Source organism: Lycium barbarum, chromosome 6 (genome assembly GCF_019175385.1).
Source record: "Lycium barbarum isolate Lr01 chromosome 6, ASM1917538v2, whole genome shotgun sequence".
Taxonomy (NCBI): Eukaryota; Viridiplantae; Streptophyta; class Magnoliopsida; order Solanales; family Solanaceae; genus Lycium; species Lycium barbarum.
In genome coordinates this window covers 133154414-133297256 of record NC_083342.1, presented here as the reverse complement: position 1 = coordinate 133297256, position 142843 = coordinate 133154414, and the positions used below count along the sequence as shown (strand labels likewise).

Genomic DNA, 142843 nt, shown 5'->3' with positions numbered 1-142843 from the left:
ATATATATATTCGTTTTCCAATTTTTGAAAAAAAAAAATTGTGGGCTCATATAGCCTGATGAATTCATTGCCACATGCGTATAAACCCATTAGAGGGAGCAAATGCAATTATTGTACAGCAACATACTTAAAATACAAAAGTGCTTAGAAAATCAAACAATTAAATCAATAATGATAGATTTATTGTCACATGCATATCAACCCATTAGTGGGAGCAAATGAAATTATTGTACAGCAACATACTTAAAATACTTTAAAAAAAAAAGTGTGGTCCCCATATTAAACACCAACCAATATTAAAAAATAAAAAAACCAATCAATATTTTTTTTTAAAAAAAAAGAAGTAAATAAAGTGGAACCCACCATCTCCAAACTCACGGGAAAAAAAAAAAAGGTGGACTCCATATTAACAAAATCAAGCAATATAAAAAAAAAGTGAATCCCATATTAAAAAAAACAAACAATGTCAAAAAAAAAAAGTGCAGACTTTGTATTCGTAGCAAACACTAATATAATAAAGCTTTAGATATGGAGCACAAACTACAATGTTATATTAATCGTGTTTTGAACATAATATCCCATATTGACAAAATCAAGCAATATAAAAAAAAGAAAAGTGAATCCCATATTAAAAAAACAAACAATGTAAAAAAAAAAAATGCAGACTTTATATTCATAGCAAACACTAATATAATAAAGTTTTAGATACGGAGCACGAACCATAATGTTATATTAATCGTGTTTTGAACATAGTGTTTGTGTGTGTGTGTGTGTATATATATATATATATATATATATATTATATGCATAAAAATAGTGCAAACTAATAATGGCCAAAAGGGTGGGCCCCATACTAAACAACACCAAGCAATATAAAAAAAAATAAATTATATAAAGCATGGGTTTAGACCCATGCTTCGTCGTCCGTTATCCCTTAAAAAAAAGGGGGAGGGGGGGGGATATACTAAATAACACCGAGCAATAAAAAAAAAAAAAATGGAACTCACCATCTCCAAACTCATGGGGAAAAAAAAAAGTGGACCCCAGATTATCAAAATCAAGCAATATAAAAAAAAAAAAAAGTGAACCCCATATTAAAAAAAATATAATGTTAAAAAAAAGTGCAGACTTTATATTCGTAGCAAACACTAATATAATAAAGTTTTAGATACGGAGCACAAACTATAATGTTATAGTAATCGTGTTTTGAACATAGTATATGTATATATATTATATGCATAAAAATAGTACAAACTAATAATGTCCAAAAAAAAAAAGTGCACCCCATAAAGGGTGGACCCCATACTAAACGACATCAAGCAATATAAAAAAAACGGATCCCACCATCTCCAAACTCACGGTAAAAAAAAGTGGATCCCATATTAACAAAATCAAGTAATATAAAAAAAAAAAAGTGAACCCCTTATTAAAAAAAAAAATGTAAAAAAAAAGTGCAGACTTTGTATTCGTAATAAACACTAATATAATAAAGTTTTAGATACGAAGTACAAACTATAATGTTATATTAATAGTGTTTTGAACATAGTATATATATATATATATGCATAAAAATAGTGCAAATTAATAATGTCCAAAAATAAAAAGTGCACCCCCTATTAAAAAATCAAACAATATTCATGTAATTTCCAATGTATCTCATTAAGTCAATAATGATGAATTCATTACCACGTGCGTGTCAATCTATGAAATTGCTTTTCTTCAAAAGGTTAAGTAGTCAAACCATACAATTTTTTTTTATATTAGCCTGAGATCTAATCTAGATATTAAACTGTTGTATTTGTTATTCCGCCGTATCATTTATTTGTTATGTTTACTAAAATAAATATATTGAAAATATTTATATTTTAAAATAAGATAGAATTTAATTACTTTTTTATTTTTATTCTTACTCTAATAAATGTGAAAAGAAATTAATGTCGTAAAAAAAATATATCAAACGCAGATCAAATAATGAATAAGGTAAATTAGTCAATTATAATTCTAATCGACGTTTTCTTAAAAAACCATGCATGCAAAAGACAACATGACAAGTAAAATGAGCTAAACCGAGAATATTTACTAAAAATTAAAAAATAGTATTTCTTCGTTTAAATAAAAAATCAATTTCTACTTTGTTTTGTTTTGTTTTAAACATGTAAAATTAATTTAATAATTTGAATTAGAATTGTCCAAATCAAAATTTGATAAAAAATAATAAGTATTTTACATCTTTAAATTAATCGAATTAAAATTAAAAGTATCAACTGATGCTTAAATATTGCTATTGTTTTATCTCAAAGAGAAGAAAATAGTTTCCTTTTAAACAAGTCTTCTCTTTTAAAAAATATTAATAAATTTGTCGATTTTGTGTTCATAGAAAACATTAATATAATAAAATTTTAGATACGGAGCACAAACTACAATGTTATATTAATCGTGTTTTGAACATAATATATATATATATATATATAATCACTATTCAAAAATAACTACATACACATAAATACACTATAATCTAACGTGTTGGGCCCGTGCGCAGCACGGGCATAGGCCGTCTAGTTATTAATAAGAAATAAGCATGACAAATTTTATCGGATGACTTAAGGGTCTGTTTGGAAAGCCACCTGGTAATTGGAATTGATGTAATTACTACCCTAGTAATTACACAATATTGTAATTATAATGACCTGTTTGTTTGTCATAATGTAATTACAGTGTCATTACAAGCGTGCTGTTTGGTTGCACAAGTGTAATTACACAGTTAGTTTAATTTAAAAATAAAATTTAATTATAAAAAAATTAAAATTAATATTGAAAAATATGTGCCTTTATAAATGATATTAAATTAGTTATTTAATAACACATTGTTTCTTGAAAATATGTTAATTAAGAATCATATATTTGTAACTTATATTGTAAAAAATAGTTGATATATAATTTCAAATTAATAATATTTTTTTTAAATGATTATAAAACTTAAAAGCATACTTTTTTTGTGAGAACATCATGGGATTTGATCTTTGAAAAAAAAAAGAATATTTATAAATATAATGCCACAATATTATTCAAATGTTTAAAAAGAATTCTATCAATTATAAGTGAAAAACAAACAACAAGCAATATGAAATAACAAGTCAATAGTACTAAAGCAAATAAATTAAAGTCGAAAATATAACCTAAATTCAAAGTCCAAAAGATTTTTTTTAACATAATACTCTTATGTCAAATTTTAACATTACATAAGTAAGTTCCAACGTAACATAAGTAAATACTCCTATAATTCAAAAGAAAGGGAAAATATAAGTCTATAACAACATTCACAACGAAATTCTACTTTAATAACGTCATTCATTATGTGCCAAGATTGTTAATGACTCATTCTTTCTAATATTAAGAGATGTAGTTTCAAAAATTAGAATAATAATACGGTTATGCTAAATGAGTAAAATAAAAAAAAATAAAAAATACGAGCAATTACATGGAACCACAAGAAGAAAAGGTTGGGAATAAGAAGAAAGGAAATGAAATATAAATAATATAAAAAAATATTTTAAAAAAATAAAAATAATTAAAAAGTAAAAATAAAAAATAAATTAATTGATAAAATAAAAAAAATAAATTAGAAAAGCAAAGAAATTAAAATAAAATAAAAAAGAAATTAAATAATATAAATTAAAAATAAACTAAAAAAGAAAAAAAATAAAATAAAATAAACTAAAAAGTAACTCTGTAATTACAGGATGTAATTACACCTAATTCTCAGCCCTTCCCCCCCTCCCCCACTTGAGAACTGGAGAGTGTAATTACACCCTGTCAATTACATTCAATTCTCACATAATTGTGTAATTACTTGGGTGGCTTTCCAAACGGGCCCTAAAGCAATCAGTGCTTCAACGCAAAAGAACATTAAATAGATTAGGATCCAAATTACAAAACACTAGGTAGAGTCTATAATAGTCTATAGCCCCATCTATATGAATGTGTCCAATCAGTTGCTCTCCCTAGTTCTACTAGAAATGCTTACAAGTTTAGGCTTTGAATATCAGGACTTGGGAGCATTGGAAATCTTCCTTCATAACATAGCAGACTGGTCATCTCTTCCTTTTTATTCTTTCCAAAAAAATGGTTAAACGGGTTGGCCCCAAAAGATGTGCTTCTACGTGCTGCAGGCCCAAGCCCTACTCATAGAATAATAAATTCAAATGATGAGACAAAATTGTCAGTCTTTCATATGAACATGTAATATATTCTACATATGAAGCACACTTAATAAATAGCGTGGTGGCCGATGTCTGTACCGTCGAACAAAATACATAAGTTGAGACCGAGTAATCCTTTTTAATTTTAGACATTTACGTGAGGTAAAAGATAATGGAGCACGTGGTTCTAGCATGAAGAAGATGATGTGTCGGACATGGTTCACGTGATATTTCATTCCTAAACCCAACTCATTTACCTCTGCAAATGCCCATTCCGATTATCTTGCAAAACTCGTGTACATTTCCCGGAATCTTAACAGGATTATACCATTTATGTAAGTTGTAAATAATGTCAAATAGTTGTGCGTTCTATTCTATAGCATCATTTTATTTGTTTGTCGGAATTGTAGTTGTCACAAATTTATTACGACGCTTTATTTTTTGTGAACTTTCGAGGCATTGGTACAAGGAAATATATAAATTCCAATCTGCTACACCTTGCAAATGTTTTTCTTTTCGGCCTTCACTTCTTCGCTACATCGCCTTTCCTAGAATGCTACATTTATTACATGCTTTGTGTTTTGTTGACGAGTTTTCGTTTCAATCGGAGATGAATATATGATTAGTCTTTAAAGGTTTAGCAATGAATTCATTGTACTTCTATAATTATGAGTTCAATTCTAATGTTTATTGGAAGTTTAGTAAATCTTCACATATATTTTTATTGTTTGTATTAAAAATTGAGTTCGAATGAATCTGGTAACAAAGGATTCCATCCTCCGGTTCTAGCTATTTAAACAGTTCGGTACTTTCGTGTTCGTTTTCTTTCCCGTATTTGGTTTACTTTATTACAGCTAGTGCGTGTGCCTAACAAGAAAGAAGAGAAAGGAACAAGAAAGCTATTCATGCCAAGTGCATGTTCATGGAATTGAAAACAAAATGACTTACGGAAAGTATTATCACATTCTATGCCACTACGATGTGATAGATACTAACAGTCATACTATAGTTTGGAAAAAAGAAGTGCAAGTCTCTCTATCACCAACTAAGGTGGATTGATGTATATTCCGGTGTTTAATTCTCCTTTTAACATTAATCAAAGAGATTTTTATAATATGATCAGGTCATCTTGTTCCGGTGTCTTAATTTTGATATTATAAATCTCACAGGTCAAGGAGATTTATCTATAAAAATTATTTTGTAAATATATAAAATTCTTTATACAGACGATATAAAAATTATTTATACCAACAATATATATATTTAAACTCGTGATAGAGTCATGTTAAGATTGATTGCCGTTGAATAATCCCTTTACCAACAATATATATATTTAAACTCGTGATGGAGTCATGTTAAGATTGATTGCCGTTGAATAATCCCATTACCTCCACATAAGTTACCATTATTTTCACCTTGTAAGGCCATAAGTTGGGACTGAGCTAGTGAGGTATAATTTATTGTCAATTTGTGCAAATTGCATAAACAAATATTAATTTGAAATCATGATTTTATATGGCATGTTTTGCACATACTGAATCCTTTTGGAAGTAGCGGATGACGTGCGTGTTTTGCACATATTGTTAACAAACTGAGGCAGTGCGTGTCTTGCTGCTCTCTTTAGTCTTTTCTGTCTTGCTGCTGCGGATACTGTTGCAGGATAAGATATTTTACGACAGACACGACTTGGCTCCATTCTCATCTTATTCCTAACCGTTCATTTCCAGTTTTGCTTATGTAGAAAATGCATTTCCAAATTTCCACCCACTATTAATTCTAACTTCCCAAAAAATTTGGTGACATTCCTCTGTTATTTACAATTAGAGTTCTCGACCGTTCATTTCCACCCTCTGTATTTGACTAAAGTTTTAAAAATACTTCTAGAGAAACCTACACTTTTTATCTTCTAGAAAATAACTTTTGCTTGTTACTGTACTTAAAAACAATTAGAGCTCGTTTGGATTGGCTTATTTTAAGTGTTTTTAAGCCAAAACAGTTTTTAAAATATTTTGTAGTGTTTGGATAAAGTAAAAAAGTATTTTTAATCACTTGTTTTATAAGCCAAAATAATCAAAATAAGCCAAAAGTTAAAAATTACAATTCCTAACTTATGACTTAGACTTAAAAGTTACATAAAATAAGCCCATCTAATCGGGCTCTTAATTCATTTATAAAAGCTCGATCCAACACCTTATCTCTATAGAAATAAACACTTCCAAAAAATAAATAAAGTAAGTAATGTTTATGTGTATAGTAATTATTTTATATTTTGACTTTTCTTAATAAAAATTCGGGCTCAATCACTCCTATAAATCGAAGGATCAACTAAATTTCTAATGAGATAATGATTATGACATTACGATTGTTGTTTTCCGAGTGAAAGATTGATTAGAATTCTTCAAGTATTGCTAATTGAAGAACTCTCCTTTGTATTACCGTGAAAGAATACTTGTCATTAATCTGATTACGTACAAACTATAAGTGGGGGCAAATCAGTTCTAAAGAAAAAGTTTTACGCGCCTCAAAAGTCAAAATCTTACCAAGTACTATCAATATTTTATTCGTTTCAATTTATGCGGTAGTATTTAATGATATATAAAATTTTAAACTTTTTTTCAAAATTTATTATCTAAACAAATTATAAATATTTATGTGAGTATAAATAAAAATATTAAAATTTTTAAAATTAATTTTAGATAAATAATTTTTTTTCTTTATTTTATTTAAAGAAAAATAAATATGACATCTTTTCTGAACGGACTAAAATCACATGTAAGGGTACATCTTCCAATTCATTCATGTTCTTCATTCAATGGACGGTGCTTCCAAAGAAATATTTTCCAACAAAATTTTAATGATTTGACCTCGACATAAATAAACGGCTGAAGCTTAACCATCTTGTATAGTAAGTACAAAAGAACCATCTTTACCACATATTTAAGCACACACGTCTCTGCTAGTTCGGCTTTTAACTCAATAATAATTTGCGGTGTTTCATTTCACCACACTTGAAGACGAGAAATATTTAAGGGTCTTGTCCTCGTCTTTACTCTCTGTATAATATTTACAGCCAATTCTTGAAATTAATGACGAATGGTGTTTGACCACTGTTGGGAAAAAAGAGGTGAGAGCGTTTTCCTCTTTGTCACTCTGTTACAACGATAACTTACACCCTCCGATCCAATTCATATGATACTTTTAGTTTTTCAAGTGTCAATTTGATTAAATTTTAAATTTAATTTGAATTAAATTAATTTAATATCTTGAGATTAAAATTTATATATATATATATGAACTACATGAAAAGTACTATGCAATTTTTCTCATATCATTTTGATTAAAAATACATTTTAAAATATTGTTTAAAATTCATGCCGTTTGAATATCAACAAACAAAAAGTATCACATAAATTGGGTCAAAAAGTATGCAAATCTATTTTGTCTTTTTTTTTTTTAAAAAAACAATTAACTTAAACTTTTTATCTTGCCTATAATGAGAAGTTTTTATAGCCGTACAAGTTACAAACAGAAGTTTCAAAAGTTTTACGACTACACAAATATTACGACATGTTTAAGATCACAAATTTTAAGAAAAAATTCATTTCTTTCTTAAATATCGCACGTACACACCTGCTCTTTAGAGGGGTAAATAGAGCATAATCCTTAAAAAGCTTCTTGAAACTTAATTTGACCTTCTCCATGTGCCTGAATCGTGATGCATACCACCATTTCGAAACTAAATTTCAGTTTTTTGTTAATCTATTGTATGGAAAATGCACTATGAAATCGACAAAGTTAAAAATAGATAAAATTGTATTATGATACTGCAATACGATGTCTGCAATTATTCTTCCAAATTAAATCATACAAAATATATTTATAATAAAGTTAACAGATAAATAAACATAACATAAGATTTAAAATAAAACAGTTTAAACTTTTGATAATCCAAAGAAGTGTTTGCAGATGTCCCAAAAGTAATAGCATTCAAAATCGAAGAAATAATTTTTCCGTTGTTGGAAAATGCATGTTATCAATGATGCCCCATACCACCAAACCTTTTCTTAGTCAAGCTGAAATAATTATTAGTGAATTGTCTTAGTATTACCTGATAAGATTCTCAAGTTGTATCATTAGTGCATGAATTTTCTTAATATTATATTACTTACGTGATATTTCATGTCAGCTCCTACAATGGGAGTACTTGACAGCGTATGCTAATCGCTATATAAAGGGACTTAAAGATGGTATTATTTACGAAATCATACAAAGGATTTGAAGTAATAAGATGGACAACAAAGGGCAAAGCTAACCTCCAAAGGTAGAAGTCCACGTGGGGGCCACTGCAAAATAGAAATTTGTAAGAAGTAAAACTGCATTAGGGACCCATGTGGAATTAGAAAGGATTCAATTGGTTTTTCAGTCTGTTGGTACAAGGATACAACTTTTGAAGGCTCAATATACAACAATCCTCAGCAGCAATTTTATTTAATTCATGAATTACCCTCATGAGTCGGCAATGACCAATATACCCTCATAGCTGACAGTCAGCCATGTTGACCCTGACCTGCCAGCTTATTCCCTCTTATGTAATAGTAGTAGGAGCCCGTTTGACTTATAAGTTGGTCAAATCAATTTATAAATCATTTTAATTTATTTAGATATTTTAAAAATAGAAAATAATTTAAATTAAATTAAAAAATATTTAAAATAAACTAAAATCAAGAAGTTATTTAATCTCAACTTATTTTTTAGCTTAAAAGTTATTTTGATTTGACCAACAACTTTATCCTTTTATCCCTTATATTTTCTATTAATTTCATTATTACCCTTAATTTAAAAAACTCTTTAAGCACTTTTATTCAAACACATAATTACTTATTTATAAAATAATTTTTAAAACTTAAAAGTATTTTAAGCACTTATGTTTAGAAGTTATTTTTTTTCAGCTAATCCAAACGGGCTCTAGAAGTAGAAGTAGATAGATATCGTATTTACAGCTGAAACTTAAAATTGATTAGCCATTCTTGAAGTTGATGAAGGTGTCTTTAATTTGATATTTTTCGTGTCACTAATAGTGAAGCTTGTACAGTACAGGCAAAGAGGTGAGTTGTATGTTCTGTAAGGAAAACTGTTTGTTGGGTTTTGTTGATGAATGATGATGCTGTCTTTCACACATATTTTGTGTTTTATTATGTAATTTTGTTTGTACACGTGACGTCTACATGACTCTGTCGTTTAGTGCTGCTGTGTCTTTTGTTGGAATTTGGTTTGCCTTTAAGTGCTGTATATATGACCCTCTTTGTATATAAAAAAAGAAGAAGATTAAATTGGTTTAGGAATTTGAAGGTGCACACACTCTCTCTCTCTCTCTCTCTCTGCTCTCTTGATCTCTGGTAATACACTCATCTTCTTTATTATTCACAATTATCATTTCTTGCTAATAGCTCTCTTTCAAAAGGTTATAAATGATTGAAGATTTGAAATTTCTGCTTAATGTGATGGAGTTTAGCTTTCTTGTCCCTCCAAATTATCCTTTGTTATCAGTTTGGCTCACTGTCAAGGTGGTTTAAGCCTTCTTAATTCTTTCACTGTTCCATTGCCTTTTTAACTTTTTACCAGTGATAAAATTTTGCTCTATAAAGGTCCCTACTTTATGCTCCCAAGCTTTTTCTCTTTGAAGTAATTCACTTTTTATAGCCCTCTTTTATTGTGTGTATGGAAAAGAAAGATTTTACTATTTAGATTCTTTTATGCATCTCTTATAGTTATGAGCTGCTCTGATTGGAAATTCATTGATTTCATCTCTCTTTCTCAGGAGTTCAATTAGTTGTTAGTACTTGTTTCTTATTTTTTCCTTTTTCTTAGTGTTACTTCAAATGTGTGGGACTCATAAAAATTCTGTCTTGTTGCTTTTTCTATTTCCAGGTTCTCTTCACTCTTATGAGTCCTAATAGTGGGGTTCCTAACAAACTAAATCTTTATGGATTTTGGTGAGCAATAAGCCTTACTTTTTGTGAAGGAATGGAGAATTCACACGAGAACGGGAATGGAGTAGTGGCTGAAAATGGCCACATCCTCATGAAGCACTCTCCTTATCAGCCAGGATTTAAGCTATCTTTACAATGGTTAGATCTGAGAGTGTTTTATGTTAGAATTAGCAAATGTGAGCTTCATGATTTAACCGCGGAGTACCTTACAATGAATCATGTTCCACTGAATCGTGATACCTTATTGGAAGTAAATGGTGCGCGGACTGGAATTTATTCTGATGGTGTGTCCACGGTACTTAGAAGAGATAGGTATGATAAGAAATCCGAGGAAGTTACTTTTGTTAGTACGGATAATATAAGTATGACAGGAAGTGTGAAATTCGAGGTTTTCGATAGGGATGTTGTTGTGTTGTATGGCTCATTAGAACTATGTGATAGCAATGGGTTTATTAATGAATCGGAAAATCATGGACAATCTTGGAGCATCAATTGTGAGACAGATGTGCTTGCTGGTTCTAGCTCTAGTAGCTTTCTCAAAGGAAACCAACACCTCGGGACGGATTTGGTTTCTCCTGTAATTGAAGTTTATGTGGCTGGTTGTTTCTCAGGGAAACCAATTATACTGACAAGGACCCTGGAACTCGGCCACCGGAAGAGGCAACTAAGGCAGGGAATGCTGGAATCTATACCGGAATATGAGGCAACCGAAAGCCAGTACCATGTTTCCTCTTCACATGCAATGCAGGTATACTGGGATAATTACATTTTTGGACCTCTCAAAAAGATAATAGCCGGAAAATATATATGTTTTGTATATTAAGTATAAATATACGTATAATATACATACTATATATAAGATCAGTGTATATGTTCTGTATATTTTGGCTAGCATCCGTAATTAATTTTGTCCCACATGCCAAAAATGAAAAAAGCCCTATACTGTTTACAGGTGATTTGATGTTTACACCTATACATTGGTTGGAGTTCTAGCTTTGCTTGAGATAATTTACCACTCAATGTTTAACCACTAGTCAATTAGCAATTTTAACCCTTCATGCCAAATAAGTTTTGTTTGTCTTTTGGTTGAACTTGCTTTTCCATATTTTATGTAGTAGCTTTTAGCTCCTCTATAATTGTATTTTCTTATCTTGTGCTGTCAGTACCCAGGACCAGCCAATAATCCTCGAGTACCATGAGCAAACTTATCCTGAACTCTTGGGAAACAAAGGATAGATTCTGCTCCAGAATTATATATAATATAATTTATATATACACACACTCCTACGGACATACATGAATACCTATATGCACACACATATACACATATATGTATCTTGCCTTTTCGTTTTGTGTGTTGATGTTTCTACTTACCAGGATACCACATGGGTGAAAGGAAATAAAAAACTATCGCTGCTCTCTTGCAGGTGCTAGCAGTTAAAATGGTATATGTTGGTGATTGAGATATTGCTTCTCTTATTACCGAATTAACCAGGAAATTGGCACCTACCATAACCAAATTTTTTCAGTTACCAGAACTCCTCACATGATCACGGGCTAAATTACTGATTGCAATTTATGAAAATAGAGAGAGTGGAATTTAAAGCAGTAAACACTAGATGACAACTGACTAAGGGGACCTTTAACTGGATGAAGGCAGAGCAGCAATCTGAATATATACTACGTATAAAGATTCCAATGCACTTCTTTTTTGTATAATTTAGGGATCAAATAAAGTCGGCTGTTAAACTTAAAAAAAAATAAAAAAAAATGTAATAATAGATAGAACTTGTTAGAATTTGCAATGCCTGAACAAACATTACTGAACTTTCACTATATGTGGAAGCCAGTTCTCCGTTTATCTGAATGGGATATGTAATCGTGTCTTTGCTATGACTTTTTGATCTGTTATGCACCATCACCTGTTTTTTCTTTATCAGCTATTATGATTATGTTTTCACAAGTGGGCAAATAATGCATGTGCAGGTTACAGAGCATGCAAAACCCAAGCAGGAGCGTGATGAATACAACAACCTTTACTCTAGGACGGAATATATAGAAGGTGAAGATGGGGAACTATCCTGGTTCAATGCTGGTGTAAGAGTTGGTGTTGGAATTGGCCTCAGTATGTGTGTTGGAATCGGTATAGGAGTCGGGCTTCTTGTTCGCACCTACCAAGGAACCACAAACTTCAGAAGGCGTCTATTATGAATCTTCAGACTGTTTGACTGCTATGACTCTAATGTCATCTATCCCAAGTAACCTGCTAACTCGATGATTTTGACTAACAACTTTCGCTCAAACTTAAGCTCTGATAGGATCCTCTTGAAAGCAGAAATGCCATGCCCTTTTTCCGTTTCTTCCTGAGCTGATCTTTTATAAATAACTCGCAGCAGTAACATCTGGACATCGAATAAAACTTGAATCTTGTGCACTTGAGCTACATTATAGGCATACACCTTGTTGCAAACTATGGATACTCGTTAAAACCGTCTTCTCTGAATCATATTTCTCATAGGTTTTCTTTCTTTTTTGTGTCAGTGATTCTTAGGTCTGCTGATGGCATTGTAACATGGTCAAATGTAATGGTGAACGTTTCGTCTGTTCAAAGGTTTTAAGCTAGTTCATGTTCATGCGAATTGGATAGCAGATTACTGTTTACAGATTGGAAATAGTTTTAACTTTGTGTTTCTGGTTTCTCATCCTGCCATAGACCTTATTTTTGCTTTCGAAGCCTGTCTTATGCACTTTTTATGGGTGTCTAAATTTGCAAGCTTTATTATATACTTAAGCCTATAGATTCAAATTATTCATATTGAATTTCAATTGGTACATTTACTTCTCCACTAGAGACCCTGAGATTACACTAGGTCTGTTGTTACTTCTCCACTTTTATTACACCAGGTTTATTGTTGCTTGTTTTTACTTCTCCACTTGAGCTAAAAAGGTAAAACCGTTCAAGCTTAACCAAAGTTTAACCGATCAACTATAATCATAAATATGACTAGAACCTTTTGAAATCGTCAAAATTTCTGCAACCTTCAATTGCATGAATAAGTTTTGAAAGCTCCTAACAATGACTACAATATTAGCTACACGGTTATACTATCCCTGTGAGTTACGAAGTTTCCGGTTGCGCTTACCATTGATTAGCACCTTTAGCAAGGGGGCTGTTGTGGGCAATTTATATCTCCCCGTGTGAGAAAAGAGAAGAAATGCTATTAATAGATATAGAAAGGGGCAGGTTTCATACGCCATAAGTCTATATACATGCGATCCATTCTCTTAAAAAACCGATTCTTACAATCAAGGATACTGCGCAGCACAAAGTAACCAACCTAAGAGTCATGCAATCCACATTACTACCGGTAAAAAGGTGAGGGAACACTTTTTATGTACAAATAGCAGTGTCTCTTGGAATGGAGATACTAGTATGCACATTAGACACCAAGAAGTCTCCATGGTTATCCACCGAACCATCACATATCTGGTAAGGGGAATTTATTTGCTCGTCGGAACCAGGTGGTAAACGCACTGATTAAGTGAGGACAGTCTTCAACGTTCCTAGTTGAAAAGCTGAGACACTTTTGCAATAACTCCTGTGCATCAGACAAGGGAAGTGTGGATATAATCCTCAAAAACGTGTCTTCCAGCTCCACATATACTATCTTGTGACTTGGCATCATGGGTGTTACATTGTCTTTGCACAAAATCAACACTGGAAGCCAGTCTTTCACGATCTTCATTCTAACCTGTTTAGGCATTAGAAAAATGAAGTAAAGCAGAAGCCATCATGGAAAAATTGCATCACCGTCTACGTCTATGATTTATTTTTTAGGCACAACATTCACTTGACCAGGTGATACAGAACAGACATAGCAGCAAAAATCAAAATGAAAGCTATTATTGCAGAATGCCCATGTTCTGGTTTTGAGTAAGTTTACCTTTAATAAAAATCAGTAATTTTAACAGTGTCAAATAAAACAAGGTACAAAATAAGGAGAAAATCTTGTCCATATCCAAACCATTTCTTTGAAACAATCCACATCATTTAAATGTTCAGCTGAAAAGGGCATAACTATATCCTCCTCTGATCTTCCCTTAGTACTTTTTAATTTGGGCTGAATGTTAACTAGAAACATAAATCATGTGCTACATCCATATATTAAAAAATTCAAGTTGTTCTGCAGGTGTAGCGTTATTAAAAATTCATGTGTATCGAGATTGACATTAGTACAGCAAGCATCCAACACCGGCACCTCCAACGTTCAAGAAGTAAAGCCAAGGAGCAGGTTGGCAAGAAGTAGCCAAGGAAATAAGAGTTAAGCATTACATAGGCTAATAATAGGTATCAGCCTTGGCTTCAGGGGCGGATTTACATATAAAAAAATGCGGCATGTGAACACATGATCTCCCCGTAAAACTAGATATTTTATGTACATATTTTATAAAATGGATATAATATTAACTTCTGGCACCCATGCTCGAAAAAGGCCGACTGGTGCACTTGGTTGAATGCTTAGTTATTTAGCTAGAGGATTAGGGATCAATTCCCACTTGCTACTTCTTTTTCCTTCTTTTTTAAGTGGTGCACATATGTTCTAGAAATTCTAGATTCACCTCTACTTGGCTTTAAGGTATGCCTTCAAGAACAACACTTGTTTCACTATGAGTCAATTTTTTTTTAACTTGTTTTTGCACTTGAAATTAGTGATCAGCCGAGGGTCTACCGGAAATAGCCTCTCTACCCCACAACAAAGGTAGAGGTAAGGTCTGCGTACATCTTGTCCTCCCCAGACCCCCCACTTGTGGGATTACACTAGGCATGTTATTGTTGTTGTATTAGTGATCAATAACGGGTAACTTTGTCTTTTAAGATTAGTAACTGATAAAGGGGTAACATTTTCTTTATAAGCTCATCTGCTTCATCTATTTAATAAGTAAAAGGCGGGACAAATTGAATATTCTAGTTTGCAGCAGATGACCTGGGAAATGCTCTTTACCTCTCCTGCCCCGTCTTATCCTCTCGCACCCACAATCCTTATTGAGGACTTAGTTATGAAGATTATACTACTTAGTTACTCCTATAAGAATTCAACATTGAGAAGAGGGAACACAACAGCTATCACAAAAATAATAGGAAAAGAAAAGAACCACTATGGTTTAGCAGCAATCCTTATACAATTAGTATTTGCTAACATGGATTCAGCCTATGAATAAACATTAAACCTGTAAAGCATTCATGATAACAGCTATATGATACCATAACTTGCAGTTGCTTTGACGAAGCATCACACCAAGTCCATGAATATCTAAAACTTACTGAAGTAGTTCACAATTGTCATATAACAACACGAGATGTCGCAGAACATCTAAAAGCCAATCACCATTTGGATAAAGACCCGAGAGACATGAAGTTGAATATAGCAAATGGATGGGAGAACTTCCAATTGATGTCCCACTATTACTTGCATTTAAAATTACAAGCCAAAATAGCTGAAAGCTAATGAAACAGTAGCACGAAATTCACTGCTATCCAATCTTAGAAGTATCCTTTGCTAATGCTACAATATGTTCAAGTGCAAGATGCTCCTAAGTCCTAAAGGTGTCCATGTGTTGCAATTAGTGAACAAGAATGTTGCCATAAGCATAACTTCTAAAGCCCTCATAGCACACAATTAACAGGTGCATTCCATAGGCTCTATTTTGCTGTCGTTATTTTCCTTTCTATCCCGCTTCAATTACACTTCCTTCGAGCTGAGGGTCTTTCAGAAACAAACTCTCTACCTACACTCTACCCTCCCCAAACCCACCTGTCGGAGGGTATGTTGTTGTTGTTGTTGTTATTCCCTAGGCTCTATGTTCAGCAATTACATATACTAGAAATAATCAACTGTAAAATTGAGAAAATGAAAAACGGACCTGTCTAGTAGCCAAGATAGTTCCCGTGGTGATTGCATTAGAAAGCTTGCAAGTGCATCGAAGCACAACTGCAGGGAGTCCCGGAACGATATTCCTCCACGCATCATCCCTTAGAGCCCTCAGCAAATCAGCAGTAAACGACGCCTGATTACTCCACTCTTGCACAGCAGTATCCGCAACTCTCAGTTCAATCATCCTCTCAACCAACCACAACAAATGCCTCCCGTTCGTCATCGCAGTATGCAAATTCAACCTCTGAATCGCCTCAGTCTCATTATGATCACCTCTAAAATCAGGACTCGAATAATCCTCCAACGATTCCTTCACAATCTTCAAGCTACTATAAAAAGCGCGATCCAACACTCTCTTCGCTGTCTGTTTAGACGAAAAATCCCTCATAAGCTTAGCTACAAATGCCTTAGCAAATGCCATGTTCGGATGGTTATGAAGTGCTGATAATATCAATCCATGAAGCATTTCTTCAGACGCATCGTTTCTATCAATCGAAACCCTAGCTAGAAGCTCTTCAGATTCCTCTTTACCTAACAACGGAACGATACTGAGTATTTTTCTTTCTTCATCTTCAGTCCATGGGACAGCCTCAATAAACCTCACACAAGCCTTAATACAATCCTCAAATATTAATTCCAAAGCCACAGGAAGTAAACACAAAGCTATCGAAACACTGTTTATAGTAATCGAGAAATCATTTGTATATAAGAGCTGAAGAACAGTTAAATGATGATCAATTGATCCAGTGTGTGAAGGAACACCGAGATTAAGCTTTCGGAACATTCTAGAAGAGTTTCCTGAATCAACGACGTCGTTTGATTCCTTTTGCCAACGATCAGATAAGAGAGCATCGAAATACTTACAACGACGAAGAACATTTGAGTGAAGATAGATCTGGACATCAGATTGAGATGAATCAACGGCTGAGATTGATTCGGAATCATCCGTATCGAATAACGGTAATTGATCGATGAATAGACGGAGCATGACGTCAGCCGTGGATGAATCGTTAAATCCACCGGTAGCAGTTATAACGGTGTGAGAAGATGTACGGCGAATGCTTGACGGCTTTTGAGTCCGTTCCGTAAGGGTATTATCGGGACGAGAAGAGTCGATTATTCCGATAGTTGAAGAAAGTCTACTATTGCTACCAACACGTTGTCGTTTTTTGCCGGAGGTAACTCCGCCGGCACTACCAGCGCCACCGCCGACCGTCATGTGATTCAATTTTGGATAAGGATGATTGGGATTTTTTTCTGATGGAAGTGTTGAGAACAGTATGCGCATGTGCAGTGAATTATTAAAAGGGGATATTTTAATTTAAAATCTTATCTTTGGCTAATTAAACTTGAATATATGGTTTGAGATGGCCGGATTTGATTTAGGAATATTTACTTGGCATAGCTAACTAACATATACTTATCATTAGTAAATATTTTCTCCATTCTAATTTATGTCAATTCATTTGACTGGGCACGATATTTAAGAAAGAGTGAAGACTTATAAAATTTGTGGTTCAAAATAAGCTTTGAATATTTGTGTGACTGTAAATTATTTCATAAAGTGAATTTATTTTCAAATTAGCAAAGAGGTCATCCATTTTGCACGAATTAAAAAGAAAATAGGTTCACATAAATTGAAACAAAGGGTCTTCTCCCTCACCTCTCTCTTGTCAGATCTAAAACTTTTTGGCACAGATGAATCGAGATCTGGCTCCGGTAGCTCGCTGGAGAGGATAGATCTAAAGCTTTTTAGCACCGAAGAATCCAGATCTAGCTTCGATATCTCATCGGAGAGGATATATCTGAAGCTATCTGGTACATATAAGTCGAGATTTAGTAGCAATGGCACAAATCAACATTCTTAATGCATTTTCGTTGGCCATGATTGTTGTTGTTTTCTTCGCAACAACCTCGGGTCAGGAATTGGCTCCGGCACCAATACCTGACTCCGGAGCTGCGTTCTCTCTGGCTCAATCTGGTGCTTTGATGGCTACTTCTCTACTTGTCTCTATTGTTTCTCTCTTGAGGCAATAAGTATTAATGTATTTGTTTATTTTGTTCCTCGATTTTGCGAGATCTATTATTATAAAGAGAGTTTGATTCGTTAGGGATTTAGGAACTTTGGTTGTTATTATTACCGGCAATAAATTTCGAATTTAAGTGTATTTTTATTTTTTTTCGTATAAATGACTTCTTCTCCTTCTTGTATCTCACATCTAAGTGTATTTGCGTGTATCGTCATTTTTTAGTGTAATATAAGTTATATATGTATTTGAGTTGATCGTATTTTTGGGCAAAACTGGATGTATTTTGACTGTATGTGTTGATTGTAGATCTATATACATATGTTTGTATACAATTTTTTCGGAGTAAACACAGTGTATCTGAAAATTTCTTCAAATACATTCAACCTTTGCGATGTTCGGCAGTGAGCTTTCTGATTGAAGCTCGAATACATTCAAATACAGTCAAAACAAAATGATTCATCAATATATAAATACACTGGAATACACAGCTCTGTCGTGTATTTAAATAAACTTGAATACAATCATTTTTAATACATATGTACTCAAAGAAATTAAAGTTGAATATATTCAAATACACGCGACATCAAATAAGGTTGGATACAACTGAACAGTGTGTTCAAATACACTTAAATACACGTGAATTGCCTAAATGTAGCTACGAATTGTAAATTTTAAAAAGGTAATCGAGTTGATGATCTGACGTGTTCGGGGTCCATCTTCTGATAAAGCCACTTTGTTTTTTGGATCACTGATTTTGAAATCTCTAATTGGGTGTAGCCCACGAGTGCACAAAATAGTCGATTTTGGAACCTCCATTTAAGCCAATTGCGTAAGTTGATAATTTTTTAAAAGTTTAGCTATTTCAGGAGGGGTAGAGCTAGGCCAAAGAAGCATTGGGAGAAATGATTAGATAGGACATGACGCAGGTTCAGCTTACCGAGGACATGACCTTAGATAGGAGGTTATGGTGGACATAGATTAGGGTAGAAGGTTAGTAGGTAGGTAGCGTTGTTCTACTTATTCTTCATACTAGTAGTTGTAGTATTACTCTTGTAGTTTATTGTTCTTTAATTTCTGCGACTATCTAATATTTTCTTATGCTTCAATTATTGTATGCATTTGTGGTAGTTCAAATACTTTTTTTCTCTCAATAGCTTTATCATGTTTTTTATATTATTTTGCCATAACTTTTTATATTGCTTTGAATTGCTTGTCGTTATGCCGAGGGTCTACCTGAAACTGTCTCTATACCTCTCAAGGTAGAGGTAAGGTCTGCGTACACTCTACCCTCCCCAGACTCCACTTTATGGGATTCAACTGTGTATGTTGTTGTTGTCGTTGTTTAGCTACTTCAAATAAAAGTTGCAAAATTTTATGGTCTAGAGTTACAAATTTTGTGTGAAATTGTTGCTTTAAGGAAACAATATATTTGACAATACCTCCATCCCAAAATATTACACGAAATATGAAAAATAAAATCTTTACAGTAGACTAGTAGTAGTATAGAAGTGTCACAAGTAGGGCTAGGCATAAATAACGAAAATCAAAAAATCGGACCGAACCGAACTGAACTTCAAAAAATCAAACCGAACCAAACTAGTTTGGTTCAGTGTTTGGTGTCCACCTTCAAAAAATCGAAACCGAAATAGCCGAACCGAAGTTTGATAAAATCGAACTGAAGAACCGAACGCCCACCGAAATTTAATACATTACCCAAAAAAATTAAAATAGTCCAGACCCATTAAGTTTAAGCCTAAAAAAACCCAATTGTAACAAACTCTCTTTTGCTTTTGTATCCCTAATTTTCCACTTCAGTTGAGAAAATCAAATATCCTTAACAAAGGAAAGTGACTGGGAGGTGTCTTTAGGTTTAATGTATGTCCTTTATGTGTTTTCTTAATTATTCTTACGGTATGTATATAACACGTAGTAATCCTATATCATGGTTATGATTTTTTATTCTTGTGTATCCTGTTTGTTTGATTTTGATTTCAATTTATCAGTTTTATATTTTATTGCTTTTGAGAATATGAATTAGTGTAAATGGAATCGCTTCTAATATCATATCAAAAAAACTGAATTGAAAAAACTGAAATCAAACCGAACCAAATTTCAAAAAATCGAAATCGAAAGAACCGAACCGAACTAGTTTAGTTCGGTGTTCGGTGTCCACCTTCAAAAAACCGAAACCGAAATAGCCGAACCGAAATTTGATAAAATCGAACCGAAGAATCAAACGCCCACCCCTAATCACAAGTTAAAATTTCATGCGATGATTTATGCGTTACTACTATTTTGCAAACTTCAAATGTGAAAGGATATTTTATCCTCCACGCTATGGCCCCTCCGACAACATTTGAATTTGGTGAGTAGGGACACACGGTCCCAAAGGCGCCTAGTCAATGAATGCAGATAAAAGATCTGAACATATGAATGCTCTCACGTAGTCTGCCTCTTTTCAAATTTCTCATCAATGAACTTCAGGGGACCGTCACACTTGTTTCGTTTGCTTGTTGCATTTGGCACCTCTTTGCTGTTATATTATAGATATGTCCTTGTGTAATATTTCGTTGATTGTATTGCAATAATTAATCTTAGTGTAGAATTCCATGTAAGCAGATCGTACAATGGTTGGTTGACCGAATCAAAAAAAAAAAAAAATCGCCACATAATTAATATATTATTTGGTTTAAGATATTAAGTGATATCAATATTAATTTATGTGATAATCTGTGTAAAAATATGTGCATTAAAAAATGCAAAGATGAAACCATTTCAGATAGATACTCTTTTAGAATAAATATTTCACATTTAATAATTTTTTCATTCATTAATCCTAATCATCATTAATAACTATATAAATAATCTATTATAGATTTTGTGTAACTATTATGTAACCAAATGATCTAGACCTTAGCTTACGGAGTCGAGGGAACACTTACACTTCTAGTGTAAGATATTTTACGAATTCAGATTTAGTCAACTCGATCTAATACAAATACCAAACACCCGGTGAGAAACTAGAAAAAATGAGGTGCATCGAACACGTGGACTAACCAACCAAAATAATTATCGATCATTTTAAGCAATATAGTATATTCAACCAAAACAGTGACACAATCTTTTTAACCTACTCCTCATGCATCCCAATTTATGACTGTAGCTTTTATAATTTATTTTTACTTTAGAAAATCAAAAAGCAATCCATGTTTTCTTCACTTGACATGTACATACAAAAAGATAATAAAAGAAAAACATTAGGTAACACTATTCTCTTAATAATTGAGCGAGGTTTCAAACTATATACTACTATATAATTGTGGAATATTTTAATATTCCCTAAATTATTTAGCCCACTTACTTAATATAATCTTGAATTGGAGGATATATGGGATATCTTTCAATAATGAAAGAATAGCCAGAGAACTCCAGGAAAAAAGAAACCAAAAAACAAATTGTATAGTAGTAATACTCTTTTAATTCTTTCATTGACTGCTAGTCTACGCGCATGGCTGAGTAATCCATATTTTGCTGTAAATTGGGTGATGCTATGTTTCATATAAGAGAATTTAGAACCCATGAAATAGAAAGTGTAGAATGGTATTAAATAGTTTAAGAGATTTTTTTTTTATAAAACATAGAACAAATCAATATTTACTAACTAACATGCTATTGTGAAAGGGGAATTATCAATTTTCTTAATTATTTAATTAACTCTCACATGGCACGCCAATTTTTTCCCCCCTTTGCACCACTAATAATGATCTTAACAAAGATTTTAATAGTACATGTGCATCAACAGTGTCCTTTTACCTACTTCACCAAACTTATTTCGCTTAAGATGTCGGTGAAAGGGAGAGGAGAATTAGTACTAATCAGAATTTAATTCTCGTTTAAGCTATTGGTTTAATGGTAATTGAAATTATAACACTAGAATTAGGTGCAGAGTTAACACTAGACATCCACGTTCAAGTAGTTAACGTTCAGTCAGAGACTCCTTCAATTGCAGGCTAAAATTTTGGAGATATGTATACATAGATTGTGTTCTACGTGAAGTAGTCTTTCGCCATTTTCATTCTACAAAATTGACTTTATTTAAACCATGAACAGTGCAAAATATACTCCTAAATATAAGTTGGAAAAATATAGATATAGGAATTGTCTGGTTGGGATCTATCTAGCCATTAGCAAGTTTCTTCGGATATCGTGGATTTGAATTTTGATTTGTAGCAAAATGAAGAATTTAGGATCTAATAGTCCTTCAATATCAATAACTGTTTGGAAAAAAAAAATTGGGGAAAATTATCAGAGTTTTTGTTTGTATAATACGTGCTCGGGAAGTCACATTTTTTTTCTTTTGAGGCTTTCGGAAGTGGTTTGTTAGTAGTATATAAAAGGAATTTGTCAATTTAATTAAAGAGGTCATAATATGTGAAGAAACAGGTAAATCTAAACTAATAGATTGTGTGTAAAAATTAATGGAAAAGGGCCAAAATTACCCCTGAACTTTGAGAAATAATTCATTCATACCCTTCGTTATACTTTAGGGCCAATTATACCCTTATCATTATACTATGGGGTCAATTATACCCTTATGTCTAGCAGCTGCCACGTGGCATCATCCCAGCCCTTCAAAATTATTTTCTCCTCAAATAATTTTTACCCACTAAAATAACCCAACCCGACCCGATTTTTTTTTCTAGCCAAACTGATACGGATCCAACCCATTACCCCTTGGCTGGAAAAAAAATCGGGTCGGGTTGGGTTATTTTAGTGGGTAAAAATTATTTGAGGGGAAAATAATTTTGACGGGCTGGGATGATGCCACGTGGCAGCTGTTAGACATAAGAGTATAATTGACCCCATAGGATAACGGTAGGGGTATAATTGGCCCTAAAGTATAACGAAGGGTATGAATGAATTATTTCCCAAAGTTTAGGGGTAATTTTGACCCTTTTCTGAAAAATTAATAAATGGGGAATTTCAATTACACGAATCTTCTTGCAGACAAAAGACTAATTGAACCGCGACTGAATTACTGGAAGTTGTAATCCTAACATTATGTTGGACGAACCACTTATATCACAATCTATACCTTAGAGTTTTTGTTGTTGTAGAGAGTGTCACATGATACTTCTATCTCTCGTATATTTTAATAGCACACTGTAAGTGTACTCTTATTAGTTAGAAGTAACAGTAAATGCTAAAATTATTGTTAAATCCTTATAGACTTTTAGAGCACCATTTACAGGTGAACTTGTAATCATTCTTTTAAGAATGGATTATTATTTATTTACTTTTGGTCTACAAGAAGCTATTTGCATGCTATTATGTATGAGTATTTCTCATAGGTTAAGCATGTGATAACAATATTTTGTAAATAGGCGTTAGAAAGACTCGAATAATATTTTCTGTCTCTTACAATTTCATATTGAATTCCATAATCAAATTATATTGTAAATATTACTAACATATTATTAGAGGATAACAACACACATATTTATTTACTTCAGTTTACATTAAGTTTCTCAAAATCTCTATATTTTGAGATCTCGATTTTTTTAATGGTTACTACATTAGCCAATTTGTTCGAAGAATAAAGTTAGAGAATGTAAAAGCTTATCGAAGAATAACCGAGGAAAATGATACAACTGAAGGAAAAAAAGATTGTTAGGCTGTCAAGTGTCAAGTGATCAGGTGAGAACTTTACATTTTTATTTTGCTTTCTAATTGGAAGCACATGAACTATTTAGGGTAATTTTTACTTTAACGGAATCATGATCTCATTATAGCAATAGCGTTTGTCGTGTCGGTCCGAAGAATGATCATTAGTTTTCAACCATTTTTTTTTTAAATCAAAAGAAGATACTTAATTTTTTTACAGTAGCTTGAGTAAATAAAAATGCCTGGCTAGGACAACGAGGATATCATCTACTTTTGGTTGTTGCCTTCAGACTTTGCTTACTCAACACTCAAAGGAAGCCCACCAGTATGGATATACATAACATGTAAGTTAATAAAGGTCTCCTTTGCATTTATAAAAAGCTTGTGCCTTGTAATATACCATAAAAAAAAAAAATAGCGTGTAAACAATCGTCATTTCAATTTGCTTGTCTTAGTTCTATTTGGACAGTTAAATGGTATTTGCTTTGATCATAATTTTTTCAAATACTTTCTAAATATTTTGAATTATTAACTATCGTGATTTATAATACTTTTTATGTAGTTTTTAAATATATAAATTTTATTTCAAAAATTATATATTCGAATTCATACTGAACATTAGTTAGTTTGACCTTTGTGTTCCGAATTAAGCCAAACAACTTGAAAAGGAGGAAGTATTAAATAAAACCATTCAAACAATTAGCTTCTTAGTTTAAGCCTACATAAAACTTAAATTCCTAAGTCAAACATATTGAGACCTCAAAAATGTAAAAAATCTATATCTACTGTCAAACTAAACCATAAAAGAATTTTATACCATTAGATCATCCGAAAGATAATTATACTTATATCACTATTTATAATAAGTGGCATTAGTAAGGTAATTCTAAAAACAAGGAAGACAACCTGTTACGATATAGTAAATTGTATTAAAATGACTCAAGTTACATATACTAACAACATAATTATTTTCACCATCTATAAAACTTGACTGATTATATTACCTTATGATATGAAGAGCTATATTGTTTGCTAAATCAATTTAATCTGAAGTATTCCAGTTCTTTTCAGTGTCATTACACAAAACATGAATTCTTACATTAACGTGTCAGTTTTTTATTTATTTTTTGATAATACGTGTAACAATTCTTTAGTTGAAGGGAATGAAATCCAAAAAAGTACAACATGATCAGCTCTCAAACTTTTGACATTATGAGAAAGATCAATTCCTAGGCCCCATTTATGTAATCAGTGAAATGGATAATAATAATATAGGCTGATCAAAAAATTCAAAAGTAATTATCATAAAGGACGACAACGTCATTTCATCTGCTCAAACGGTCTCTATTTCCCTTTCTCTTTAGTCCCCACTCTCTACACAAATGGCATTTCCTTAACAAACAAAAAACTTCACTGTATAACGTTGCTCAAACCCCTTCTACCTATAGCCAAAAACCTCTCATTTCTTCTCTTTCTCTCTCTATAATGCCAACCCCATATTAGTCACCTCATTAATCTCATCTTACTTCATTGTTGCCGGTAATAATGGCGTTTTCCGGCAATTTTTTTACTTCAAAAACACCCATTCTAGGTCTTCAACTCTATATCGTGATCGCCGCCACCATTATCATTATGGTTATCATACTTTTCCTCATCTTTATATTTCTCCGATTAAATCGAACCTCAAAACAACGTCGTACCATAAGTAAGAAGAGTAACACGTTGTTACCTTTAGTATCTGATGTGATTCGCGAAAACAAAACAACAACCAATCTCAATAAAGCGAAAAAAGAGGATGAGACAATTGCGATACTACCGAAAGCAACTGATCAAGAAGTAATGGAGATTGAGTCTGAGGGTGTAAAAGGAAGTTCAGGTAGTAATGAATCGAGTACTAGTCGAAGTGACACGTCATCATCGGTGATCTCTGGTTCTAATGAGTCGAATAATATTGGGTGGGGTCGTTGGTATAGTTTGAAAGAACTTGAGATTGCGACTAATGGATTTCGTGCTGAGAATGTGATCGGAGAAGGTGGATACGGTGTCGTATTTCGTGGAGTATTGCAAGATAGTTCAGTCGTAGCTGTCAAGAAGCTTCTAAATAACAAGTGGGTGTTATTTTAATTCTTCATGTTTTTGCATGATTTTATTTAAAAATAAGTGTCTAAAAATCCATTTTCTTATGTTTGAATTTGTTTTTTTATTTTCCAAGATTCAAACTACATGAAAAAAATTGCAATTTGAAATATTTTTTAGTTTTCAAATATATATTAAGTTAGTTTAACTTAATTTAGCTTCAAAATTTAATTATATTTCGAAAATCGAAAAGTAAATGGAGTATTTTTAAAATTTATGCTCTTTTTCCATTTTTATCTTCTCTTCCCTTTGAAGTGTTCTGGTTGTTTGTTTGAGTTCACAGCTGGTGTAGCGTCTACATCTAGTTTTTTTTTCCTTGGAAAGAGAATCCAATCTTCTTAGATCTGGATTTTTGTGATTATTTTTATCTTTTGTGGGTCAAAGTACAATATTTGTTACTCCAGAGGAAAAGAAAGTAAACGTTAGTACTTTTGTCCCTTTTTGTTCTTTTTTATCCTCTCTTTTACTTTTTCCTCATCCCTTTTTTGTTCTTTTTTTATCCTTTAAAACTATTTCTCTCTTTTATTTTTTCCTTTTTTTTCTTTTTCTTATTATCATTCTGATGTACTGTACCAGCCCGAATTATTTTCTTTGCTAAAATCTTGACATATGATTGCTTATTTTGCTAAGGAATAATTTTACTTCCATTTACGCCAACCTTTGTTAGCCGTAATGATGGTTGGCAACAGTGCAACTGGGTTATGATCAAAGTTATTGTGTTACAGAAGAAACTATAATGAAATTACTTCATTAGCTAAATACCGAATGAAAATTAGAACCAAATTGTACAGATGTTGCAGTTATTAGTTCTGTTTCTTTGCATATGTGGATGAGGTGTTCAAGGTTATTTTTAAATACCTATTTTATGAATTTTCCTCCCTAAAAGTTTCTACTTTGGACCATTAATTGTTAATTCTTTGTGACTTGATTGTCTATAGGGGTCAGGCAGAGAAGGAGTTCAAGGTGGAAGTTGAGGCCATTGGCAAAGTGAGACACAAAAACCTTGCGGGTCTTCTTGGTTATTGCTCAGAAGGTGCTCATAGGTAATTCATTACAGTTAATGTTCACAAACGTGCGTAATATACATGTCTCTTGTCTTCAAATGTAACTGCTAAATTGTTTACTGCCTATCCAGGATACTAATTTATGAGTACATTGACAATGGCAATTTGGAGCAATGGCTGCACGGTGATGTAGGGCCTGTGAGTCCTCTAACCTGGGAGATTAGGATGAAAATTGCGATTGGAACTGCTCGAGGGTAAGACTTCTACATTTTGTTTTAATTACATAATATATATCTTAATCCTTGTCATGAACTGAAATTGCTATTGACCTAAAGCATGTTCATTCCAATGCTGTTCGCTAGTGTAAACCCATGGTTATAGGAAGCTTTGTATCTCCTAACAATACCTTCATACATATCCTTTACAATATTTGTGTGTAAGATATGATATGTGTGACTAAATAGCAGTTTAAGTGCACATATTCACGCCTCGACAATTTGCTATTGGACAATCAACCCTGATCTTGAAATCTACGGGCTGCATATTTTTTTGTGTGCAAAAGAAGAAAGAGATACATATCTTTATTGCATTCACATGGCCTGCTTTATTTTTCCTATCTCATTCAATATCATTAAATTTTCATTTATTTTTTTTTGGTGACAGACTTGCCTATTTGCACGAAGGTTTGGAACCCAAAGTTGTGCATCGTGATGTTAAATCAAGTAATATTCTGTTGGATAGGAAGTGGAATCCAAAAGTATCAGATTTTGGACTTGCCAAGCTGCTTGGATCTGAGAAAAGCTATGTCACTACCCGTGTTATGGGGACTTTTGGGTGTGTCCTTTTTTTAATCTTTCCAAACTTTTATAAACTAATACTAAGTAGATGCTTTGCGCTAATTATTGATGATGATTATTGCCACAGATATGTTTCTCCTGACTATGCCAGTACTGGTATGCTTAATGAGGGGAGCGACGTGTATAGTTTTGGTGTTATGCTCATGGAGATAATTACAGGAAGAAGTCCTGTTGACTATTCAAGAGCCCCTGGAGAGGTAAGAACAAGTTTTCCCTTGTCATTTCTGCTCCCACCGCCAGAAAAGATATAAAAAAACAAATAACAAAAGAAGTTACAAGAAGATAAGAACAGAAAGGACCTCCTCATGTGGGATTGAATCAGCTAGGTTCTGAAAGATCTTTTGGCATTATCTTGACATCATTATAAAAAAATTGCAGATGAACTTGGTCGAATGGTTTAAAGGAATGGTAGCAAATCGGCGTGGTGAAGAATTGGTCGACCCATTGATTGAAGTCCATCCTCCTCCCAGATCCCTAAAGCGGGTTTTGTTGATCTGCCTTCGCTGCATAGATATGGATGCCAACAAGCGGCCAAAGATGGGACAAATAGTACATATGCTAGAGGCTGATGAATTTCCTTTCCGTTCAGTAAGCCACCTCACATAGCGGTCTTTGATAGACTGAAAAATGTTTGCTCTATTTATGGTTTTAATTATAAGTCTCTACTATATTAAAAATTGAACATTGATTTTGGTTGACATATAATGCTCATTCGCTTGCCACTGGCCCTCGAATTACTCGGTTATCAAAAAGAACATGATCATTCACTTGTATCAGTTAGTTGTTTCTATTAGCTCTTCTCAAAGCATAATATAGGTCATGTAACTGTTTGTGAACTGTAGCACATGATAAAAACTGCATTACAACTTATTCATCAAGACCTTCCAATTGCTGAAATTGGCTTTCTTCCCTTGTACTGCTTGCTATCACTGAAGTAGAGTAACCCTTAAAATCAGTTTGGTTAGGTGGTATCCCTTCTGTCCTTTTCCCAGTCGGTTAGAATTAGAGTGGTGGGTGCAACTACTCATCAGTATGTTCACTTTACTTAAGTTAGTATGGCCCAGTATCAACAACAACGATAGCAAATTCATTGCTGAATCTTGAAACATTACTAGAGCACCAGACAATAGTTTATGTATATGCACTTGGTGAATGATGTTTCATGTTTCTCTGGTATGGACCAGGTTTTCTCTTTACATCAAATACATCATAGAAATTTACAATACCGGTAATGGATTAGAGATATATTAGGACTCTGTCTCGCTATAGCTCTTTTTTTCCTCTCCTTCACTAAGAAGGAAAGTCAGGTTCAATTTCTTAGTATCTTGGTTTTGACTTGTTTTTGCTGGGGTGGTGAGGGTTGGAGGAAGAGAAAGAATTAGCTAGCTCCTTATTTAATTGATTTACGTTTACCATGTTTCTCTGGTGTAGTGAACTCTTTTTCCTTTGTAATTTGTTTTTTTAATTGATTTCTTTTTTGCAGGAACCTCGACCAGTCCAGGAAGCCGATCCTTTACCTCCACGTTCAGCCCGTACTAATAGAGTTCAAGTAGTTGCTAAGGACGGGGCGGGTGATGATGAACAGAAACCTAGAGGGAGATGATTACCCTTTATTTGGGATGAAGAATTATACAGGGTATTTTAGTATGTATATTCTTTTGAATCATTTCTGCTCAGTCCAAGTCTGTTGTTTCCTACAGTATTAATTTTGCATCTCGAGCTGTGCTTATTGCCAATGTAGGCTCTATTTTGGTCAATTTTGTATATAAACATAGTTACACTACAGAATGTTCTTATACTCGGAAAAAACATTTGCATTATCTTAGTATTTACAAACTATTTTACTTAAGAAGTGCAGGACAGCAGACTGTTTAAGAAAAGGTTGTCCAACTTAATTTAGCCTGTGTTTCATGTCTGTTCGGTACAACTAGATAATTTCTATCATTCTATGATTAACTTGATGGGTGCTTGTGTAGAGTAGCTACATCACTTTCTTGTTGTCGTAATGAATGTAGTCATGAATTGGGAAATTCAAGTAAAGGCTCCCTGGTGTTAAATTCCTCACTCACGAGAACGAAATGAGTAACCTTTGGGTCCATAATTTTATACACATTCAATTTTTGTGTGAGGCTTTACATTTGACCTTCATTGAAATTCTTTCTTCGAATCTCCCAAATGGGGGTGCTTTTGGTTTCATTATTTACAAGCTCACTCTGATGGGATAATTTTACGGATGGTCATTTAAATTTTACTTTGTTGCTTTAAAGTTATTAGATTAATTTTTACTCAATTTTGTCTACGTGTGTCGTAGTAGGTCAGTAAACACTACTCCATCTGAATAAAAAAGAGTGTCCATTTAGGCATTTGCACAACCCTTAAGAAAATACTAACTCCTAGATAAAAAGAGGTAATTTGATTAAACTGTTTCTAATTAAATAGGTATTGAGATTTGATCATATATCACTTAATATGGGCAAATCTGAAAAAATAAGGTTAATTCTTTCTTGATTTGATAAGTGACAATCCTTTTGACTCAAGAAAAAAAGGCTAAGTGAACACTCTTTTGAATTCGGAGGGAGTATTTTATAACCACAAAGTTATTCATGAAATTAACCCCACAAATGAAGGGACCTTTAAGTACTAAACCATGTCGTTTGGTTTGAAGAGAAGTTATGATGGAATAAGTTATGTTGAGATTAATTATACTGGGATTAGTTATGTTGAGATAAGTTATCCTAGTATTATTTCTTACTAGTAAATAAATTCGCGCATCGCGCGGTTATATAAAAACTCGTCTTACTTAGGTTATGTGTAACAAATGTGTATTTTATTTGCATTTTTTTTTAATGAAACTTTTACTTGGAAGAATACTAAAATTGATGTTGCAATAATCCTGAATTAATTCTTCTTTGAAAAGAATAAAGCCTCTAAAAATGAAGATAGTATCTACAAATTTTATCGTAATTTCAATGTTAACATTTTCTCTTTTTTGTTCTTTACTAAATGATTTTGGTGGGGAGAGAGTTTGTAAAACAAAAAAAAAAAAAAACTTGCATCAACATTAAAACTATGTATGTTCTTAGAAGGTGCAAGAATAAAAGTATAAGAAAGTGAAAATTATCCACATCTCAAACTCTCCAACCATTTTAAAAATCTCTAAATGATTGGATATTCGAATGTCTATAAAATTTAATGAGTTTATTGTACGTGTATCTGAAATAACAAATTAAAGTGAAAATAATTATTTATTTGTTTCTCCTAATTAAAGCTTACTAAAAAAATTCAAGAATAGTATATACTCCTCAATAAGTTATATGATTGTCCACAAATAACTCTAGAGTTATAACAATCAACAATGTTAAATATATTTTAAAAAATAAAAGGGCATGAAGAGAATATGTATATTTCTTTCTTTTTCTTCACGCAATAAATGTTTCGAAATATATGAAACCAATAACATACATAAAAATTATAAATACTATACTTATCAAAAGAAGAAAGAACTACAAATATATAATGGTAGTTTGGTATAAGACAAAAAATAACAAAGGTGATTCTAAGTTAACTGCAAATGTTATATATTCGTACTTTGTAAGCAAAAATCATTATTGAAGTATGTGATGAGATAGTTCTTTCATAATAAATTAAAGATTTCGAATGTGAACCTTAAAATTAATGAATAAATCCCTAAAAGAAGCTAAATGGAAAAATAAAACACCATAAAAAGTATTTAGAAAAAAGCTTCAAGCCAAAAAAAACACTTGAAATAAGCCATCTCAAACACCCTTTTATTAAGGTGACCATAGATTTTTTGGCAGTTTGCCCGATGCACTTTGCAATTGATGAGGAAGACAGAAAGGGCGGAATAGTGAATTTGTACCTTTGCAACTTACAATTTCACCTGCCTCAATAGGGTTTTAATCTCATTGAAGATCCTCCCTTCTTTCATTATTTCTTCCTAATATATATATATATATATATATATGCAATACTTCAAGGAAATAAAATTAAAAAGAAACTAATGAACCGCGTCCCCAAATATTATTTTCTTGTCTTTTTCGACAGTTCTCGAATCAATCCAGTATAATATATACCTAACAAAGGAGGATATGAAAATAAATGAACTATTTAAAGGATAAACTGATATGAATTTGAAAAGAACCAACCCATCGATATAAACAACTACGCATTACAATAGTATCAACATATACTAAACAATTATAGGAGAAAAGGAAAAAGAAAGATACGATAATCCATAGAATAATGTAAAGAACATGAAGAGGTAGAAAAAGATATTGAAATACATATTCGGGACCTAATCAAGCTGGCAAAAAAATACTTACAAAAAAAACTGTAGTCGGATTCAAATCACAATCAATGACGATAAACAAAAACAGAAAAGCAAAACCCCATTTTAGTTGATACCAAATTAACCTCTCATGGTTAGTAAAGCAAGTTAATTCAATGTATAATATGCTAGAACTCATTTGAGAATCAACTCCAAAATCGATATCATATATATTATTTTATTGAAAAATATACATATGAGCATTATGATGTAGAAAACGAACCTGGACATGATTATTGATGTGAATTGTGGTTGTTGCATCCTTTCACCCATTTATGCGAAGATAGAAATGAGAGAGGCCGATTTTACGAAGTTAAATTTTTTTGAAATTAGCTAAAGTATAAGCAATAATTTTGTTATTCTCCAGACCATTTGAACATATTACATGAATAAATTATTTAACCACCATTATTAGACATCAAAAGAAAAACAAAAACCTCCTAGAAAATATACAAAATCTCAAGATTGTGCACGTTAAAATTCAAACAACAATGAACTGAAAATTATCTCTGCAGAAAGAAAAGAGAGGGACATTCTTAGTGTTGCTGATTGTGCTCATATTCTTAGGTCATATTTCAACGTTTTATGAAGTTTTATTTTAGTGCATAATTGATCAGTAATTGCAAAATTAATAGTAGCAGTGACTATCACTAATTGCAAAAGTAATGGCAGTGACTTTTGGACTTTGTAAACTGAAAAAAAAGAAGAGTAATTAATAGAATGTAATTAATTAAGAAATTAATTTCCTATTTTTAATATATCATATAAATAGGAAAAATGTCAAAAAAATGAGAAAATAAATAAATATGAATGGTGGTCATAGAGAGGTGCCACATCACCTTGTCTATGCCTAGCTTTATAATATATATAGATTGGTTGTTTGGTTTGTTGTTTTAAAGGTGACATGCATTGCATAATTTTTAAAAAATTACATAAATACCCCCACCTTATGTAGTAGAAAGAGAGTTTGAGAGACTTCAGGGTTATTCTTGTCATTTTCATTGTTTTATCCCAGAATAAGTTATCCTGGGACTGTTATTCCACCCTCTGTCAGGGATAACTTATCCGAGTACTATTTTTAATCCTGGGATAAGTTATCCCACGATCAGTAACCAAACAAGAAATATAGTGATACTAAATTTTTATCCTAAGATTATTCTTCCCTATCCATCATACCAAACGTCCCTTAGACTGTTACATCTAATACTAAGGAAGATTGTCCCTGTGAGGACATCAATTCCGATTAGAAAATACCAAGGAAGATGTCTGTCATGAAGAATTGAAGATGTACTTTTTATTTTTATTTTTATTACAGAGAAGAAGACATGTTAGAGGCTAGAAGAATGAAATTAGGGCTCGTTTGGTATGATGGATAGAGAAAAATAGTCCTGGGATGAAAATTAGTACCGCCTTATCCCACGTTTGGTTGGAAAAAAAACTCGGGATAACTAATCCCGAGATTAGTTATCCTGGGATTAGAGTGTTTTTTTATCCCACCTTGAGGGTGGAATAACTAATCCCGGGATAACTTATCCGAGGATTAGTTATCCCGAGATAAACTGTTTCCAACCAAACGAGCTAAGGGTCTGTTTGGAAAGCCACCTGGTAATTGGAATTGGTGTAATTACTAGGGTAGTAATTAGACAGTATTGTAATTGCAATGACTTGTTTGTTTGTCATAATGTAATTACAATGTAATTACAAGCATGTTGTTTGGTTGCACAAAGTGTAATTACACAGTTTGTTTAATTTAAAAATAAAATTTAATTATCAAAAATTTAAAATTAATATTAAAAAATACGTGCCTTTATAAATGATATTAAATTAGTTATTTAATAATACATTATTTCTTGAAAATATATTAATTAATAATCATATATTTGTAACTAATATTGTAAAAAATATTTGATATATAATTTTTAAATTAATAATATTTTAATTTAAATAATTATGAAACTTAAAAGCAGACTTTTTTTGTGAGAACATCATGGATGAGATGTTTGACAGGAAAAAAATATTTATAAATATAATGCCATAACATTATTCAAATGTTTGACAAAAAAATTTATCAACTCTAAGTGAAAAATAAACAACATGCAATGTGAAATAACAAGTCAATAGTACTAAAGCAAATAAATTAAAATCGAAAATATAACCTAAATTCAAAATCCAAAAGAAAAAGTTTAACATAATACTCTTATCTCAAATTCTAACATTACATAAGTAAGTTCCAACGTGACTTAAGTAAATATAATTCAAAAGAAAGGAATAAAGTCTATAACCTCATTCGAAACGAACTTCTACTTTAATAACTATACTCATTATATGCCAAGTTTGCTAATGACTCATTCTTTCTAATATTAAGAGGCATAGTTTCAAAAATTAGAATAATAGCACGGCTATGCTAAATTAATAAAATAAAAAAACGAGTAGTTACATGAAACCACAAGAAGGAAAGGTTGGGATTGAGAAGAAAGGAAATGAAAGATAAATAATATAAAAAATATTTTTTTAAAAATAAAAATAATTAAAAAGTAGAAATAAAAAACAATTTAAAATAATAGAATAAAAAATAAATTAAAAAGGAAAAGAAATTAAAATAAAACAAAAAAGAAAGAAACTAAAAAGTAACCCAGGAATTACAGGGTGTAATTACACCTAATTCTCAGTCCCCCTTGAGAATTAGAGAGTGTAATTATACCCTCTCAATTACACTCAATTCCTACATAACTGTGTAATTACTTGATTAACCGAACAGACTAAACTGTGTAATTACTCTCATTTACACCCAATTTCAATTACCTGAGTGGCTTTCCAAAGAGGCCCTAAATAAATCTCAACTCATTATGACTTGGAAGTACCCAAAGCCCATCCCTAAGTATAGTAGTGTAAAATAATATACTCCCTTAGTCTAAACGTACATTTTAACAATCCATAATTTAATTAGAATTGCATAGAGGGATTAAAGAGGACATTTAAATCGATTGATGAGTTATGTCTGACTCCGTTATTACTAGGACAAGAACTTAAGGCGGAAATTTGTGGTAATTTTTTCCATGAGTTTGTGCCCTTGTATGTCGACCTTGTTTCAGCATTCCCCATGAACCTATTACTGTGTGTCAACTTTTATTATGTGTTTCGCAATTGATAGTAGTTGTATGAGGTACATCTTTTTGTCTAAATAAAAGTGAATTCAAATTTTACACTTTTAACTCTACAAATTTTTGAATCTCGCCATAATAAATAATTTCTGTCAACTTTTACCTGCAAAACGAGAACTTGGATTAAGTCAGTATTTTTCTAAATTTCATTGCTATAATATAATAAAAGTAAGTAGAGTTTAAAAGGCTTTCTTCCTTGTAATAACTCGAACATTGCTTTAGAAATTTGCTTACAGATGTATTACAACGCAGAAAAAGCCATAAGTTTCTACTTATCCGACACGTGTATGCCCTTTAATTCCATATTCGAACGTGCATTCTTCTCCTTTCAGCATTTCAGATTTTCAACCTTTAAGAAACATATAAATACAGATTTCTCACAGATATAAACACTTTCTTCAACATCAAACAATCACCAGATCTGTAGCATCAAACTTCACTTCTAGATCGAGAAACTTCTAGAAGCTTCGCAATGCCAATGGAAGAGAAGTTGATACAGCGATTGGAATCGGCTGTGACGCGGCTAGAGGCACTATCATCCCCCGGCTTCCGTTCCGGTGGTTCCGCCGTAACAGGCGATGACGTGGCGGTTTTAGATCCGTCGATTATTGCATTTGACGATCTACGGTCGCAATTCCTCGGAAAGGTTTTGAGTTCTGCAGAGAAGATCGGAGGACAAGTTCTAGATATTACTAAGATTGTCGAGGAAGCTTTCTCTGCTCAGAGAGAACTTTTGATTAAAATCAAGGAGACTAAGGTTGGGTCAATTATCTGATCAGCTCATTATACTGTATTATTCACCTCTTTAGTATGTGTTCAACATCCATCTGGCACCATTTGTAAACAAAAAAAAAAAGAGAGAGAGTATACACCACACACCATCACATACTAGTCGAGGTGTGTTTTGATAAATAGTTGGTGATAGTTCAGATAGAAAACACAACTCGTGATAGTTCAGCCAGGAAACTCGCAAAAGAAATGATAGTATAGGTGTGTTTTTGACCATTATATCTATCCTGAATGATAGCTTTTATAACTACACATGTCATGTCATGTTTATGTTTAAGATAATAAGGTTCAAAAGTCTTATAGTTACACAAATGTTATGTCATATTTAAGATAGACAAATTTCAAAAGTCTTGCTTTCTCTTAAGCTCCATGTCGAGTCAAGTATAGAATTCGGATGTAAGTTTTGTTTGACAATGTGCATACAATAGTGAAATTGCAAGGACTTATATTATGCAATATGTATGTTTTTTGGTTTTCATTGGAGTATCTGTTCCATATCGTTTGAGCTCAAGGAATAATCTCTTTCATTAGTCTAATTTGGAGTACAAGAACTGTTGCTTGAACCGTGTGTAGATAGAAGAATTTGAAATGAAACTGCTTGTTTGTTATCTTTTGCTAGCTGAAAAAGTGATGTGCTATCCCAGTCTTTTAATTGAACTCTGTATTTCGAGAAACAGGTGTAGGCTTTGTCAATTTGTATTGCATCATAGCAAGTCAGAAGTGTATTTCTTACGTTTTGCTTGAAATGTTTGAAGTTTATGTGTGTTAATTAGTGAAAATACAGGAAGGTACCGTCTAATAGTGCACAAAAGTATTTTCTTTGTCGAAGATGCTTTTATTTGTATACTGGTTCAATTTTTATCTCGATTGTGTAGAAACCAGACAACTCAGGTTTGGCTGAATTTCTCAAACCATTGAATGATGTGATCGTGAAAGCTACAAAAATGACGGAAGGACGCCGATCTGATTTCTTCAACCACCTGAAGTCTGCTGCTGATAGTCTATCGGCTCTAGCGTGGATTGCCTACACTGGAAAAGACTGCGGTTAGACATTTTTCTTATCTTTACACATTCTAAGTCAGAGGGCAACTGCTGAACTTCTCATTTTTATTTTCTAGGCATGAGCATGCCTATTGCATACGTGGAAGAAAGTTGGCAGATGGCTGAATTTTATAGTAACAAGGTAATTAGGCCTTTTCTAGCAGTTCAGATTCTCCTCCCAATTGCTCTCTCTCGGTTGAAGGAATCTTTAAGATATGTTTACAGAGCCTGGACAAAATTAGGTGAAAAAGGGACTGTAGTTTTGTTATCCCCTAATTCTCTGGCACGATATGGTGGTTTTTCAATTGCTTCCCTTTCTTCTCCTTTTAAGTGATAGAACCATTTTCATGCAAAGTAGTGAATGCATTTTTTTGTCGCACCACCTTTTTTCTTGTCCTTCCCCAGTATGTTGGAGGTTGCATCTTGGAACATGTGCTTGAAAGAAAAGAGTACAGTTATTGTTTCCCATCTGAATGAAGGGACACACATAGATGGAACTTCCACATTGTCTGGAGGAGAATAGAAGGAAGATATGGAGGTGCCCTCGTATTTCATAGACTTTTCTTGGTGGTGAAGAGGGCTGAGGACTTACTATTATTGATGCTATACTTGAATGAAAAGGATACAGTTAATAATTTCCCATCTGAATGATTGGACCTATGTAAATGCAACTTCCATATTTTCTGGAGGAGAATAATAGAAAGTTATCTGAAAAGATGCATATTGCATAAAAGTTTCATGGTGGTGACGAGGACAGATAGCTTACAATTATTGGCAATGGTTGCTCCCACATTTAGAACACAAAAAACTACCAAAAATACTAAAAGGAAAACTATAATATTCAAGCTGCACTTTATCAATTTTGCTATAGTAAACACTTTTTGGTTTTCTGAATTTGTGCACTGTTTGGTTTGTATCACCTCCTAGAAGTTTCGACGTCCTATCTTCCAACTTCTGTAAATTATTTGCAATGTATTTTAGATTCTTGTGGAGTTCAAAAGCAAGGACCCAAACCATGTTGAATGGGCAAAGGCTTTGAAAGAACTTTATCTCCCTGGATTGAGAGATTATGTTAAGAGTCACTATCCATTAGGTCCTGTATGGAGTGCTACAGGGAAAACTGCTGTATCTGCACCGTCGAAAGCTCCTTCACCAAGTGCTCCTGCTCCTCCGGCTCCTCCTCCGGCTTCTCTCTTCAGCTCTGAATCTCCTCAGGCTTCATCATCACGCCCCAAGCAAGGGATGTCTGCTGTCTTTGACGAAATTAATTCGGGAAAGCCAGTGACTTCTGGTAATTTTCCCTTCCCACCCTCATGTATATATAGATAGAAGTTTACCCTTATTTGAATGTTTCCTTCTAGGACTGAGAAAGGTAACAGATGACATGAAGACAAAGAACCGTGCCGACAGATCCGGCATTGTTAATGCTGGTGAAAAGGAAGCCCGTGTGAGCTCACCCTCTGTCTCTAAAACTGGACCTCCAAAATTGGAGCTTCAGATGGGCCGTAAGTGAGTAAAGAATAGGCTTCAATCTATCTCTATGTGCAGTTTGCTAGATCATTTCTAACTTTGCTGTCATGTTGTTGGCAGATGGGTGGTTGAGAATCAAGTGGGAGCAAAGAACTTAGTTATTGATGATTGTGATACAAAGCAATCAGTATATGTCTATGGGTGCAAAGGTTCAGTTCTGCAGATCAAAGGTAACTTAATTCTTCTCTATTAGTGAAGTAGCATAAACTGGACAATAACGAGGTGGGCTTATGTTGCACTTCTACTGATATACTGGTGTCACACAGGAAAAGTCAACAACATCACAATTGACAAATGCACTAAGATGGGAGTTGTATTCGCGGTCAGTGATGAACTTTAAGAAAAGTTTATTAAATATGCTGTATCCTCCACTAATTGGCTTACCTGATCATCTAAATTTGGTGAACAGGGTGTTGTCGCAGCTTGTGAGGTTGTCAATTGCAACGGTGTAGAGGTGCAATGTCAGGTATCAAAATTTATGGTTCAGAGGTTAAAACACAATGGTCTACAAAAGTGAAGTTTAATAAAATTTGAGTATTAACAATTATATGATTATGATTTCATGGAACTTATGTCAATCTCCTTTAATGTGGGCTACTAGGGCTCGGCTCCTACAATTTCAGTGGACAATACAAATGGCTGCCAGTTATACTTGAGCAAAGATTCTTTGAACGGTTCTATTACCACAGCTAAGTCAAGTGAAATCAATGTTTTGGTTCCTGGTGCAGGGCCTGATGATGATTGGGTAATGTTGTCTTCTCTCTCTCTCAGTTTCATTTTAATTGGTATTGTGGCTGAAGCTTTGCATTAAGTCAGATGTCGCCAATACTCCTTACATGTCTGCGTATGAAATTGAATTTGTATTTTGTAAGAAATGGTTACATGTGTAGGTATAGTGTTGGGGATTGTTATCTCTGCTAATTATGTTCTGTTTTGAGCATTGTTTCCTAGAGAAACTAGACCATCTACAATGGCATGGTAAAGCTAAGCTACAGGGTTAAAAGGGATCATGCATTCTTGTCGCATTTTCCTTTTCTTTATTTTGCTTGGTGCTTTATCCTAATGCATTTCACCTAAGCAAGCAAGACTAGCTTTTCGACCTGGGAAAATGATCATGGTTTTCGGTGCCTCTTTCTCTTCTTTAAATAGAGATTAGACTGTATCTTATGAATCAAAAGGGTGAACTTCAAGAATCAGATTCATGTTTTGGATGAAACTAGTTAAAACTTTAATGTATGCACATTGTTGCAGGGTGAGCATGCTTTGCCACAGCAGTATGCTCATGAATACAAGGATGGACATTTCGTGACTACTCCTGTCTCCCACTCTGGAGCTTAACTAGTGAAAATTTCTACATCCAGTTGTTTTCCTTTTTTATTTTTTTACAAAATCTTTTTGTTTACCAATTTGATATGTTGGAGTGTTCGAAGATGGTCGATTCTTTCTTTCTTGATTGCAAGGTATGTTCTGTACCTTGTGCCTTTTTCCTGGAGTTCCTCTTGGCAGTTTGTTCAAAGTAAGGGGCTTTGTGAAGTAAGGGGCTTTGTGACTTTTCTGTTGTCACATTTTTGTTATTTGTACCAAAGCTTGACCTTTTAGCTCATGTAATCTTACATTCAATGTTTAAAAATAGAGAAGTTATAATCAGTTGGAAAAACTGTGGTCCACAATGAAATTTTTCCGTTAAGCATATTCTAGTTGTGTTCTTACTCTTTCCGAAGCAGTGTTTGTAGTACTCCAATATAGCATGGCATTCGGTGGTAAATGAGCCTTATAGACTTAATAGTTACTTTCAGAATTATCGTTGATCATTTGTGAAGAGTTCAGAGAAATTGTAAAATTGAGATGAATTTTTAGATTTTTTTTAGCTTTAAGCTTCTCAAAAAAGTATTTAGCTGTCTTTATCTAACAACTGGCAGATTGTTTCCCACGTGGTCATATTATAAACTCGGAACTTTCAATAGAATCTTTTAGCATGGGCTTATTTGGGGATTGAAGTTCTGGGAGCAGCTGACTGGTGGGCTAAGTGGAGATCAACGATAAGTTACTCATCTATGTTCCGAGTGACCACTGTTTGTTTGTCTAGTCTGATAGAGTTTTTTTAATAGACTTAATTAATGAATTAGTTATACCATTATGACCAACTTTTGTCCAAGCATAGCACTAACTTTCTCTCATTAAGTTGTCGAAGCAATCACATATAAAGCTTAAATACGTGGCACGCCAACGTTTGCTTAGAATGACTTCGCAATTGAGTCTTACACGCTAACAATAGCACCATGTTCCGCTGTACCATTAATATGTCTCTTAGAATAGCAAACATTTGAAACCGTTCACGGTTTAAGTTTATACATGTGGAGTAAACTCATCAAATAAGAACCCCATGGTACTCTCATACGCTATCAACTTTATCAAACTGCTTTCATAACCAACGAATAAAACAGGACACACAAACCTTAAATGTTCCTTTCTCTGACAACACGCTTTATACCATTGCCTTATGTGTGGTGGCACGTAAAATTTGGGAGGCATTGGGTAAAGGAATAGCCTGGTCCCCTAGTCTTTTTGTTTTTTTCTCTGTAGCTTTTGGGATGTGGAGGTCCATCGAGTCCGAATAAAAGTCAAAATTTCTGCATTCCATCATATATTGCCATGATTATACACGTGTATTTCCTTTACATAGTACTCCCGTCATCTCAATTTATGTGATATAATTTGATTGGACACGAAATTTAAGAAATAAAGGAAAATTTTTGAATCATATGGTCTAAATAAGCCAAAGATATCTAATGGTTATAAATCATTTCGTTAAGCGTGAAAGGTAAAGTTTAAAGTTAAATTGTTACCAAATAAAAAAATGTATCATTCTTTTTGAGACATCCTAAAAAGAAAAGTGTATCACATAAATGGAGACAGAGCTAGTAGGTGATATGTTATTAGAAACTAATTAATGATTTGTAATCGTAACATTATGCCATTTGTTAGTTAGCATTCAGCACAAAGGGAAAGGAAACCAGTAATTGACATAAGGAGCTTAAATGCAAAGATTAAGGATATTTCTGCACCTTACGAGAGTCGTATGCGGTAACGATTCCCTCCGTTTGACATTCTTAATAGCTTCTTCAATTTAAAGATGTGTGAGAAAACTTTGTGCAATACAACCATTATATTAATGTAGAAGGATACTTCTGTGGAGCAAATACTCCTATGTTTTTCCAAAGTTAGAGAAGCATTTTTGGAAACTTGACAACAACCCCCCGACAAGAAAAGAGTGACAAAACACATGATTTATAGTATTTCGGGGTAAAGAATAGGTGCACTTCTGGGTTTGTACGTTTATTAGGCAAAATGGTAACGATTCAGCTAAACTTCTTTAAATGGCTAGTCGCGTGAAACAAAAGCCACGCTAATGGCCTGCTTTATGTCGTCTTTTTTTATTACACAAAACATACTACTATTACTAATGTTTACTCTGTTGCAGATATGTTTTTCGTATTTTAAAATCTAACACCTACCCGCAAAATACACTTATAATATGACTCACTTACAAGGAGCATAAAATTGATCTCGGCCTCTTTCAATATTTTCCCTTCTTTCTTGTATTTTTCCTCCTTTCCCTTCTACTTCTTTTCCCACCATCTTTGCTATTTTTATCCCAGCAAGCCTTCTTACCATTGGTTGTCGGCTTTTACTTGTCCAAGTAATGATCCATAGTAAAAAAATATCATGTTATCTAAAACTAACTTTTCATTAATTCCTATTGTGATAACTTCTTTCACAATAAACCATATAAATAAATCCGACTATGTAACTAAGACAATCAAATACAATTAATGACCACACTTCAATTTCAAGTAAGTTTTGAAGTTGAGTCGATTATATATAAACCTTATATTGTTCATAATGCTCCATTTAAGTTCATTTCAGTACAATATAATGTAAATCTTGGGTTCTGTAAACACTAGAAGTTATTTGTAGTTTTTGCTAGTAATGTTTAATTCTATAACGAGGCTAGGCGTCTCCAAAAGAATCTAAAGTAAATAAACTAATGTGACTAAAGATCAATCTCAACTAATTCATATCGCCTCTATAGTACTTTTTGTTGTATTTTACCCTATTTTTTGCTAGGTGAGCCGCTTAAATTATTTACATGTTAGGTTTTTGAGTTTAAAAAAAAAAAAAAGTTTTTTCGAGATAATTTTTTCATGTGATTTTATTTATCTTTTCGTCTAACATTTTAATTCACCGTAATTTCAAATATATGAACTTAAGATATGACAAATTATCTAGTAGCAATACTTTCACATCAAACAGTGTAGTAATATGAAAATTGACCAAAGGAGCAATAAGTCCACCTTACCAAAGACCAAGACCTTAAACGAAACCGCTGCGAAACTTTCTGTCCTGTGTGCAGAGTGCAGACGGCCACGTTCATCCCCTCAAACTTCTCATTTCTTACATCTATACCCCACTTTCTCTACACAGGCCCTACTCTACCACCCAACATTCACACACAAACAAATCATAAATCTCAGAATTAAACCGTTAAAATCCTACTACCATTAATATATGTCTCTTAGAATAGCCAACATTTGAAACCGTTCACGGTTTCAGTTTATACATGTGGAGTAAACTCATCAAATAAGAACCCCATGGTACTCTCATACACTATCAACTTTGTCAGACTGCTTTCATAACTAACGAACAAAACAGGAGACACAAACCTTAAATGTTCCTTTCTCTGACAACACGCTTTATGCCATTGCCTTATGTGTGGCAATGATATCTTGGACAGATTAAAAAAAAAAGTTTAAAGTTAAATTATTTCGTTAAACGTGAAAGATAAAGTTTAAAATTAAATTATTATTACGTAAATCAATTTTTTTTTAACAGGCTAAAAAGGAAAGTATATCCCATAAATTGGGATAAAACTGGTAGATGATATTGTTATTAGAAACTAATTAATGATTTGTAATTGGTAAAACATTATGCCATTTGTTAGTTAGCATTCACCACAAAGGGAAAGGAAACCAGTAATTGACATAAAGAGCTTAAATGCAAGATTAAGGATATTTCTGCACTCTGCACTCTGCGACGGAGTCGTATGCGGTAACGATTCCCTCCGTTTGACATTATTAATAACTTCTTCAATTTAAAGATGTGTGGGAAAACTTTGTGCAATACAACCGTCAATGTAGAAGGATACTTTTGTGTAGCAAATACCCCTATGTTTTTCCAAAGTTAGAGAGGCATTTTTGGAAACTTGACAACAACCCCCGACAGGAAAAGGGTGACAAAACACATGATTTATAGCATTTCGGGCTAAAGAGTCGGTGCACTTTCTGGGTTTGTACGTTTTATTAGGCAACATGGTAACGGTTCAGCTAAACTTCTTTAAATGGTTAGTTGCGTGAAATAAAAGCCACACGAAAGGCCTCCTTTATGCTTGTCATTTTTATTACACAAAACATCCTAATACTAATATTTACTCTTTTGCAGATATGTTTTTTTGTATTTTTAAATCAAACACCTACCTGCAAAATACTCTTATAATATGACTTCACTTACATGGAGCATATAACCGATCCCCCTTTTAATATATTTTTCTTCTTTCTCGTGTTTTTCCTCTTTTCCCTTCTAGTCTTCTACTTCTTTTTCCGCCATCTTTACTATTTTTATCCCAGCAAGGCGCAAGCCTTCTTACTATTGGTTGTCTGCTTTTACTTGTCCAAGTAATTAGACCCATAGTTAAAAAACTAGTAAACCCTCTTTATTAGAGATGATTCTCCGTCGGCCCTTTGAATTCTAATAACACATTTTCCTTTCGAAATATCCGAAGATATTTTTCTCTATAAATTTTACTGCATAATAATGAAAAATCCAATAAATATATCATGTTATCTGAAACTAACTTTTCATTAATACAAAAACAATGACCACGCTTTAACCTCAAATAACTTTTGAAGTTGAGTCGATTATGTATTAATCTTATTGCTCTATTTAAGTTCAATATTCTGTAAAATTTGGCTTCTCAAAACACTAGAAGTTATATATTTGTAGTTTTTTATTAATATATAAATCTATAATGAGACTAGACATCTCCTAACTAACATTGAGTTTAAAGTAAATATAGTAATGTGACTAACTCCTAACTAACTTTTTTTTTTGTACTGCATCCTATTTTTTGCTAGGTGATCCGCTTAAATTCTCTACATGTTAGATTTTTGAGTTTAAAAAAAGTTTTTTTGAGATATTTTTTTGATGTGATTTGAGATTTATCTCTTCGTCTAACATTTTAATTCACCATCATTTCAAATATATGAACGTAAGATAAGACAAATTATCTAGTAGCAATACTTTCATATCAAACAGCACTCAAACAGTGTAGTAATATGAAAATTGACCAAGGAGCTATATATAAGTCCACCTTACCAAAGACCAAGACCTTAAACGAAACCACACCGAAACTTTCTGTCCTCTGTGCACACGGCCACGTTCATTGCCTCAATCTTTTCACTCCTTACATTTATATTCCACTTTCTCTACACTGACCCCACTCTACCACCCAACACTCACACACACACACACACTTTTGTATAAATCTCAGAATTTAACCGTTAAAATCCTACTACTTCTTTTTCCTTTCCACAAAGAAGCTTCAATGGCTACTCAAAAACTTCTCAGTTTCTTCCTTGTTTTCCTTGTTTTGTTGCAATTTCTTTCTTCCGCAGGTAAATCTTTTACTTTCTTTTTCGATTGTTTTCATTGGTTAAGACGTGGGTCAACTTTTTCCTGAGAAGATATGCTAAAGCCTGGCTTCTTTTCAGCTCCTTAGCTTCCTTTTTTACTTTCTGTACGCATATCCAGAGTTTTTTTTTGCTTGAATTGTACGTATGATAAAAAATTAATCAGTATTGTCTAACCGCTTACGTTGTTATTACAGTTAGTGCACACTTGTTCACAATTTGTTCAAATAGGACAGCTCACAAGAGGCAAAAAATTAAAATAAAATTCATTGTCTTTATCTGAAAATGACTTGTGTGATGTAAACTAGTTCCAAAGCGATTTCGTGCTTTGCACTGAGTCGACTCAGCTAAATCAGAATTAATTCACTAAGTAGGCGTTAGGCTTCATTTGAAATTGGAGCTGAAGATTGAGTTGTGATTTATATTTTTGCAAAAAAAATATTTAGTTATTTGTCTCTCTACCTTTACAAGTACACTCTATCCTCTCTCTGAATCTATCTGATGAGATTATACTAGGTATGTTATTGTTGTACTTGTAAAAAAATGAAAGTGAATAAAGTGAAAATAGATTTTTAGATCATTTCTAAATAAGAAATACCTTTTCAAATAAAGTAGAAAATAATTCCTCATGGCCAAACGGGTACTAACTATAATCTTGTTTTACAATTCAGAGTCACAGGCTTTTATCGGTATTAACTACGGCCAAGTCGCCGACAACCTCCCACCTCCATCAGAGACAGTTAAGCTCATTCAATCAACAAGCATTGAGAAAGTGCGTTTATACGGAGCAGATCCGGCTATCATAAAAGCATTAGCGAACACCGGTATCGGAATTATGATCGGAGCTTCCAACGGCGATATACCGGCGTTAGCATCCGACCCGAATTTTGCGGGGCAATGGGTTAGTTCCAATGTGTTGGCGTATTATCCGGCGAGTAAGATTATTGTTATTAATGTCGGTAATGAAGTCGTCACCTCAGGAGATCAGAACCTTATTCCTCAACTCTTGCCTGCTATGCAAAATGTCCAAAACGCCCTTAATGCTGGTAGGTGGTTGTTCAATCATTGTCTTTGAGGATTTGGCTGATATCTCTTATGCGGAATTTACACGTCAAGTTATCTAATTACTACTACTATTAAAATCGACATAGACCTTTTAATATCTCAAATAAAATATATCAAAAAAGTTACATACTCCATCCGTTTCATTTACTCCTCCGTTCACTTTTATTTATTTATTATTATTTTAAAAATAAATTTTTACTTTTATTTATTCACTTTCACATATCAAAAGAAATATAATTTATTTTTTTCGATTTTGTCCTTAGCATTGATTACTTATTCTAAATCATTTTTCAAATCTAATACAATTATACACCAATTAATATGAATATCATAGTAAAATATGCATTTCATTTATTATTTTGAGTGTGCGAAGTCTATAATGGATAAATAAAAGTGAACGGAAGAATTAATATGGTAGCATTGTTTATTAGAAACAGAGCATGGCACTAAATTTAAAAAGAAAGACGGTTGGCATTTACAAAAATTATCCAACTTGTGGTCTTAACGTGCCGTGCATGACATTTCTATAGCTATAGGATCATGTAAAATGCGAAGTTTAAATATAAAAATTTCTCAACATAAAAAGGTGTTATAGTAAAAGGGAAAGAGAGTCTGTATAAAATTTTATTAAACATATGGAGTACTATATGTCATAATTTTTAAAATAGAACATATTTTAAAAATATCTAAATAAGTGTAGTTAAAGAAAAAATATTGATTTCTTAAAGGTGATAGTGTCATTATGTAATGAATGGAATGATTAACAGAAAAAATTACCGGCCCGATAATTGTACCAAGCAAATTAGTAATTGCAATAGAGGTGCTACTATAATATGGTTAATAACCAGTCCAAATTATGTAGCCGTGCTAATTTTTAAGCAAAATGGTGCTGCCAACTTTAACTACGTGAAACTGCAGCTTCCCTTGGTGGGAAAATCAAGGTATCAACGGTACACGCCATGTCCATTTTGTCCCAGTCCGACCCGCCTTCTTCCGGGTTGTTCAATCCAGTATTTGGGGACACACTGAAAGCTCTGCTGCAATTTCACAAGGAAAATGGTTCACCTCTGATGATCAATCCATACCCATTCTTTGCGTATCAGAGTGATCCAAGACCTGAAACTTTGGCATTCTGTCTCTTCCAACCAAATGCTGGCCGAGTTGATTCAGGGTCCGGTATCAAATACATGAACATGTTTGATGCACAGGTCAGTAATTCACTCTTAGTACTTTTCATGTAGTTTTTAAAAATGTATGGATTTTATTATTTTATTATAAAGAATTAAGAAGCTGTACATTTGTAGTTAACTAATTTTGTTTACTGCAACTTGCATCAACTGACACATTCTATCAAGTGCATGTGCAGAAAAGCTAGTGGTAGTATAAGAAAATAGTTCTACTCTTAATTTTGATATTCTCTCGCTGTGAATTGTGCCTCATATAATTATTCTGTAATCAAAGAAGGTAAGAACATTATACTTATTGGCTCCTTTTTTCTTCCTCTAGTAGTAATAAATACTCCCTCCTTTTCAATTTATAAGGGTTCATTTAACTGGGCACGACATTTAAAAAAGAGGAAGACTTTTGAAATTTATGTTTCAAAATAAGCCTTGAAAATTTGTATGGTTGTAAATCATTCATAAAGTAAATTTGTTTTCAAATTAGGAAAGAGGTCATTTATTTTGGTATCAATTAAAAAGAAAATAGGTTTAAACAAATTGAAATAGAGGAATAGTAATGTGATTGATAATTGTCAAAGGCATTAAGAATTAATAATTGACCATCCATAATTAGTACTCAGTGACCTCTATTTCTTGGCCTTGCCTTTTTGTTCAATTTTTTATGGGACCTGAAAAGCATCTACTGCTTTGCATCTTGACTCTGCGTGTAGATGACAGGCTGTTTCCATAAAAAATTAATTGGACCAGGTTCTAATTCTCAAGTGTTTTTGGTAGTACAATATTTAATGGGAAAGCTCGCCTCTTATTTCTGCAAGGACAGCAATTTTGTAAACAAAATCATTGTGATCATTGTGACTTCATTGAACCTGTTTGAACATATTTAAACTAAACAGTGAATTCAAACTAAAACTAGTTCTGCAAAGTTGGGTGTGCAAGGCCCCGCAAAATGTATACTTTCAAAAGAATATATACCATCAAAATTCTGTAAATGAAAGAACACATTAGAAAAAGCAGGGAACATGTTATGTTTTGAAAAATCATAGATTTTCACCCTCCAATTTTGCTGTAAAAATAAAACTTCCCCCTCAACTATGAACAATAGACATTCAACCCCCTTTATCCTATGCAATGTCTATTTTACCCTTGGGGGTGAAAATCATTTTCACCCAAATCATAAATGGTACCATATTGTTTTGATATTTTCCTGTTGTCCAAGTCAGAGGCAGATTAAGATTTAGGACGAATGAGTTTGGAGTGGACATTTTTTTGTACACATTTTAAAGCTTATTATTTTGTCATGCATCAATGGTGTGTATATATAATCCGAGATGAATATAGCTGGCAGGGAGTGCTTTATCCCTAAAATGGTCTTGTGCGAATATGGATTAGTCAGGCCCCAAGAGCGGGTGACGGATACCGCATGGGAAACCTAGCCGCTCTATTACCATACCGATAAATTCTTTTTTACTTGCTCAGAAATCAACTGCTCCAATACCATAGCTGCTTCTATTCCCAGTATCGTAAATTGTCCTTTAGTTGCACAGTTTAATGTGAGGAAATTCTTGTGCGTGTGCAGGTTGATGGTGTACGTTCGGCGCTGAATGCTTGGGGATTCAAGGAAATTCAAATTGTGGTTGCGGAGACAGGGTGGCCATACAAGGGAGATCCAAATGAAGTAGGCCCAAGTGTGGATAATGCAAAAGCTTATAATGGTAATTTAATAAGCCACTTGAGGTCTATGAACGGCACTCCATTGATGCCTGGCATATCAGTCGATACCTATATCTTTGCCCTTTATGATGAGGATTTGAAACCCGGTCCTGGCTCAGAACGCTCTTTTGGGCTTTTCAAGCCTGATCTTTCCACGACTTACGAAGTTGGCCTCTCAAAAAATGCGCAGGTGAGAACAATATTTTGCCATCCAACAAGTTTCAAATACATGTTTGAACCAACAACAGAAAACAAGTTCCTAGGACATAAATATCATAACTATTTTCTCTCAAATTATAGATTTTAGGTTTTCAAGAGCCAAATAGGGAATTTCAAAAAATCATAATCATTTGACCAAAGAAGTAATTCCTACAATCCCAAATATTAGTCGTCTTGGTGAATTATGTATATTTCAAATTGTAGAAGTTTTAGAAAGTCGAGCACTTATTACTTCTTTTGTTCTTCAAATTGACCCTTGCTAATGCAACTAGTGGAGTGTTAATTAAGTGATACGTTTAAGAGAGACAAATGATAGTTTCGACAATTACTTTATGATTAAGGTTATTCAAATATCTTTCTTAATAAGTGTGCAAAAAAACTTAAGAGACGAACAATATAGACAGAAGGTAGTAGAGAGTACCATTAGGAATGAAGACCAGTATTCAATTCATGCTGAAGATTCTTATTATTTTTGTTGTTTTTTGGTCTTTTGTTAGACTCCTACAACTCCAGTAACTCCAGTGACCCCTGCTCCAGCAACAACTCCCACGACACCGACAACTCCAGCAACTCCGGTTACACCAGCACCAAAACCAACAGTAGCTTCTTGGTGCATGCCAAAGCCGGGAACTCCCGATTCTGAATTACAGGCGAATCTCGACTATGCCTGTGGCATGTCTGGTATCAACTGTAACCCTATTCAAGCAGGCGGTCCCTGCTTTGAACCAAATACTGTAGCATCACATGCTGCTTATGCCATGAATCTTCTTTATCAAATTGCTGGCAGGAATCCGTGGAACTGCGATTTCTCTCAGACCGCTTCCCTCACCTCAACAAATCCTAGTAAGTTTCTTCTTGTCTTGTACCAACACTTCTCCATAACACCATTTGAGTACTAGATCAATTATGTTGCTTCTTCTTTGGTTACGGGGATTGTGAGAAACTTCATTTGTTTGTGGGTTTTTTTCGTATAAGTAATATTGGTGTAATTTATAGAGGAAATCTAGGTATGATTTTATACCACATCTTATATGGGATAACAATCCAATGAGTAGCTATACCTGAATAAAACAAATCGAACGACAAAAGTGTTCTTCTGTCATAGCCCTGTTCAGTTAATTCAAATTTAGACCGTTTAAAACCAAACACATATTTTGGATTATACATCGTTTATATTTTTTGTGCAATGAACTATATTTTTATATAAGTACTGCACAGTCATGGAGTTTTAGTTCCACTATTACAATCCACGTATTGTAATCCCAGCATAATTTTGTCTCCGACACCCCCAAGAATTCCACAATACCCTATCAAAATATTAAAAAAAAAATTGATTATTTCTCCAGTTTGCTTTGCAAGGCTGTAGCTGCCATATTTGCTACTTGATTAATTGGCCCGTCGTTTTGTCAATAACATCTCTTTTTGTTTCTTCTTTTTAGGTTACGGTGGCTGTACTTATCCTGGTGGCAACTTATGACGCAGAGAATCTACTCTAGTATCTAAATATATATTTGATTATGATGGAGTAGTTTATGGAACTATAAATGGTCGATAAATAATCCCCTCCTCCCTTTTTTTTTTTCCGCTAGCTAAAATGACCAGTAGTGTCTTTAAAGAAGAACTATATAAATTTGAAGTGTATAGTTCCTTAATACTAACACAACATACCCAATGCCACAATGTGGGGTCTGTGGAGGGTAGAGTGTACGTAGACCTTACCCCCGCCTTGAAAAATAGGGAGGTTGTTTCCGAAAGACCCTCGGCTCAAAAGAAAACAAGACAACAAGGTCAAATAAGGACAAGCATATCAAAGCAATATGAAAATGAGAAATAACAAAAATAAGAAAGTCATGATAGAATAGTTTGGAAAGAAATGAGCAGTAGCTATCATAGACAAATAAGATAGTCGAAGTACAAGGCCTAACAAATATAAGCAGATGTCAAAGGGCAGTAAACGAATGAGTAGAACTACGACTACTAGTATGAAGGAATAAGCGAGACTACCTACTAGTCTTTTATCCTAATCTGAGTCCTCCACAACCTTCTATCTAAGGTCATATCCTCGGTAAGCTGCAACGCCATGTCTTGGAGAAAGGCTACCAGAGGAAAAAATAGTAAAACTTCTCTTGAAATCAAGAGTTGCTCATTTAAATATCTATGACAGAATGCCGTTACTAGCTAACGAATTGATAGTGCAGATAGCCAATCTTCATTGTGAACAAAACCATACTACACCAAGTGATATAATGAATCACAAATTCAGCCATTTAACCTAGTAGTAAATTATTACTTAATTAGAGAACAAGGTAAAAGTTACTAGGATTTGCTTCATACTGTAAGACTGTAACTAATACTCCACCTTATCATTTCAAATGCCATCCACAATGAAATAATAAACCCTAAAACGACGTGTCAAAAGAAGAATGAATTATGTATAGACCAAACATAACCAATATCAGGTCTTCCAATCTTAACCATAAACACTAAAGCAAAAAACATACAGTGTTTTTATCCAACACAATTTATCATTTTTTTCTGAAAAAAAAAAATATCCTCATACTCTATCTTACTGCTTGTATTGTATGATTATCATATGTAACTCACTTTACACCCAATTCAAATCGGGAGAAATGGTTATTTGACCCTTTACAAACAAAATTTAATTTTATGACCCTTTCACAAGAGATGTTCATTTTTTACACATAAGAGATGTTAAACAAAAGATGAACTGAACCTTTCTACTGAAAACATATGTGACAAAAATGACAACAAAGAAAGCAGTACATATATATATATATACACACACACTAATTTGTACTAAAAGAAACTTATAGGAAATGCTTACCAGCTTGCAAATCGGGAGAGCCATGGGAGATGAGTTTTGGTGTTACGGATTTCTTAGTAGCAAATGGTGATTTTGAATGTGTTGGCTTTGTGATATTATTCTTCATTTGCTTATAGAAACCCTTCATATCTGCTTTTGACCCCATTCTGAATTTGTGATTTCAAATTTCAAATTTTGAATTCTTCCCGAACAAGGTGCTTTGGTTTGCCTTTTATATTGCAGCTTTGGGCTTTACTAAAGGCTTTTTCAGCTGGGTTTGGCCCGTATTGTTTTGGGCTTTTAGCCTACTAAACAGAAATCCCAATTTCGACGCTGTCATTTAATCTGTGTCTGCTTTTTAATTTGTCCTTGCACGTGTATCCACTTCGAATATACGGTGTTGAAGTTAATCTGAATAAAGTCTAACTTCAAACAGGATGTTTAAAGTTTTGTATGGTTGAAGTTCAAGCACATATGACTAAAATATAATCATTTTTAAACAGAACTTATATGCAACTTTAGACATTGTGTCTAGAGTTTGATTTTTTCTAAGCTTAACTTTGGAAACAGCATGTGCGAAAATGAATATATGTACAAAATCTTTTAAAGAGTGGATACAAATTACGTGGTGGTGTCAAAAAAGGCTGGCCCGTGAAATTTTTGCACAGAATTCTGTCAGTTTTGACTGGTTTATTTACTTTACTAGGGGTCATTTGGTTGATTGTTTGGTATAACAATTCTCAGTATTAAATTGATATAACACACTAGAATAGTTTATTGGTTGCATAAGGAAAATAGTTATTGATTTAATGTAGCATTAGATTGACAATATCAAATAATAACTGCATACAAATTTTACTACTACATTGGTAATTGCTATAAATGAAACGTCGACATATCCTAAATGGATAATTTAGTGGCTCCTGTATCGTGATCTTGAATTACCATGACATTGGATATTGCTCTTGCAATTGGTCATTCCTAGTACTTATGTTAACTATATTAAAAATGTATAATATTGATTGGTAACTTACAGAATATGGTAAATGACCTATATCAATAATAGGTAAAAGTAATACTGATATTGTACATATTGTCATACCCTATTTTAACCGAGATCAAATAGTTTACAACATCCGAGTAATTCCGGGGTTAATTAAAGTTGAGAGTCGCCACCTAATTATTTATGGTGAATTAGGGCACCTAAAGTTAATTAAAGTTGTTTATCTAAAGTCAACTCTATTTTAAAGTCTACGAAACCGAAAAATTCTAGGTAAGGGTTCAACTAACTTAGAGGGAAGGGATTAGGCATCCTCTAAATTCCATTAATAATGGTTAGCCGACCGGACTTATGTTAATTAATTAAGCTAAGTATAAAATATAAGTATTATCCTATAAAGTAGTTGATTTAAACTAAGAAGAGTAGGAATTAGTGTTTAAAAGTAAAAAGCAATGACTAAAAATGTGTCGTGGGATTTTAACTCTTTGTTGACTGGTCTAATAACCCTTCTAATTCCTCCCAATAATAGTCGGGCATTAAAATTCTTCAATATGACTTAATAGGTTTGACTTTCCTTAACTTCAAATTCCTTTTTTAGTCTCTTCTTCTGCGGCTTTAAAACTGGACAGTGTAGACATTTCTTCATCTCCTTTACTTATATTCCATTGAAACTTTAAATCTCCTGATATTTGTTCACTTCGTATAAGTGTCCGTAGCTGTTGTGGCCATTGTCATTGTTGATTCTACATTTTCAGATGTTTCTTTTATTAAGGAGTGGCAACATAGAACAAAGCAATCCTTATTCTTCTTCGCATTGTTAGTTTCTTCTAACACAACAAAACACATAATTAAAGATAAAGTCATTCTAATGCAAATAAAGTGAAAGCAAGCAGAAATGTGTAAGATGACCCATAGCCATGTCCGGCTTCAACAGAAGGATAAAATCTCTTATATTTTCCGCTATCCAAGCAGTACAAAGGCGAGGAAAAGTGAGGGTGTGCGGACTCCGCGTAATGGTGGTGTCGTCGAGTCCCAAAATGGAACTCTTCAGCTCCAGTGTTCATGCAAACAAAGAAAAGAAGGAGAAAATGAATTAGAGAAGAACCTCTGCTTCTTGATAAAAAAAAATTCTGTAGCATTCGTAGCAAAATGTAGCGTGGCTAAAAGTTAGCTACAAACTTTACATGGTCCGTGGCTAAGGACTTATGCTTATTGCCACAAAATATTTGTGTTGTAGTTGCAATGGTAGAAAATTTCTGCCACGAAAAATTTACTTATAGCAAGTGATATTAGTCTTTTGCCACGAAGAAAAAAATTTGTAGCTATCTTCATATTGTATCCACAAGTTGTTATATTGTAGCAAAAGCTTAAACATGTTTGCCACGCAAACTCAAATTTTATGACTATTTCTATAGCTTAGTCTCGTGGCAATAGTACTCATATTTAGTTACGAATTAAAAAATTCATAGCTGTGAATTAAAGTAGTTGCCACAAATATTTTCATATTGTAGCTAAGAATTTGTGCATTTAGCCATGAAAATAAATAGCATTATAGCTAAAAAGAGTCTTCATTTGCTACGAAAGGTGAAAATTTATAGTCATGTTCTTAATACGTGGAAATTATAGGAGTATATGTTTAGCTACGAATTCAAAAACTCCTAGCTATAATTCCATGTTTTTTTATCACGAGGGTTAAACTTGTAGCAAAAGAGCTTTTAATTTGCTATGGAAATAAAAATGTGTATTCATGTTCTAATTTGTGTGGCAATTATATGTGTGTTTAGCTACAAATTCAAAAATTGCATAGCTACAAAAATTGTTAGCGATATAATGTAGCTGAGAAATCATTTTCGACATGAGATATAGGCAATCATATAAGAATATTATCTTCAATTTTGGAAGAAAAAAGACTTAATAAATGTCCAACAACTTCAAAATAGTGAAACCTCACTTTATTCAAACATATCAATATATTTCTACAAGAGAAAAAATAATTATTCATTTCCCTGTTTATTTTGATGCTTCAGTCACTCCTCCACAAGCTGCAATAACAATAAAAACAAATTAGAAAATGATACAATAAAGTGTTCGTTTTAAAAAGTAATTGTATTTGTTAATATGAATATTTTTTTTAAGGAAATCACATATTTACTTGATTAGTAATATAAAAAGATATAACAGCTACTTACGATTAGAGTTGTGTCATTTGATTGTCGAACTTGAGCTGCAAGCATCATTTGAAATTTTTCTTCCCATCGCTTGCTCAACTCTGCTATCTTGTTATCCGTTTCTTTCTTCATTTCTTCAATTTTCTCGTTGCATTTTTACGCACCTTGTAGGTCCTCTGGTTTTTCTTTTCACAACATTCAAAACTAAAATTGAAGATTAAATAGATAACGTCAAGTAAGAATGATGATAGAATTAAAAAAGATCAATAAAAAATAAAAAAATACCTGTTGAATTTGCTGATTCGTGTTCTTCCATAACTTCTTCGTTCACCTCTTCTGATTCATTTTCGCTATAACTATTTTCTTCGAGAAAAGTATTCATAAAAATATCACAATTTTTCGGGGGCGTATAAATCTGGATAGACTTCTCCTTATGTGTCTTATAACTAACAAGCATTTTCCTAACATCTAAATCATCACGGCATTCTAATAACCCATCGTAATCGCTAATAACTCTATCACCTCCTAAGTAAAAGAACTTATCTCCCTCAAAAATATCGAATTTATAGTATTTCTTTAAATCATCCAATAAATCAAAGTAACTAATAAAATCAATGTCCATGTTTGTTTTCATCAAATCCCCACTTACATATTTTCTAGAAGGCGAGAACATAAAATAACCACTACAATGGTAGCTAATTTCAATCTCACTCAGTGTGTCCATGCTTTCTGCAAAATTTTGAATATTAATTAGCTATATATGATTAAGCAAATACACAAATCTCTCTAATTGAAAATAATAATAATAATAATAATAATAATAATAAATTCAATATTGCGTAAAAATTATATTACCCGGATAAATTAGTTCTTCTACACGTTGTGTGGGCAAATTTTCTTTAACCGGTGTCGTCTTAGAACTCTTATAAGCTTCCATATCGTGATTATCAATCAAACGATTAGTTTTTTTGCGAAAAGCATTCCTAGCCATGTCTGATCGCAAACAAGCATTTGTGAGGCACAACGTCAAGATATAAGTTTTATCAAGCCACAATTACTTATAAGGGAAAGCTTTTTTGAGATACGTAAAATTTATAAAAAAATAAAAAATATATACATACAATTCAGAACCAAAATTTGATACTTTTGTTTTTTTTTTAAAAACAAAATTGCAGTAAGCACCTTGATTAGAAAAATTCTTTTAAAAAAATGTGACTGAGATAGACTCTTTACTAAACTTCAATAAATTACAATAAAAAATCACACACAAAAAAAAAAAGTTATACACTACAAACCAATACAGCAGAAAAATAATGCTTTGACGAACAACCAAAACTTATAACAAAAATGGAGCCTCACCTAATTCAATAGCAAAAGGTACTATATTCAATATTTTTAGTGATTCTAACGCATTGATTAGAAAACTCTTTAAACAAATTGTGAATGAGACAAGAAATAAAGAAAATAATATAAAATTTACCTCTTAACTATGTCTTGAAAATATCAGTTGAAACTAGGGATATTAGAGATGAAAAGTGACGGCACTCTTTTTTCTTTCTTAAGTGATTAGTCTTTTAGGGTTTTAGACTCATTAATAGGAAAATAAAGCTATGATTTAGGGATAAAATATTTAGAGGGAAATAATTTGGAGGAAACTTTTTTTGTTTTTATTGTTGTTTTCAAATTTCAGCACAACTCTTTCTTTTTAATTTAGTAAATTAGAGGGAACTTATTGTGAATTCATCATGTTTCCCTCCTAATAGTCTAAACAATAAAAAAACGTTAGCTAAGAATTTTCATTATGCGAATACATTGCAATTTGATATAAAGTAATTAGATTCATCCAGTTTAGTTGATAACTTATTAATTATTGGACATTGTTTGAAGTTAATACTTATTTGATATAAATTGTGATATAGATTCACTTCTATATTAGCTATATTAAATTATTAATATTAAGACAACAAATTATAATTAAATTGTAATAATCATTAAGTAATTGAATTAGTAGTGCATCATAAAGGTATTGTCCCGATAGATCAAGTCCAAGTCAAATAACAATTCTCGAAGCACTAGATCTCGATGAAGCTAGAGTTGGAGTTAGATATTTAGACACAATTATCTATTTATTTAAATAATATTTAAACTTATAGTTACAAGTAAAATCTCGTATAATCAAGTCAAATCGAACTAAATGTGACCATATAATTTTTAAATTAGATCGATAAAGGTATTGTTTCAATAGTAGAGGTCCCAGTGAAATGACAATTCTTGAAAGCACTTGTACATTGAGGATGAAACATGAGCGAGCCTTAGTGAAGTTTTGTTTAAATCAAAAGTAAATTGTCACTCAATTTAGTTAGATATAATTTAACTATTTAATTTATTTAAATTATATTTAAAACTTACAATTAAGACCATGTTAAATTGAATGATCAACACCTAATTAAATCAAATCGATAAAATATTGTCTCGATCGAACATGTCCGGCTCAAATAATAATTCTCGAAACACTTGATTAAGATGAACCTAAGTGAGATTTGGTAATAATTTGTACTTTAAATTCGATATAATTACTTAATCAAAGGTAATTAGACATAATCACAACTTATTAAATTTGATTTGAAACTTACAAGTATGCCTGTAAAATTTGAAACGTATCGAATGATAAACATCTCTAATTACACTAAAATGTATTATATCGATAGAATAAGTTCAAGTCAAATAACAATTCTTGAAGTGCTAGATATGTATGAAACTTGAGTTGGGCTTAAATTATACTTAGATGTTACCTATTTATTTTAAATATATTTAAAACTTACAATTACAAGTAAGATCACGTAAAGTTAAACTGAATGGAACTATATGAACATCTAATAACATTAGATCGACAATCTAACTGTTTATTTAAATTATATTTAAAGATTACATGTAAAATTGGATTAATTAGAACGATCAACAACTAATTACACTAAATAGATAAAGGTACATTGTCCAGGTCGAACGAGTCCGAGTCAAATAAGAATTCTCGAAGCACTTGATGAAGATGAACTTGAGTAAGACTTAGGGTGTGTTTGGTATGACGGAAAATGTTTTCCTCAAAATAGGAGAAAATGTTTCCATAAAAATTTGAGAAAACATTTTTCGAATTAATAAAAATACACAAACGCATTCCCCAACCCCCAACCCCCTCCCCCCTACCCCAACACCCATAAACCTCAACTACCATCCCCTCCCCCCGACCCACCCCCACCATCCTTTTTAAAATAAAATTTTTAAAAGTTTTTTTACACCACCCACCCCCCGGCGTGCACCTCCTCCCTCTCACAGAATTTTCTATTTTATTTATTTTTAGAAAAAATAATTTTTTTCTTACCCCCAACAACCACCCCCCCACTCACCCCCCCCCCCCATCCTTTTTTTTTAAAGCAAAAAAAATAAAAAAAAATCACCACACCGCCTCCCCCCCCCCCCCCCCCCACCCACCCACAGAATTTTCTACTTTATTTATTTATTTATTTATTTTATACAAAATAAATTCTTTCTCACCCACAACCATTCCCCCCCCCCCACACCACCCCCCCCCCCCCAAATTTTTTGGCACCCCCCGGGCGTGACCCTCTCCCACAAAATTTTCTATTTTATAAAAAGGAGCTATTGCTACAACAAATTTCAATTCGCGTTAAAAAATACTAATTATTACCTATGAAATTTTATCACAACAATAATCTGTGGCTATATGATTTCGTCATGACAAGTAACTACATCTATTAAGCCAACTATTGCCACGACTTTTTAGTACTCGAAGTAAAAATATTTATTTAGCTGTAATATTTTATTTTAAGTACTTTAATATTTTATTTTAAGTAGCTTTTTATGGCTAAAAGGTTAATATTGCTACAATAAGTTTCAACACGTGGCAAAAATTAATAATTAGCTACGAAATTTTATTATCGCAAAAATTTTATAGCTATATCGTGTAACTATTGCCACAATCTTTTATAACTTGAAGCAAATATATTTATTTAGCTACAACATTTTGTTTCAAATAATTTATTGTGGCTAAAAGGTTACTATTACCACAGTAAGTTTCAACCCGTGGCAAAAACTCATAATTAGCTACAAAAAAAAAATTTAGCAAACCATTCGTGGCTATATCATTTAACTATTGCCACAATTTTTATAACTTGAAGCAAAAATATCTATTTAGCTACGATATTTTGTTTCAAATAACTTATTGTGGCTAAAAGGTTACTATTACTACAGTAACTTTTATCGCGTGCAAAAACTTATGATCAGCTATAAAAGTTTATCGTAGCAATAAATTTGTAGCTATTTAGGTATATATTGCCACGATTGTTAGCAATTATAGCAAAAATGAGAAATTAGCTTTGTCAATTTGATTTTCGTGGCTAAGAAATTTTACGAATTTGTAGATAGCTACAGAATTTAAATTTTTGTTGCTATTACTAGGCAATAGCTATGCTTTTTAAATTCATAGCTTAAATTTCGTAGCTATAGATACACTATGTTGTAGTGTAAAGAGTAAGTAGAATTTGGCACTTTTGAAGTAGCGTAAAAGACAGATTCTAAGGTCATGTATTATTAGAATAGAAGTGTCAAGGTCAATCATATACAATCCTATGTCATGGCTGCTAGTACAACCTGTTGTCAATACCCGATTTACATGACTAACTATAATGACGTTAAAATATGGAGTATACGTTCAAACCATTTTAACTTAACCTCTAGGCAGAATCTTTAGATTTGAAATAAAGGAAAGCTTAAATCATATTCTCTTATCATTGACCACAGAAACTCGGTATTCTACACCATTCCTAAAACATGAATTCGGATCACAAGACGAACAACATCATGGATTTAAAAAAAAAGATTTCCACAACACAACATGATTTTTTAACACAAAATAATGCATTCATCGATCAGCTGCATAAGAAATTGTATGAACACTTTAGATCAGGTTTCTAACTTCTGCGTCATATTTAGGACAGGGGTGATATACCAAGCGAGTTCAGTTAATTGTACTAATGAAAGAAAACCAAAAATAGACCCAAAGCAACATTTATTACTCTATCATATAAATCCTTACAGCTGATCAATAAACGTCGTTACAAAAGAAATCGAACTCAAGTGATCAAGTAAACCATATTTTGATCCTTTTACAAATGATAATACAAGTCTTTGAACAGGTATAGCCAACATGAATCCTATCAACTTAAACAAATTCGAAAGGAATGTAGAAAATACAGGTCTTTGAAACAAGTATTGCAGCAATGACATGGTAAACTAACCTAAGTCTCAAACTAGCCATTTTGACATTAATCCTATCAACTTAAACAAACAGCCATGACCTTATAGATCGACATAAATCTTAAACTAATCAGCCAACATCATATATCAATTCAAACAAGCAACTATGACCTTATCAACTAAAAGAGACTTCAATTAACCAAACATCAATAATAACGCCAAATACCAGAACAAACTGTAAACTAGCCTAACAATAATTGTAAGGCGAACTAGCAGAAAAAATAAAATAAGAAAAATAACAATAACGAGATAAATATTTACCGACCTTTTGTAGGTGCAGTGAACTGAGGTCTCGGATTTATGCTCGAACCCGAACCCGATTAAAGTAACTAAAGTTTCAAACTGAAAAATGACAATAGAGTGATATGTGGTTGTTCTTTTCGTTTTTAGAGTGAGGCTATCGCTGTTCTTTCCCAGATATAGTGACTGAAAAAAAAAAAAATTTAAGACGAAATGTTCAGGCGGCTCAAAAAGCTCCCTTTGTTGGATCAAAACGTGAGTATTTATAGAGTGATTTCTAGGGTTTTCGGTTCTGGATTGGGCGGGATTTTGAAATCAAATTTGTTTCCAAAAAATCGGAACGTTAAGGGGTATTCTGACCTTAATCAGAAACCACGAAGATGGGGACAAAAAATCATTTTTAAACTTGTACTCAGGAGAATCAAAAAGGTTGATAAAGAAAAGATTTCTCTTCATAAGTGGACAAAACCATTAAAATCGTTTTGGAAAGCAAACAGAAAACAACAAAAGAAAACAAAAACCAGACCCTTTCAACCGTTGAAAATCGAACCGGCCATTAATTCCTTTTCCACAAATGGCCATGCATAGCCTGGTTTTAGCGAAAACGATCTGTGATTTTGCCCAAGTCGTCGGTTGAGAGGGAGAGAGTAGAGAGCAGACAAATCTTGTATAGAAATGAAGATGAGGAGAAATGAAGATGAGGAGAAAGGAGAGGGGAAGGGGTTGTGCGTGGTTGAAGAGGAGAGAAGAAGGGACTGATCGTATGTGTTAGGTTTAGGGAGAAAAAAAAGTGAAACTTACATAAACAGATACCTTTTAATAGCTTCTAACAATTTATAGCTACTTTTTCTATATTTACAAATCGTCGCTAATTTTTGTTGTATTTAGTTGTATTTCGCGTTTTCGAAATATAGGGAAATACACGGAAATACAAAATCTGGGAGAGTTCACATTTTTGAAATACACTGAAATACAAAATCTGGCAGAGTAAAAATAGGTTGTATTTATGGAATAGATTCTCTTCTTTCATTTTAAATGGTAAGTCAAATTAAATCAACCATGTATGTCGCATAACTGTTGAAGTTCCATAACAACTCACGTTTCTCTCTCCAAATTACTCCATTCCAAACTTTTAGAAATACTTCCAAATACAAAAAAATATACACTGAAATATGGTTGATTGTTTAAGAAATATAAAATTGCAGTATGTGTATGTACAATGGAATACAATGAAATATATCAGAAACTGTTTCATAAATTAGAAATACATTGAAATACAACGAAATATATTGAAATATATTTCCCAAGATTTTTCATTTCACTATTTCTAACCACCATCAATCATAGCTGTTCAGCCAACATTATCCTTGGTAGAAACCAGACGAAATTCATCCATTGCCTTATTCACCAACCCATGATCAAGATAACATGATATCGTAACAGTAGAGGCAACAATATATCTTTGAGGCATTTCATCAAACACCTTCTTCACATCATTATATCTCTGAGTGCCATACTTACTTGAAAAGATTGTAACTTGAGCATATGCATATCTTAACGAGAAGGGAAAAAAAATATTAACAGGATTTGCAGGGCCTCAACTTCAATAGCTTCCTTAAACTTCCCAAAATCAATATAACCCGTCATTATCGCGGTCCAAGAAATAACATTCTTCTCAGGAATATCATCAAACACTTGGTGTGCATCCTCTAAAAACCCACACTTTGCATAAAAACAAACCAACCCAGTATTCACAAAAACATCATTATCAAATCCACATTTCACCACAATCACATGAGTCTTAACACCATTAATAAAATCCGATAATCTCGCACAAGATTTCAACAAAAATGGAAATGTAAAATTATACGGCAAAAAGTAGGGTTGATGTAAATGCGACTCAAATCTGGCATCACCGACGGCAAGAGCAGCCTTAGCTGCGGTGGCGCTAAGGAGATGTCGGAGCCGAGGCGGCAGTGGGGGGAAAGGGAAAGAGGAGAGAGAATTTTTTTAGGGTCTGGAGAAGATAATAAATGTGTAGTGAGGGAGAATAAATTGGTACATATATTTCAAAAGTTACTGGATTAGTTATGAAATGTAATTTTGGAAAAATAAAGCTACAAAAATTAAATAAAAAAATAAGGTAGTTATTATTCATAAATAAGTCTTAGAGGTAGCTATGACAGGTAAAAATCCCTAAAAAAAAAAAAGAAAATTGGGCCGGGTCGGGTAGAAATGGTGTGGGCTGGATCGGATGGAAGGCTGGGTAATTTTAGTTGGGCTGGTTAGTTTGGGTAGGAGGGGAAATGGGTAATGGGCTACGGATTGTTGTGGGCTAGTCACGAATTGGACCTGTTTTGGCTGAAAAAATATTGATCTTTTCTCCCTTATTTTAATTATTCTTTGGGCTTCTAATTTAATAACTAGTACCATATATACCATATGAAGACAATTAATAATTGATATGTAGAAAAAAATAAGGATTTAACAAAGTGTTGTCTTGTAATTAATTTAACGAATACAAATCCTAAAATGAGACGATGACGAACCATTTAAAATTTGTAATAAAGTAAAGAAAGTAACGATGTTAATAGTAATAAAAATAGTAGTGAAAACAAAGCATTTAGCTCGTTAATAAATTTAAAAAAAAAACAAGAAAATAAATTGGAACAAAGGAGGGACAAAATTGGGTGTCAACACATATCTCGAGTAAAAAAGGTAAAATCTAGGGCAAGTGATGAAACAAAGTTTCTTGTTATACAATTCATGGGGGTTGAACACTAATGTAGATGCAAGCAATGAAACGAAGTTTCTTGTGTGTAGAATGTACTCCAATATATCTGCATAAATTTTTAGAGCACATCGATCAGCTTAAGTTGACCTACAATTAGAAGTAACTTTTTATTTCAATTCAAATACGATAAATCTAATATCATAATTCAAGCCCATAACCCATATTATCAGCATTGAACTTAGGCCCCCAATAAGTTTATCTTTTGGGCTCTACGCCAGTATGTATGCTCATGATGGAGGGCGGGTAAAAAAGAAGGACGATTGACAGGCTTTTAATTAGGTTGACAACAGGAACGGCTCAACATAATTGGAGACCTAAAGTGAAACTTTAATTAGAGGTCTAAAACCTAAATAAACTTCATATACTTATATTTCATTCGAAATTTATTTTTATGTAGTTTTTAAAAATGTATAGATTTTATTATTTTATTATAAAGAATTAAGAAGCTGTACATTTGTAGTTAACTAATTTTGTTTACTGCAACTTGCATCAACTGACACATTCTATCAAGTGCATGTGCAGAAAAGCTAGTGATAGTATAAGAAAATAGTTCTGTAGTTCTACTCTTAATTTTGATATTCTCTCGCTGTGAATTGTGCCTCATATAATTATTCTGTAATCAAAGAAGGTAAGAACATTATACTTATTGGCTCCTTTTTTCTTCCTCTAGTAGTAATAAATAGTAATGTGATTGATAATTGTCAAGGCATTAATAATTAATAATTGACCATCCATAATTAGTACTCAGTGCCCTCTATTTCTTGGCCTTGCCTTTTTTGTTCAATTTGATGGGACCTGAAAAGCATCTACTGCTTTGCATCTTGACTCTGCGTGTTGATGACAGGCTGTTTCCATAAAAAATTAATTGGACAAGGTTCTGATTCTCAAGTGTTTTTGGTAGTACAATATTTAATGGGAAAGGTCGCCTCTTATTTCTGCAAGGACAGCAATTTTGTAAACAAAATCATTGTGACTTCATTGAACCTGTTTGAACATATTTAAACTAAACAGTGAATTCAAACTAAAACTAGTTCTGCAAAGTTGGGTGTGCAAGGCCCCGCAAAATGTATACTTTCAAAAGAATATATACCATCAAAATTCTGTAAATGAAAGAACACATTAGAAAAAGCAGGGAACATGTTATGTTTTGAAAAATCATAGATTTTCACCCTCCAATTTTGCTGTAAAAATAAAACTCCCCCCTCAACTATGAACAATAGACATTCAGCCCCCTTTATCCTATGCAATGTCTATTTTACCCTTGACATTTTCAATCCTCGTATATGTAATACCTTTTTATATTATATAAAATTTATTTTTTAACCTAGGTATTTATAATTTTTTATTTAAGTTCATATTATAAGTAGAATAATCCTTTTATGAATTTATCATATTATCTAATGTTACTTTATGCTTAATATTAAATGCATTAAGTATATATTATGTATGTACATGCATGTATATATACACACACACAAGTCACAACATACATATACATATTACTTGTTATGTTACATACACACGAGACACACACACGCACACATATATATGTATATTTAAATTTCACTTCTCTCTATTCTCTATTGTCAATATATAAACGAGTTTGGTTGTCATTAATGGAATATTTTTTAAATAATAATTTAAAATTTATTGATAATATAAATAGATAATCTTTTAGAAATTTGTTATAGAATATAACTCTACTTTTATTAATTATTTAGTATTACATGCATTGAAATATATTTACGAAGTTATTATTACCTGTTATTTTACGTGTATAAATACAGATATTAGAGTTTTGATAATTATTAATGAAAGAAGTTCTTATTCTTCTCATTTATTTCATTATAGAACGATATTAAGTTATACACTCAATTAGTATTTTTTACTTTTCTTTTTCCGCCTCGAACATAATATTTATTTTCTTATAGGAAATTTGTTAAATAGATTAAGGATATAAAAAATATCATGATTTTAAAGAAATAAAAGAAAAAAGTCAAGTTGATAATGTAAGGGTAAAATAGGAATTTTAAAAAAGTTAGTTAGGATAAAGGAGGGAGAATGACTATTATTCAAAGTTGAGGGCGGAGTTTGATTTTTAAAATAAAGTTGGGGGTGAAAATCATTTTCACCCAAATCATACAATATTGTTTTGATATTTTCATGTTGTCCAAGTCAGAGGCAGATTAAGATTTAGGGCGAATGAGTTTGGAGTGGACATTTTTTTGTACCCACTTTAAAGCTTATTATTTTGTCATGCATCGATTGTGTGTATATATAATCCGAGATGAATATAGCTGGCAAGGAGCGCTTTATCCCTAAAATGGTCTTGTGCGAATATGGATTAGTCAGGCCCCAAGAGCGGGTGACGGATACCACATGGGAAACCCAAAAAAAAGTAATTTGAGACTAATATAGAGTGGTCGAATCCACTGTTCCGATTTCTTAGCCGCTCTATTACCATACCGATAAAATCTTTGTTACTTGCTCAGAAATCAACTGCTCCAATACCATAGCTGCTTCTATTCCCATTATCGGTAAATTGTCCTTTAGTTGCTCAGTTTAATGTGAGGAAATTCTTGTGCGTGTGCAGGTTGATGGTGTACGTTCGGCGCTGAATGCTTGGGGGTTCAAGGAAGTTCAAATTGTGGTTGCGGAGACAGGGTGGCCATACAAGGGAGATCCAAATGAAGTAGGCCCAAGTGTGGATAATGCAAAAGATTATAACGGTAATTTAATACGCCACTTGAGGTCTATGAAGGGCACTCCATTGATGTCTGGCATATCAGTCGATACCTATATCTTTGCCCTCTATGATGAGGATTTGAAACCCGGTCCTGGCTCAGAACGCTCTTTTGGGCTTTTCAAGCCTGATCTTTCCACGACTTACGACGTTGGCCTCTCAAAAAATGCGCAGGTGAGAACAATATTTTGCCATCCAACAAGTTTCAAATACATGTTTGAACCAACAACAGAAAACAAGTTCCTAGGACATAAATATCATAACTATTTTCTCTCAAATTATAGATTTTAGGTTTTCAAGAGCCAAATAGGGAATTTCAAAAAATCATAATCATTTCGTATTATTCGACCAAAGAAGTAATTCCTACGATCCCATTTTTTTAGTCGTCTTGGCGAATTGTGTATATTTCAAATTGTAGAAGTTTTAGAAAGTCCAGCACTTATTACTTCTTTTGTTCTTCAAATTGACCCTTGCTAATGCAACTAGTGGAGTGTTAATTAAGTGATACGTTTAAGAGAGACAAATGATAGTTTCGACAATTACTTTATGATTAAGGTTATTCAAATATCTTTCTTAATAAGTGTGCAAAAAAAACTTAAGAGACGAACAATATAGACAGAAGGTAGTAGTACATGCATTAGAATAAGATGCATGGATATAGATAGTACCATTAGGAATGAAGACCAGTATTCAATTCATGCTGAAGATTCTTATTATTTTTGTTGTTTTTTGGTCTTTTGTTAGACTCCTACAGCTCCAGTAACTCCAGCGACCCCTGCTCCAGCAACAACTCCCACGACACCGACAACTCCAGTAACTCCGGTTACACCAGCACCAAAACCAACAGTAGCTTCTTGGTGCATGCCAAAGTCGGGAACTCCCGATTCTGAATTACAGGCGAATCTCGACTAGGCCTGTAGCATGTCTGGTATCGGCTGTAGCCCTATTCAAGCAGGCGGTCCCTGCTTTGAACCAAATACTGTAGCATCACACTCTGCTTATGCCATGAATCTTCTTTATCAAATTGCTGGCAGGAATCCGTGGAACTGCGATTTCTCTCAGACCGCTTCCCTCACCTCAACAAATCCTAGTAAGTTTCTTCTTGTCTTGTACCAACACTTCTCCATAACACCATTTGAGTACTCGATCAATTATGTTGCTTCTTCTTTGGTTACGGGGATTGTGAGAAACTTCATTTGTTTGTGGGTTTTTTTCGTATAAGTAATATTGGTGTAATTTATAGAGGAATCTAGGTATGATTTTATACCACATCCTATGTGGGATAAAAATCCAATGAGTAGCTATACCTGAATAAAACCAATCAAACGACAAAAGTGTTCTTCTGTCATAGCCCTGTTCAGTTAATTCAAATTTAGACCGTTTAAAACCAAACACGTATTTTGGATTATACATCGTTTATATTTTTTATGCAATGAACTATATTTTTATATAAGTACTGCACAGTCATGGAGTTTTAGTTCCACTATTACAATCCATGTATTGTAATCCCAGCATAATATTGTCTCCGACACCCCCAAGAATTCCACAATACCCTATCAAAATATTCAAAAAATTGAGTATTTCTCCAGTTTGCTTTGCAAGGCTGTAGCTGCCATATTTGCTACTTGATTAATTGGCCCGTCGTTTTGTCAATAACATCTCTTTTTGTTTCTTCTTTTTAGGTTACGATGGCTGTACGTATCCTGGTGGCAACTTATGACGCAGAGAATCTACTCTAGTATCTAAATATATATTTGATTATATATTTTAAAAATATTATACAAATGTTATATTGAAATAAATTCGTTAAGGTTTATTTTTCGCTTCTCGGTTTCAGTTTGTTCGCTAACTTGTGTATTACTCTTCAAAGTTATATTTTTTTAATCAAATTTAGAATAAACAAATAAAACTGTAATCATGATTCATGAAATTAATATTTTAGACTCAAGCAATAAAGTAAAAGATTAAAAGAAAATAATTAAATCAAAATGTTAATGATGTCTCATTCTAAAACAAAAGTCTCGTTCTTTTGAAGGAAAAAAGTAGCCAAAAAGGTATCAGAAACAATACTATTAGTAGCCAAATGTCGCGAACTGTTGCATTCATTCAACAAAATTGATTCAGGTAACGAATTTCATTTACCATGTTTAATACAAAGGAGTCGACAATATTATTATTTTTACCCGAATCGACAATAATTGACGGTCAGAAAAAGAGAACGTTTACCTTAGGAAAAGCAGTTATGTTGAAAGTCCTAGACAAGGTCGAGTCAACCATAAAACCGTCAAACCTATTAAAGCTTAAAAAAAATTGAATGCTCGTGGATGGAGCCCTTTTTTCACTTTAAAATATATATATTTGAGTTATTCGTAAATGAAATTATTGACATTCTACTTTGAGATCACTATCACGTGAATAAAATATGTGAGACGCTCTTTTTTTCCTAATAAATTTGAACTATTCAAAATGTATGAAATTATCTCGATATTATGCTTGAAGAGTGGAGATAACATTTAAGTCCACTTTACTGTGAGATAAAAAGAAATCACAACTAATATTAATTGTATGAGATATTTGGGATTTTTCTATTAGGTCAACGACTTAACATAAGAGGGTCATTCGCACAGCTGCCCTATTTTGGGGGTGGTCTTTAATTTTGCCCTTCAGCAATTTAAATGACAGAAAAAATTCCTGAGATTCTGGGTTCGAACCCAAGCAGAGTATAAAAAAAAAATGTAAGGCAAGATTTCATAGTAATTTATGTCTATTCAGGCAAAAGTTATGCCTTAAGGCATAGTTTCTATGTAAAAGTATGTCTTGTTCGGCATAGTTATGTAGAAATTAAGTCATACCATTATGTCGGAAAAGGAACTACATAGAAACTATGCCTTAAGACATAGTTCTGTAGGATACTATTGAACTATGCGTTATGGCATAACTTTTTCTTGAATAGACATAGTTTGTTATGAAATCATGCCTTGCGATTTTTTTCCCCTTTGTTGGGGTTCGAAGCCGAATCTTTAATCTCATAGACCAGGGAATAAAGGTATTCTTGCCTATAAAATTTCATTAAATGAGAAATAGGGACGAAAGTTAAACACACCGATTTGAGGGGTAAAAATTAGGGATTTTTACTGGTTGTAGCTTCTTTTAAGACCTAATTATTAATAATAACTACCCTTCTATTTAATTATAATTAGTAGTTAATTCACTTTTTTAAATTACAATCGATAGTTATATCAAAATACATACCCAAATACATATATCCTTCTCTATTCCCACTCACTATCCATTTCAGATTTTCCATCCTCTCAAAACTCTAAAAAACTCTCTATCCCTCCTCACTACAACCGCCGCCGCCACAGTCCAGGAGCTCCGGCGATGACTCTAGCAGATCCCAACCAAAACAACCGCCTCTCTCTCTCTCCCCTTCTCTCATCTGGACCGGCTTTGAACATTTGAAGGCGAAATAACGGCAGAGAGAATCAGATCTGCTTTCAGATCTGGTCGATTTCCGGCGTCGGCGCATTCAAATACAACTAATTCACTCGCAGACCAACCGATCTTCCACATATTATACATCATCATTAATCTTCTTTTCTTTATGTAGCTGGCTCAGATCTGTAAATTTGAGTGTTTTTTGTATTTTTGAGTGTATTTGTTAACAGTGTATTTGGCTGAATATATGAACAATGTATATCTCAGATATGGCCGGAAAATGGCTCAGATTTGAGAATTTGAGTGTTGTTTGTATTTTTTGAGTGTTTTTGTTAACAGTGTATTTGGCTGAATATATGAACAGTGTTTTCAAATACACGAAAATTTAAATGTATTTGACTTCATATGTAGTTTGAATGTACACAATGTATTTGACATTTTGTTGAAATCCATCCAAACACATTGAATATATGAACAGTGTTTTCAAATACACGAATTTTTGAAGTATTTGGCTTCATATGTAATTTGAATATACACAATGTATTTGAAATTTTGTTGACATGGTATCAAATACAACGAAAACCCATAAATGTAGCTACAAAATCAATATGTATTTGAAAACAAACAAATACACCCGTTAAAATACATATGTTCATTAAATAGTAGTTATGGTTAGTAATATTGAAAAGGTAACTACTAAACGTAAGGACCTACTAAAAGGTAGCTATTCATGCTAGTTTACCTAAAAATTAAAGACCAGTATAAGAAGCTTTCTTTTGGGGCAATTCGCAGTAATGCCTTTATTTTGGGGTGGGCTTTAATTTTTGGCCATCAAAATGAAAGTATTTAACTTTTTCCCTTCACCTAAAATCTCAGGGAAAATTATGCCTTAGCAAACTCTCCCTTAATGTAGAGTTTTGAGGGCAAAATTATGTTTTAAGACAGAATTTCACAGGCAAAATTATGTCTTAAGACAGAATTTCACAGGCAAAATTCTATCTTGCGAAATTAAATTCTACCTGATAATATTTTTTTAAATTTTTGATTGAGCGACGGTTTAAACCCGAAACCTTAAGGTCGTTTAGCAGGAGGGATAGAATGAGATTGGATTATTAATCTCATGGAATTGAAATTATCCCATGTTTGGTTGGTATCCTCCTTTATTATCCCACTCAATCCCATCTATATGGGATAAAAGATGAGATTAGTTATTCCATTTAATCCCACCCAATCTCATCTATACGAGATAACTTATCCCTGCTGCCAAACGACCTAAGAGTTTTAGGCGAAGGGTTTTACCCAACGTGGACCCGGCGGCTACCAGTCAAACTACAATCTGTAAAAACACTTCACCACGCCCTCACACCACCACCAACATCCGTGACTCGCCACCAACTCCTCTCCTTTTTCTCTTCACAAAAAAAAAAAAAAAAAACCCTAAATTCAACCAAACATTTGTTTCGAAACGTTAAATTATGTTTAAATTTCCTTAAATAATGTCAGTTCCAGAGCTGAAAGAGCGGCACATGGCCGCTACACAGACTGTAAATGATCTCCGTGAAAAACTTAAGCAAAAACGTCTCCAATTACTCGACACTGATGGTTATTTCTTGCTCCTTGTTTCTTAATTTAACGTTGTTTGAGTAATTATTTAGAGATCTGATTGATTTTTTTTTTTGGGCAGTTTCTGATTATGCAAAGTCTCAAGGTAAAACTCCGGTTACCTTTGGCCCAACAGATCTGGTTTGTTGTAGGATCCTTCAAGGACACACTGGAAAGGTACATACTTTCTACATTTTCTCAATTTTAGGTTAAAATGTCCCAATTTATATACATATACACTATTTTCATTTGGGACATATTAAATGTTTGATTAATTAATTATTAAAACTCAAATTCATTGAATTATACGAATTCTAATTTTTGATGTGATTTTTTGTATATGAAACTAACTTCTCAATTATTATTTCCAGTGTCTTATAAATGTACTACGATACATAAGCTAGGTTAACATCTTGAGTCGTCTACTTTCAAATATTGTCTACAGTTAACATCCGTTATACTTTGGGAACAAATATACCCCTGCCGTTACTATCCTTATCACATACCCAGCTATCAAATCGTACGTGGCCTGACATTTGAGTGAGGTGGACGCCACCTGGCATGCCAACCTAACCCTATTTTATCCCCTCCGTCAATAGCTTCTCTTTCCCTTACACACCTTCCTATAATAGATAACGTTATGGTATCACAACATGTTATTTTAGATATAACAGAAATGCAAAGACGCCGTATATAATGCGTTCTTATCTCGGAAATGCTTTGACAGGAAGGTAATTACCAGACAAAGCACACTGATAAGGACAAACTTTTCAACCTTCCATCTACTCAAAGTGAATTATGCGAATACGTACCAAATGAATGCAGATTTCTATAACATTGCACGGTATATTACCTAAATCTGCTGATAGATGATTTGTTTAGTAACTTTATAGCAGCAACATATTGGATTTGGTCCAATGTACCCATGTAACTGACTTAATGCATAGTGGAAACAAGATTAATTTATTAATCCATGATTTGAGCCCAAATAGAACTTAAAACCCTGATTACACCAAGTTTTCAAATGAATTCACATAATGCAGCAGCTATATACGTAAAGGGGCTTATCTATGCTGAAAATTAACTCCCAAACTAGATGGGTAGACCATATGAAAATCAACCTCTTTTTTTTTTTTTTTTTTGATAAAGTAATCAAATGTCATTAGCAAAGCATCAAGAAGATGCAAGGTTACAGGTGGGCAAAAAGAAGCTGCTTCAAACAAAACAGGAAGCAAACTTAGACTAAAAACCTGTAAAACAGCCAAAAGGTATCCTGCCTATTGTACTCAGCTAAAGACAGGGAGGGAACTAACCAAATCCAAAAAAGTATCCACACTGTTTACAGGGGTAAGAAAATGCCAACTAAATAAGCACTCTAAACATCTAGCCTTGAGAGTGCTAATAGGAGTTGAGATTCCATCAAAGCATCTGCTATTTCTCTTCTTCCAGAGACACCAAAAAATAACTGTATGGATCATTCTCCAGATTCTTTTGATGGTTTTTCCAACTCTCCGCAGTGACCAGCTTGCATAGGCAAATTTCATGGATAAGGGCATTACCCAGTGAAGCCCAGTTAAGGAGTAGAACAAATGCCAAAGGTCAGCTGCTGCAGGGCAGTGTAAAAATAGATGGTTTACTGTTTCATTGTCCTGCCCACACATGAAACATCTATTGATAAGAATTATTCCTTTCTTCTTGAGATTGTCTGTGTTAGGCAGGATTCTCTGAGAGCAGTCCAAGTGAAGCAGGAGACTTTGAGAGGCTGGCTAGTTCTCCAGACATGTTTCCAAGGCCATTCCTCAAGAATGCCATTTTGAGAGCTCCAGTAATTGTCACTTTCCTTCACAGTGTAAATCCCATCCTTTGCTTTGCCCCAAAGAATTATGTCTGTATCTTCATCCACCATATGCCTGCCCTCCAATGTTGCTAGAAGATTTGATTTCCCAATCTTGCAAGGTTCTTCTGAAAATTGGAAGCATCATACTCGTGAACTAACACAACTAAATAACACAATGTACCAGTACTCATGAATGAAGTGAGAATATTTTATTAATCAGACTTGCTCCGACGTTTTGCTTCTTTATGTGGGTATAACTTCCTTATACATAGTTAATGTATCTGAATGGTGTGTTGATGGAGAAGCAAAGCAAGTAAATAAGGAAATGTCATACTCGTTGTGAACTAAACTATATAACCGTTAATTACCAGTATCATTAATGGAGAATACTTTACATGATCATACTTTACTCCTGACTTTTATTTCTTTACGTGCGTATAATATTCTCTAAAAACTTTGTTGATGTATCTGAATGATGTATTGATGGAGAGGCCAATGCAAAGGAAACATCATATACATATTATGTCATATGACCTTAAAAAACATCATAATCCATGGCAACTTAGTTGTGTATGTTGGATATCATAATGTGATAGGGGTATTACTTGGCAATTGTTAAGTAGTATGACCAACTCTTAAAAAATATTTTGCAGGTATATTCACTGGACTGGACTCCTGAAAAAAATCGTATAGTCAGTGCATCCCAAGATGGTAGATTAATAGTGTGGAATGCTCTCACAAGCCAGAAAACCCATGCAATTAAGCTTCCATGCGCTTGGGTCATGACCTGCGCCTTCTCTCCTAGTGGACAGTCTGTTGCTTGCGGTGGCCTTGACAGTGCCTGCTCTATCTTCAACTTAAATTCACCGATTGATAAGGATGGGAACCATCCAGTAGCAAGAATGCTTAGTGGGCATAAGGGGTATGTGTCTTCATGTCAGTATGTCCCAGATGAGGATACTCACCTAATAACTAGTTCCGGTGATCAAACATGTGTTCTTTGGGATATTACTACTGGCCTAAGAACTTCTGTATTTGGAGGTGAATTTCAATCTGGACACACCGCAGATGTACTAAGGTAGGTTGGTGATCAATGGGCTATGCAATTATACCCTCTCTCAGTCCTTGAACTTTAAAGTATGTTAAACGTACTTTCTGCATATATATTGGGAAGCAATCTTATTCCTTTTCCATTTATACAGTGTCTCAATTAGTTCATCCTACAACAAACTGTTTGTGTCTGGGTCCTGTGACACAACTGCTCGACTGTGGGACACCCGAGTTGCTAGTCGAGCTCAACGAACATTTCATGGTCACGAGGGAGATGTTAATACTGTAAAGTTCTTCCCTGATGGTAATAGATTTGGAACTGGTTCAGATGATGGAACCTGCAGATTATTTGACATTAGGACTGGACACCAGCTGCAAGTATACTACCAGCCACACGGTGACGGTGATATTATCCCTCATGTGACTTCCATGGCATTTTCTATCTCAGGCCGTCTTCTCTTCGTTGGGTACTCTAATGGTGATTGTTACGTGTGGGACACCCTACTAGCAAAGGTACAAGAAAGTCACATCTTGCTTTTAACTCATTTCTCCAAAATATTGTTCTATAAATATTTCAAGACAATTCTTGTCCAAGTATACTCATAAACTCTTCTTTTTTAACCCTTTTAATAGGTAACATTCAAATTTATTACTACCATTTTACTTTTCAGATTGCATTTTCATTTCTTGTAGTTTGATTGTTTGTGCATGTTTTATGATGTCTTTGTTTTTTTTATCTGACATCAGCCTTATTTCTTGCCTTAACACTTTGAATCAATAGGTGGTCCTAAACTTGGGATCAGTTCAAAACTCTCATGAAGGGCGAATAAGTTGTTTGGGACTGTCAGCTGATGGAAGCGCCTTATGTACAGGAAGTTGGGATACAAACCTGAAGGTAAGCTCAAGTGGTTTTCTTTTTCTAATGAACAAGAAACTACATTATAGTTTTCAAGCATCAAACAAAATTCTAACGAAATGAGGAAATCTAATATATTAGAACCATTGAATTACAGAGTTATGTGCATGTGGGAAGAACTTATATTAATAATAAATGGAACTCCTCTCCATTTCCCCAAGTTCTGTTCTTACTTGGATGAGACATATGTCATATTTTAAAATTAGTGATTGAGATTTGATTAATTAAACAAAGTCTCCCGTCCAAGTAAGAACTTGGGGAAATGGATAAATAGAAAAGAGCCAAATGCATAAATAATTACCCTGTTCTCAGTGAGAACTATTTCAGTACCTTGAAATTTTGGGGCCTCGGGTTTGCCCTTTGGAGCAGCCTTCATGACGGTTAGCCTTGAATATCAAATAATTACCTGAAAGAAAAGATTTACAATCAAGTGATGCTCAACCGTTATCTCTTTTGTTTTCCCCGCAATAGATTCCTTTGACTGCATTACAGTTCAGTTTCCCATGTATTCTACTGTTCAAATTAAAAACAAGATCAAAATTATGTTTCTTTGGCAGATTTGGGCTTTTGGAGGGCACAGAAGTGTGATATGAGTGATGAAACACCTCATTCTGTTATTTATTAACCATCCCTCTTCATTCTCATTTTCTTTCATGGCTAGCCTTTGTTTCGCGTTTAGTTTGGCATCTTCATAACCTGTAAATCTCTTGTAATCCAGTTAATATTTCAGTCAGATATACGAAACGTGTTCCTACTTGTGATCATATGAATCTGACATGTATTACTGGACCAGCACCAGTTGTAGAGGATAACCTGTTTGTTTGTCAAAATTGTCCAAGCTGATGAGATACTGAAATGCTCAGTTGACAGAACAGCCAATGCATAAACTTTTGCTTTTGGGGTTTAGCCTCAATGTTTCCATTTTCTCCCTCCAGCTTCAATGTTTCCATTAAATTTCTTTTTCTCTTTTTTTTGTGAAAAATGCTCATTGTTATTGTCAGGCTTTCTATCAAAGTGTACGGAATTTGTAAAAATTATATAAAAATTACTGAAAATGTGTTTTGAGTTGTATAAAAATTAAAGAAAAAGTGTAAGTTTCTGAAGATGATGAATATTAATCTTATTAAGTCAACTCAATAAAGCTAAGGGAGACAAAATAATTAGCTCAAAATTGGCAAGTGAGAACTTATCTTGTAGTATATATTTTAGCCGATAAATAAGGGTGTGGCAAAACGCTTGGAATTATTTCCTGAGAAAATGTTGTGGTTTTGCCCATGTAAGTGTCATTTAGCTTGCAGATATTTTTCTATGTATGAATTGGTTAGCAGGGTCATTTATTCCCTTTGACTCCATGAAGCTTGGTGTTGCAATAAAGCAGAATTTTGAAACTTAGCATGAATTTTGGTTCAAAGTTATTGCTATTGGAGATACTATTGAACCCACTTAATCTTTCAAGTTGTTTGAGCTAAGATCATCTTAAGAAGACAGTCTAGCCGTTTCTTGATAAAAAGTACAACCATTGAAGATTCAAGAAAAGCTTAAACTGCAAGTTACACAACTAATTCTGATGACATAATCAAACTAATATTTTCACCAACATGTTGAATGTGGAACTTATGCATCTATCACTTGCATTGAGCAGATGAATACGTCTGCTCTTCTCGCCTTAGTCAAAGGAATTTAGTCTACATTCATTCGGTAAATTTGATTTTCAATCATGAAGCCCTATTTAAAGTAGGCCAATCGCAACTTTTAACTCATTTAACTTTCCTTGAAACAAAAATTTCTTTCTGAGATTGTCAAAACCGTAAATCCATCGAATACCCCAATAGTAGCAACTCAATTAAACGCATATTCCTGGAGCAGTGGAGTTTCATCTATGCATATAGAGATTAAAATTATAATTTACATGTAGAAATCACAAGAGAGGAAAAAATCCTTTTTCTTACTTTTTTAGTTTAAAAATGAATGTGCACTCTCTTTCCGGCAAGCAAAGAGATTTCAACAACGATAAAGCAATGACAAATATAAATGACAGCGCTTATCGAGTGAGTATGCAATCCTCTCACATGAATACATATCAGTTTAAAACGTTTTTTGTATGGCTTGCCATCAATGACGCAATAAATACTAAAGTAACGCCATATCCTTTTAGATTACATGAATAGCGATCTACCCAGTAATTCTAATAGATGTTTGGTGGTGGAAGCAGAAAAAGAGCAACAATCAGTTGGACTGTGGGAGGGAGTCCCTTATCATGCATCCGATTTAGCATAACAAAATTATTCATTTAATAAAAGTTCTTTTTTTTATTTTTTTAGGTGGGGGAAGATATTTTTCTAATTCAACTTTTAACTTGCGGACTTGAAGAGAATATTGAGGGGTTCGAATCGGACACCTTACCTAAGGAAGGTAGGAAGCTCACTAAGAAGAATGCGAGTAGAACACGCAAAATTCACTTCTCGAGGATTAGAGGGTTCTCCTATTTACAGTAGTAAAAAAAAAAAAAAAAAAAACATATTGACCAATATATTAAAAGGCATTATTTCACCATTTCTTAAAATAAGAAAAACTGTTAAGTACTACTCGTATTGTGGACAATTTGGGAAGGAAGAAGCATAATATTGTCATAACTAACGATGACATATAAATATGTGGAGCCACATGACAAATACACAACGTAGATAAATGTGGCTAAAGAGAACCAAGACAAGAGGAAAGAAGCTATGTTTCTTTGCTCTTCTATCCCAACAACAAAAATCTGCTTCTTTATCTCTGCCACAAATATCCCTTTTTCTTCATCTCCAAACCCAAATTTCCAACTTAGGTTTCATACTTCTCACCGTGAAAATCTACGTTATCTAAAATCCCTTGGCATTATCAAGCCTGGTACCAAAACCTATAAAATAACCTCATCCTCAGAATCTCTTTCCCAAATTTTATCCACTGTGAACTTTCTCAATTCTCAAGGCTTCTCCGAGGCTGATATATCAAGAATTGCTCTTGTTTGTGACCATGTATTTTCTCCTGAATTTAATGTTGAACCTGTATTTGATTTCTTCAAGTTTGATTTAGCTGCAACCCCAGACGAAACTCGAGGTTTAATTATCCGATGCCCTCAAATTCTTGAATCCAATGTCCCCTTCTGTTTGAGACCAACACTGCTTTATCTTAAAGAATTAGACATTGGAAATTTGAACTTGCCAACTACCTTAAATGCTCATCTATTGAATACCCGAGTGGATAAATTGCAAGAAAAAGTTAGATTTTTGCAGGGAATTGGGTTTTCTTATGAAGAATCAGCCAAGTTTTGTGCTAGATTTCCTGCTATATTTGGTTACAGTATTGAAGACAACTTGTGGCCAAAGTATGAGTATTTGGTTGAGGAGATGAAGAGGGATCTTGAGGAACTGAAACTGTTTCCTCAGTACTTTGCTTTCAGCCTTAGAAACAGGATTGTTCCTAGACATTTGCATCTCAAGGAAAGAAATGTTATAATTCCCTTGAAAAGAATGTTACTATGGAGTGATCAAAGATTTTATGCTAAATGGAAATGACTTTATTTATTTCTGCTTCACGATTTCTATGCAGCATCACATCTCTATTTTCTTTTTCCAGTGACGCATTTGTCTAGTGGTGAAAGATAAATTTCATGTGCATATATTTTGCCAGGTCCTGCCTAATAAAATGCATCATCTTTAAAGTGATCGGTACTCTCATTTAGTGATTTATTCACTTTGTGATCCTGACCCCTACCTTGCACTTCCATAATCACACAAAGAGTGAACTATCTTGATCGCAAAATTTAGAATGAATACAACAATCATGGTGCCAACTTTCTAAGGACCAAGTACATCAGGTAACACTTTAACAATATTAAGCAAAATATACGGGCTAGAACTATCAACTACTTCGAACACAAAAAAGGAACCAGTAAATCAATTTTATGTTTGAATTCCCCAGCCGACTGACTCGTTGAAGAGTGTCTCGCAGTTCTGAACTGATCAAATTTACTTTGTAAGAAAAAAGAAAAAAAAGAGAAAAATAACTTCACTTTCCATTAAGATACTGATCTTCAGCCATCTAACAAAACTAGCCACTTGCAACAATTTCATGAATTGCATCACTGACAGATATATCTTCGGACCTAACAGCCAGTTTCATTGCAACCTCCTTTGGCCCACCGAGTCCAAATGACAACCGAACTAGAACCTTTACATTGCCAATGTAAAGACCAGATAATAAACATGTGTGTGATCTTGAGTTGCTTGGGACTACCTCAGTGCCCTGGAAAAACATTATAGAACAGTTTGAGGTTCCACAGATAGAGAAATGCGCATAGTTGCTCAAAAAATGTTTGACCACAAATGAATGAGGTAATCTGTAAAGTATGCCCTTGCTTTAAATGAGTTCTAACAGTGTTTGAGTTGATTAAAACATGAATGAAAGACAAACCTCGCAAGGTTGCATGCCAAGAAGGGTGATGACTGCATTTACAGCTTCAGTCAGGCTTTCCATTGGTCCAAGACCATATTCATCTATCTTTTCACAATCATCTCCCAAACTCTCCCAGGCATTCCTAAAGTTGGACACTCCTACTTTTAGCATATAATCTGCTGAAACAACCTCAAGATCTTCTAGCTGGTATTCGTCTTCGACACCATCGTCTTCAGCATCACCAGTAGATGGATCAACCTAGTGAATCACCAACGAATAGCACAGCATATCATCACATTGCATTAGGAAAGATATTGTAGAAACACATTTGGCAAGTTAAAAAAGAGCTACATTTCAGAACAGAACTGTTGAATACTAATGGAAAGAAAAGAATCAGAAGTTTCTTTTCTTTTTTTTTTCTTTTTTTCCCCTCCTTTTGGAGGTTGGGCTAGGAAGGATTGTTAAGAAGTCATTCACTTTGTTTAGTTTTGTTGGTTCTGAAGTTTAATACTGTAGTTGAATAGTAACACAACTTTCTTTTGAAACTGGTGACTAAGTAACACAACTTTTTTCTGATGCAGCTATATTTTGTACAGGCTAAGCCAAAAGATGGTTGTCGCGATGCAGCTATATTTTGTACAGGCTAAGCTAAAAGATGGTTGTCGCGATGCAGCTATTATTAAGGAAAGGAGATGACTTAGCCAAGATGCTCCACAGAGTTCACATGGCTGGTATAGTTGTTAACGAGTGATCACAGCTCAAAAATCCATATCCGGACTAAAATACCAGATATAAGATTGATTATTCATAGACAATATAGAGAAGAGTTCTCAATACGTACAAGTTACATGACTACCAGAAAAGCTAAACAACCAGACAGAAAAAAGGAAAGAAAGCTAAACATGGTCATCTCTCAAGTCATAGACAGAGACTCCATCCAGATCTGTTCACAAAATAATTCAGGAGAAGTATACCTCTTTAACGATGAATCTTAACGTGTTTGAGAATTTCCCAACAGCAGGGACTCCTTCCGGTCTCTCAAAAGCCACAAATGTCTGCCCTGGGGTATCGTATGGAAGGGACTTGAGAGGTTTGGATGCTACTTCAGAAAACTCCTCGGCTTCAGAAGCATCTACTATAACACTGACCTGCAGCAGGCAAATAACACTTCAAAATGATGATCATCTCAAATTAAAATGCAAGAAGCTCCTCCAAAGAAAAGTTCAATACATTTTCCAGCAATTGCTCAGGAATAGTGTTGGTGCAGTTGTACTGGAACACGATATGACTGTCGAAAATGTGCTTGACAACATTAACTGCATATTCTGTTTCAGCTTCTGTAAGCTCCACTGGCGCAGATGACTGATAATACATGGGGGAAAAAATGATTAGCTCAAACAAGTACAAAAGAAATCACCATACAAGATATAAATAATTATGAATATGAATCAACAAACCTTGAAAAGCTTCCCATAACTGGAAAATTCTGGAATAGAGGACAGTAATCTTTCATATGCATCAACAGTGGAAGTGGGGGCCACAGGTGGAGCAGCCAAACCGGTTGGCTTTTTACCAGGTGCTTTCTTCTCTGCCAAGGGTTGAGATTTGACTTCCTTAGGTACAGAATGAATATCAAATGGCTCCTCCGATGGCTCCTGCCACCATTATAGCAAAAAAATGAGATAAGAAATGCAACGAGAACTAAAGATCACAATATAGAGAAGCCACATACATAGTTCTTCAAACTGGTTTCCAGATTGGTCAGAGGGACACCGAGTGAACCAAAAAGGAATTCCTTCACCTCTTCATCAGTTTCAACAACTGCACCATCACCACCAAGGGTATTCAAGTAAAGTGTTGCACGGTCACGAACCTGCCAAAAGATTGCAACACTTGTAAGCTAACTGAAAAAAGATTATGAGGGTGTTTAAATTGGTTTATTTTAAGTGCTTACTGGATAAATTGGCTTATTTTAAGTGCTTACTGGCTTTTAAGCTCTTTTCTATTTTTTGTGGTGTTTGGGAAAGATAAAAAGTGCTTATAAGCACTTAGTTTTAGGCCAAAAAAGTATAAAAATAAGCCAAAAGTTGGGTATTCCCAACTTATTGGTTCTGTAGCTTATAAGCTACTTTTAAAAAGCCAATCCAAACACCCTTATAACACAAGTAGAAACACAAATTGCAATTGTTGAAGCCTGTAGAAGAGCTAACTGCAAAAAAATTATAACACAAATAAAAACACATATCCAATCATTGAAGGCAATAGAGAACTATTTGATTCATTTACCAGACCCCAGAGCTACAAGATAGAAAATGAAGACGAAGCTGATGGAAGTTTTAACATTTCATTCATGACAAAACATTGTGTTTCTTATGAGCAAGGAGATGCAGATAATCAGATACGTATTTCATTTCAGATGATTTCTCACATATGTAGGTTGCTAAAAACAAGTCCATGCGATACAAATGAAATGCAAGTTGCTTGCTGCAAATGAATGGAAAACATAGTTAAACTGTAAAAAACAAGGAAAACTTCCTTTCTAGTTTACATATGAATGACGAAAAGATATGGGGGAGGGTTAGAAGACAGGCTGAAGGCTCAACCATTTTTGGTTGGTAAAGGGAATTCTTATGAGTAAATGCCAAAGTGGTCTGCAATCCCAACACCATGAATGAACATCGGGAATTATGGAATCTTTGGTTCGTTCTCTTCCTTCCTTTTATTGGATTGGAAACAATAATACGTTAGGAAAGCACGTGATTCCTCATATATATATATGGGCATAAATTAAGCAAATTAAAGAATGGTTCTCCTGATAAACACGAAATGGAAAAGGATAAAGTAATCATTAAAAAAGCAATAAAGCATAAAAATAACCAGAGGCATGAAATCTAAGGACTAACCTCATCATCACTGTCAAACAGACAACGCTTCAACAGCACAAATATACGAGGCTGCAGCATATTAAAGAACCAATTTTAAAGTCGAGATGCAGCATTCAGTAATGACACAAACTGAAACCAGAACAATTCTACCTTCAATGAATCAACCAAGGCACCAAACTTCGCTAAGGTGCTCACCGCACTCGCCCGAACTGTTGCATTTTCAAGTATCACCCGATTATATATGTATCGTATGTACTTACTGGGGTCAGAGGTCTTAGGTCCTTCATTTCCAAGAAAGTGTAGTATCTATGGATAGATCGAGGTGAGAAATAAATCAGTACAACACCTCATAAACCAAATGAAACAAAAGATGCAATGAAATAACATAGATAGAAAAGAAAACCATGATTAGCAAGAACAGAGGAAATTAACCTGAGTAGAAAGATATGTAAATTCACAGTCCTCAATGAATTCACACAGGTGGAGCAAGCCACCTTCTTTAGCATCTGGGATATCTCTAATCAGGATCACAATTGAATCAACAATGGCCTTCTTGTACTCAAATCCACCTTCTTCCCTCAAAATATTGCTCAAGAAATTCATCCTATTGTTATTAAAAAACATAAAATATCCATGTCAAGTGCTTGTAAAGAAGTAACAAAAAAATTGGCATGTACTGATATCCAGGTTTCTAACAGAAGTCCATGATTACTCACAAAGATCTGTACTTAAGGGGGAACTTCAAACACAATGATCTAATGGCTTCCACCACCACTATCTTAAACTCATCAGCAATGTCAGACATGAAGTTAGTGATCTGCTTCATTAGACGATCAACACTTGATTCATTCCCGGTCTTGAGTAGAGTTGTGATGGCCAGAGTTGCAATACTCCTGTTTTGATCAGAAATCAGGCTCTCCATATCAATGTTGCAATTCGTCACAGCCATAGGATGTGTCATTGCCACCTACACACGGTTCAAAAATTAATACTTGTGCTGCCTTCAGCAGAAAGCAGTTGGTACTATAATAGATTAAGCTCTTCTACTGTTTTTCTGAATAAATTAAGCTTTTTCAGTTACAAAGTTTAAGAAGGTTAATATTTTAACCAATCAGTACTATTTTTTAGTGGCATAAAAATCAACAAAGTTCTAATATTTGTTTACAAAAACAGAGATAGGAGTATCCGGATGTGGCAGCATTGGTTAATGTGCATCATTCAACTAAACAACTAAATAATTATTCATGAATCGCAGTTACCAAATTAACCAATCATAATAAACTAGTAGACAAATGAAATACTAAAATGAATCACCTTATTCAAAGTGCGGACAGCAGCAAACCTAAGAACTGGCTTAGAAGAGCTTAAAAAGAGCTGTAGAACAGTAATAGCAGGAGTTAATTCTCGAGTAGTCACACCATTAAGCTCTGTGATTGCCCTAGCTGCTTCAAAAATAACCATTTCCGCTTTGTGACGAAGGCAACTCTCTAAATAGTCATAGAATGGCCGATCTCCTGTTTGACTAATGCCAGATTCTCTTATAACCTGAACATATATTAATCCAATTCACCATAAAAAATCCAAAATTAGGATTTCTTTCCAGTAGGCAAAAGCCCAGTCAAATAATTACGTTAACACTAAAACTGGAGGGGAAGGGGGGGAAACAGGGCACCTGACTAGTATAGCGAATCAAAAGGCATTGAGCTAGAGGCGAGCGGACACTCCCTTTTGTCAAACTGGTAACTAGCTTGCTAACAGCCAAACGGTCATTTTGCCGAATCTGCAAATGCAGGAAAAAAATCATATCAGGTACATGAACCTTGCACATGTCAAGACAGGGAACATAACCTGTCATATGATCCATTACCACTTTATCTCCAAAACATTGTAAGAACCAACCAAAAAGAAACTAAATGAAAGAAAAATACTGCTGAGATTTTAAAAAATAGTAGAATATAAAAAAACACAACACTTAAGCGGTGGTAGGAAACCAGAGATCAAAAGCATGTTAAAACCTGACCATTGAACGAAAGGGAATCCACCAAACATTTTAAGATTTAGAAACATACGGATATATCAGGACTGGTACTGTTTCAATACTTCAAATTTTCTAATGACCACAAAATCTATCTGGGGCCAACCCTTAGGATTAATGCCTTCGAAACTCGGGGGATAATGGGTCCACTCCTCTACCATTTTCCACTTGGATACCAAGCCTCTACCCTTTTCCACTTAGATACCAAGCTTAGTTTGCATGGCACAAGGCTCGAATCTGTAACCTAAGTCAACATGTCCCTCAACCTTTGCCACTTGAACTAACCCTTGGGGTCTCCAATACTTTAATTATGAGGACTTACTCGATATGATTGTGTCAACAAGGAAAATTTTATGATATAGATAAAAGTCCAACGAAAAATTGGTTAACAATAAAGCACATATCATACCTGGTGCAGTAGGGCCAGTGCATGGAACTGAACAAGAGCTGCCCTTGATTGCACAGCTTCCTGGACCTCATTGCTCCATCTTTTCACAATTTCTGGATTTGTCTGTTTAAAAAAAAAAATATACATAGGCCAAGGAGAGTTAGGAAGATACAACCAAACGAGCAAAAAATGAAAAAGGGTTCTTTGAAACCTTACCTGAAGCAAATGGATTCCACTCACAAGGGCAGCACTTGCAACAACAGGATTTTTGTCAACAATGGCTTGTTTCAAGTATCTCTCTATTTGGGTGAGAAGTGTCCCATCCGTGATTCGACAAAGGACCCGAATAGCATTTGCCCGATACATATCAGTTCTGCTATTCATGTCCTTCATAAGAGAGCTCGTAACAATGATAACCTTTAGAAGGCAAAGAGCCCACATGTTATTTTCATTCATAGAAGAAGTGGAACCTTACACGAACAAAGAAGAAATCAGTCCATATCTAACCTCGTCTGCGGAAGGAGAAAGCTCTTTAATTATCAGATACACCATTCTCCTGAGACCAATATCCTTTGACTGAAAGAGTTTTGTGACAGAAAAGAAGACTCCTGTAGCCTCAACCTACAAATTAAAACAACTTAAGTGGAAGTTCTCATAGAAAAATAGAGGGAGAGAGAGAGAACGCCATCAAAGTGACGTAAGGAGATCTGCTGGAGCAACTGCTTTCGGGGATTTCCCATGAAGGAATCGTAATCTCGCTACTTCCCGTATCTGTCCTAAGCGGGGAGAAGGATTAAAAGCTCTCAATTATAGAAAAGACAGGAATATTTAATTTTTCTTCAGTTTGTAAATTAAAAATGGCAATAAAGAGAACTTCTGAAAGATCCATATTATGGACGTGCAGAGATATGTACACGGGTTAAAACAAGAATTTACATCACAACCAAATGGCTCCAGTTATATTAAAAGAGGGCAGTCCGGTGCACTAAGCTACCGTTATGCGCAGGGTCCAAGGAAGAGCCGGACCACAAGGGTTTTATATGCAGCCTTACCCTACATTTTGCAGGGGGTTCATTCCACGGGTTGAACCCGTGACCTCCTAGTCACATGGCAGCGCCTTTACCAATTACGCCTAGGCTCCCCTTCAAATGGCTCCATTTCTATTAAAAAAGAAACATTGTACAGCAGAGAAATGGTTAATTTGGGCACCAAGACAAAGTAAAGGAAGTGGAAACACGTCAAGGGAGGGAAACTATCTTTAATTTGTTGCATGCGCGGTTGTTGAATGTTATTTTTAGGACGGCGGAGATGCCTGAAGAGTGGAGATGGAGCACCATGATCCCGTTGTATAAAAACAAGGGGGATATTCAGAACTGCAACAACTATAGGGGTATCAAGCTGTTGAGCCATACGATGAAAGTTTGGGAGAGAGAGGTGGAAGCGAGGATGAGGAAGTTAGTTTCTATTTCGGAGAACCAGTTCGGATTCATGCCGGGGCGTTCGACTACAGAAGCCATTCACCTGGTGAGAAGGTTGGTGGAGCAGTATAGGGATAAGAAGACTGACTTGCACATGGTGTTTGTCGACCTTGAGAAGGCTTACGACAAAGTCCCAAGAGAGGTGCTGTGGAGATGTCTGGAAGCTAGAGGTGTTCCTGTAGCATACATTAGAGCGATTAAGGACATGTATGATGGAGTCAAAACCCGGGTGAGGACGGTTGGAGGTGACTCGGAACACTTTCCAGTCACGTTGGGCCTGCACTAGGGGTCCGCGCTTAGCCCGTTTCTGTTTGCTGTGGCAATGGACGTTCTGACAAGCCACATTCAAGGAGAGGTACTGTGGTGCATGTTGTTTGCAAATGACATTGTGCTTATTGACGAGTCGCGGAGCGGTGTTAACGCGAGACTGGAGGTTTGGCGACAGACTCTGGAGTCGAAGGGTTTCAAGTTGAGCAGGACTAAGACAGAGTACTTAGAGTGCAAGTTCGGTAATGGGAGTCAAGTAAAGGACGAGGACGTGCAGCTGGATACTCAGGTCATCCCAAAGAAAGAAAGTTTCAAGTACCTGGGGTTGATCATCCAAGGGACTGGCGAGATTGACGACGATGTCACACATCGTATTGGAGCGGGATGGATGAAATGGAAGCTCGCATCAGGGGTGTTGTGTGATAAGAAAGTGTCGCCTATTCTAAAGGGAAAGTTCTACAAAGTGGTGGTTAGACCGGTTATGTTGTATGGGACGGAATGCTGGCCAGTTAAGAAAGTGCATGTCCAGAAGATGAAGGTAGCTGAGATGCGGATGCTGAGATGAATGTGCGAGCATATCATGAGAGATAGGATTCGGAATTAAGTGATTCGGGATAAGGTGGGTGTGGCTCCTGTGGTGGATAAGATGCGAGAAGGGAGGTTGAGATGGTTCGGCCACGTGCAGAGGAGATGCGCTAATGCGCCAGTGAGGAGTTATGAGAGGATGGAAGTGGTGGGCCTGAAGAGAGGGAGGGGTAGGCCAAAGAAGGCCTGGGGAGTGGTGATTCGGCAGGACATGGTGTTACTCCAGCTTACCGAGGACATGACCGGTGATAGGAGGGGGTGGAGGTCGAGTATCAGGGTAGAGGGCTAGTGGGGGGCCGCGAGGTTTCCTTTCTCGCATTAGGAGTATTTTTATCCTGCTTCTATGTGTTGGTCTTGTCTATCTTTGTTATTTTATCATGACTTCATTGCTCTTGTTATTTCTCATTTTCACATGATTTTGATTTGCTTTCCGTATCTGACTCTTTTCCCTTGTTTTCCTTGTTTTCTTTTGAGCCGAGGGTCTTTCGGAAACAGCCTCCCTACCTTCCAAGGTGGGGGTAAGGTCTGCGTACACTTTACCCTCCCCAGACCTCACGTTGTGGGATCCAACTGGGTATGTTATTGTTGTTGTATTGGTTAGCTGTTTGACTAGGTCTCCAATCCAATTTGGCTAATAGACTTTAGTTTAAACATGTATGCAATTTCCCCGTTTGACTAGCCAAACATATAGATTCAAAAATTCTAACTGTTGGACAGTGTCTAGAGAAGCGCATTCCATAATGTGAACATAGATCACGACCACAACAGACTAGTGTTTGAATAGCAGCATTGAGATACTTCCGAGATCATTAATCATCAAAAATTATCATTAATGTGAAAAAATCTATCATACTAACACACTATATGTAATGCATTACTGAAAAATATCCTTCACTCCAAGAAAACATGCAATAGCAGGTGATATTATCCTCTTTCTTTTTTTATTTTTCGATAAGGTAAATCACATATGATATGACCTACAGATTACAGCAATAATCAGCTAATTCCAATTCTGTGTATGGCCACAAAAATCCAGATAAAAAAGTTGTTCTGTCATCTGTGAGATACAAAGTGAAGTAGCATTCATGAAAAATTATGCCCTTCATTGTGCAAAAACAATGGACTGTGCATGTCAAGGAGTTATATATTATCCATAACTTCCAAACCCCCATGCTGCAAAGGAAGATTCAGAACCTTTTACTTTTTCTCATAATATATAGATGCTTTACTCTGATAGCTAATTACACATCTCTCAATTTCTTCCATTTTCCTTTTACCTATTTAAATGGCGGTTTGGGACATTTAAAGGCCAGCTCGGTGTACGGAGCATTCCGCATTCATGCAGGATCTTTTTTTTTTTTTTTTGTGTGTGTGTGTGTGGGGGGGGGGGGGGGGGGTAAGGTAAGATATTCATGCAGGATCTGTTGTGATGGGAAGCCTACCCTAGCACAAGCATCAGTGTGATTCCATGGTTTGGACATTTAATCTGTAATATTTCGTTGTCCAGTTATGCTGGAAGAAAAAAAAAAGAATAGATGTTTTACTGCCAAAACTAATAGCTCTAGAGCTAACCTTTGCAAATGTCTCGCCCTGATTCAGAAGATACAAAAGCTTTGTGATGACCTGAAACACAGAAAAAGCACCCAAATATCGATGAACAAATTAGTCCAACCAATTTAACATGCCACCAAAACAGAATGGGTGTTAATTTACTTTCGCACAGCAAAAAAAAATTCTTAAAAAAAAAGGACCAAAACAACATACCTGTGAGCATCTCCTTGCATCCAATTGAGGATCATTGAAAACCCTAGCTTCCTGAAGAACAGCGCCCTTCTCAATCCCCATAAACGGGGAATAGTCCACTGTATTGTCATATAAATCCAACATGAATATGCCATTTCACCACTAATACGCATATTCAATCCTACGTTAACTTAAAAAGTTAAATACACTGAATTATGTATTGCCAAAGAAATCCAACATGAAAATGCCATTTCACCCACTAAAACGCGTATTCAATCCTACTTCAAATAGATCTGAGAATAAAATGATTATTCTACAGTGTACAAACTACACCGTAAAAGTCTGAGAAAATTAACTTCCCCGGCATCATTCCAGTACACACCTATCACACTATTTTTAAGAACTAAAAAAAATTAAATATGCCGAATAGAGATTTATTACTGAATTATGCAGCATTGATAAGAAGTTATCAGAAGGAAATCAAAAAAAAAAAAAAAAACTCATTATCGTCCAGATTCACTTGACTACATAAAAAACTAACGAAGAATCAACACTGCAATGCAGATCTATACGCAGCATCAATCGACAATCTCGGGCGAAAGCAATAATACAATCAATTAAATGCAAAACCACCGACAAATTAACATGAGAAATGAAACAAAAAGCTTGTGCTACAATCTACGTTAACAGAGTGAAAATGACATTTCACCGCTAAAATGCATATTCAATCCTACTTTACATAGATCTAAGCAGAAAATGATTATTCTCCAGTATAAAACTACACCGTAATAACCTGAGCAACCCCGACATCATTCCGGTACACACCTATTAGGAGTCTTACAAAATTAAATATTCCAAATAGCAATTTAAGACTGAATTACGAATTGCAGCATAGAAAAGTAGTAATCAGAAGGAAATAAAAAACAGCTAGTAACAAAAGCTGATTCACAAATATTCCACTGAAATCAGACTTATTATCGTCCAGATTCACTTAAACACATAAACAACTAACGAAGAATGATAAACCACAATGTAGATCTATACGCAGCATCAATCAAATGAAAAAAAAAACGACAAATTAACAAGAGGAATCAAACAAAAAGCTTGTGCTACAATCTACGTTAACACAATAAAAACACCAATTCAATTAAGAAAATAAATCGTACTTTCGTCATCGCGATCGTCGTCCTTCTTCACTAGAGGTTGAGCCATTTCTGAAAGTACAACACAGATCTGTAAGGATTCAGGTAAAATAAAGAGAAACCTAGTGGATCAGAATGTAATCGGAAAAAAGCTGAGATCCGATTTGTGAATAACAGAAAGAATTAGTTTGTAGAGTATTTATATGGGCGAAGCAGCGATGTTGAATTACAGATCTCTCGATCTCCCTTAACGTACAAGTTCAGTGAAGAGGGTTATAAGGGTGAAATATAACCCGATCCGGTTTAACCGATCACTATTTTATTTTACTGTTAAAGAAAACGGAGGTCAGTAACTAATGGGTTGTGTCCACGTTATATCGTGAAATAAATCTCTCCATTTCTAAAAATTACATTCCACCTATATACACTTTTTGTATTTTGACAAATCCTTATATTATTGTAATCTTACACAAGTAGAATATCATTATTTCTATTTTTCAAAATCGAAACATTTAATAGGTGTTTGGACATAAATTGATTAATATTTAAAAAACAATAGAGTTGAAGTTGAAGTTGAAAAATAGTATTTGAAAGTCGAATTATGTATGGACATGTATTTCACTTGGAAACAAAAATTAAAGTTTTGTGAGTAACTTTTTCAAATTTGAATACTTGTCTTCAAAAACTAATTTACAAATCATTATAAATATAGCTAAATATTATGTTGAAAAGTTTTTACTAGAAAAAAAAAAAACAATGGCCGAACGGGGCCATCGGACCCTTAGGGCCCGTTTGGACATGATTTGGAATCATTGATTTGAACATAAGTTTATTTGAAGTTGAAATTTTATTTGGACTTGTAATTTGAATTTCTTAAGTTGTATCTTTTCACATAAACATAAAACCTCACACTTTGTGAAAATTATCAACATTTTCTCAACTCTTATACAATCTTACCAAATGAGCAAATTATAGTTCATAAACAAGATACCAAAAAATCCTAAGGCGCCGCATTAATAAATCGCGCATCATAAACTTTCAAATACTTGTAATCTTACAAAGTTTCACTGGTCTAATAAATTTTGCAACTAGCTATTCTTTAATCTAATCCTCTGACATGTATGGACAATCTCTTCATGTCGAGCATAGGTTTTTTTACAAAATTTAAAATGACGGGTCTTGTCTGTATGCAAAGTCAATTTATCCATCACCAAGGAAAATAGGAACGAGCTAAGAGTCGATCGCTGGTGCAACCCCATCCTGACTAGGAACTGCTCCGAGTCTCCTCCCACTGTCCTCACCCATGGTCTTAACTCCATTGTACATGTTCTTAATAGGCTCCAAGTATTTCCATAGAACCTCACTTGAACTTTGTCGTAAGCTTTCTCTAGGTCAATGAATGTAAGTCTCTCTTCCTCTTGTTCCGCCAGTCTCCTCACAAGGTGGATGACTTCTGTAGTTGACCGCCCCAGCATTTAGAAATAGACACACCCCCTGTTCACCTCATCTTCACCACTCTCTCCTACACTTTCATAGTGTTGCTAAACAGCTTGATACCTTCATGGTTGTTATAATTTTAAGCATCGCCTTTGCTCTGGTACAATAGAATAATCATACTCCACCTTCACTATTCAAGCATCTTTGTTATCTTAAAAATGACATTCAACAATCCAATCAGCCACTCCAGACTTGCCGTGTCTATGCTTTTCTAAAACTCCACCCAAATCTCGTATGGCCCGGTCACTCTTCCTCTGCTCATCTTACGAATGCCACAATTAATCTCTTCAAACTTTATACACTTACAATACCCAAAATTTTGTCATCTCTCATAGTGTTCCAACTTTCACGAAGTAATAGGTAAAGCATTAGAATTACGAATAGTTCATTTTGGTCTTTTTTCTTCTAAGCTTTAACTCTTTATATTTGTAAATAATATCTTGTTGACATTTGAAATTGGGAATATCTTAAGGCATTCCACGAATGCACGTTCCTCGTTAGGAGTACCAATGTTGTTTTCTCGAGATACTTGAACTTCGACAAAATATCTAAGTAGCAAATATTCAATTGCACACCCTCTTTATATATGTGTGTGTATGCGTTTTTATGCGTGTATATGTGAGTGAATAAAAAAAAGCGGTGAATCCCAATTTTCAAACACGAAAGATTACAATGAAATTGGTGTGTGCGAACAAAAACATTTCATGTTGACTTCCTAGTTTGTATAATATTTTTTTTTTCTTTTAGTTTGGCCATAAATATGATTGAAATTTGACACATGAGTGCTTTAAACTTTAGATTAAAATTTAAAAAATGACATTTGAAAGTAATTTTTTATAGTATTTATCATTTGGTCCTTTTAATTATAACAAAACTAGTTATATATTCTAACTTCATCTGATTTTTAATAAAGATGCAAGCGTATTAGAAAATAGACTCGGCTAGTCGCCTTGGTGAAAAATGTAAAACAAAACTAAGATGTTAATATGGGTTAAAGCTTGCCTATAGAATATCAAATACAAATATTCAAAACATGAAAATTAAATTGCATAACATGATTCAAAATGTATTGTGCAAACTAATGCACATCAATTGTTTCCCAAATTTCAACAAAATTTGATGACGAACTCAAAAATAATTCAAACTTAAAATTGCAACCGCCTAAGCTTCGCGATAGAAGAATATTATTATTCACCAAAAGACTCAATCTTAAGTACGTGAAGCATCTTTGTGATCAAGTTCAATTGGTCAATCATTGTGTGTCGTGTCTACAATTTAATAATTATACATAAATAAATGCAATTTATAATTATATCAGGAGTCGAAGTAATCACCCCTACTTTTCAAAAGCAATGATTCTGATTAAGGGCTACACGTTCACTTCTTGTTCTGACGAAATTCACGAGATTCACCGTTCTCACTGCTTGAGTATTCTTGACTCGACATGCTGGATTTTCTGAATTTCTTTAAGTCATATGAACCTCCATCGTGCTCAGAGCTTCCACCAGAACTGAGAGTTGCACTATGACCCAGTTTTCCTCCTTCATTTAAATCGTCCAAAGTAACATCATCTTCTAAAGCACGTACAACCTGTGTGTGTAAAGTACTTCATTGATTAATATTATTTCATGATATCATAACATTACGTTTTTTCTCAAATGAGAACGTATACATAAAATCACAATAACAATAACAATAACAAAGGAACGTAAAACATAACATACTTTTAAGTTACTCACCAAAAAAGGTAAACTAAACCTTAAACTAAGGAGGATTTTGGTTTTGAAAAGGATAATAGTTTGGTCCTTCAACTATTGATAATTTATAATTGTGATGTATAACTAATCATCACATTCAACTAATTAAATATTTATTTCTAATTCATTTATATAAGATTGACCGTAAAATTAATAAAAAGGAAAAAGAAAAGGTCAAAAGGAAATTAACCTGACTCATTTTTGGACGCCTTTTTGCAGAATGTCTGATTGTTGCAGCAGCACATGCTACCATACATAACATCTGTTGGGCATCAAAGTTCCCCTCTAAACGTGGATCTATCAATTCATCATAATTCCCACCTTCTGTTGCACGCATGAGAATAGGCCTTGCCTGCATATATAAATCGTAGCAAACTTACCAACTAATATAGAAAAATAAGTAAAATAATAATAATAATAATAATAATAATAATAATATATTTTTCATAAAATATGTACTGATCATAGATAAATTATGTGGAATACATAACTTGTGTTAAACAAAAATAAGGTATATACCCATTCCACTAAGGTATCATCGTCACCATCCATGTCTATCGGACGACGTCCAGTTATAAGTTCCAAAAGCATAACTCCATACGAATAGACATCAGATTTCTCAGTTAGTTTTCCACTTGAAGCATACTCAGGTGCTAGGTACCTGTTATTCCATATAAATAATTACACTTCAATTATTTCATTTTAAGTGAACGCACCGAGATATTGTTCAATATTTAAGAAAGTAAAGTCCACACACTAGGAAAACACAAGCATTAGAATAGTAGAAGAGAAAATTGGAATAACTACAACAACAACAATTCCACAAAGTGGGCTTTAGGGAGGGGAGAGTATACCCAGACCTTACTCCTACCATGTGAGGTAGAAAGGATGTTTCTGGTAGACCCTCGGCACAAGGACAAACATTCAAAGCAATACGAAAAAAGAAATAATAAGAGCGAATAAACCATAGCAAAATACTCTAAAAACATGTTAGAGCAGTCTGAAAAAAAAAGAGTCCTAACTACCACAAATTAATACGATAATAGAAATATAAGAAACAACGGATAATAGTAGAAATCGAATGATAAGAAACTATAAGAGTAATACTACGGCTACTAATATGCAAGAATACGCGTGACAACGCTCAACTACTCACTAACTTTCTACCCTAATATGTGTTCTCCATAACCTCTTATCTAAGGTCATGTCCTCGATAAAAATAAAACAAAAGAAAGATGTTATTGTTAGAAATATTTTAGAAAAATACTCACCCAAAAGTTCCCATGATACGAGTGGATACATGAGTATGGTTGTCAGATGAAAGCTTAGCTAGACCAAAATCAGCCACCTAATAAAAATATTATTAGAATCATGATATAAGAATTTGTATGTATATCTAAGTAAAACTGAAATTCCCCATGTAATTGGTATGCTATGTTATTTTCTAAGATAGAAATACCTTTGCATCAAAATTTTCGTCCAATAGGATATTTGCAGCTTTAATGTCTCTATGGATAATTTTAGGGTGACCTGTAATTTATATATAAAATATGAATACTTAGATATGAAAATACATGTATATAAGTTAAATATTAAAAGTGAAAATTATGAAAAGTTCAACAATTACAATCTTCGTGAAGATAAGCAAAGCCTTTCGCAGCTCCTAATGCAATTTTGTGTCTTGTATTGAAATCCATTGGGGGACGACCAGATCCTAAATGAATGAAACAATGAAATATGAGATAAAATCCAAATACGAAATAAAAATAACAAGCTATTTAAACTTAATGCTTGGTAGGATGTAAAATAACTTTCTAAAAAATAAGTCATTTTCTAGTGTTTTGTTATTTGAAAAATACCTTCTTACAAAAATATTTCTGCCTAAAGAGAGAAGATGACTCCTCATACTTTTAGGTGAAAGTTATTTCTGTTACGATCATCTCAAACCTTAACTTCATCTCATTTCTTTAATCGATAATTAGATATTGTCATCAATCTTTAATGTTCAAGAATTAAATTAAAATATCATCCAGCTCGTTAATATTATTATCAATCTTAATAATAAATAATTTTTTTGAAAAGTAAAGTTTCTCTCCAACCTAGAAAAGATATCAGTTTTTGAAAAAAAGTCTCTCTCTATATTAAACATGCCAAGATTTTTCAATTTTAGTGTCTTGCAAATAAAACATACATACCGTGAAGGTGATATTCAAGAGTGCTGTTAGCAACAAATTCGTACACTAACATCCTTTGAGAGCCAGCAATGCAGTACCCAACTAAAGACACAAGATGTCGATGATGTACACGACTTATAATATCAACCTCTGCTTGAAACTCTCTTTCTCCTTGTCCACTATTAGATTTCAAACTTTTCACAGCAACCTCTTTACCATTAGGCAATACTCCTTTATGTACATATCCAAACCCACCTTGTCCCAAAAGATTTTCCTTAGCAAATCCTCCAGTTGCAACTACTAAGTCATCATAAGTGAAACTACTTTGGTTATAACCAAGAGCCATTGCTGGATGTGGAGGTGGCAAAGGAGGTTGATGTGGACCAGAGAAAGCCGCAGAGCTCATTTCACTACTACTCATCATTGGTGGTGGTGGTGGTGGTGCTATTGGCCAACTATGTTCTGAGCTTACTTGTCCACTGCCTGGAGGAGGCATCTTATGAAACTGATCAGTTGATTGGAGTTTGCTGTTATTCTGCCAATTGTTCCCATATTGCCCACTATTATAGTATTGTTGATTATCTGTAAAATACATAATGAATGTTAGAAATTTGATAAAGTAAAAATAAATAAATATATATAGAAAGAGAAATTAACAAAAGTCACGAGGCATAATATTATTGCACAAGCTTTTCCAAAAGAGTGATTGTCTCGCTAAGTTATGATGATAACATTGTGGCTGGACAAGCCTGCTAATTTCAATTGAAATTGTAACCTTTCTAATAGACATGTTGCTTTTCCCATCAGACATATAAACTACAGACGAGTACTTTTTAATTAAGAAAAAAATGTACAAGGACGTATAAAGTCCCGTTTCCAATTTCATTTCTAACATGGAACTCTAAGGATGATATATGTTAAATAAGATAAAAATGAGTTTCTTTTACAAGCACGCTCAAACGTGAAATATAATTTCAATATAAACAAGTTATAAAAAAAAGTAAAGCAATAGAATTTTATATTTTTAAAATTTCACAAATGTACTTAACATCATTAGTAAAGAAATAAATTGAAATTGTAAAATGAACAAAGATGAGCTATTGAGAAAGAAGCGTTTATTTTATATGATACAATCAAATAACAGGGGATGCAAAGTAGAGATGGGGAAAAAGAATGAAAGATCAAAAATCTAATTTTCATACTTTTTCGGTTTCTGTATTTATAAACCAAACTAGTATTCAACAATTTTACTTTCATTGATCTTTTTACTAATGTAGTGTTTTCCCTTAATGTAAAATACTAAGTCGAAATTAAACACACAACAACATAAGACAACAGAGAAAATCAAGTAAGATGTATACTCATAGCTCCGTGAGAATTGTCTCGATAGTAGCCCATTTGATCACGCTTTCTTTTCTTTTTTCGTTTACAACAAGAAATGAGGAAAACTATCATGACAAGAAATAATAGTCCTGCTCCAGCAGCAACTCCTATTTTGAGGGCTGTTTTGTTATCCTTATTATCCGACTTTATTGGTTGATGCTTTGGAGGGGAGAGAGATCTAGAGTTAGGAGAATAATGTGACGGCGGAGGGGGTGGAGGAGGTGGTGGTGGTGGTGGAGGGGGAGGTGATGAGCCTCCTTTTGATGAATCTGATGATTTTGGTGAAGGATGTGACTTGTTATCAGAATTGTTACTATTATTATTGTTGTTGTTATTGTTGTTGTTGTTGTTGTTACTGTTATCATTTGAAGAGGAGTTATTATCTTTTCCAGATGATGAATCATTATTAGAAGGAGGAGATTGAGAATTTGAATTATTATCGTTGTTGTTGTTGTTGTTGTTGTTGCTGCTGTTACTACCGTTATTATTAGAGGAAGAGGAGCTATTATCTTTTCCAGATGATGAATCGTTGTTAGAAGGGGGAGATTGAGAGTTTGAATTATTGTTATTGTTGTTACTATTAGAAGCAGAAGAAGAACTATTATCTTTTCCGGATGATGAATTGTTGTTAGAAGGAGGAGATTGAGAGTCTGAATTATTTGGTGGAGACGAAGAGGATGATGGTGGTGAATTTGATGATGATGAACCTGATGGTGGAGAGTCCCCAGTCGATGACGAAGACATTTTTATAAAAGTCTTTGTCACGATCTGCGCTAGAACAAGTTACGCAGATTCCGCCGATCTCCTAAGTATTGATCCCTGTTCATTAAAGATCCAAACAAAAATTTACTTATCATTCAAGAATTCACAAGAGTTATCAATATAATAACAAAAAAACATGAAACTAAAGACATGATCCTAATAACAAGAAAATCTGAAAGTAATGATAATCAATGATCCCATTATTTGAAACGTTATTATTTATTTCTTAACGATGAGGATTATTACCACATGGAATCAATACTTCATATAATTATTTCCAAATGATACAAAATGCCTCTATCTTACAAAACCAAAGATTAAAGAGATGAAATCTTAAAGAGGAAGAAAGAGACACATAAGAAAGGAAAATGTGATACCTTTAGGAGAAGGGCAGTGAGGATTCTCAAAGGAAGGAAAGTAAAAACATGTCGCCTGATAATAATTTTTACCAAGAAACTAAGAGATGACTTTCCATCCTCATACTCCTCCTAAAATAAGGGAACTAATCTCTACATTTAAAGAAAACCAGTACATTTAGTTAATTCCTATCTTATTAATTAGAGGACTAAATTTACAGGAAAAAACTTAAATATGATTTAAATAACTTTGTTTAGACATTTTATTTATCAAATTAAACAAACAATCATATTTTCACTTAATTAATTTTATACAATTTGGTCTATCTAGTTTAATCTTAGTAATTTACTCGAATAAGAAGTTAGTGCTTTTGATGTATATGAGTTTTTTTTTGTGTCATTCTACTTTTGACCACACATATGACTTTCTTCCATATAGCGCTCTATTATTTCATGCAAAATGTCAACCACATAATTAAAATGTAAAAAAATTCTAAGTAGTTTGGTTTCGTTTTGAATTTACTGTTCTTTTTTCTTCCGAATTCTATGTACTGCTTTCATTTTCTTATTTGAGCCGAAGGTCTATTGAGAACGCCTTCTCTATCTCTACGAGGTAGAGGTAAGATCTACTTACACTCTACTCTCCCTAAACCCCACTTGTGGAATCACACTAGGTATGTTGTTGTTGATGAGACATAAAAATTCTACCTATGTTTTTATTATTCTTGGGGTAATTTCTCCGCGTATTCCCAGACTATAGAATAGAGTCAGTCTTTCTCCTTTCTCGGGGAAAATTTAAAGGGAATGTGAACCCCGCCATTGTAATTACTATCAGAGGTTAATATGCACAGATATACCACTGATATACATGGTATATGCAGTGCAATTTTCAGATGGAGACAGCAATGGTGCAAGGATGCAAGATGGTGGAGCTGGGATACATGGAAGGAATTCAAGATTGCATGGACAAGCTACTATATCATTAGATACTTATTTATAAGTATTAGTTCATTTTTAGCATATTTTGGTATCAGCTTTTGACATTTTAGTCCTAAGATGATCACTAGGTTTAATTTCTGCATTTTATTAGTTATTTTGGCTACATTTGTAAAGACACTTTGCTGGTTTGAGAAGAATATATAAAATCAACCCTAGGCCAAAAGCCTAGTGGACTTTATTTAAAATGTTAGTATCTAGTGTTAGAGATTTAGAAGTTGCCATTACAAAGTGAAGAAAGACTAAGTAGGCGTTTGGCCATGAAAACAAAAAATTATTCACTTTATTTGAAATTTTGAAGTTGAAGTTGAAGATGGAGTTGTGTTTGGTTATAGTTTTTGCAAAGAATATTTGGTTGTTTGAATGTAATGAAAGTGAAAAAAAATAAAAACAAAATTTTTGGTATTTTTCAAGAAGTTGTATTTAGAATTTTCATATCCAAACACTTATTTTCAAATAAAGTGAAAAAAATTATGAGAAAAAGTGAAAAATTCCCATGCCAAACGGGCCCTAAACTATATCTTTTGCAACATACAACCTTAAGGATTACGAGGTTTTCCAAGATATCGCCTTTATCTAAAATGTTAATTTTACAAAAGAATTAATGATTGAGCATTTTACTATTATATATAAGGGAAAATTTAGGGACTTTTGTAGTCCTCACAAGAATTTTTATTTTTTTTTAATTTTTTTTAATTAATTACTTTTAGGTCCTAATCTTATTTATTTAAGTCAAATTTTTTATTTTATTTTTAAGGTCTACTTTTCAAAAGCTATCGAACCTCCTACCTCATTTTTCATGTTGTTTGGTTTTCTATTTGGTGCTCGATATCCGCATTTGAGCCCAATTAATCCAGATAATTCGCATTGTATAGCGCTCATTCGGGGGAAGCGCTCCCTCTAAAGATTTTTTCCATATCCATGTTCGAACCCCTGATCCCAAATTAAGGGAGAAGCAGCTCCCTTCGCTGTACAAGTTAAATTATGTATTTGTCTTAAAAGTTCATTAACTATGTATAGATTATTTATTTAGAGCTAAATAACTTTAGAAAATTAGGATACATAACTTATAAATGTCAAATTCTGGCTCCGCATTTGATTTGAAGTAAATAATTTCATTAAAATGGAAGTTAAAATATTAAAGGAGTGCAATTAAAGTTTTGCTTTCATATATTGAAAGTATATTTATATGAAATTTAATTATTACTAACGTAATTACCTATTTGTGGGACTATAATAGGTATATGATTGTTGTTGTTGTACACTTGTATTAATACAAATTATACTTCTTTAATTAAAATATCTATATTTATATTTTGAGTAAGCCCGAGCCTCACATAACTAGTACATTAATAATTAATAATAATAATGATTCCAATATTGAGCACAAACTCGACCCGACCCGACCCGAGTAGAAAGGTGTGTCGTCGACTGTCTAGTCCTCTCAGCTAAGTATACAACTGGGGCAATCATTTATTTTTTCTTACCAGAAACGTCTAAATTTGCCAACTGTCTGTTGTCTGTCACAAATGTAATTGTGACAAGTTAAGTTAAGAAGTTTCAAGCTTTCAGTTTTAGTCCTTTTTCATTTAGAGTTATATTTTTAATTATTATTAATGAAGTCCTAAAAGTTATTTTTTATATTTTACAATTAAGTCCCTCGTTATGTTAGGAATAGAATTGGTGTCTGAGTATGTGTAGTAATGACGGGTATATTATACCCGTTGTACTGCTACTGATGATTATCTCCATTCTTGCTTCTTCTTTCTTCTCTCTTATCTTAATTTCTTCTCCAAGTAACAAGAGCGTTACATTGTCCTCACGCACGCGGGCGCAGAGTTGTCGTCAGATCGGAATATGCCTTCTCGCCGGCGAACACTTTTGAAAGTCATCATCCTCGGTGACAGCGGGTTAGTTAGTTTTTGTAAACACATACATACAGATGCTAAATATTACTGTACTATACAACTTTCTTCTAATTCTAGGGTTCAGTAACGCATCATGTTTAATTTCGCCCTTCTCTTTTTCCTGTTAACAGATTGATTTTTGAATTTTGAGTTTTTGATTATCGTGATCTATGTTTCGGATAGAAGCCTTGTTGATTTGATTACTTTGATTTATCCTGATCTAAGTTCCATAAGTTGCTGAATTTTCACTTCTTACTTCATCACATGTTTTTTCCTCTTCTAAATACAGATGCTAAATATTTTACAACTTTGTTCTAGGGTTCAGTAACGTATGAGCATCCCTCTTCGTGTTTAGTCCGCCAATTCCATGTTTTGCTTGGCCTGTTAACAGATTGATTCTTGAATTTGAATTTTTGATTATCGTGATCTGGGTCTGGGATAGAGCGGAATGATTAGAGAGGATTCATGCATACAGTCGAGTCTAACTAGTTGGCAATTGAGGCGTTGTTGATTTGATTACTTTGAAAATTATCGCGATCTAAGTTCCACAAGCTGCTGAATTTTTAGTATATGTCCATGAACCACTTCTCTTTGTGTTTTGCAGGGTTGGGAAGACCTCGTTGATGAATCAGTATCCTCGAAAACTTTGTAACTAACTTTTTTTAGTAGTGTTCAATTAATAACAAGTGCAAGCGTATTATGAAGAAACAGCTTGATTCACTTTTCAGATGTGATTATACCTTATAATAGAATTGCCTTATTGTTGGCCTTAAATGATTCTTTATAGATATGTAAATAGGAAGTTCAGCAATCAGTACAAAGCCACTATTGGAGCTGATTTCTTGACAAAGGAAGTGCAGTTTGAAGATCGGCTCTTTACTTTACAGGTTAGTCAGTCAGACAGTGTCTGTTTGCTGTGTATTACCGTACGAAATCAACCAAGTTGATTTTCCTGTATTAAATTGTCAATTCTAGGTTTGCTTTAATACTTTACTCATCGGTGATTCCTCATAACCCCCACAGAGAGGGCGAGGGGTGTTCCTCTGATTCACCTATGAAGACCAAACTACCAAAAAAGTTAGCTGAGAATAATGAAAAATTGAATATACTTAAGTATGATGCTGTTCATTGTGTTTGTTGAAGTTTGGACATGTTTTTCTCTTTCAAGAAGACGAGAATCATATTTAGCCATTTTCACTAGAAAGCTACAAAATGGGAGGAAAAGAGAAAACGTCAGGGTAACTTTTACCTTATCAAAATAATGAAAAAAACTTTTACCTTAGCAAAAAAAAAGGAGGTCAGGATAAGGGAGGTCAATTGGTGACTTTGTATATGGCAGGCTATAGTAATTGTCTAAATTCTCTTAGCTAACCGCTGAGAAAAGAAGATGCATGTGACAAATGTCAGTTTCTTAAGGAAGATTAGGACTGATTTATCTCTATCACTATGTGTAGGTATATCAATGACTCCAATACATGTGCAAAAAGATTCTCATGTGGGAGATTATCTTACTTTGGATGAATAATTGTGTTTATAATCCAATTTATGTACAGGTTAATGGATGGTTTTCGTCATGGACTAACCGAACTAGGGCATTTATTTTGGATATAAGAAGATAGAAGTAATTTACACGCATTGATCTCCTAGAAATAGATTGTGCATGATGATATTATGTCAGTGGTGGATTCCTTTTTGGGTTCTAAGCACTTATGTGTCAGTAACGGATCTAGATTTCAGTGTTTCTCAAGAACTTGACTTCTTTCAGGAATGATAATATGTTATTCTTGAGAGGGAATGATAATATGCTTACTTTATCATACTAATGAGAAAAAGAAGAATTACCTTGGCGAAAAAGGAAAAAGATGATCAAAAAGAAAAAAGAGAAATTGAACAAATATTTCTCAGTCCTTTCATATAGAAATATTCTATGTGGGTCAAAGATTGGTCTCCTGGGAGTAGAGACATTTGTTTCCTGCTCCTTATCTTTAGCCATCTTCACTCCCAGTATGTTTTCCTCATTCAGCTGAGAATCTTAAGTCGTACTTCAGCTTATTTAACCCCCTCTCCTCAATTTTTTTTTTTTTTAAAAAGAGAGAAAATATTTGATGTACAGATGTTTCTCCTCTCTTTCCAAATTGTTCCTGTCTTTGTCCTTCGGTTTGGTTCAATTCCGTCTCTGGATCCACTGAAATGAAAACAATAGAATAAGCATTGCCTTGCAGATTCCTTTTTCGTTTCTCAAAATATCCAATCTAGAGAACTCATGGTGTATCCAATCCATTTCTCGCTTGGTCAAGACTTCATCTGTTTCTCAAATCTACTCTTTGGTTCATATAAGTTCTGATATCTAGAAACACACACTATTGTTTTTCAGCTTGAAAATGAGCCGTTATTCCAAACATCTGCATGTATTAGGTTTGGTATTGGGGAGAGGTAGTCGGTGGATGTTTACCAGTGTTAATATTTTACTCATGGACAGGACAATCTGGTCTGTTTCCTGCTTTAACTTTGATATTTCTGGTGGTCCAGATTTGGGACACTGCTGGCCAAGAGAGATTTCAGAGTCTTGGCGTTGCCTTCTACCGTGGTGCTGATTGCTGTGTCCTTGTTTATGATGTAAATTCAATGAAGTCATTTGAAAACCTAAACAACTGGAGAGAAGAGTTTTTAATTCAGGTATTTCGTATTTCTTTGCCTGTGATTGTTTACCAGGCATTTCTTCTGTATTGGATTCTATTGTTTCCAGTTTACATTATTAACTAATTATAGGCTTATAGCCCTATTTGCTTCTTGCTGAGATGAAGGCTTTATGAGCTTTTCCCTCACGGAGCTTGTTATGCTTCATCTTTCATGAGTTGCTAATTCAGTGCTCCTCCCTTTGGTATAGCCGCTTGTATATGTTAGTGCCCACCAGCTACGTGTTATTGATCTTTTTTCCTAGGATTACATGCAAATTGGTGGTAAAAATGATAAATTTAGTTGTTTGGTATCTTCACCATTTATCACACTAATTTTTCTTGTTGAACTACTATTCTGTAATCTCCAAATGAATATTCTGATTGGTTAGGAATTTTGCTGCAGGCAAGCCCATCTGATCCAGAAAATTTTCCATTTGTTGTGCTGGGGAACAAAGTTGACATTGATGGTGGAAATAGTAGAGTGGTAAGTTACTGGTCTAACAAATTGTACATTGTCCCAGTTCCTCCTCTTTTTACTCCCTTAGGGTATGTTGTTGTAGTCTATTGCTCTCACCTGTCCACTTCTTTGGTAAGCCGCCTATAGGACTACTATTGTTCCATAGAGGTATACTATTCTCTTTTTTTCCCACTTCAGATATTTGTCTGGTCTGTTTTAGGTGTCGGAGAAGAAGGCTCGGGCCTGGTGTGTTTCAAAGGGTAACATTCCCTACTTTGAGACTTCGGCCAAGGAAGGCACCAACGTAGAAGAGGCTTTCCAATGCATTGCTAAGGATGCCCTTAAGAGTGGAGAGGAGGAAGAAATGTAAGTTGAAACGTTATTTATACTATATGTTGTCCATAAGATTATAATAGCATGGTTGTTACCTTTTTTTTTTTTTTAAAAAAAAAAAGATTATAATAGCATGGTGCACTGCTCAAGGTAAAATATTTATCTTCCGAAAAAAGAGTCAGCCTAAAAAATAATGTGGGACATTATCTGGGAAACGAGGGATGTAACAATCCGGGTGTGTAATTCCGTAGGACCTAGGTGTCTTAGCACAGCTGCTCTTGGCAAGTCGAATAAGCCAGTGCCTTCTGACCATTTCTGGTTTACATTATTGTTTTCTCTCGTCCTATTTTTTATTTTATTCTGGTGCTTTCCCCAGGTGTCCAATTAGGTTTTCAATTGTTGTTAAGCTAGACTGTGGGCAAGTGTTGTTAAAAATGGGTGATATTATGAGCTGAGCTCTGCCAGATTTATACTCAAATAAAAATTTGTTTCAATACAAGATATTTATTACTTTTACATTGATCGTGATACTAATACGTTTTGATTATTTTCTTTTCTGCTGCAACTTTTATATGGTAAAGATACTTGCCCGACACCATTGATGTTGGCGCTAGCAGTCAGCAGAGGACAGGCGGTGGATGCGAGTGTTAAACAGTTTTTCATTTCGAGCTGATTATAAATCTTGCAGCTGAAAAGATTGGATTCTCTTTTGCCCTCGTTTTATTATTTACTTCTCTCGGTGTGCTTTTCCCCATAGATTATCAAGTTGTACCTGTATATTAGCTTTTGCACGAGAAGCTGGTTGGTTTCTTAGTGCTCGAATTCTGTTGATGTTATTTTCACTTTTCATAAACCTTCAAGATTTGTTGGATCCATGTTCGTCTGTGATGAAAACTCTTGCTTTGCAATAATCTTAAAATCCATATTCAGTTGATTTGTTTTACCTCGCTCATTAGTTCACCAAACAACGTGCTTCAGATATACATGTCGTAGAAACGATGAAACTTTTGAGGCGTTTGCATATTTTGGCAAACAAATTCTCGTACAACTGTGCTGACCCAGAGTAGACGGTCATATGTTCGGGTTCGTCAAATCACATTATCGCCGTACTATAACGTAAAGATGTAACACGTGTTGCAAATCAATAAATTGATGCATGGCATGCATCCTCATAAATATTTTTCTCACTTAATTATGATTAGTTAATTAATTAATATATATCTACTACGTTACATACAAGTAGATTTTTACTAAGAATGCTGACCTGCCTGAGTTTTCTAGGTAGCTGATAAAAAGCGCAGGTGAGAAGTGGTGTTGGAAACCATTTGTGTTTATACTGTAATCATCTAGAAGAAAGTCTATTCTTTTCATTATAATCTTACAGAACAGTTGCTTAAATACATTCGTGCAAGAGAACATTGATTTAAACTAGTGTGCAAAAGCAGATCATTCAACACAGTCCAAAGGCCACAAATCCATCACTATTTGATGACGGACAACAAATCGTAACCATAACATTACAGGTACAGCGGTTTTTGGTGAAACAATGAATATCCAGAAGTTTCACTTTGAATCAATTTCAATGATCAAGAGAACAGGCCAATCCCGGTCATCAGCATCCACTAGAGAAGTAAAATGGTACTATTTGAGGAAAACTCCAATTCAAACCAGTCGGGCTATCTGTGACAACAATATAGCAGCCTCAGGTTCATGCAATTAACCAGAGGAAACAGAATGATAATCATACTGCTACATAACAAGAAGACACCTATACACTTCCATAAAAATGTTCAAGAAGGAAACAATGTACAACACATCTGCAACGACTGCAGATTCATCTTTAAAATAGTACACATGATTAAGTGATGCAACAGCAACATCAGTCTGTTAGACGTCAAATCAGGAGGTTGTGGGGACGTGACCAGTGAATGACAGGTGAAAGATACAACAAAAATGCAAAGTTTACATTCATCACATATATAAGCCTAAAAGATCTCGCGTTTACAAAATGTTGACAAGATTTAATGCGTCAGAAACCATTTCCGTTTTGTGACGACAAGTGCTAAAATCTATGGGGACACTAACTAGCAAATAAAACTGGGTAATTTCTCTGCTCTGAAAATATACCACAACTTCGCATCAGTGGCAAGTTTGAACGCGAATAGGAGAAGAAAAAGGAGCCGCTATCTCTAAAATATTTCACTATCATAACTTATGTAATTCTGATATGTGATTATGGCCAGAAAACTAGTTTCAAAGCTGTTTGGATAGATGAATGGATCAAATTCAACAATTATACTTGCCATATTCAGTCAAATAATATAGCAGTATTTGCAAAACGAACTAGTAAACAGAAAAGTCGTTCTAGCTAGTAGCTAATAAGAAGCACGACTAAACTAAGTAAAATGGGCTCTGAGCATTATCTTTTGAAATTATCGACCAATTTACCTCTAAATGGTCTCAAAACATGATCCATCAAACACATAAATGTATTAGGTGCTTTAGTTAATCAAAAGCTAACCATTCATACAAGCCATTTTTAGTTTTAAAAGTGGGCGTCCACTCACCACCAGTGGTTCATCCTAATTTGATGATATCCACTTCTCAAATCAAGGTAGACAAATAACTGACCCTACTCTTAGATCCACCAGATCCCCTTATCCTTTCTCTTCAATCAAGCTAAATACTGATTAAAACACTTCCTGACTGAAAGGTTTGGCGACATGATGTTAACAGAATAATTGGTTGTGGAAAATGGACGAAAGCTATCTACTTCCAGTTGCAAATTGACAAAAAAGGAGATAGACCGCCCACAGAAGTTTGTAGCTTTAGTGAAAGTAAAATTCCCCTTTGCCCAGACATCTCTCATCTGTCGTGCCCGAAATCCAGCAAGATGTGAACAAAAAGTAGACCGAGGACAATTACCAACCTATTGCCCCATTCTTTCCAACTTCCCAGATGTTGAACATTTATGTCGGTCTCAGAATTTTAACAATCAGTCCTCAGATTTCTTCCCATATAGAATAAAAAATATATTATCTAACCTAATCTTTTCAGCTGGAGTTTGGATACAAAAAGAGAACTTCTAACTTCTGCTGATTAACAAGTTTAGCTAAATGACTCAGGACAACATGAAAGGGTAAACACATACTCACATGATGAAAGATATCTGAAGACCGTTTCTTCGCTCTTTTGATTTCTAGATGAGTTCATCCTCATGCACTTGAGCAGATATTACTTAGTTCTAACTGAAAGAAGCTTATCCTACTTTGAAGGCTGCATTGAATTTCCTGAAACTGCTGTAGACATAAAAGAGCTTGGTATAGGAGTTCCTGCTATAATGGGTCTTGAATTCGGTAGCCTCTGGGAGCTCATTGCAGTTAGATGCCTAGGCACTGAATTAGTAGGAGGCACTCCAGGCCGGTTAGCAGGTACCGAAGGTGGCATAGGACGAGCTGAAGAACCATATCTTGATGCAATTATTTGATTACGTTCATGGATAAGCCTCTGTTTTGACCTCTCTAACAGTTCTCTGACCCTCATAACAACATTATCCATGTCATTGAAGAAAGTTAACTTGCTCTCCAGCTTGTGTAACTGCAAAGAAGAAACTTGAGTGGTTGAGACTCATTGAGACAGATCAAAGCTAAGAAAGGCAAACTTAAATCAGCTCAAAATCAAGTCAGCAGAACCTTGGAGAATATGGTCAGAATTTGACCAGACAAGTCCTAACTCAATGATTAAACTCGGGTTAGTATTCCTCCAATGTAAAGCAACATAAACATTCAACCAAAGAAAGGAGAATAGAGGACGTATTTCCCAAGAGAGAGAGACTGTCTAGTGTCTACTACTCATCTATATGACATCACAAATTTTTTGTACTAAAAGGAAGACAAACATTTTACACTCAAAACTTATTATCCATCTCTTAATTACACACAAATCATCCTGAGCTGCTTTGATTGCTCAAGATCTATTTCAGCCTAAATCTTGCATTAAAGCTCATTAGCTGATCAGTCTCAATATTGACTGAAAGCATTGCCAAGAAGCGGGTGAAAAGCTTGCATCTGTTGAATGATTCCCATAGAATATAATTGGGAGCCTAAAAGATACAATTTTCAAAGAGCTGGTTGGCCTTGATTACCTGCTTCTCTATTAATGACGTTGTAAGCTGCCGAATTTGGTCCTCTTCTTGATCTGCAAGATATTTCGCCTTGACTGCAGCAGCTGATAAAGCAGTGACTGCTGCATGTTTGATCTTATCAATATCCAGATCATCTTTGGTCTTCAAAGGATCTTTTCTCCCATCTACAGTGTCTTTCGCTTCTCCAGCACCTGAGCAACAGTGCACCAAGGGACAATTCAGAATTATAGGAGGATTTCCAAATTCTTAAAAGCCTCAGTTAAGTGCAGAGAGAAGAATATGACAGTTTTTCAGCTTTGGGAAGAGACCATAAAGAGAAAACCACAGTTTAGCCCCGAGGATATAGCAAGGGCACTAAACGGATATTTAAGATCCAATTTTGGTCTTTGCAACATTTCAGCATTAAGGATATAATTGTTCTAACAGCCGCCTTACTTGACCAACTTTGCCCATCATTTGCCTTCCACCTCCAGCAATCCATCAACTCACTACAGCTCCTTCTCCTCCTCCTTCCCCTCCCAGCTTTGGATCTCCTTACTTAAACTCCTGAAATTCCTATCCCAATCCCACATAGAACCCACTTGTCCTCCCAACTCCACACCCCTCCTGTATTATTTACACTTTTTTTTTTTTAATTTCAAGTTCAACTTATCTCTCGTTTCTCTCTATCTGCCTCTGCCTGTGGATTTGTACCAATGATTCACAAGAGGGGACTATGTGTGTAACACTCTCCACGTCCCCTACTGTGTTGGTTTAACTTATTTTCATTTCAAGCTCAACTTATCTCCTTCTCTCTCTATCTGCCTCTACCTGTGGATTTTCATCAATGATTCTCACCTTACAAAAGGGGACAATGTATGTGCACACTCTCCATAACATTTTATGTGATGCTAGACAGCTAGAGGGAGAAAGATATCATTGTATATGCCGGTTTTTTGACAAAGTAGGAAGTTTAAGATGGTAATTTAACTTGAGTATTATAATGGTAGTAAAAACAGTTAGTTGGACAAAAGAATTATATCTATGTCTAAAATTTGTACAGTATATGACTTGGAATTCTTGAAACCACAAAAGTTGTATTGTATAATGATGGTATTAATGGCATAGCGTCAAACACTTTTAGACATCCATAAGCGAAAAGAGTGACAATATAAATTGAGGGGAAGGGGGATTTAGGTACAAGATCTTTAGCATGACAAAGGCAGTATCGGTACAGGGATTCTATAGCAACCAAAATGAATGCAGCAACCATCATTACAACTTTATGTTATATGTTGGGAGAGGGGTTGCAGGTTACAATGGATGACAAAGGGGAATATGAGAGTTTGAAGAAGAGGGAGAAAAGAGGAATTAGAGGAGACTAGTGCATTGTGGCGAAATAGGAAAGCGAAGGGTGCTGGAATAAACTTCAGTCGTGTTTTAATTTGAAGATCTGGATTTGGTGATGACAACTAAAGCACTTTCACATTATCAATTACAAACTCAAAGATACTGGCGATAGTCAACAAGCTACATGCCACTGACTGAAGACTCAAAAGATCCTCTGTGATTCTCTTAGTTGAGAGATTAATTTATAAAACCACTAGATTGCTGATTCCCTCACAAATGCATGTCATGTATTTTTTTTTATTTTTTTTGATAGCTAATAGATTTTCTATAGCTTTATGTCTCTATTTTTCCTATTCACTGTCAATCATGTTACCAGATTTAATTCCAAGAATCATATCCACTCCTTTGTTGCGCTTCACTCCATGATTAATATAACTTTTTATTTAATTGAGAAATCTGTTGTACCAGCTTGGACCTCAACGGATAATAAACCCACCCTCTACCCTTCTCCACTTTAATACCAGAGTTGATTGACCAGCTAGGATTCAAACTCGTTACATGCACCTACCACACATCCTGTGCTAACTTCTCCATTGAACAAAAAACCCCAAAGACAACATGATTAGCATAACTTATATGCATAAAACATAATACTAAATTGAGAGCTTGGACCTTTATTTTCGTCAATTTCAAGTGCAGAGTTTGATTTCATGGATTGCTCAGGCTCCTTTGTTTGCAAAGCAGGCATCATGTCCTCGTCTTTAGGAGTATCTGGAGAATCAGTACGAATGGCCACTAAAGCTCCATCAACTGATTCCTTTTCGAAACCGGGTGGGAGCTCTAAATTAGACACTAAAACATCTGATTCTGCTGTGGTACTTGGTGTCTGTCCCACTGCCAAGCCTGCATCATCTGGTTCTTTAAGTGATGCAGGTTCGCCCTCTTTGTCAGTAGGAATTTGACCAGATTGCTTTACAGTATCAGATTTCTCTGGATTTTCGTCACTCGTAGAAACCAAATGTGTCGCTTCTTCAAGTTCCTCTTCATTTTTCTCTTCATGGTTTTCACCATCCGGCTCTTCGCACTTTTTGTCAACGTTTGCTTCACCTTTGGTCTCTTTATCTTGTCCAATTGTCAAGCCATTCTCATCAGTAACTGATGTCAATTTTTCCTCTTTCTCCATTTCAACATTGCCATCCTCATCTTTCTTATCGTCTAGATCAACTGATCCATTAGCAGGTCTGCATAACTAAATTAGCAATTAGACTCTAAATCAATTCAATACCTGTTAACTAAAGCTAAAAGGACGAACACAAACCTATCTGAATCAGGTGATGTCTTCCCATCATCTGGTGGATCTTCCAAAACAAAACAGTGCCTTAAGGCTAGCTGCTCACCAGAAGGATTACTAGAAATGGATTTCAAAGAGCTTCGTACTGAGGCAGTGACCCTTTTAGCTTCTACCAGTTTCACCAGGAACGCTGCCTAGACAAAGAAAACATCACAATGAAAACAGCCGAAACATTTCCAGTCATCACTTCGGGTTTCCCAGTTTTAACTCCCCCCTTCCCCTCTACTTTTTCAAGGGCAAACAAGAATATTAAAAAAGAAAAGATGGATGGATCAGTAAGTCATTGTGTTCATCCATATATTAATAAAGAATAATTAGAGTTTTAACAGCAACATAGAAAACCAACTGGATTCTACTTCTAACGACTTCCCTCTTTTTTCTTTTTCATCGGTAAAGAGCAGCTTTTCATATATAATAAGACCAGCAAGTAGAAGTTGCTAGATAAGTTACAACCAAAAGTACACCATTACAAATTGTGTAATACGCTGATGAAGTCAATCACGGCACTAGGGTCAGGAGCATGAACATCTTCCATGTTACACCAAAAACTAAGGAAAACTTTACATTTGTGTTTGACATCAATTATTGTTCTTCCTACTTCTAAACAACCTATCATTTCTTTCCTTCCAGAAGAACAACTACCTCTTTTGAACAAGATTAAATTATCTCATTGAAACTTCTGTGGTGGAATGAAAACCCTATCCTTTTCAAAACAAGGTCACAACCTGTGAAAATGGTGAGAAAAGACTTCCACCAGCTGAAAGATCTTACCTTGATCAAGTAAATAACACAAATTTAAAAAATTTGATTTCATTATTCAGTGAAAGGCAAGTACAGATTGTTAGCTTTTAGTAGAGTGCCTTAAGTGCTCAGTTGCATCAAAATTGTGATTGAGCCTACGAAAAGTAAAAGAAACCAACATACCAGTGCCATTACAGGATTGTCAGCTTCAGCAAATGAAACACGTTCTCCAGGTGGAGGATAAAAACCAACAGCTGTAAATGCATCCCTCAGTGCATTGAGTGCACAGTTCTCACCAACTTCCTCCTGAGGAGTTAGCCCATTCACATTCTCTGGCTTCGATGTTTCCACTGTGGATGATGTTTCCACCATGGATGAAAACTGATTGTCATTTCCATCATCCTTACTCTCAGTCGTTTCTGGGGCATCAATACCGGCTGATGTATCATCTTTAGACAAAACTGCATCCTCATTTTCTTTAACACGCTTGTTACTTTCAGGATCAGTATCCAGGAATATATCCTCTATTGGCATTTCGATGAAGTGCAGAATACACTGAGCTTTGGTCTTTGTAGCCACATGCTCAGCGATCTCATTCCAGTTTTCCTTATAAAGCTCTAATGCCTCAAGGAGAAGAAGAGTCTCCTGATCTGTCCACTTCCCACCACTTGCACCACCAGCCTCACCAGGCTCCATAAGAAGGAAATCTGAAGGGACCATCCCAGATCCAAACTTCCCATTGTTGAAGCATTCGCTACACAAGTCAAAATCTGCCTATGTAGTAAAAACCATCAACACAAAGAAGATAGTCAGGCATTTAAGTAAGTACTCAAGTTTTGACAAGACATACTTCAGCAGTGAAGATGGCCTTTTAATATGTAAGTAAAAACAGAAATTATGAATAATACGACCTAAGGATATAAAAACATTGCATGCAACAGGTTTGCTAAGGCAGAAAGAGTTTCATAATGAGTATAATAAGCAACAAATCTACAGGGTTGTCTCAAGCACACGCCTTTTATGCCCAGAAGGAAATAATCTGTACTTCTGAATCACATTCTTCTATCTGCGACAAGTATATGACATTAACCAAGAGGATGATCCCTTTATCTGAATAATGACAAGAACAGAAAGAAAACACTGGTGGTGATGCCTAAAGCAGTAGGCAAACCATAATCATTTCTCATATCAATATCTTATCTCATTAGCCCCAAAACAAAAAAGGACATTAGTGTTGAGAAAAAAATACCTCCTTTTGGCAATGATACCGCTTTCTTGAGCAGTCAGCTGAGCAAGAGTCGCAATGGTACTCAACAGCTGGCCCTTCAGACTTCATTAGTTCTTCAGCAATAGCCGACTCTGGAAAGAACCCAGAAGACACAGAAGGAGTAGCTACACTAGACCTGGGAAGAACCGGGGTCCATGTTTCATCTGATTCGAATCGAAAAAGCTTATCAATCAAAGAATCTGTCTTTGCAGCCTCGTCCGCATCAATATCAGCTTGCATAACCGAATTGGTTTGTGGGAAAGGGTGGTAATTAATTAAACCCCAGTAGTCCAAAAACTCCATCACTTCCTGTTTTACGTCCAAATCTCCTGCTGAGAGCTCGGACAAATCATTCAACTCAATTTGACTATTTGGGTCAGTGTGATACTTTTTCATGATCCAATTCCTTATCTCCATGTATATTTCTGGAGTCCTACTTTGCGACTTCTCATTGAAGAAAGACGGCATTGTTCGCTTCTCCAAAGGATGAACTTTTGACCAAGAGAACCAACCTAAAAACTTTCAAAATGTCAGAGAATATCTGGAAAAGCCCTAATGCTTTTAAACTTTAGTAACAGACTATAGATTTAAAAAATTAAAAAAATAAAAAGGAGAGAGCAATTTCCAGTTTGAACTTTTGACAAACTGAAATGCAAAAATTGTATACTTCCTTTTGTCCCAATTTATATGACACATTCCTTTTTGGAACACTTAAATTGTTCAACGTTCCGTTTTTATATAATTCCAGTAACTGTCAAGAACTAAAATCGTTTACTGTTCAAATTCTAACCTATGATATTGTATTTTTAATGTCAAGCTAACTTTCCACCATTACTTTATTTCTTGTACTATAACTATAAAGTATTTAAGTCAAATTAACGTCTTAACTCCATACCCAATGAAGCAACATGGCATAAAAGACAAAAAGGGTATTTTCTTCATCAAGGAAAAAAAAAAGACAAAAAGAGTATTTACTATGAAAATGTAAATGAAAAATACTTCTCTTTATTGGTAAAGTAACACTAAAATCTATCTCAAAAATAACTTAACCTCGGGACATTGAATTCCTTGTTTCCAGCATATCTTCAGCTTACTATATCAACATGTTTTAACTTTTTCATTCCTGAATTTCCAATTTTACAAAAATCTATTTAGCTCTAAGCTCGTGTTTGGCCATAGATTTCGGATCAGATTTTAAAAATTTATCTTCAAATATATCAGATTTTGAAAATTTATCTTCAAATATCTGTTCGGCCGTTAAATTTGATCAGATTTTGAAAATTTAATTTGATCAAATTTTGAAATTTTATCTTCAAATATCTGTTCGGCCATTAAAATGGATAAGATTTTGAAAATTTAATCTTCAAAATATTTTCAAGTTCCATAAATTGGCTCACAAAATATTTTCAGACCAGTTTTTGGGAGAAATTTCAGTTTCACGCACAAAACTTCAAATTTCTTCCAAGTAAAATGCATGTTCATACACAACTTCAAGTACTAAAAATCACGACTTCAAAAACTTTCAAGGTTCAACTTCAAAATCTATGGCAAATTAAGAGTTCAAAGACAGCAATTGAAACTCACCAGCATGAGTCGGCATTAACGTGTACATTAGGATCTCGAGATCTAATTGCCTCCATTTCAGTCTCTAATTCAATGTCCTGAGGTTAGGTTTTATATTTTTGAGATATATTTAGTGTTACTTTACAATTAAGAGGAGTTTTTTACATTTACAGTTTCCAGCATATCTTCAGCTTACTATATCAACATGTTTTAACTTTTTCGATTCCTCAATTTCCAATTTTACAAAAATCGCAAGTAAACCTACTAAATTGAGAGTTCAAATACAACAATTGAAATGAAACTCACCTGCATGAGTAGGCACAACATGAACATTAGGATTTCGTGACCTAATTGCCTCAATTTCAGCTTCAATTTCATTCTCTAATGCTTCCAAATCTTCCTTCGCTTTATTCGACTCTTTGTCAACCTTCACCGCCTCTTCTCCGCCGCCCTCCGCCTTCGGCGGCACCTCCGATTCGCTCTTAACACCAAAACCTAACGGAGAACCAGCTCCGGCGGCGTTGTTTGGCTGTTGCCTAGCTCTTGTGAGCGGTCCATTGTGGATCGGCGGGAAAGGCACTACTAACTGCTTCTCACGTGCCTCACGCGCCTCACGCGCGTGACGTTTGGAGGAAGTTGAAGGAGGAGTTGAACTAGCGCCGCTACTTCCAATGGCGCTTGCTTTTCGTTTATGGCCGCCACCTCTCCGTCGAGATGTAGGTGCTTCAACGGACGGAACATCAGGCGCGTGAGAAGCAGTGTCGGCGACCGCGAGTGGTGGCGGAGTTCCGGTGTTGTCTTTCCGTTTGTCTTCCATTATTTGTGAGAGCTGAACGAACTACGCTCAGATCGTCGTCTTCAAAAAGGATGTGTGTTTTTTTGAGCCTAATAAGGGCTGATTCGGTGCGCCAGCGGTACATGTAATTTACATGGACAGTTTAATCAAAACCGTGGATATTTATCTAATTAAATAATTCTGAACCGTAGATGATTAATGCTACCAGTCTTTTTTTTTTTTTTTTTTTTTTCCTCCCCATTTAGGAGGATTTATAGTGTTTCCACACTTCCCCTCCGGTGTGACTCGAACCCAGGACCTACCGGTCGTGGGTGGAAGTGCTTAACCACTGAGTCATTCCTCACTTGTCACCGGTCTTTGCTTTCGGTGGGAGAGGGGGAAACAAAGTTTTAACGAATTTTAGCAACTTACTGAAATTGGGTTAATTAATGGCGTTAGTATCTTTTATTAATTGTTAATTGATTACCTTTTGATAAATTTGTAATGAATAAACAAACACTTAACATCTTAACTTAAATTTTGTGTGATAAGAAGGTGCGACCAAAACTTAAAAGGTAAATTCTACAAAGTGGTGGTTAGATCAACTTTGTTGTATGGGGCGGAGCGTTGGCCAGTCAAGAACTTTTACGTTCAAAAGATGAAAGTTGTGGATATAAGAATGTTGCGATGGATGTGAGCACACTAGGACAGATAGGATTAGGAATGAAAATATTCAAGATAAGGTGGGAGTGGCCTCGGTGGATGACAAGATGCGGGAAGCGAGACTGAGATGGTTTGGACATGTGATGATGAGAGACACCGATGGCCCAATGCAGGGGTATGAGAGATTGGCTATGGACGATTTCATGAGAGGTAAAGGTAAGCCGAAAAAACATCTGGGAGAGGTGATTAGACAGGGCATGGCGCCGTTCCAGCTTACCGACGAAATGACCTCAGCAGGAGGCGATGGAGGACTCGTATTAGGGTACAAGACTAGTAGGTAGTCCCGCTTATCCTTTTGTACTAGTAGTCGCAGTTTTACTTTATGGTTTCTTGTCATTTGATTTCTGTAACTATATGTTGTTTCTTCTACTTGGATTTTCTTATTTATCCATGGTAGCTACTGCTCCTTTTTTCAGACTGCTTTATCGCGGCTTTTTCGCTTTCATTATTTTCATTTCATTTTCATACTGCTTTGAATTGCTTGTCCTTATCTAACATTTTTTGCCTTTCTTTTTCTTGAGTCGAGGATCTTTCGAAAACAGCCTCCCTACTAAAAAGTAACAATAATATTGCTTATCAATCAAAATTTTACTTTTTTTCCCATAGTACTTACGCTATCTATTATAGACCACCATCTGCAATAAGGAGCCGTTTGAACATGAGATGAAATCATGTTTGGACATGCAATTTGGATTTCTTAAGTTGCAGCTTTTTTTTTGGCTTAATACCTAGATGGACCCTTAAACTTGGCATGTTTTGTAAGATAGGCATATAAACTTATAAGGTGACCAGATAGACACTTAAACTTACTCAAAGTGTATTTTTCAAGTTTTTCAGTTGTTTTGAAAACAAAAACTATATTTTTCAAACACTCACAATTTTCATGGCCAAACAAGCCCTAAATATATCACAAAATATTTTTTTTAAAATGCAAAAATAAGGCAAACGCATATACATGAGACTATAAATGTGCACTTAAAACAATAAATACTCGCTAATCGCAATTTTGCAACTTTCAATTAACTCGGTTTTTTTTTTACACTTGAATAATTAAAAAACAATAACTTTAACCAATAAAAATCCTTAAAAAAAGAAATTTCAAATTAAGTTTTTTTTTTTTAAGGATTTTCTTCTCGGCTTTACAGTTTTCTTAATTTGAAATTTCTTTTACACTTGAAATACTGAATTTAGAAATTTCTTAATTTGAAATTTCTTTTTTTTAAGGATTTTTATTGGTTAAAGTTATTGTTTTTTAATTATTCAAGTGTAAAAAAAAAACCAAGTTAATTGAAAGCTGCAAAATTGCGATTAGCGAGTATTTATTGGTTTAAGTGCACATTTATAGTCTCATGTATATGCGTTTGCCTTATTTTTGCATTTTAAAAAAAATATTTTGTGATATATTTAGGGCTTGTTTGGCCATGAAAATTGTGAGTGTTTGAAAAATATAGTTTTTGTTTTCAAAACAACTGAAAAACTTGAAAAATACACTTTGAGTAAGTTTAAGTGTTTATCTGGTCACCTTATAAGTTTATATGTCTATCTTACAAAACATGTCAAGTTTAAGGGTCCATCTAGGTATTAAGCCTTTTTTTTTTTATAAACGTAAAAATCCCACAAGTTGTGAAAACTATCAAAATTTTCTCAATTCTTATACAATCTTATCAAATGAGTAAATCATAGTTCATAATAAAATTAATACGCTAGAAGGCCTTTCTAAAAAATATAACATCAATTGATCAAACTTTAGTTCAATAAAAAGGAAAATTTAACGTGAATAGTAATGTAACTACTCTTTAATATAATCCTCTCACATGGTACGAACAATATATCTACCAACTTATAGTTGGTAAACATGATTGGTAAATATATCTACCAACTCATGGGTCTTTTTTTTTACAAAATATAAACGTATGAATCAAATTTTACATTTATATTTTTTGAAATCATGATTTCAAATCCCAAGTCATGCCTTTTGGATGATTTGGGATTTCATCTCATGAGATGAAATCGCATGTCCAAACGCTGATTTCATCTCATGTCCAAATGCCTATTAACATGATACAGTTTCATCTTTACAAAGTTTCAAACGCAAAATAATCCTTGCACAATTAAATTATAAAATACAATATACCATAAATATGTATGTTAAATCTACTATATAACATGTTGAAGATGACAAGTTGATGTTGCAAGATTCAATCAAGCAAGACAATATGTCCAAAGGGAATTTATAACATCTTTGTAGTTAAGGGCTAATTAATGTGTTGGCCGTGAACATTGAACACTTCATTTAGGGTAGCACATCGATTTATCTAATCTATTTGATTAGTTACATTAAAGGATGATTGTATTTTATTGTCTCCAGTAGTTCTCTAATTATGGACAGTGAAAGCATCTAAGTTTTGCCAATCCTCTAAATTCTAAGCATCTTTCTTGCTTTTGTTAATATCAAACTTGGTTTGATTCAATTACTATTTCAATTTTATTTTACCTTTATTGACTACTTATTTGCTTATATTTGGAAAATAAAATTTCTAAAATGTTGATTTCTCTAATTCCCCATTTTTAGGTAGGAATACATAATTTTATTTCATAATATGATACTAAGTTATTTTATAAAGAAGAAACAAAAGAAAAGTAAAAAAAAAATAAAAAATTAATAGATGCTTTAGAGATTCAAAAAAAAAAAAAAAAAACCTTTAGCTATTTTAGATTTATTCAGTTGTCTTTGAAAATTCAATTTTCTAATTGTAATCATACCTCTTATATAGTGTAACTTACTTTCGTTTAGGTGATTATAGGAATTATTGCATGCTATAGCTAACTATAAGAGTTATTTAAGTATAATAATTACACTTTTAATATATCACCATACGTAGCTACAACCAAATATATATTACGGCTCGTAGCCATATTTGTGTTTGTGTATTCTATTTCTCTTTTTTCCTCTTTCGCTCTCCTCTCAAGCCATTAGTGTTTTTAATGTGGTTAGTGTTATTGTCCCTTATAGTGGGTTGTTAAGATACTATGAATTTGTATTTACAAAGTTCTCCATGGAATCAAGAGAATAATAGGTTACGAATAACTATGTCAACTTCCTTTTGCCCCTTAAAGTGGATGAATTCTTCCTCGCTCTCAAATCTTTCACTTATGTTCTGTTCAAATCCCCAATTCGAATTTCATGTTCCTTGCTTTCGCTGCCGTCATCGCCGGACTTGGTGGAGCGGATCTGTAACTAGTTGTTTGAGCATGAGATGACGACGGCCATCGATTCGTGTCAGAGATCGATTTAAAAAAAAAAAAAAAAAGATTCCGGTGGGTGGGTTCACAGGTTTCCGATGTGTTTCTGTTGGAAATTTCAATCGCCAGGAGGGAAATTCGAAAAGGGGTCTTCTTCTTCGTCTATTGTGTTGAGACGGAAAGACATGGTCCATCTCCTTCTTCTTCTTCTTGTTGAGTCGTCTAAGAAACTGGGTGAATCAGTCGTTCATAGCATTGAATAATAGAGGCAGATACCAATTTCTCAGATTTGTATTTTCTTAGATCTGAGTGTATTTCTTAGGTTTGAGTGCACTTTATTGAGTGTTTTCTCCATTTTTTAAGTGCAAATATAGTGTATTTTGTATTTTATCGGATCTCTGACCGGATTTGATTGTATTCTCCATTTCTAAATACAGTGTATTTTATATTTTCGCCGAAGATTTGATTGGATTTGACTGTATTCTTCATTCTGATCTATATACATGTGTATTTGGATGGTTATATTTTTGAACCATGTATATGAATACATCTGAATACATACGAAACAGGTAAAATATCGCTGTATTTAACTGACTGTATTTTTGGAACTGTGTATTCGAATACACTCGAATAGACCCGAAATAGCTATAACATAGCTACAAATTATAATTAAGAAAACAATAGCTACTTTGGTTAGAAGCCTAAAAACTATAATTATTTATAGAAGTTACCTGTGATTATATTTCTAACATTTCTAAAACAAAAACAAAAGAAAGGAAAACATTTTTTTGCGCGGACTGCCCTTCTTTTGGGGTGGTCTTTAAATTTTGCCCCTCATATTTGTGGTCTTTAAATTATGCCCTCATATTGCTGATCTTTAATTTTTGCCCTTCGCATTGCAACCTTGAGCGTTCATGCAGAAATCATGAGGTTATGGGTTCGAACCGCCGCTCAAGCATAAATTAAAAAAAATAAAATTGCAAGACAAGGTTTGGGTCGCGTATATGCCGGACTCGGCATACACTTGTTAAGTAATTACCAAAGTTATGTCAGACACGGCATACTCATGCCTTATGGGCAGACTTGGCATAAGTATGCTGGGTCCGGCATAACTTTGATAATTCCTTAACAAGTTTATGCCGGTGGGGGCATACTTATGGACAAACTTTTAGTTAAGCTATAACTAAAAGTCTTTTCCTAGTTATGCCTTACGGGGCAGACTTTTAGTTAAGGCACAACTAAAAGTATGCCCCATAAGGCATAATTAAAAGTATGCCCCCATAAAGCGGAACTTTTCCTTAAGGCATAACTAAAAATTTGCCTTATAAGATAAAGTCTATGTCTTAAGGAAAAGTTATGCCTTATGGGGCATACTTTTAGTTATGCCTTAACTAAAAGTCTGCCCCATAAGGCATAACTAGGAAAAAACTTTTAGCCAAGGCTTAACTAAAAGTTTGCCCATAAGTATGCCGGACCCGGCATAAACTTGTGAAGGAATTACCAAAGTTATGCCAGACCCGACATACTTATGCCAAGTTTGCCCATAATGCATAAGTATGTCGGGTCCGGCATAACTTTGGTAATTCCTTCACAAGTGTATGCCGGTGGGTGCATAGAGAAATTTAAACTCTGTCTTGCAAATTTTTTTAAAAATTTTGATTGAGTGAGGGTTCGAACCTGGAACCCATGAGTTTTAGCCAAAGGGCAAAATTTAAAGATTTCAAATATGAGGGGCAAAATTTAAAGACCATCCCAAAAGAAGGGCAATTCTGCGAATTGCCCAAAGGAAAATGATGGACAAGCCCAATTCGGCTAAACAAGGCCAAGCTCAATTGGCTAAGCCCATTTATCCAAATGTTGTCCCACCTTCATAGCCCAATACTACCCAAGCTTAGTCCGTCGGGCAATTTGCAGGATTGTCCTTCGCTGGGGGTGGTCTTTAATTTTTGTCCGTTAAATTGGTGGTCTTTAATTTTGTCCTCTGCCTTTGCAAATTCTGTTTTAAGGCAGAATTTTGCAAAGGCAAAATTTCGTAAGGCAGAATTTGCAAAGGCAGAAGGCAAAAGTTAAAAACTACTAATTTGAGGGACAAAACTTAAAGACCACCAATTTAGAGGATAAAAATTAAAGACCACCCCAAATGAAAGGCAATCCGCGGAAAAAAAAAAGTAGTCTGTCAACCCAAATCTTTGGACCAAATGCCTATCCTCCCATTTCAACATTTTTGATCTCCTCTACTGAGAGCGGACAAGATGAGACATTGTATCACTTGTTACTTGAAATTTTAGCTCTTCACATAATCGGAAAAATGGATGGGGAAGTTCCGAAGAAGAACATAAAATATTGGTCGCGCACTTGTGCTACAAAGGTTACTGTTAGTATCAAGGGCAAACTTAAGTAGAGGGATGTTGAAAAACTATATTGTATAAATAGGATAAAAAATAAATTAGTCCACATGCTCAAATTTCAAGTGTGACATTCTAATATTGTCCAGATCTCGTTGAATAAATTCCTAAAGACACCACTGATTAGTAATTTACTTTTATGATGACAATTTTCTGTGACCAAGTGTCCGATAACATCAGAGAATTCAGTAATGCATAGAAGAAAACGTTTCTCTCATAAGTCGTTCTTTTCATTCTTATTTTACATCAACTTACCATTTACTTTATCTCAATTTTACTATGACTTTAATGACTTCATCTTGAATTTTGCAAGCAATTTCGTTTCGGAGTCTCTTAAGTTTATTATAACTGTTGCCTTAGTTTTGGAATTTTTACAGTTTAATTTTACAAACCCTGTTAAAAGTTACACCAAATTCTCCACTTTTGAAAATTAAGGGATATTTTATATACAATAAAGTATAATAGTATATGACCCAGAACTTCAGAATTATGAAAATAGGCGTCATCCTATCTTATGAGATCTCTCCCCAATTCGTGCCGAGCGAAAATACAATCAGGACACAATTTCCCATCTATTTGTTTTCTTCTTCACTATTTTAGGAAATAATTAGTCAGCAAATGCCAACGTTAAACACACACCAAACTTTATGTTGCATGTGTCCATACACCATTAATAATGGAGTGATACACGTGTAGGATATTCAAAGGATCGAGTCACTCAACTTGCTCCCTATTTAAGCCAATCAGTATGTCTCGAATCAAAACCATAAGAACTTAGTTAGTATCATTAAGAAATTAAGCTCAGTAAGAAATTAAAATCAATTCGAGCTAGCTTGCACTCCCTCTAATTGCCAATAGAAGAAAAATCAGTCCACAAATAATATATAATGCACCTTAATTCTTTCAGATTCTGGTCTCAGGTCCATTTTCTTTTCCCTGTTTGATTTAAGTATTGTCTTTTTTGTCTTAATGAAAACCATTTCAATATATCTAGGCATCTAGCTTGTTTTACTCATTTCGTTCTATTTGTGAATCTGAGTTTTGATATTATTATTCTGAATAAATTCATTCTCTCTAGGACAGATCACTAAGAGTAGTAATTAATTGAAAATTTAACACGCATGCACATATATCATGCAATTGTCAACCATGAACCCTAATTTCGTAGAGCAGATAATATTGACAATTTGGTTAAGATACCCGTAATCTAAACATCACATACATGTGACTTTCTAAACAATGGATAATTTAGTTAATTTGGATTCATGTGCCAGAACACGTGTATCTCACATATCATGCAATTGTTTGCCAGGTTTGATGTCACGACCCAGCCCCGTGGGCCGCGACTGGTGCCCTATTCGGACACCCAAACTGACTTACGTACCAGATCGACATATCAAAGATTCATTCAGATTTAACATACGTAAATTTTAAACAGATGCTAAAAACAATGTCGTCTTAAGCGGTCGCCCGTACAAAATATCATATCAAATCCGATAGGTTGGCGGAATAGACATCGCCCAGATATACACACATATACAAACATATGGGCCATTTTGGCCATAATAGCAAATGGGACCGCATTAAGACGCAGATCACAATCACAAACGAACAAACCTGACCCATGACCCACATATATGACTACAGGCCTCTACAAATCATAACAAAAGCACGTGACGGGACAGGGCCCCGCCGTACCCAAACAACCATATACATATATGTCGAACATGTATAACAGAAGGTATGTACCAAAAATATGAACTCCGGATCGAAAGGAGTACTCCAAATAGCAGAATAAGTACCCTACACCGGCGGGTCACCTGAACGAACGTATGTACCTGCGGGCATGAAACGCAGCCCCCGAAGAAAGGGGGTCAGTACGAAATATGTACTGAGTATGTAAAGCATGAAATACAGAAATCCGAAACATAGCTGAAATGAGAAGTACAGAATGTGGAGACAGAATTAAGATATCAAAACTTGTGCCGAAAATATATATATAATGCAAATGAAAATCATGCATAGGGCTCAGGAACGTGGTCGCCACTCCGACGCTGGCGCCACAACACATCATACTCCAGAAGGTTTCAAATCTCCGCACAATCTCCGAACATATCATATCATCAGAACATATCATATCATCAGAACACATCATATGCCATATCACATCATAACGCCATATATAAGCGGTACCCGGCCCTATGGCGAGGTCTCGGGAACCGTAACACATCATACTGTCGAATATCATATAGTGCGCACGATCACAAAACCGGCCCGGGATCCGGCGAACGATATCATAGTAGTAGGCACGAGCGGAGTAGTGCGGAAATCATATGCTTATAAATAAATAAATTCCAAGACTGGACGAATAAATACATATACAAACTGATATCAGAAGGCTCAAGGTAAACGAGTCTATCGGAATTAGTATACAAAAGTTGCGAACTTTCAAATTACAAAACTTTCGAAAAACACTTCATAGGTCATTTTCTGAAGATTTAATATCATTCATATTAAGGAACTTTCAAATAACATTATAGCGTACTTCAAACGAAGCCTTAGAATCATATGCACATATCCAAAGTTTACGTGTCCAAACTTAGACCATATCAAATATTTTTCAAACCACATCCGGAAACGTATCGACTAATACTTCAAACATCATAGGCATGTGACAAGTCATATGTAATAGTTTATGGAAATCAAAGACATAGGCCATCCTAGTGGCTCTAGGAGTAGAATTTTCTTTAGAGCATACATATATGTCATTCGTTTATTTCATAAAGGTCATGCCAAAAAGGAAGAACGGTAAGCTTTACATACCTCGATCCCTTACTAACAAAACTCGATCACTTGCCAACCAAATTCCGACTCAAGTCTCGGGCTCTCCAATATCTACAATAATATTATCAATTACCCAAAAATTAGCTACAAGTACTTAGAATTTTAATTCTAATTAGTATTTGTCTACCGAAATTTCGGCAGCATCTCCCCTGTAAATTCAACATCCCCGAGAATTAAACTCGGCCAAATTCATCAACAACCATACCAACAATACCAGCAACCATACCAATAACATCAATAATCAATTCAAAACACATTCTAACATTAGTAACCTTCCTTCCAACATGATTCATCAACATTCAATTCAACTACGAATTTTCAAGCCGATATTGACTCTTACATATTCACTACCAATTCAAGATCATTCAAGTGCAATTCAAAAGCATTTCATAACATTCTACAAAATATACAAAAATCCCACCAAGACTAGAATCCATCCGAAATCTCCAACCTTCGACACAACATTCACAACACATTTTTTCATCTTCCAATTTCATCAACAACAACCACAATTTGCACTTCAACAATTCCATTCCCATAATTACATAAACTAGAATAAAATCACAAAATTTCCTAGAACAACTTAACAACCAATTTTTCATGTCAACTTGGACTAATATTCTTCCACTTACATCACAAGGCCACCACAACACAATTTAACATAATAAATAAAATTTTGAAAATCCCTCTCCATCAACCACCATACACGGCCACACACACATACACCCACAACACACAATTTTTATACTTTACATTCACTTCCATATACTACAACATATATATAAAATTCTTCCAAGATAAAAATAGTAGAATCTTTACCTTTTTCCAATTTTTCCGCTTGCTAAAAAAAAGTACTTTCTTGCCTCCAAATTTGTATCACGTTGAAGAGAGTCTTGAACTTAGTAGGAATACAAGAAAATTATAATTTTTTGAATCAAGGATGGAAGCCCTCAATTTTTTTCTTTTTTTTGTGCTCTTAGTCTCTTGAAGGTTCTAAAATGAAGACAATTAGGGGCCCTCCATCTATTTATTTTCTTGAATTAATTGGCTCATGGGCTTGGGCCCATGGCCGGCCACCCCATGAATTTTGGGCCTTTTTGTTGTTTTTTTTTTCATTTATTTTGAGCTCAATTAGATATAGGTCTCATTTTGTAATTCCTGAAACTAATTTTCAAAACTTCCCATTTTGTCCTTGACCTTCCTCCATATTTCCACATCAACATTTTTTATGAGCAACATATATATTAATTAAAGTCAAAATATGGCCTTATTTCTCACAAGTCAAAATTATTTCGAATTTCCCGAATATGCAAAAATACGGGATATAACATTTGACCTTTTTTTTTTTCCCTTCTCCTCGCTCTTCGGTGAGAGCGGGAGGGAAAATGTTGATTGCTCTAGCAAGTATATTAAAGTCTAGCGTTTACATCAAACTATATGTATATACTATTAATATATATGAAGATGCATGTTATGTACTCCCTCTGTCTCAATTTATGTGGCCTAGCTGGAATCTCAAGATTCAAACTTTTAAACTTTGACCGTGAATTCGGAAATAGAAACTTTAACTTTTTTGAAATAAAATTTATATATTTGGAGACTACATAAAAAGTATTCTAGGTCACAATAATTAACAACTTAAAATATTTAAAAGGCAAATAAAAAATTTTCGATAATTTTTTTTCCTAAAAATTACAATTGTGCCACATAAATTGAGATGAATGGAGTATTTATTTAATTGGCATATATACCGTGTTTGCGTAAGTTCTCTAATGAAAAATAACTGTCATGTCATGTTAATGTTTTTATAGATGTGCTACATGTCGAGTTTCTTAACTGATCAGGGCTATATACTTATGTGTCACAGTACAACTAATGTGCGTCTAAGTGATAGAGATCACGCCATGTCAAACACTTATGAAGAGCATTGCCCCTACTTTGATTAAAGGTTGCACCACCCCCTTTTCCCTCTAAAGTCCCTCACTGCACTCATTTTTCAAGCTAAGTAGACCCAGCTGAGCTTGGAACGATATATTTGCTTAAAAAAACGTGGAACGATTTGGATCATAGGGTCGTTCATCGGCACTACTAAATAATACAGGAAAAGGGGTTAATTTAATCCGAATTTGTGGAAATGAATTGTTTGCTTTATCGAAAAGAAACTTTATTATGTGGTCTTGATTGGCGAGTGCTTGTGTTGTGTCAAGGTGCCATTCATTAAGATTTCCTATCTCGTGTTCGTAATTCACGTAGCAAGAACTAACATTTACATTCTTTTCTCAAGTATATCATGAGAACGAAAGTTGATGTTTAGTTGATTGCTCTTCCTCAACCTCCTCATATTTTATTTAGTTTCAATGTTTCATGACCATGGTTCACCTGATAATTCAAAGAACAAATAGTAGTATAGAAATAAATTTAAGATCATTTTGTGGACGTTCAACCACCAAACGTCTTGAAGTAGTGAGGTCAAAGGCCGGCCCAAGGGTCAAGCGGCCAAAGCCATCACTTTAGGCCCCAAATATTAAAAGGCCCTTAAAATTTTATTTCCTCCATTATTTTTATAGATATTTTATTATATAATCATTACTAAAATTAGCTTTAGGCTGATTTATACTTAGGGACTCTTATTCTTTTATACACATTGTACCAAGTCATATTTTTCCATTTCAAAATAAATTTGAGTTGTTTAAAATGTATGAAACTAATTTGACATGTTGATAGATATAATTTTTTAATTTCAAATAAGTATATGCTTATCAAATTGATTCTTTCTACAGATAAACCTTGTATATAGAATTTGAAGTTTGAAAAAAAAAAGGGGGGGAATCCTTTAAATTTTTATTTTTTTCAAGTGAAATTTATGTTTAAACATAGCTTCAACTTTCAAATACTTTTTATGAACTGCAACTTCAAATATTCGTTTTTAGAACTTCAACCACATAATGTCCAAATGTCCTCCTTAGTGGCAGAAATTTGAGATGATTAGACAATTAGAATTTCAAATAGCATTATTTTAACCTTGAATATTTTTTAAAATATTGTTAAATTCGGATGGGCAGAGTTAGCGGATACCTCTATTGATGGAAGATTAGGTAGTTAGTGATGATCAATGTGATGTGCAAGTTGGTAAAATAGCTTATGTTACAAAAATAATAAATTTGTTAGATACATTTTAGGCCTCTTATTGATATCTAGATTTAGGCCACATAACTAGTTGAGCCGTCCCTAGTGAGGTGACGGCGCCAAAAACTTGTTGCTCCCAAACGCACACGCAAGTATACGTAGTCGTACAAGTAATATATAACTTATAAGTCCAGATATCGATCCCGCAAAGACTTAGATTCTACTATTCAACTAATTCAAATTCGAATAAAACTATTCAAGAAGGTGAAAATCAAGGTGTTTGTTGTAACTAAACCAAAACTGAAAAGTAAACAATTTGTGATGGGTGTTTTTGTGACTGAGAGTATTTTGACAAAGACTGTAAGATTTATCAGATGATATAAAGTTACAGGGTCATGGCTTTCGACAATCCAGTTGATCTTCGGACAATTCTACCTGTCTTATTTCTTGGGTTACTAGTTGACGGGTTAATTGTAACTTTATGATATTCTCTCGAACTACTCACAAGCCTGTAGATGTTACTATAACACCTATATCTCTATGGTCATCAGAGGTAACAAGAACACATTTAATTCTTTGTATTCAACTAAGTAGGGCTAAAGGGTATAGCTCTATCCTCAGTAGCGAAACGATTAAATCGAACAAACTATATTTATTCTTATTACGTACGTGAATTCTCTTTCTCAAGTCCAATTCACGCACCACAGATAGTGTCTAACTATTGGCCATATAATCAAACAATTAAGATCAAGAATAAATAAGCAATCCAAAATACGAAAATTTAATAGATAGAAATTGTCGCCAAACCAACTATCATGTCTTTTGCCACAACCCTAGAATTAAGAGTTTTAGCCACTCATGATTCTTAATGAACAATAAGAATTCATGAAGAAACTAGGGTTGAAAAAGATGAAAATAAAATAAAATCTAAAGAGAAAGTGATATGACGGCTTACAAGTCTTGGAATAATCCCAGCACGTCATTAATAACGAACAAAACATCTATTTATAGTTTAGGATTGTTAACCAAATAAAAGGGTCCTAATCCTACTTAAAATGGGACAAAATTGGGCATTCCCGCGTTGGCCACGCGTCACAGGACCAACGCGGGGTCTTCAGTGATTTCAGCCCCTATTTGTGCTGAGCCCTCGATGCGGGCGTGACACGCGAAGTCAATATTCTGCAGCATGGTTTTTCCGTCACGGACTCGCGATGCAGGCCTAACACATCTGAGTGTCACTCCGTGTCGCATCCATGACGCGGGGCTGGCTCATTTGCTCAAAATTCTTCCAGAAATTCTCCTAAGTGTCGCACGCTCCTCTCTTCACTCGTGCACACAAGATCACCTTAAGAATCAGCCAAAACTGCTCGGTTTCCCGTCGTTTGTCTTCATCATACCTAGACACATGAAATATAGCGACATAAGCTCAAATACATTTCATCATAGATTAAGCGATAAAGGTCTTAAGAATGGGATGCAAAATGACATGAAACATAGATATTTGTGCCAAATATCAGCAGAGTTAGCGGATACCTCCATTGATGGAAGATTAGGTAGTCAGTGATGATCAATGTGATGTGCAAGTTGGTAAAATAGCTTATGTTACAAAAATAATAAATTTGTTAGATACATTTTAGGCCTCTTTTTGATATCTAGCTTTAGGCCATATAATTAGTTGAGCCGTCCCTATTGAGGTGACTTAAGGAATTAAGTAATATAGGTGACTTAAGTAACTAATATCTCAGGGAACTTAATTAACACTTTTGAGGGCCGTTTGATTGGGGGATTTAGTGGATTATTCCGATATAAAATTTGAGAATAAATATATCATGTGTTTGATTGAGAATATTAATGAATAACAGGATGAATTTTATACCACAATTATGTGATTATCTATCTCATATAAAAAGTAAAATAGATAATCTATATATAATATAAAGCTAGGCATAGACAATGTGACGTGGCACCTCTCTATGACCATCATTCCTATTTATCTTTTATCTCCTTTTTTTGACCTTTTTAAATATTTTTCCCTCATTTTTTTTAATTAAAGAAATAACTATAATCTACCCTATTTAATGAGATGCATTAATTCTGCCATAATAATTCATCATGGTAATTAGTTATTGTTGTGTACGATTGGTTTTCTTCAACAGATGGTATGATCGTTAACCCAACCCTTTTCCTATACCACGTTCCTTTCTCCATTCAATTTCATTACTACCTCATTACTTCTATGTATAATGATCCGTTTCAATTCCCAATTATTTTCAATATAAAAGAGTTGCTTTGCCTGCTTGGGTGCATTGCCATTACCTTATGCATTACTGATCAATATGGAGTTTCCTTCTCTTTATTTATGCTAATTATAAATCTTAATTTGCCCTTTGATTTCCTTTTTAACAGTACTTTGACTCCTATTTTTAGGTATGATTCTACGTCTTTTTAAATTTCCTTAGTTTTGCATCTATAAATTCACTCAATTATTATTTTTCCTCTCCATTTTTCAAAAATATTTATAGAATTAAGAAAATCAATCATGGAAAAGAAATTTCATGATTTTGCAAAAGAATGACAAATTCTGCAAAAGAGATTCGAGGGGGACAACCGGAAGTTAGTGTGGAGAAGAAAATAAGTGTTCTATTAATATTTTTTTCCATATTTTTGTGTGGAGTCTTCACAGATATTTGTATCTCTGGTACCTTTTTTTTTTTTTTTTTGCATTCAATTGATTCGAAATTGTTGTAAATTTCATTCTTTTTCTGAATTTTATTTTCTTGTGCTTGTGGCAAGGACTTTTAGAAGATGAAAGTGAATGGGAAAAATGGTTGAATATATTTTCTTGAAGGATGGCAGATATAAGAAGATCAAGGGAATGTTTAAGGAGAATGGAGGAGTGATATATATTGAAGGTTGTTGTAATATTATCACTTATTTAAAGAGATTTTTTATTCATTGTTATATGTTCATTTCAATTGGATTATCAAGTGCTTATCAAACAAAAGTGTAGGTCATTTTTTATTTTTTTTATTTTGTGCTTATTTTTCTTTTGATGCTCCTTTTCTGTGTATTTTGTTCATTTTCAATTATTTATGCATATTATTATTGTAATATGCTTTTTTTTACTTATTGAAAAATCCTTTAAGCTTAACGTAGGGATTAAAGTCAGTGTTTCTTATATCCTTATTTAACTTATCAACAATAGAAAAATTATATATTTTTCCTTTTAAATTTTTCCAGTAAACCAATTTATTTTGAAACAAATAAAATTTACTTATTTGAAACTACAACAAAAAAAAAAGGAAAAAATGAAACCAGAGATTATCTGAGAAATTAAAATGTTATATTTATAACAAAAGATGGAGTTTAAAAAATTATGCAAAAGATTGACTTCAAAGGAAACAATGTTTTTGTATTTTCTCAAAATACAATAAAATATCGATGGTATACATTTATAACTAAGGGTCTCAATTATTTTGTTAAACATTTGAATACTCCAAACTACATAAATTTGACAAAATTTTAGGTTTATTTATTTATTGAATTCTCTTTGTATTTAGTTATTCAAAAAGAAAAGATTCATTTTATAATTTAATAAAATTTTAATAACTGCGCGAAACGCGGACCAATTTACTAGTCTTAATTATAACCGTGAAATAACCTGATTCTGAAAACGACTCCTCAGATTTGGATTAGTCACGCATGCACGCGTTACTCCTTGGATTATATGCTTTTGGAATTGTTCCATACGCGTTTTTCTGTGAGCCTATGCTCAAGAGTGTTTTTTAAAACGTTTCTTTTATGTATTTGGCTAGAAATAGTATTATATTATGTTGTTCAATAGGTAAGATTTCATGACTTATCATTATGCACATAGTATATATTTTGCGTAGATAATTATTAAAATCTTGCTTCAGACGTTTTTCTATGCGAATTGCCCTTTTTTTGGGGTGGTATTTAAATTTTGCCCCTCATATTTGTGGTCTTTAAATTTTGCTCTTCGGCTAAAATCCATACGTTCTGGGTTCGAACCCCCGTCAGTCAAAATTTTACAAAAAATTGCAAAGCAAAATTTAAATTTCGCTATGCCCCCTCCGACAGACTTTTAGTCATGTTTAACTAAAAGTCTGCCGGAGGGGGCAGACTTTGCCTTGAAGCATATATATGTATTTTTTTAAAACTTTTCAAGGTAAATTTTTAGTAATGCCTTAACTAAAAGTATGTCCCATAAGGAGTAAGTTTTCCTTAAGGCATAACTAAAAGTTTGCCTTATAAGGCAAAGTTTAAATTTTGCTATGCTCCCTCCGGCAGACTTTTAGTTGTGTTTAACTAGAAGTCTGCCGGAGGGGGTAGATTTTTAGTTGTGTTTAACTAAAAGTCTGCCGGAGGGGGCAGACTTTGCCTATATATATATATATATATATATATATATATATATATATATATATTTACTTTTCAAGGTAAACTTTTAGTTATGCATTAACTAAAAAGTGTGTCCCAAAGACATAACTAAAAGTATGCTCATAAGACGGAACTTTTTCTTAAGGCATAACTTAAACTTTGCCTTATAAGGCAAAGTCTATGCCTTAAGAAAAGTTCTTGCCTTATGGGGCATAATTTTATTATGCCTTAACTAAAATTCTGCCCCATAAGGCATAATTAAACTATGTCTTAGAAAAAATTCTGCCTTATGGGGCAGACTTTTAGTTATGCCGGATCCGACATAACTTTAACTTTTCCTTAAAGATTGTATGCTGGATCCGGCATACACTCCCCCAGTCCTGCCTTGCGATTTTTTTATTTTATTTTATGCTTAAGCGGGGGTTCGAACCCAGAACTTCATGTAATCGCTCACCTTTTCAAGCAAAGGGCAAAACTTAAAGATCACAAATATAAAAAGTAAAATTTAAAGATCGCAAATTTAAAGCAAAATTTAAAGACCACCTCAAAAGAAAGGCAATCCGCGCAAAAAATGTTTTTCTATTTCAATTTTAGAAAGAAAAAAGTTACCATCAAATATTTGCGGGGCTTACATTCTGTCCTTTCGGAATAACCCCTGACGCATAGGCTGAGGTAAATACGTCCTTCACGTGATTCGCGATATGGTTAGAATAAAATAATTGATTCTTAATTATTTGTGCAGATAATGATAGATACGTTATGTTTCCAAGATATTGACGTTCTTGATAATTGAGTGTAGTATAAAATATAAACTGTAATAGTACTAAATAGCCAGTTGCCACAACAGTCCGTCTACAAAACAGTGGTATTTTGACAAGGATAGACTAAAGCACGCAACTGCATTATTTCCAATCAGATAAATAAACAGTGGTATTTTGATTTCCAATTATTTGCATTCTTTTCTCGTTTTTTTATTTATTTTTTGGTCAGTTTACATCTCTACTATTTATCTACCTCAGGAAAGTTTTTGAAGGACTCAACAGAACAATAATGGATCTTAAGCTTGGTTTTTGTGTTATCTCCCTGAATCTCCTAATTCTGCTGGTAATTTTCACTCTTTTCTACTCAGTCTTAAATACTACTAGTAGTAGTGTTTGTTCAACATTGGTAATACTTATACAAACTCTGATTTAAATTAAGACCATTTATATATGTTGCTTACCTCATATGGCAGGTTGTTAATGGAACAGAAGCTAGGAAATTGGCTGAAGGAAACGTGCAGGGAAAAAGATTGAACTTTCCAGTTGCTGATGAAGTTGTCCAGAAGACTAATGATACCTATTTTTGGATTTATGAAGAAAATGGTTATCACAGAGCAGTAAAAGAGAATGCCCAAGTTCATCCATCATCAAATAACAAGAATCTTGAAAACAAGGATGACACTTATTTCTGGATATACCAGGGCCATCACAAAAGCAAGAAAGAGAATGTCGATAATTATTTTTGGATATACAATAACCGAGAAGAAAATACTAAGCAACTAGACAAGAAGAGAGTGACAAACAAGGAGAAAAAAAATCATCAGCAAGCAAAAACAGAGGATTCCTACTTTCGGATTTACGACAAACAAGGAGAAAAGACGCATCAGCAAGCAAAAAAAGAGAATTCCCATCTTAGGATTCTTGAAAAACGAGGAGAAAATAAGCATCAGCAAGCAAAAACAGAGAAGGCACATATCCATTCATCATCCCATATGGATCACATAGATCCTTCTCTAAGAGTTTTCTTCCTTATGGATGATCTAAAACAAGGGGAAGCAATAACTGTTTCTTTCCCAAGAAGGGATCTTTCTTCTTCTCCAAGTTTCTTGCCCAGAGAAGAAGCCGATTCCGTTCCATTTTCACTAAAGGAACTACCAAACCTTCTTCGACGTTTCTCATTCTCTAAAAACTCTCCACAAGCTAAAGCTATTGAAGATACACTGAGAGAATGTGAAGTTCCACCTATAAAGGGAGAGACAAAGTACTGTGCCTCATCCTTCGAGGCAATGCTTGATTTTGTTCAAGGAATCATGGGAGAAAAAACCCAATTCAAAGCTCTGTCCACAACTCATTTATCAAACTCAACTCCACTGCTTCAAAAGTATATTATTTTAGATGCTCCACTAGAAGTTGCAGCTCCTAAGATGGTGGCATGTCATACCATGCCTTACGCTTATGCGGTGTTCTACTGTCATTACACAATTAGCAAAAGCAAGGTGTTCAAGGTTTCATTAGGTGGTGAAAATGGTGATAAAGTGGAAGCAATTGCTGTTTGTCATTTGGATACCTCTGAATGGAGTCCATCTCATGTATCTTTCCAAGTGCTCGGTATATTACCAGGAACGTCACCTATCTGTCACTTTTTTCCATCAGATAATCTAGTGTGGGTTCCAAAAATTGCCACTGTACAAGCGCTTTGAAGGAGCGGTTGCATCATGCTGGCAGTAGTTTTTACTTCTTTAGTGCCTTATCTGTTATCGCTTCTATGTGTGCTAGTATTTGCATGTATCTTTTTTCTGTTTTTTCAGTGTACCTTTTGTCTAGCTTTCTTTCCAGTTGTGTGATCTTAATAGAGCAATGAGATTTTCTGGCAATGGCACTCCCACACTTGATTTGTAAACTGTAATCATAATATATAGAGTTCACAGAACAAAGATTGCAGCATAAAAATGCGGATTAGACACATTAAAAGAACCTGTTGCTAAATGGAAGAAGAAAACATTGTACTAACAGACATCATTATGTAAAGACACCACCAAGAATATAGCTTCTTTCATATTTCGATTCTAGTTCAAGTCCAATTCAAAGTAAAATTACTGGATGTTATAGATCAATTTCTAATGTTAATTGTGAACGACCAACACACAGATAGTAGCATTCAACCGAAGAAATTATAATCTTACCTTGCAATGCGTCCAAAATTCAAGTTACATGTGGATTTTTGGATTCAGATCCAGAAGTGATGAGCTGTAAAATACAATTTAACAGATAACCTTCTATTAACAGGCAGAACAAAGCTATTACAAAGAAAAGATAATCATAAAAGAACTCAGAGAAGAATTCGACAGCTTCAATAATTTTCTTCAATGGTTCTCGTTCTCTCAAAACTCTCTACAAGCTAAAGTGATGGAACATACATTGAGAGAATGTGAAGCACCACCTATAAAGGGAGAGACAAGGATTTCTTTCCAGTAGCGGGATCTTAATAAAACAACAAGATTTTCTGGACATGAAAGCTAAAACTTGGTCTGTTGTCATAAAATTTAAAGTTTTCACAAAACACAGATCGCAAACTCAAAAGTGCAGATTGGGTACATAAAAATACCTGTTAGTAAATGCAAAAAGATAACACTGTACTAATAGACATCATGATGTCAAGAAACATGGTTATAACTCTATCCTGTTATCGATTCCAATTCAAGTACAGCACTTTAAAATTTATACCTGTACAATACTTCTTTTGATGAGTTGGACCATGTACAATAGTCAAGGGCAGAATAAAGCTGTAGCAGAAAAGTGATGTCATAAAAGAATTTAGAGAAGAGTTTAACAAACTCTAATACAAATTATGCAGAGATGTTGGCTTTTAAAGGAACATCAACAATTCAACATGCATCTATCTAAAAGGAGAAAAGAAGTTTAAACTTTTTCAGTTTTGAGCACATACAAAACATTAAGTCATACAAAGTCGGAAATGCAAGATTTTTAACTCTCTAAAACCTCATTTGGGATTGAATAAACGAGCGTGCAAACTAATTAATGATTCATTTGATGTTCAAATAAGAAAGTACAAAAGGGTAAGAAACTAATGAAAGGATGGTGTAGCGAAGACTTCATTATGGCTCCAAGTACTAGTCAATTCAGTATCAACACGAGTAAAGTGATTCACAAGCAAGTGATGCACAAAAGTTCCATTAGCTAGACAGAAGTACAAAGGGTTCCCTAAAAGAAAAACAGATAACTATAGGGAATATCATTGTCCAGGACCAGGTCTTACACAAGGTTTCCAAACAGTTTCTGCTCCCCTATCCATCAAAGCAATTCCCTTGGCCTCTAGATCCCTTCTAATTTGATTGCTTCTTGCATTCTCCTTATTTTTCCTAGCTAGAACTCTTTCCCTATCGCATGCAGGATATCTTCTTCGGTCAACTCAGATCTTTTTAATGCTCTCTCCTTCAACTGTTGCAAAACCTCAGCACAAGTTGAACCAGTAGCAGCTAGCAAACCAAGGACATCCAGCACTGCCTTCACTTCTTTGTCGAGTTCAATTAGGGACAAAACAACAGATAATTGTTGTTCCCTTTTCAAATAAGTATTCATAAGTTTGACGGCTTTCTAAAGAGCATATTTTAAAATTGAGGGCGTATGCAAATCGTCAGCAAGTTTTGTTTCCAACTCATTACGCAGCTTCTCAATGCATATCTGGGCCTCAGGGATAACATTTTTTTGCGCGGAGTGCGCTGATCTTTATATTTTGTTCCTCATTTATGTCTTCTTTAATTTTTGCCCTTGCCGCCTGTTTAATGAAAGTTTTCTGACGAAATTACCCTTAACCCATTAAAAATCTTTCTATTTCGTCATTTGCCCGTTTCTTTTCTTTTTTTGCTTCTTCATTCCTCCTCTATTTTGTGTCTGTCTTATCTGTTCTAAAATTTAGGTACGAATTTGGATCTTTTGCTCATTTCAATGTTTGTTTTTATGTTAAATTATTGTTTGTTGAATTGATATCTTTGTCTTCGTCGTCTTTTATATTTAATTGATCCTTTTTTTAAAAAAAATTATAGTGTTTTGTTAAAGTGTCTGTATGATTTTTTGAACTTTAGTTTCGTTCCCCATGTATATATTTTGGTTTTTTGAATGTCGTATTATGAATGTCGTAATATGTTTTAGTTGATTTTGATATGCGTTTTGATTTTCTCTTTGTTGAATCTTTGAAGTTTTGCCTGTGAATTGCTGTTTTATGTTGTTGCTATTGTTTTTGTTTAGTAATCTGGTTTTTGTGAACAATGTGTTTGTCTGATGCAACATATGCTGGGTCCGGCAGAATTCTTGATTTTTGAAACTGAAGTTATGCCGGTTCCGACATAATTTCGTGATTTAAGTTAGTTTGTATGTGTTTTGATTTTTTTTTTTTTTTTTTTTTTGTTAATAATGTTGGTTTTTATGAAAGTTTATATGTTTTCCTGATTATAAACTTTAGTTTAAGATTTTTGGTGTTTTTTTGTTTAGAAATCTGTGTTTTCAAGAAGACTGTGTTTGTCTGAGGCAACATATGCCGGGTCCGGCAGAGTTCTTGGTTTTTGAGACTGAAGTTATGCCGGTTCTAGCATAAAGTTATGCCTGTTCCGGCATAACTTCATGAATTAAGTTAATTTATGTGTGTCTTGGGTTTTTGTTGTTGTCTTGTTAATAATTTTGGTTTTTATGCAATCTTATGTGTTTTTGGTGTTGTTTTGTTAATAATATTTTTGTTTTGGTTATGAAAAATGAAAGTTTGCCTCGCACGGCATACTTTATAATTTTGTAAATTGAAGTTTTTCCCCTTCCGACAGACTTTTCTAGTTCTTAACACTTGCGTAAATTTTTGTTTTGCTCATAAAAATGAAAGTTTACCTCTAACAGCATACTTTGTTCTTTTGTAAAGTGAACTTCTGCCTCCTCCGGCAGACTTGTCTAATTCTTAACACTTGTGTACTTTTTTATTTTGCTTATGAAAATAAAAGTTGCCTCGAACTTGTTCTTTTGTAAAGTGAACTTCTGCCTTTTCCGGCATACTTTTCTAGTTCTTAACACTTGTATACTTGATGTTTTATTTATGAAAATGAAAGTTTGCCTCTAACAGCATTTGCTTATGAAAATGAAAGTTTGCCTCTAACAGCATACTTTGTTCTTTTGTAAAATAACTTCTGCCTCCTCCGGCAGACTTGTTTAATTCTTAACACTTGTGTACTTTTTTATTTTGCTTATGAAAATGAAAGTTACCTCTAACAGCATACTTTGTTCTTTTGTAAAGTGAACTTCTGCCTCCTCCGACATACTTTTCTAGTTCTTAACACTTGTATACTTGATATTTTGCTTATGAAAATAAAAGTTTGTCTCTAACAGCATACCTTGTTCTTTTGTAAAGTGAACAGCCAATTGCCCTCACCATTTTCCGGAGGGCAATTGGCGCGAATGCCCTTCAAATGCGCTGGTCTTTAATGTTGAATCTCAACTGAATATCAGTTGTTTAGTTCATAGAAGATGATTTGTTGTTATTTTCAAATATTAACAAATCTAAACTTAATAAAGCATCAAATTGAGTTGAATTACGTTCACTTGAAACGCTATATATTATGTATTTACCTTTTCCGACATTGTAGCAGCAAAATCAATGGAGATTTCTCCGGTGAAATGTTGGAACGATGGAACGATTGAAAAGTTTGTTGTTGGAATGATGGATAGGTTTAATTGGATGTTTGGAGTTCGTTACAGACTTTCAAGTTTTTATATGTTATGGATAGGGGTAGTAACGTCTTTTTCTTATTGTCTTTTAGCTGAGAAGGGCAAATATTTAAGACCACGCATTACGCGGGCAAAAATTAAAGACCAGCGCATTTGAAGGGCATTCGCGCCAATTGCCCCAGGGATAAGAGGTGCAGGCACCCCTTCTAGTATTTTTGACGACAATAAGGCTTCTTCACAATCACGTAAGGTCTGATAAATATAGAACACAGATTCTGATGCTATTTCTATCTCTGACACCGAGTAATTAACAGGAGAGTGGTATGCGTACCCAACAAGAAGACCTCAATGCAAGGGATGGTAGAATCGAGTAACCTCACGTATAGTAAATAAGTTCCCTAAAGATTTTGACATCTTCTCACCATCTTTATTAACAAAACCATTATGCATCCAGTAGCTATCATTACTCTAAGGGTTAGCAGTGCAATTCTGAGAGATTTCATTCTCATGATGAGGAAAAATCAAGTCGATTCCACCACCATGCATATCGAACGAATGTGTCAGATATTGCTTACTCATTGCACAGCATTCTATATGCCAACGTGGTCTTCCAGGACCCCATGGGCTCTCCCAACTTGGTTCACCAAGCTTTGCAGCCTTCCATAAGGCAAAATCAGCAGGATTTCGCTTTCTTGAATCAACTATAACTCGTTTTCCAGCAATATTATCTTCTAATTTACGTCCACCAGATAATGCACGACCATATTCCGGAAAACTATCGACAGAGAAATAAACATCTCCCTCAACTGTGTATGCACGTCCATTATAAATTATTTTAGCAATCATATCCTTAATCTTCTCCATATATATGCTTTGTAACACGTGGCTGATGAGTTGGCGGAAGGCACTGGAGATCATCCATGTCTTTTAAAAACTCTTGGCTGAATCGCGCACTTAGAGCAATCGGATCATCAACTTCTCCAAGCTCTTTAGCACGACGGATTATATTGTCATCAATATCAGTGAAATTGCGCACGCAAACAACGTCATATTTCAAGTATTTTAGGTACCTATAGATAATGTCGAATGCGACATAGGCACGGGCATGTCCCATGCGACTAAAATCGTAAGGTGTAACGCCACACCCGTACATTTTAACCTTCCCTGGTTCCTTTGATTTTGAATGCTTCTTTCTGCTTTGACATTGTATTGTACACCCGAAATTCGACGTTGTCCGCCATTGCGATCGCTCGGATAATTGTTGCTTTGATCGAATTTGCTAAGTTTGTGTATATATATTGAAGTGTGGGCGGTGAAAAACCTAAATTGTTAGCTATTGGGTTTCCCCCCTTTTCCTTGAGTGAATAGGTTTTGAATCCAATAAAACAGGTCCTTTTTTTAATTACTACTTCCTGTATCATAAGGTAGGGGTGGGCATGGTACGATTTTTGAAACTTCGGTATGTTAATTTCAGTTTTTGATTTCTAAAAATACTATACCATTACCATACCAAATTAATTCGGTATGGTTCGGTATTTTAACGTTCGATTTCGGTATTTTATGGTATGATAAATCGGTGTCATAGTTTGTCCGACTTCGACTTACATATATCATGGAGAATTATGACTTCCGCTACTTAAGAAACATCTCAATTATATGTACTAAACACCTTACACATGTAAAATATTCAAAAGAAAGTACAAGCAATCCCCTTCGTAAATCAATTACACAAAAAAGACATTTAAATCAAGATAGAGTAGTAAAAGTTCAAATGTTTAAACAATTAGTTTTCTAATAATATTAGTTTATACATTTGTTAGTATTATAATACTAAGATATATCAATTGTATAATTATATACTTCGGTATTTTGGTATTTTCTTTATGAATAACGAATACCGTACCGAATACCAAACTTTTTAAAATGCATACCAAATACCATAATACCGAAACCGCGATATACAAATTTTTGATGTCAGTATGGTAATCGATATCTACCATACCATGCCCACCCCTATTATAAGGTACACTTTTATGAATAAAACTACTACTTAAGTCGTATATTACATTAACAGTAAAAATTGATTACTTTTGTGGAATATCAAATTAAAGTAATGAACACATTGTAAAAGTATTTCCATAACTACATTAGTTCGTAATTTGGTATAGTACTGTTAGTACTCCCTCCGTCCCAAAATAAGTATCACATTAGCAAAATCACGCCCATTAAGAAATCAATAAATACAATGTGGAGTTTAGTCAAACTACGCTATTTATTAGATTTTTTTTTAATTATTATATTTTTATTTTAGAATTGAGCAATATTAAAGATTACTACTCTTTAATGCTAAAGGCATAGTTAAAACCACTTGTCAATTTTTGTCTTGAATCCTACAATGACACTTATTTTCGACAATTTATTTTGCAAAGGTGACACTTATTTTAGGACACAGGGAGTAATATTTTATACAATTATATATTATTGGCATACTAGTTTATATTCATTAGTATACTATATACTATAGTATTGTCTCCTTGTTGTCTTTCCTTTACTCATTTCCCCCACAAATAAACACCGACTACTCATACACGGGAAATCCAGGAAAAGGAGGACTAAAACTTACATACGGAAGCCTTAGCACAATTTTATGGATTAAAACTTTTGTTGAAAAAAGAAAATCCTTTCTTCCTCTAGTGATCCAAGCAGATTATATCAAAAGGATCTTATTAACATGTTATCTAACAATAATTGTCTTTGTAAGTGTTTTGAGCATTTTAATATCATTTAATTGATATGATAAAGTGTCTCTTTGACCATGTCTTTCACATTTTTTTTTGTGGTATAAAGTGTGACCATGGCAGCCACAAAGAGACATATTTGGTCTTAGTTTCTCATGTTTTTTGTGGTATAAAATGTGACCATGTCTTTCATGTTGGGCAGCCACAAAGAGATAATTTTGGTCTTAGTTTCTCATGTTTTTTGTGGTATAAAATGTGACATTATTCCTTGTACAAAAATATAAGGTTAATATCCCACAAAACCATACCTTTTCATCCATTATTATAAGGATGATATTATTCACCAATTCACCTATAAATAAGTTATCAATCCTTAACTTGTGGGTGTAGAGGAAAATATATATCCTTTGGAGAGTGCATAAAAAGAGAAGAAAAAAATAAATAAAAGAGTTTATTAGTTGAAGGAAGGTGTTCTTCTTTTTTGGTGGAGCTTTGGACTCAACATCTTGTCCAGAGTTTGTTGAGTTATACGACGTGATCGGGCTGTTGTATCCTGGAGGGGACAAGTCAGAAAGATTACTGCTGGACCGGTAGATTTGCTGCAGTGGGCTTGAATCTCCTTAAAGAGAGCGAGATATCCGCGCCTCAACCGAAGAAATTTTTATTTCTTCATTTTTATTTTTCAATTGTAATTGTAATTTCATTGTAATATCACCAACAATCTTTATTGTAACATGATTGATTATTGAGATGCCTACGGGTTAGAGCTGGAAACCCGCCATTCAAGCATGTGTTTAAAGATGTTAATAGAGTTGCCGATCTGATGGCAAAGAATGAACGTAATTAATCTAGATATTTTTGGAGCCTAATGACATTTTTTGCTCCTCATGCTTTTGTTATTT

General features: G+C 34.1%; 13 protein-coding genes and 1 pseudogene across 22 annotated transcripts; 8 read left to right on the top strand and 6 right to left on the bottom strand.

Moving 5' to 3' along the window:
* Positions 1–9176: 9176 nt before the first annotated feature.
* On the top strand, positions 9177–12828 carry LOC132599169 (uncharacterized protein At1g01500-like). Of its 3 annotated transcripts, none has more exons than XM_060312417.1 (3): positions 9177–9304; positions 10128–10937; positions 12176–12828. In XM_060312417.1, exons 2-3 carry the CDS (start codon positions 10224–10226, stop codon positions 12398–12400), a joined length of 939 nt encoding a protein of 312 aa, XP_060168400.1. In that variant the 5' UTR covers positions 9177–9304; positions 10128–10223; the 3' UTR covers positions 12401–12828. The 3 variants fall into 3 exon arrangements, with proteins under 3 accessions (XP_060168400.1, XP_060168403.1, XP_060168402.1); XM_060312420.1 differs by lacking the exon at positions 9177–9304 and adding an exon at positions 9427–9548; XM_060312419.1 differs by lacking the exon at positions 9177–9304 and adding an exon at positions 9511–9595.
* Positions 12829–13388: 560 nt separating this feature from the next.
* On the bottom strand, positions 13389–17537 carry LOC132599167 (BTB/POZ domain-containing protein At3g05675-like). Its single transcript, XM_060312415.1, has 2 exons — positions 16112–17537; positions 13389–13941 (listed from the first exon to the last, which is right to left on the bottom strand). The coding sequence occupies exons 1-2, from the start codon at positions 17408–17410 to the stop codon at positions 13669–13671; spliced, it is 1572 nt and encodes a 523-aa protein (XP_060168398.1). The 5' UTR covers positions 17411–17537; the 3' UTR covers positions 13389–13668.
* Positions 17538–25190: 7653 nt separating this feature from the next.
* Positions 25191–29716, top strand: LOC132599168 (probable receptor-like serine/threonine-protein kinase At4g34500). The gene is made up of 7 exons (XM_060312416.1): positions 25191–25924; positions 26891–26995; positions 27088–27210; positions 27620–27790; positions 27881–28010; positions 28192–28401; positions 29297–29716. The coding sequence occupies exons 1-7, from the start codon at positions 25362–25364 to the stop codon at positions 29414–29416; spliced, it is 1422 nt and encodes a 473-aa protein (XP_060168399.1). The 5' UTR covers positions 25191–25361; the 3' UTR covers positions 29417–29716.
* A 5843-nt stretch (positions 29717–35559) lies between these two features.
* On the top strand, positions 35560–40372 carry LOC132599165 (cyclase-associated protein 1). Its single transcript, XM_060312414.1, has 10 exons — positions 35560–36079; positions 36987–37155; positions 37230–37294; positions 38134–38443; positions 38514–38661; positions 38743–38852; positions 38949–39004; positions 39092–39148; positions 39284–39427; positions 39934–40372. Exons 1-10 carry the CDS (start codon positions 35795–35797, stop codon positions 40018–40020), a joined length of 1431 nt encoding a protein of 476 aa, XP_060168397.1. The 5' UTR covers positions 35560–35794; the 3' UTR covers positions 40021–40372.
* Positions 40373–45131: 4759 nt separating this feature from the next.
* LOC132599164 (glucan endo-1,3-beta-D-glucosidase) lies at positions 45132–67634 on the top strand. Of its 3 annotated transcripts, XM_060312412.1 has the most exons (7): positions 45132–45413; positions 46100–46474; positions 47412–47701; positions 49251–49574; positions 50101–50284; positions 50391–50446; positions 51043–51255. In XM_060312412.1, the coding sequence occupies exons 1-7, from the start codon at positions 45344–45346 to the stop codon at positions 51097–51099; spliced, it is 1356 nt and encodes a 451-aa protein (XP_060168395.1). In that variant the 5' UTR covers positions 45132–45343; the 3' UTR covers positions 51100–51255. The 3 variants fall into 3 exon arrangements, with proteins under 3 accessions (XP_060168395.1, XP_060168396.1, XP_060168394.1); XM_060312413.1 differs by lacking the exons at positions 50391–50446; positions 51043–51255 and adding an exon at positions 67492–67634 and having other exon boundaries at positions 50101–50174; XM_060312411.1 differs by having other exon boundaries at positions 45133–45413; positions 50101–50446.
* LOC132600257 (uncharacterized) lies at positions 55646–56576 on the bottom strand. The gene is made up of 2 exons (XM_060313333.1): positions 56451–56576; positions 55646–56324 (listed from the first exon to the last, which is right to left on the bottom strand). The coding sequence occupies exons 1-2, from the start codon at positions 56530–56532 to the stop codon at positions 55849–55851; spliced, it is 558 nt and encodes a 185-aa protein (XP_060169316.1). The 5' UTR covers positions 56533–56576; the 3' UTR covers positions 55646–55848.
* Positions 67635–71415: 3781 nt separating the features above from the next.
* LOC132599163 (guanine nucleotide-binding protein subunit beta) lies at positions 71416–76467 on the top strand. Of its 2 annotated transcripts, XM_060312409.1 has the most exons (6): positions 71416–71743; positions 71826–71920; positions 74234–74658; positions 74783–75143; positions 75412–75525; positions 76104–76467. In XM_060312409.1, the coding sequence occupies exons 1-6, from the start codon at positions 71638–71640 to the stop codon at positions 76137–76139; spliced, it is 1137 nt and encodes a 378-aa protein (XP_060168392.1). In that variant the 5' UTR covers positions 71416–71637; the 3' UTR covers positions 76140–76467. The 2 variants fall into 2 exon arrangements, with proteins under 2 accessions (XP_060168392.1, XP_060168393.1); XM_060312410.1 differs by lacking the exons at positions 71416–71743; positions 71826–71920 and adding an exon at positions 73289–73592.
* Positions 76468–77899: 1432 nt separating this feature from the next.
* Positions 77900–79112, top strand: LOC132599162 (transcription termination factor MTEF1, chloroplastic). Its single transcript, XM_060312408.1, has one exon. The coding sequence runs from the start codon at positions 78273–78275 to the stop codon at positions 79101–79103; it is 831 nt and encodes a 276-aa protein (XP_060168391.1). The 5' UTR covers positions 77900–78272; the 3' UTR covers positions 79104–79112.
* A 202-nt stretch (positions 79113–79314) lies between these two features.
* LOC132599161 (coatomer subunit gamma) lies at positions 79315–90792 on the bottom strand. Its single transcript, XM_060312407.1, has 18 exons — positions 90531–90792; positions 89386–89483; positions 89194–89244; positions 85799–85912; positions 85508–85708; positions 85313–85414; positions 84541–84648; positions 84183–84413; positions 83585–83835; positions 83301–83472; positions 83019–83174; positions 82887–82937; positions 81716–81856; positions 81441–81638; positions 81214–81345; positions 80958–81131; positions 80002–80241; positions 79315–79833 (listed from the first exon to the last, which is right to left on the bottom strand). The coding sequence occupies exons 1-18, from the start codon at positions 90574–90576 to the stop codon at positions 79639–79641; spliced, it is 2661 nt and encodes an 886-aa protein (XP_060168390.1). The 5' UTR covers positions 90577–90792; the 3' UTR covers positions 79315–79638.
* A 2249-nt stretch (positions 90793–93041) lies between these two features.
* On the bottom strand, positions 93042–98588 carry LOC132600256 (putative proline-rich receptor-like protein kinase PERK6). 2 transcript variants are annotated; one of them, XM_060313330.1, is made up of 9 exons: positions 98457–98588; positions 97296–98136; positions 95956–96516; positions 95388–95474; positions 95220–95290; positions 95032–95108; positions 94280–94421; positions 93951–94112; positions 93042–93593 (listed from the first exon to the last, which is right to left on the bottom strand). In XM_060313330.1, the coding sequence occupies exons 2-9, from the start codon at positions 98059–98061 to the stop codon at positions 93381–93383; spliced, it is 2079 nt and encodes a 692-aa protein (XP_060169313.1). In that variant the 5' UTR covers positions 98062–98136; positions 98457–98588; the 3' UTR covers positions 93042–93380. The 2 variants fall into 2 exon arrangements, with proteins under 2 accessions (XP_060169313.1, XP_060169315.1); XM_060313332.1 differs by lacking the exon at positions 98457–98588 and adding an exon at positions 98326–98437.
* A 2572-nt stretch (positions 98589–101160) lies between these two features.
* LOC132599160 (ras-related protein RABG3f) lies at positions 101161–105740 on the top strand. The gene is made up of 7 exons (XM_060312405.1): positions 101161–101341; positions 101943–101969; positions 102126–102225; positions 103868–104014; positions 104420–104500; positions 104694–104839; positions 105388–105740. The coding sequence occupies exons 1-7, from the start codon at positions 101289–101291 to the stop codon at positions 105455–105457; spliced, it is 624 nt and encodes a 207-aa protein (XP_060168388.1). The 5' UTR covers positions 101161–101288; the 3' UTR covers positions 105458–105740.
* Positions 105741–106153: 413 nt separating this feature from the next.
* Positions 106154–116108, bottom strand: LOC132599159 (SWI/SNF complex subunit SWI3D). Of its 3 annotated transcripts, none has more exons than XR_009566777.1 (8): positions 115508–116108; positions 113621–114150; positions 112555–113145; positions 111598–111764; positions 110952–111520; positions 108951–109141; positions 107958–108403; positions 106154–106486 (listed from the first exon to the last, which is right to left on the bottom strand). XR_009566777.1 is itself a non-coding variant. In XM_060312404.1 (7 exons), exons 1-7 carry the CDS (start codon positions 116016–116018, stop codon positions 108071–108073), a joined length of 2892 nt encoding a protein of 963 aa, XP_060168387.1. In that variant the 5' UTR covers positions 116019–116108; the 3' UTR covers positions 107727–108070. The 3 variants fall into 3 exon arrangements, 1 of the variants encoding a protein (XP_060168387.1); XR_009566776.1 differs by having other exon boundaries at positions 107962–108403; XM_060312404.1 differs by lacking the exon at positions 106154–106486 and having other exon boundaries at positions 107727–108403.
* Positions 116109–133507: 17399 nt separating this feature from the next.
* LOC132599158 (BURP domain protein USPL1-like) lies at positions 133508–135353 on the top strand. 2 transcript variants are annotated; one of them, XM_060312402.1, is made up of 3 exons: positions 133508–133648; positions 133738–133822; positions 133953–135353. In XM_060312402.1, exons 2-3 carry the CDS (start codon positions 133769–133771, stop codon positions 135177–135179), a joined length of 1281 nt encoding a protein of 426 aa, XP_060168385.1. In that variant the 5' UTR covers positions 133508–133648; positions 133738–133768; the 3' UTR covers positions 135180–135353. The 2 variants fall into 2 exon arrangements, with proteins under 2 accessions (XP_060168385.1, XP_060168386.1); XM_060312403.1 differs by lacking the exon at positions 133508–133648 and having other exon boundaries at positions 133669–133822.
* A 1347-nt stretch (positions 135354–136700) lies between these two features.
* LOC132600255 (cysteine--tRNA ligase CPS1 homolog, chloroplastic/mitochondrial-like) lies at positions 136701–140444 on the bottom strand (annotated as a pseudogene).
* Positions 140445–142843: the final 2399 nt, after the last annotated feature.

Excerpts from the sequence above, each read along its gene's own strand:
- LOC132599169 (XM_060312417.1), top strand. The coding sequence starts at position 10,224 with ATGGAGAATTCACACGAGAACGGGAATGGAGTAGTGGCTGAAAATGGC. Across the intron at positions 10,938-12,175 it reads CCTCTTCACATGCAATGCAG|GTTACAGAGCATGCAAAACC; the intron begins GTATACTGGGAT and ends ATGCATGTGCAG.
- LOC132599164 (XM_060312411.1), top strand. The coding sequence starts at position 45,344 with ATGGCTACTCAAAAACTTCTCAGTTTCTTCCTTGTTTTCCTTGTTTTG. Across the intron at positions 46,475-47,411 it reads CCAAAACGCCCTTAATGCTG|CTTCCCTTGGTGGGAAAATC; the intron begins GTAGGTGGTTGT and ends GTGAAACTGCAG. Across the intron at positions 49,575-50,100 it reads GCCTCTCAAAAAATGCGCAG|ACTCCTACAACTCCAGTAAC; the intron begins GTGAGAACAATA and ends GTCTTTTGTTAG.
- LOC132599165 (XM_060312414.1), top strand. The coding sequence starts at position 35,795 with ATGCCAATGGAAGAGAAGTTGATACAGCGATTGGAATCGGCTGTGACG. Across the intron at positions 38,853-38,948 it reads TTCAGTTCTGCAGATCAAAG|GAAAAGTCAACAACATCACA; the intron begins GTAACTTAATTC and ends GGTGTCACACAG. Across the intron at positions 39,005-39,091 it reads AGATGGGAGTTGTATTCGCG|GGTGTTGTCGCAGCTTGTGA; the intron begins GTCAGTGATGAA and ends TTTGGTGAACAG.
- LOC132599168 (XM_060312416.1), top strand. The coding sequence starts at position 25,362 with ATGGCGTTTTCCGGCAATTTTTTTACTTCAAAAACACCCATTCTAGGT. Across the intron at positions 27,211-27,619 it reads GCGATTGGAACTGCTCGAGG|ACTTGCCTATTTGCACGAAG; the intron begins GTAAGACTTCTA and ends TTTTGGTGACAG. Across the intron at positions 28,011-28,191 it reads ATTCAAGAGCCCCTGGAGAG|ATGAACTTGGTCGAATGGTT; the intron begins GTAAGAACAAGT and ends AAAAAATTGCAG.
- LOC132599163 (XM_060312409.1), top strand. The coding sequence starts at position 71,638 with ATGTCAGTTCCAGAGCTGAAAGAGCGGCACATGGCCGCTACACAGACT. Across the intron at positions 71,744-71,825 it reads CCAATTACTCGACACTGATG|TTTCTGATTATGCAAAGTCT; the intron begins GTTATTTCTTGC and ends TTTTTTGGGCAG. Across the intron at positions 74,659-74,782 it reads CACACCGCAGATGTACTAAG|TGTCTCAATTAGTTCATCCT; the intron begins GTAGGTTGGTGA and ends CCATTTATACAG.
- LOC132599159 (XM_060312404.1), bottom strand. The coding sequence starts at position 116,018 with ATGGAAGACAAACGGAAAGACAACACCGGAACTCCGCCACCACTCGCG. Across the intron at positions 111,765-112,554 it reads ACAATCCTGTAATGGCACTG|GCAGCGTTCCTGGTGAAACT; the intron begins GTATGTTGGTTT and ends TTCTTTGTCTAG. Across the intron at positions 111,521-111,597 it reads ACATCACCTGATTCAGATAG|ACCTGCTAATGGATCAGTTG; the intron begins GTTTGTGTTCGT and ends TTAGTTATGCAG.
- LOC132599162 (XM_060312408.1), top strand. The coding sequence starts at position 78,273 with ATGTTTCTTTGCTCTTCTATCCCAACAACAAAAATCTGCTTCTTTATC.
- LOC132599160 (XM_060312405.1), top strand. The coding sequence starts at position 101,289 with ATGCCTTCTCGCCGGCGAACACTTTTGAAAGTCATCATCCTCGGTGAC. Across the intron at positions 104,015-104,419 it reads GAGAAGAGTTTTTAATTCAG|GCAAGCCCATCTGATCCAGA; the intron begins GTATTTCGTATT and ends ATTTTGCTGCAG. Across the intron at positions 104,840-105,387 it reads AGTGGAGAGGAGGAAGAAAT|ATACTTGCCCGACACCATTG; the intron begins GTAAGTTGAAAC and ends TATATGGTAAAG.
- LOC132599158 (XM_060312402.1), top strand. The coding sequence starts at position 133,769 with ATGGATCTTAAGCTTGGTTTTTGTGTTATCTCCCTGAATCTCCTAATT. Across the intron at positions 133,823-133,952 it reads TGAATCTCCTAATTCTGCTG|GTTGTTAATGGAACAGAAGC; the intron begins GTAATTTTCACT and ends CTCATATGGCAG.
- LOC132599167 (XM_060312415.1), bottom strand. The coding sequence starts at position 17,410 with ATGCGCATACTGTTCTCAACACTTCCATCAGAAAAAAATCCCAATCAT. Across the intron at positions 13,942-16,111 it reads CTATCTTGGCTACTAGACAG|GTTAGAATGAAGATCGTGAA; the intron begins GTCCGTTTTTCA and ends ATGCCTAAACAG.
- LOC132600256 (XM_060313330.1), bottom strand. The coding sequence starts at position 98,061 with ATGTCTTCGTCATCGACTGGGGACTCTCCACCATCAGGTTCATCATCA. Across the intron at positions 96,517-97,295 it reads CAATTCTCACGGAGCTATGA|ATAATCAACAATACTATAAT; the intron begins GTATACATCTTA and ends TGTATTTTACAG. Across the intron at positions 95,109-95,219 it reads ACGAAAATTTTGATGCAAAG|GTGGCTGATTTTGGTCTAGC; the intron begins GTATTTCTATCT and ends TATTTTTATTAG.
- LOC132600257 (XM_060313333.1), bottom strand. The coding sequence starts at position 56,532 with ATGGAAGCTTATAAGAGTTCTAAGACGACACCGGTTAAAGAAAATTTG. Across the intron at positions 56,325-56,450 it reads AGAAGAACTAATTTATCCGG|AAAGCATGGACACACTGAGT; the intron begins GTAATATAATTT and ends AAAATTTTGCAG.
- LOC132599161 (XM_060312407.1), bottom strand. The coding sequence starts at position 90,576 with ATGGCTCAACCTCTAGTGAAGAAGGACGACGATCGCGATGACGAAA. Across the intron at positions 89,245-89,385 it reads ATGCAAGGAGATGCTCACAG|GTCATCACAAAGCTTTTGTA; the intron begins GTATGTTGTTTT and ends TCTGTGTTTCAG. Across the intron at positions 83,836-84,182 it reads CTGTCCGCACTTTGAATAAG|GTGGCAATGACACATCCTAT; the intron begins GTGATTCATTTT and ends AACCGTGTGTAG.